The following is a 131,369-nucleotide window of genomic DNA, read 5'->3' as shown; positions in this document are numbered from 1 at the left end:
ATATTTGGTCCTAGGTAAAACAGACTCTACAGACACTCAAGAGCACAAAGATGCAAATAATTCTGTGGTTTAAGAACACGTCATGACTCTGTCGTAGACTATGTCTTACAACCTTTCTCAAGAACAAATTTAAGAAGATTTTAATGAATGAGGCCCATAATGTCAAAGCAAGTTCAAAGATAAAACATTAATATTGTGTATTTTCACTGCTTTCAATTTAATTCAGGTCAAAGAGAATTTACAAATCACTGCCTTTTGTTTTTATAAGCATTACACATTCTGTCCCAGACTTGAGGTTTATACATTATTCTTCAAGATCGAAACATTGTACAGTGTAGCACTGTGAAATATGCCTAACACATTTATTTTGCAGGGCACACTCACACAGTATAATCCAGAGAGAGGAAGCAAACACACAGACCAGTGGTTTCAATATGACCAAGGAATGAAGGAGATTCTAAATGATTTATTTTTGGTTTTGACAGGCCACCTCCCATCACCGCATAGCTCAGTCATTCCATAACCCTTCTTCCTACAAATAGGCCTTCACTAGCCTCATAAACAACTTCAGTTCATGGTCTTCTTCTGAAACATCTCAGCTGCATGCTCTCCAATGTGTTTGGTTTTGGGTCAGTTTCTGGAGGCTTTTGCAGATGTGTGGCCTGGGGTTGCTTGATTATGTTTCTTTAGGATGTTATGTCTTCAGCTCACTCCCAGTTTTCACAAGTTTTTACACAAAAAAGTTTTACACAAATTTGTTCTTTCCCACAGGTGTCTAACTGGTCAGTAATCTCAGTACCGTGTGCAGAAAGTTGCTGATGAACTTTTTAATCTTGTTTATTTCTGTTGTTGTACAGGTTTGTTATGTCCAGTGAACATAAATACTTAAGGCCTATGGGGTTGTCTGCTGCAACAAAGCAACAAACCTTTTAGAATACCCCCTCCATTCAAATGCTGCCTTCAGTTGGGACAACTGGGAACTGGGAAAATTTCACCTTGCAGCTTCCTGCATCCCACCTCAAAGTGTTCACACAACTTTGACTGTTTGAAGTCAGAGAAAAAGGGATGCTCACAGCTCACAGGGATGCTCATATTTATTCTAAACATAGATAAACATAAACACGCAGGCCATGGCAATCTGCCTTTATTATGGGGCCCAAAAATTTACATGATGAAATTTGAACAGAAATGTTGCACAACTCAGTGTAACATTTAAAATATCACTGTATCTTCATGTCCTTAGAGATATATTGTATGTGAACAGAAACTAGAAAAGGCTTAAAACACGCTATTACTTTGTATTTACTGGGCCTTGCCATGTTTAACTGACATCACGAAACTACAGCTCCAAATTTCCAAGTGGGAATTACAAGTTAGAAGGCTATTCAAATGGATATTTTTACCATCGTTTGGACCCCTTCTTAAGGACCCTTGCACTCAAAAACAAGCTTTTTATATCTAACTCCTCCTGGATGGCTTATTCTGCTTATATGAATTTATATTAAGTGTGTGACCACAGCTCTTACATTTTCCATTAAAAACAACAAAATGATTCAAAGGTGCTATCAGCTTTGATACATCATAAAGAAGTCTAACCCTAATGAACAAATATACAGAGAATGTGTTAATAAGAATAAACAGTGTAAAAACAGGAGATTTTTAGCTCCAAAACCTGTCTGAGCTAACAGTGCTAATCGCAATGTTTTTACAGTGCAAATATCGCTTATCCAAAGTAGACTAGCTAATAGTATTAGAAATGGCAATGTGATCAAATAACTGTCTAATAACACGTGTTAGCCTGCTGGCTAGTGCATTACTGCCCTAGTCAACAGTAAGTGATAATGCTAGCTTAGATAGCAGGCTAACAGCCTCACAAAGCCCTGCTGAAAAAAGCAGTAGAGACCAGCATGTGTGTTGGTCTGGTGCTGATTTAGTTGTGGCTAAAAAAAAAATAAATAAAACTTCATTCAAATGATAATCAGTCTATTATTGATGCATTCGACTTGGCTCAGATGTGGGAAGTGCATCATTTTCTGTGCATTCAAGCTACAAAGTGGAGAAGAACCCGGATGATTCCATGAAAGAGCTTGTTGTTAGCAACAAGTTAGCTAGCTATCGTATAGATCCACAGGCCTGGTCACTAGCAAACCAGCTGTGTTTAGACCAGCATAGAATGCATTCTGCTGTTTTTCTCAGCGGTGGTTAGTGTTTTACATAATAACTGTTTAACCAACTAACGCTACTGTGTCTGTTCCTTAATTCCAGCTCCTCTGCCTTCAAAAATGGGCCAAATGGAGGCGCCCCAGCAGGAAATTGCACTCGAAGCCTTCCGGCCTCCGAGCACTCCCCGAATAGGCAGCCTTTTCTATTTGGGACACAGCCAGGGAGTCAAGTTCAACGTTGAGAATTCGAGCACCACTATAAAATGGCTGACGCACTATGTAGTGCGCTAGTTCCGTAAAGCGATTCGGAACACAGTCGGAGACTCACTCACTCGTCACTCACCCGTCAGTCGCGGATCGTCCAATCAGCGATCGCAAATTTCGGGCCTTACAGCTAGAGAGCCAATCGGCGTCCAGAGCAGCCCGCTGTCGCGTTGACGTCGTGCTAAAATCGTCCGAACACACTGGCGGGAGACAGAAACGTTGCGAGCTTCCTCGTCGGTCGAGATTTGGCGGACAGTATCGCACAGAAGCGACGTTGCTCATTTCATTTAAACAATTTGGATGCCTTGTGAGCTCCATTTCAAACCCCTGGAGGAGAACCAGGGCTAACTGCGACAATTTCTAGGTTCTTGCTAACCAAACTGTTGCTAACGTTAACAGGCTAACGCGCTAGCTAGCTAGGCAGCACCTGCTGACTCGTGTAAGCCTTTGTCTCTTTAGAAAGGTCTCCGAGGACTTTCGCTTCTTTCTCCCGTTTTATTTATTTTTTTATAGCTTTTCTTACTTTATTTTTGGCTGTTTGTTTCCTGGGAAATTCTTGCAATTGTATTTCCTCTTGTCTTGCTAAACCGCACAGCAGAGTACCATGGCAAAAGTGCAAGTGCTGAACGTTGCTGTCCTGGACAACCCGAGTCCCTTTGGAAACCCTTTTCAGTTTGAGATCACCTTTGAGTGCATGGAGGATCTTCCAGAGGGTGAGTATTTTATTCTGTTTGGTTGCTTTCCGTGCTGTGCTTTCCACAAGTAGCTAACGTACCCCCTTGGGTTGACGTCAGAGGATTGGCGGGATGCTGAAACATTGGATGGAGGTGAAGTTCACGCCAGCTCGCTGTGTTAACCAGCTGCAGTTCATACACTCACAGTGGCTCGTGGTTAAGATACCTAAACTTCACCGTGTTGTTGCTCTTTATCCCTTGTAAATCTTCCACTATCAAGGTTTTGTTGAGGGCAAACGGCTTCAGTCACAGTTTGAGTGCGGTCTTGGCTACACTTGTAAAAAATATGGCTCTTCAAGGGTTCTTTAGTGTAGGGAACGATTCTGTTTAAAATCGTGAGTTCTGTAGCTATAGAACCATTTCGTTGAATGGTGAAATGGTTCTTCAGATAGATCGAGAATATTTTGTGTGTGGTTCTGTATATTTTGTACCACCAAAACGGGTTCTTCTGTTGTTAGTGTCAAACTTGCAATAAAAAAGGACCCATTTTTACATCCGTCCTGTATAAAGTCATGTACGAACCATCAATCTGAAGTCATTTCACTGTGAAAACAGCCATTCAGGCATGAAATGGATCGAAAGAGAACCATTCCTTTTACTAAAGGCAGTAGTGGGCTGGAGGTTAGGGATCGTGACCGGAAGGTCACCGGTTCGATCCCCAGAGCCGACAGCACATGACTGAGGTGTCCTTGAGCAAGACACCTAACCCCCAACTGCTCCCCGGGCGCTGTGGATTGGGCTGCCCACCGCTCCGGGCAAGTGTGCTCACTGCCCCCTAGTGTGTGTGTGCTCACTAGAGTGTATGTGGTGGTTCACTTCACGGATGGGTTAAATGCGGAGGTGAAATTTCCCCGTTGTGGGACTAATAAGGGTCACTTAATTAATTCATTCATTCATTAATGAATCCTTGAAGAACCATCCTTTTTTTTAAAGTATAGAAATGGCCAGTGAGTTTGTACGCCATTCAAGCCCACAGCTGTGTTTGAGTCTGTAACTTTATTTCTCTCGCAGATCTTGAGTGGAAAATCATATACGTGGGCTCGGCCGAGAGTGAGGAGTATGACCAGACTCTTGACTCCGTCCTGGTTGGCCCGGTCCCTGCAGGAAGACACATGTTTGTGTTCCAGGTGAGGTGACAAATTAAGGGTGCACCAATATCCTAGCTCCAGGTTAAGGCTGTGTCTTGCCTCATAGGGATTTTCAGTAGTGGTTCACCGTGGGCATTGCTGTTTAATCTGAAACTAGGATCAATCCATTGTTAGTCTGGATAAGCGGCCTTTGAGCAACACTAATTTACCCCCTTTAAAGGGGAATGACCTCAATTTTTCAAAATATATGTGAGCAAAGTGTAAAATGTAAGTTTAAAATGTAAACATACGAAAAGCTCCATTCTAGAGGAACATACAGAGTCAGAAGTGTTCACAGTGGTGGTGATCAGAAACCGACGTCCAGAGATTTGAATGCCTCTAAGAGAAGTTATTGCACAAAATAGATACTTTTTTTTTCTTTTGTAAATGAGATGTTGTAGCTTTGTGGAGAAAACAGGCTTTTTTTAAATTATTTAAATAAAACATTTTTAAATCCATTAATTGTAGAGACCTATATGCAGGGTATTTATAAGGCAAAATATCATCCGAAGGAAAAAAATCCTTGTCAGTTAAGCTTCTCTTCAATGTACTAGTTCACATTAGAACAGTCTGAATGACTTTGACCTCTCAGTGCATTAACTAGACAAAGTTTGGAAAATCAGTAGAATTCACCTTTAAGCTCTTATACATTGGATTGGACCCGTTATGCGTATCCTGATGTGATTTGGTTCAGATAAACTCTTTTATCAAACATTTCACTTGTAAGGGGTTGCCTAAACCTTCTCTTATATTGATCCATGTTTCGGTTAATTGCACCAATCTCATGAAGAATCAAAAACAAATTGAATTCAACAGTTGTGTTCCTTAGATTTGAGTTAGGTTCTGCATCAAATGTAACCTTTCTTCACTTATTATGAGGTGAGGGATCATGCAAAAGCTAAGTAATGAATATTTAAAAACTCTTCTCGACTGAAAAGTGAAATGTTGTACTTAATATTTTACACTTTTTGTGCTTGAGTAAAAGGAGTTTCCCAAATCCTTGTGAGGAAAAGCCATCCTGGAGTGTGACTTGAGTCAAGTGACACAAATGCACAAATTGAAATGATCGTCATGTTTGAAAAGTATGAATTAAAAATATTCGTCTTTTACCGTGGGTGCCATGAAAATTGTCTTCCTTGTTTTGCAAATTTGAAGATCTGTGTTGAAGGAAAAAAAACACGTCTTTATCTTTAAAGGGGATGTCAACTTGATTGCGAATATTAAGAATTAGAAAGATTTTTCAAAATTTCTGCGTAGTTTAATTGTTGAGATGTAAACAGTCATTCAAATTGATGTGAACCAGTGAGTGAACTTTTTGGCCTTGGTGAGTGATTTCTTTACAGCCGTGGTTATAGAAACCAGTGATGTCTAGTAAAGCTGTTACCCAAATATAGCCACATTATTTACTGTCCAAAATTGCTCAAGTCTTCTGAGTTTTAAATATGTTGATCATGGTAAAATAGATGGAAAACCAGGAAAGAAGTTTATTTAGGTAGTATTTTCCCTTAAAACACCAAGCATGTGCATCTCTGCCTTGAATTGATTAAAAGAGAGTTGTTGTTTTTTTTTTTTTTCTTCTTACTTTTTTTTTTTTTTTTTTTTTTTTTTTGTTAAAACCTTTGTGAAAACCATGCATCAGGCCCCAGGTGAGATGTTTAACTGTTTTGTTTAATAACTTTCTGCAAGGTAGCTGAGGCATTAAATACTTCAGACGTCAGGTTTCTATGCCCACTGATGTGAGCACTTCTGAAGTGTCAAGTGCATTTCACATCTGTTTGATCTGATTGGGCCTCATTCAACAATATCTTGTTTATTTATTTATTTTTCTTAAATTTGTCCTTGAGAAAGGTCCTAAGAAAAAGTCTGCATTAGATTCATCATGTTCTTAAACTGCAGAACTGTTCACACTTTTGTGCTCTTAAGAACTAATCCCAAATAAGAAAACACTGAATGATAGTCTTCTTGAAAGGAGAGCTTTTTGAACTTCTCTGCATCATTTGAGCGCTGCAGCTGCCCTTTACATGTGTGAAAATAAAATTCAATGCTTAACAGACTAACAGAAATACTCAAATTATGTATTCTACGTTCAAGCCTCAAGCCAAAAAAGTCAATGGGCCTCATTCACCAACCATTCTTAGGAGGGAATTTCTCCGTAAAGCCCATTTACGCAGTTTTCAGGAAGATTCTGATATTCATCAGAGTTTTCTTACTTGGGATTTGTTCGTAGGTTTGTTCATATACGCACTCAAGAGCACAAAGGTGTGAACAATTCTGAGGTTTAAGAACACATCATGAATCTGATGCGGTCAATAGTACATTCATGCAGGACCCTATATGTAAAGTAAAACAGATTAACGAAAGTTGACATCCCTTTTAATATGCTATGTTTGATGTACATCTGGATGTCTGTGGTTTAAATTGTTTTATTTCTTGCTGTGACAGTCATAGTTTTACTGTGGGGTCTCAAGATAGACTGTTACACTTCAAAAATGTAATTGTGAATGAAAATAAGACCCTCTTTCCTGACTGTACTGTGGTGCTCTTGTGTATCTTTGACAGGCTGATGCCCCAAACACAGCCCTGATCCCTGAGAGTGATGCTGTGGGTGTCACTGTTGTCCTGATTACCTGCACATACAGAGGACAAGAGTTTATTCGCATTGGTTATTACGTCAACAATGAGTATACTGACGCTGAGCTCAGGGAGAACCCACCACTCAAACCTGACTATGGGCAGGTAAACTGAGCACCCTTAGATTCATGTATAAAGCTGAAACTTTCATAGAAATTTAAGAGAATATCAGAAACAAAGGAGCATTGCTTGCTTTAATAAAACATACAGCTCACGCTTTAGTTATTTGGGGTGGTTTTTTTTTTTTGTTTTTTTGTTTTTTTTTTTTTGCATTGCTATCTGGTTCAGTAAAAGATAAAATATTAAAATGGGTCATCATTAGCAGCATCTTTACAAGCTGGCCAATTTGATGTGTGAAAAGTGAACTGAGTTTTCCGTGTCAGTCTAACAAATAATAACACAATGAATCTCTGTGACAGAGAAAATTTTAATGTTGCATTTTCAACCTAGAGTCAGTCTCACTGATAGTCCAGGCTCTTCAATAATTTTAATATTGGCCAGCTATGAAGAGCGTCAGTCAAAAAATGCATTGTAACATGCCCACTATGTCTCTTCACTAGACTAGCTTATAAAACGTTGTAGCTGCATTAATTGTCATGTTATTTGTATAAATTCCAGAAGTGGTAGATCAGATTTCTGAGAAGCAAGAAAAAAAATCGTCATTTTTATTTACCTCTATGCTTATGGCCATGTTCTATATCTTGTTCTTCAGCTCCAGAGAAACATTTTGGCTTCAAACCCACGTGTGACCAGATTCCATATCAACTGGGAGGGATGTTCAGAGAAGATGGAGGATTCTGAGAACGTGGATCCGGCTCCTAACGCGATGCTGCCCCCATCGTGCCCTCCAGGCAAAGCACCTCCACTCGGACTAATGCCAGACAACTCCATGGACTGCTTGTAAAGATCCAAGGCCACCTGTAAAGAAATTCCTCACCTCAGAGCGCTTATGTGCAAGATCCACCGGTCCAGAGAAGATGACATGCAGATCAGCACTGACTTTCAACAGACTACTCTTTGATTTTTGGATTCATGGTTCGGTCAGGCTCTCAATGTGTTGAGCCTGCTGGCTTAAACAGTTAATAGCATTAACGTTTGACATGTTAGAACAATTAATGTGCCAGAGCAGTATTGAAACTTGAGACGGACTGTGAGCAACAAGTGCGAGACAAATCCCCAGCTCTTGTTCACACTGTTAGATATGCTTGTCTTGAGCCATGCTATTCACTTTTCAGAGAGTCTTGAGAAAGGAAGGTTGGGAGTTATAACAGGTCATGTGACATCACACGAGCGCTATTTTGCTCATCCGTAAGAAAAAGATCAGATTTGCTGTGTTTAACACAGTTTGCAGGTGCGATTGTATTATACTGTATATATGTTTACTCTGATTTGTATGCCAGCTCTCCAAATAAATAAATATCTTTTGTTATGTGATGGTTGCAGTGAGCACTTTTTATCTATTGTGCTGGGAAATGAAGTGTAAGTGCAGATGTGTTCCATTCATAAAAAAGCAACAGTGCTGTATTATGCAGGAGCTCACCTCCCTCGCCATTTTTGGAGTGGTGGGTCCTGCTAGCTTGCTGTTGCTAGGCAACATGGACTACTGCTTCTATGGCCATACTTCAAAGTGGCAGCATCAATTCTGTCTTTTTTTTTTTTATACATATTTTATCTGCTTTATTATGACATTCGTACATTAGCCTCAGTGCTTAACACCTCACCTCTTGCACTGTGCTCGGTTTCTTCATTCAGTAAGTCTGTAAAAGTTATTGGAATTATTTCTCATAAAAGAGTGCAGTGAAAAAATTGAATGCCTTCCTTCTTTCATCAGGGCCCTGATAACTTGTTAGTTGTGCTATGCTATGTGCTATGTTTCTACTGAAAGCTGTACAAGGTGATGATTCATATTTACATATGTATAGCTGAATGAATTGCTGTTATACATGCACATGAACAATGCATCTTGGGTAATTAGACAAATAAATGATGCACTTTGTACATCTAGCTGAAAAAGATGCTTTGCATTTAGTCAAACAGTGCATCTCGTACCTCTATATTAAGTCATTTCATGTCTATAGCTGAGAAAAAAAATCATGCATTTTATATTTACATACAGAGGACAATTTAACTTTTATTACTGAAGAAAATAATGCATTTTATGCATCTCCTGCTGCATACAATGATGCATCTAAGATGCCTAAAGCTGAACAAAGCCATGCATATTACACATCTAAACATAACGCATGTATTTATATGGCAACATATCTTTAATGAATTAGGTCATGTTTACATGTCGAGATTTGACTGATCTAGACGAACAACGTTTTCATCTTATACATCTACATAAACAAATGCTGCCTGTTATATATACTTTATGCACCAGCGCGCGCATCACGTTTTAATATTCCAGACGCGCGGGGCGTCCGCGTGCCGCAAATTCTGACCAACATTCTAAAAATAGCCTTCGCTGACGTCACGCAGCCAATCACGGAGTAGTCCAGCGGGAGGGGGGGGGGTCTGCCAGGCCGTTTTTTTCGTTTCATTAAAAATGACTCCCGAGCGAGGCGTCATGAACACATCTTCTGCTTTCTCTTAGCTGCGAGCTGCTCTCACAAAACATAAACGAGGCCCTGGGGTGGTAAAAATCGCTGTTTTAAACTGAAACGAAAATACATGACGTTATATGTCCGTCGGTGGTGGTGTTGAAGAGAGGGGGAGAAATACAACCGTTACGGACTGATATCAAATTGACCAATCGCAACGCTTTCTGCCGTGGACGTTTAGGGGTGCGGCCAATCGACAGCGGTCTCTTGCGGCGCGTCACGCAGACCTTGACCAATAGCGAACGCGGGGAGGCGGGCCCATCCGAAGCAGGAGTTCCCTCTAGCTGTGGATGGAGGATTAATGGTGGGCTCTGACTGACTGTCGAATTATGCGAACGGCGATATTGTTGAGTTTCGAGACCTGAACTGTGCATGAACGTGGGAAAGTTTAAGACAAGGCAGCCGGCGATATTCGTGGAAGGGGTCGGGGAGTAGCGGGGACTGCAAGCAGAGGCAGAAAATAAGGTTGTGTCGCGTAATAAGAAGGAAAGTCGAAGGCCTTGGAGGTGGAGGTGGCGGTTGAGGGGGGACTGGCAAAGCGAGGCTGGGAGCGAAAGTAGCCAACCGCTAGGGCGAAGACCACAGCCAGGCGTCTTGAGCTTATTCCGACCCATTCTGACTGAGAACGGGGAGGAAAACGGGGGCCACTGCAAATAAGCACACACCGTCGGCTAGCTAGCGCTTGTTCGCTAGCTAGCTAGCCACCACAGCCTGCTAGCCGAAGCGACTTGACTCGTTTCCTCGCTGAAGGAAAACTAGTCGGCTGGTCAGAGACGTAGTAAGAGTCGGCGCGTTATGGTTATGAGCAGCGCCAGCTAGTGCAGCCCGGCCTCTGGAAATTGTATGCTCAGTTAGGAACGAGGGTGCGAAAATACCTCGAAATTTTGTAAGGAAACCAGTCGAGTCAAGAGGATCTTCCTACCTGGCCTGCAATCATGGGCAACGCGCCCACCGCCAAGAACAAGGGCAACGAGATGGAGAGCGGTGAGTAAAACGCTTTGCATTTCAGAGAGGTAGACAGCCAAACTGGCATTTATAAAAGCAATAGTTTTTTTGTCAGGTAAGTGCTACGTGTTGGATCACACTTGTCAAAGTCCATAAAATGATTGTCACGTTCAGTCAGTCAGTTTTGAGGATGCTGGAAAAATGACAGGCGCAAAGGCCTCATGACTGAGATAGCTAACTAACTAGGTTCGTCAACTCCCCATGGGGTGGGGGTGGGTGGGTGTCTGTGTAAAGGTGTGGGAGATTCAGTCCGAATTCATTTGACATTGTTCTCCTTTGATAATTTGTTCCTGGCCTTTCCATCATAAGCATCTGGCTATTCAGAAAAATCTCAACTCTGGTACTATGGATGTCCAATAACTTGGTTGTAGGTTTCCCAACAAGACTGAAGTGTAGTGGAGAGCCATTAAAGTTCGAGTCAAGATAATTAGGTTGGTCTCTTAGTGTCTGTGTTCTTACACATACCTGTCCACGACTGACGCTGGCTTATTTATTTTATATTTTGTACAGATTTCAGATTTACCCGTCTTCATATTCTGTATCTATGCATGACTTTTCTTTGGGTTGTTGACAATAGACTACTTGGAACGGAGCAGCTGCTTCGAGGAGTCAGAGGTTCAGGTCAGCATCATGTTCACAATTTAGCTCTGATGCTTAGATGCCTTGCACCTAAAGGGAGAACTAGTGTTTGCCCAATTTTAAGGTATTTGTGAATTAGGGAGCAAAGCTGCTGTGGGACCAGCAGGACGTGTTTCTGTTAAGTAGCACTTTTATTATAATGCAGTAGGTTGGAGGCACAAGCTCCTCACTGGACAGACCACTGATGCTGATGCCGCAATCCAGCTCCATATTAGTTGATGCCTGTCAACACGAGGCTTTGCTGTGAATGAGGTGCAGTTGCCTGTGTTTGAAATGTACTGTAGTTGTGGGGTAGTTTAGTGCAAGCCTTACTATAAGTGTGTAAGACAAGCACTCATGCACTTTGACCCAAATGGCACAGTGCCACTTTTAGACTATTCAGCTGTAACTGTCTCTGCATGTGTAATTGACCCATCAGTGCTCAGCCCACAAATGTGTGTCGGTTGTTTTTTCTGTTTCGTGTCTTTTTTTTTTTTCCTTCCCATGGCAACTGTTGCTGGGTTGGACAAGCTTTGCAGAATGCTTTCATAATATTGAGTTTCTAGATGAAAATTGGTGCACTTCATTTTACTGTGCTAGTTTGCCACATTTTTACATCACTAGAGGCTCTACAAGCTGTCATTACTGAGGATGAATTGTCGCTTGTGGATTCAGAGGGTGCATCTCAATTTGCCATGATTTTCGGGGTGTTACAGGATGCAGCTCTGCTGTCTGAACACTCTTGCTTGCATCATATCATATATAACTGAATCCACAACTGAACCCACAGCTCATGCATCATGTGCAGCTTATAAGTGGAGTAAAAGCCACACCCACTTGGCACATTCATCCCCAGGGCAGGATTGACATTGTTGTTAAAGCTAATTGAAATAAGTCTGATTGGACAACATATTTACCACCGTGCTAAGTTTAGTTTAATTTCACAACAAAACACCTACGCCCAGTCTAGTCTAATAACACGTGACCTTTACACACACATAACATAAATATCATTTGAAATTAATAACGCTCTATACACTTCCAGAGTTTAACAAAGTTGCAGATTGTGAGCTACAGTGTCTCATTTGGCTTTGTCTCATTATGGGTCGCAAAGCTTGTCGAGCGTCACAGAAGCCCACAGAATAAATTCTTAGAAAGTGTTTTGCATTGGTCGTATGAAAATGGGAAACCTTCCTGTTTAACACTGTGCACACTACTTATAGAACATATGGGAAGTTCATATATAAAAGGATAACGTAAGTTCCAGGAATAACCGAGGGAGAGAATAAAGTGGGAAATATTTGAGTCTGCAGTCGCAGTGGGTTTCCTGGGAAAGGACTGTGTGACCCTGAAGGTTAAACTGGAGAGTTGAGCCCTACATGTGTTTATGAGAGGATTTGAGTTGAGAAAGCCTGAAACATAAACAGAAGCTTGTAGGGCTGAGCACTGAACTTTCAGAGGAGGGTTTGGGAGCAGAGGATTGGTACGGGGTGCGGGAGGGGTGTGTGTCTTGCGGGGAGGGGGTTTTGTTGCTGCACTGGAGGAAGTGCGGAGGCGGGGTCATATGATGTGGCCAGTGTGATCCTCTCCGGGCTGGAGTATGACGCTGGGGAGTCTCTTGAACATCATGTGATGGCTACTGTTAAGAACAAGACCACTTTGTGTGTGATTCCTGCATGTGGCTTTAGGCAGTGATACGGCTTCACCTTCTCCTTCTGCTCCTGTACGTGTGCAGTTCATTGCTGTTTTTCTTGTTTGTTTTGTTTTTGTTTTGTTTGTTTATTTTAAATGATGGCCCAGTTTAATTTACGTCTCAACAGAAGTTTCTGAGGCTGTTGCAAAGTTAGAACCTTCGCTGGAACTTCCTTCTCCTCTTAGTGGACTGTAACATCTAATAAATGAGTTTGAGGGAAATTAACTAGTGTACATGGAAACCACTCTTTTTGTTTTCTGCTCTCCATTTGCTCAGCACCCAGAGTTAGATCTTTGTCAAGCGTGTCCTAGCTGAAGAGTCCTGGCTGCGAAGTGGCACAGATACGTGTGAAATGAGTCTCTGCGGCCCTGCTGCTAGCTGGAACGTATGTGTGAAGAGCGGATTTCTATTGGCATGTGACTGAATGTCATTTGAATAGGCCTGATACATTCGCTTTAGGAAAGTGGGCGTTTTTTTTTTTTTTTTTTGTCTGCTTGGGATGTTAAAGGAATATTCCAGCATTTTTCAGCTTAATCTCTATTAGGGATGTGCATTCCAACAAATTTTGATATTTGAGTGTCTGTAAGAGTTCATGAACGAGTGTCTGGTTAACCACTGAGAAGGGAAAGAAAAACAGCCAAAAAATATTAATAAAAAAAATAATGGGTGGCTTTTTAGGTGAGAACACTAGTGTTGCACAACAATTTAGCGTTATATGCGAGAATACATTTCAAAACTTGCTTTATTATTAAAAATATCTGAGGTAAATCAGTAAGTTTCAGTGTCAGATGAGAAACATAATGGAGACAAGTTAATGAGATAAGACTACAACTCAGCAGAAATGCTGGATGCTGACGAAGAGTGTTATAGAGGTGTTCTTTTTCCCTCTTCAATGGACAGTGAGTCTGCATGTTAGTTTGTTGGTGTTAGTTTGTAAAAAAAAAAGTTTTCTCCCCCACCTTTCAATGATGAAGAAACATTTCAGTGATTTCAGTATTTATATACTGACGTCTCAAATGGCTAACTGTGTGCTGAAGTGTCTGTGCACATCTCTAAACCACTGCATCAGAAATACACAGTTGATTATCACAGACAGTGACTTGAAACAGCTGGTTCAACACATGTCCATTGGTTTGTATTATAAGTGCTTTAGTTAGGTTCTCAAATGCTGGAGTATTCCTTTCATGTAGAGGAGAGTGACGAAGTCCAGGCTGGACGCCAAGCCTGTGCTCCACTCTCACTCCTGGATGGGTTTACGGGGGGAGGTGGGAGGGCTGTGAAGTTCCGCCCCGTAGCATGCCTCATGTCCTTATAGGCCCCATCGCCAGATCCCCAGAGACAGGTGTGTTGCCTCGCTTAGAGGCACTGGCAGGGGAGGGTCATTTTGCAGTTCAGGCTGGGACAGAAAGGACGACATGGCTGCCCATTCCAGGCTGGGCAATGAGGGAGGACAATGAAGACAGTAGGTTGCTCGGGTGCCTTCTGCACCCCTTCACTGGAAACAGTTGCTTGAACCTGCTTCAGGGAGCCCTCGCTCCACAGGAAAGGGAGCGAGGGGGGGTAGTGTTAGCCAGGACAGGAAGTGGAGGAACTGTGGAGGCCTCGCCCTACCTAGCACTTTAAACAAGACTGCGTAGAGTGCTGCGCAAGAAAAGAGTCTACCGCCTGGTTGGTGTTGTTCCTGTTTGGAAACAGTGCTGGAGCACTTTTTGCTGGGAAGCTCAAGTCCTGCCAAAGTTGAATCCCTCCTAGCCAAGCTGGACAGTGACCCGAACATGTCAGTGCTGCAAAGATTGGCAGGGAGGCTGTTCCAGCGGGCTGGACCCTGCCTCGGCGACTCTGACAGTGGGGAGGGCAGTCACTACAAGGCCCAGGATGAGCCAGAGGCCTTCGTCTCCAGTGAGTGGCTGAATTTGAGATGCCTGCTGAGGGGGTGGAGCCAAACGCTGCGACTGAGTGGCTGAGGCTGCTCGTGATGGGATGGGACTGTGGGTGGAGATCCATGTATGATAAAGATCTCAACTTCCAGTTCTCCGGCACTTGCATGATTGTAGTGTTTTAAAGTTGGCCTCTCCGTTGGCGATTTAGCAGCCTATTTTTTTTTTTCTTTCACCCCAGATAATTCAAGGAAAATCACTGTTCTTTGCTGGGAAGGTGCTTCAAGCTGGAGTTCTCGGGGTTGTTGTCGAGATTGCGATTAGATCATTTTTAATACACTTTGCTGTAGAAGGTTCAGTGCAATGATGTGGCTCTGCCAACACATGCACACAAAGCCCTTTTTATTCACTGTCTAATGTTTGCTCTGTTGCCTGGTGTTGGCTGCGTCATGCAGGAGTTCCAGGGAGGCTGTATGTCTGTCTCCCCGGAGACCTGTCAGTGTGTCCTGCTTTTGTGGTCTCTCCCCACCGCTTCTCTTCGCTCACTACTGATTCGGCCTGTCAGAGTTCAATATCCACCATCCTGTAGAGTTGAGTTTTGACTAGTTGAACGTGCCTCGCTCTGATATTCAAATCGTCAAACCTTGTTGCTCAGTAATTTGTTGCTGTATCTCTTAAATGTAAAAAAAAAATCGTACCTTTTAAGATGCAGTAAGTGCACGACTAATTTATTCCAAGTAATTTGGAACACTTCTGTTGGTCCATGAATTCTGACACAATGTAAAGAACATCTAACAAGTTCCAGTTATGTTTCAGGAAAATGACAGGGTTTGTCTCAACAGTGATTTTGTATAGACTTTGTACAATAAACAGGCAAAGACATTTTTTGAAATTTGTTTTGTGTAAAACAATCCACTTGAATAATGAAGATGAAAGTTAATAATAAGTTAGAAAACAGAGGTTTCCTTAAATGGAGCTTATTAACCGTGTTAAAAGGTAGTTATAAAAATGGCACTCTAAAAATTGTAAAAGACATGGTAGACCATCAAAACCGTTACCATCAGACAAACAGTACTTAAATCTTTCCTTGTTGAGAGGAAATTCTTGCCTCATGTCTTTAAAAAAAACAAACAAACAAAAAAAACTGCTGTTTCTGTCCATCCTTCCACTGAGAGAAGACAGCTCAGCACTATGAGTCTGATAGGATGTCTAGCTGTCAAGAAGCCCTTACTGAGAAAAAGAAATACACAAAAGTTGAAAATTTGCAAATCCACCCCGAAGTTCAGACCTCGACATCCCTGAATGTTTTTGGGATTACTTGGATTGTAAAGAAAATGCAACCAGTGTCTAAGGCTGAACTTTTTAGGTGTGGAAAAATACCTCTACAGGTATGTTTGAATAGCTGAAAGCAAACCTTCTGAAAAGAACAGAAGCTGTAATAAAGGAAAAAGGTGGACAAAAGCTGAAAAAAGTAGTTTTATTTAGTTTAATTTAGTTGTTCTGGGTTTTGTGTAATTTATTATTAAATATTCCTTTTTTATGACTATGAAGAATGTACAGTTTGTATTGACTGGCTGTTTTGATTAGATTGAATGAATAATAGTTAAGTAAGTGGAGGGTGGTCTTTTGGAGTATATTAGAATTGTGATCTGACCCTTGCACTAATATTTAAAGTCACTATCCTATTCAAAACCAACATATTTTTTTGCTTGCACCAAGTAATCCTATGAACTGCCCTTTTTGTTGTGTGAGCGTGACCAGTGGGCCAAAGGAAATGGCCTGAAATGAATTGAAATACACTCAACAACCCATCAACAATAAAAGCGCTCTTTTCCTTTTGTAAGATTACTGTTTTGGAGATAAGGGGTTTTCTTACCACCTTCACTAAATGCTCTCAAACGTCATCTGCTGTTTTAAGGAGTGGAGCTAAAAATGGCAGTCGGTAGGGCTGAGCATCTCTGACCTGTCTTATTTACGGTTTACCTACCCAAAGTACTTCAGTGGCACGTTTTCTAACATACGTCTGCCTGTTGTTTTTAATGGTTCGGGCTGTGATTTGACATGCCGTCAAGGTGGAGCTCTTACAGTGTCTATAAATAACTCTTTGGGTTACAGTCCACATCAGCTTGCATAACAGCGTCTGTTTTATTATTTGTCTGCCCTTCACTTCCTGAACTCCCCTTAAAGAGACAGTGCTACTAAGACTTCTTCTTTGAAGGGACCCCTCACTAAGTCAGCCTAAATGTTCACCTATGTCACTTCCTAACAACGCAACACTCATGTGTTCAGGCAGCAGCTGGACAGGTCAGCAGGTACAAGAGTGGGACACAGATTATGCATAGACTGGAGAGGCAATGAGGGCTTCGGAAATAAGGTCAAGGAAGTGGGGTGGAGGTGGGGGGGGGGGGTGACTTACCATCACTCCCTCTTTCTCCTGGATGTGGATCAGATACAGTCTCTCTCTCTCTCTCTCTCTCTCTCTCTCTCTCTCTCTCTCTCTCTCTCTCTCTCTCTCTCTCTCTCTCTCTCTCTCTCTCTCTCTCTCTCTCTCTCTCTATGTCTATCTATCTATCTATCTATCTATCTATCTATCTATCTATCTATCTATCTGCTTCCTTTTTTCCCTTTTCTATTTCCTTATTTTAACTCACTGTCCATTTTTTATATGTACTTACTTTTGTAAGTGTTTCTTGCTGTATTAGCTGCATTTCTGTTGATTATCTATTTCTGTTGATTTCTATCTTGTGCTCTTCTGCTTTTCAATTGCTTTCTTCCTCTCTCTTTCCCCTCCCACTTTCTATTTCTCTCCCTCCAACACTCCTAACTTTTTTCTCTTTTCCTTGTTTTTCTATCTTTTCCACCATTTTCTGTTTTAGCAGAATCTTTTTTTTCTTTTTGCTTCTCTCTCTCTCTCTCTCTCTCTCTCTCTCTCTCTCTCTCTCTCTCTGTCTCTGTCTCTGTCTCTGTCTCTGTCTCTGTCTCTCTCTCTCTCTCTCTCTCTCTCTCTCTCTCTCTCTCTCTCTCTCTCTCTCTCTCTCTCTCTCTCTCTCGTCCTGTGGCGGAAGCTGAAATGCTTTGCCTCAGGCTCTGCAAATGAACACTTTTTTTTAATTCTTTTTTATTTTCATGTAAAATACATGAAAATACATATGTTGGGGGGGGGGTGGAGTGGGTAGGGGTTGGCTCTCTGGTGCTAGAGTAAATTCATGGGCAGTGCACCCCAGGCTGACCCTGTTGGTTTGCGTCACACTCGGGCTCAGAAGCCCAGGGCTGTGCTGATTGATCTGACTGATCGATCGTGAGCTCTGTCAACTGGAGGACAGTGACAGCTCTGAGTGCGAACGACCGCAGGGGAACACATGCTGTCTTATTGTGCAGCCTTTTCCAAATACATTGCATTTCCTTTAACGCTCTCGAGCTTCCGTGCTTAACGTGCGCAGTCAGATCACGGAACGACGGCAGCAGCTCCGCACCCGTGAGCCGCTTGTTTATTGTTGTCTTGAGTCTCGTTGGAAATTATCTCTGATGCTATGGTTTTTGCCACTCCCCTTGGTGACCAGGCCTCTGTTGGGATCGATATGCTGTGCAGAATAAATATTGATACAAACGGAGCATGGGTCCAATTGATCTTCCTGGGTAATGTCTGTATAGACCTGCAGCGGTCTAGAGAGAGTGACTTAGTTCACTCGATTGCCTGAATAGAGAAAGCGAGAGAGAGTCTGTTGAAACGGAAAGAGAGAGAGGTGCATCCAGCATCGCAGATTGGAGGTAAAGTAAAGGCTATACTGGACGTTCCCGTCAGTCCAAGCACGGATCTTTACCGGGCTACTAGGCCGCAGGGCCATGAGGCTGGCTGCGTGAGGAAGAGGAGGAGCAGGAGGAAGAGCGTGGGCCGTGCCGATGTGTGACCGCAAGAGCTCCAGGAGACATGGAGGGAAGAGGGAGTCGTCATCTCGATCAGCCGAGGCGGCGGTGGCAACAGCACCACCGGACGGTCCCACGTTGCTAGTGGACGGTAAGGGAGTAAAGGAGGGGGCTAATTCCCTCTGGTCGTCATGGCTACTGGTTGAACAAGAGGCCAGCACAAAGGCAAGGATCGTTTCCCTTACTGGGCCATCAGTGCACAAGTGCCAGGGCTGTTAGTGAGGGGCTCATGGAATTCTTCCATCACTACTTCTCACCATTCAAAAGTCCGCTGAGTTTAGTTTTGCTACAGATGCAGTTCTGTGTGTGAATAATTCAGTGGAAACCATTAAGTATTAAGCTAATTGTTCTAGCAGTAGGAAACAATAGCAGAAGGCGTGTATAAACATATAGAAAAGTAAACAGAAGCCTCAGCAACTAAATACCTTATCAGTGATAGCAGATTAAGAATTCTGCAGGGATGTTTTTCCACACATCAAATTCAGTTTTCAAAGTTGATTAAATTTTCTGCTTCTCGTGATCCTAAACACATTCAGCGATGACTGTGCTGAGTGTATCTGGGGTGGTCAGTTCACGGATCTGATAGCATCACCAGTTTCTTTATTTGATATGCATATTTAAAAGACTTTTTGATTTAAAAATAAATGCGTTGTTTTTTTGTTTTGTTTTTTTTTCCCCCACAGAATACACAGAACTCCACATTAGAGGTATTACAAAATACCTCTAATGTGGAGTTAGTACTGTAGAGCTTCATGGTTAGGAAGGGATGAAGGAGGACTCTCCTTTCTCCTTCTTAAGAAGTTAAGAAAATCAGAATGACATGGCCAAATTCACGGCAGATAACCTGATATATAGCCTGATATCCTGTTGATGCGCAATAATATTTTTTGTATCAAAATAGATATTGTAATAACATCTACAGTACTCAGTATTTTTAGTTTTAGATGTGAGACCATTTAGGTGTATACTTAGTGAGTTGTTATTGAGTAATAGAGTTATGTTGACTAGTAATAAAAACCTAGTTCTGTGTGCGTGTGTGTGTGTGTAGTCGTACCTGAGCAATTAAATTAAATTTGGCTGCTCTCTTTTGGTGGAGGGTGTTTGTGGTTTGGACAGGCTTTGGACTGGCTTGTACTGTTTTATTTTTTCTTTCTGGAAATTCTTTTCTCTGAGTGCTTTGAATGAACTTTGGTCTCTGGCTGTTCTCCTGCTCTCCCTGCTCTTGTTCCTTTGGCTTCTGTAGCTTGTGAGCTTATCTGTATGGAGTAGAAATGTGAGAATGCAGCCCTGTCAAAACTCCATGTTTGCGGAGTCTGGGTGAAGATGTTGATCAACTACAGCAGTTCACACTGAAGTCCACTCCCTGAATATGTCAATGTTATGTCACCTTATATATTCCACTATTCTACCTTAGGACTCAATAATATGACAGTATGCACATTATTGTTATGATTTATGTCATAGTACACTGTTCTGAGGATGTTATAGTCAACTGTATCATAAATTCAGACAAATTGGAGCCTTTGTAGCTGATTAGACAGCAGTGTATTTTGCTGATGTGTTTCACCTTAAATAATGATTTTTTTAAAGCATTGAATTAAAAAAAAAACTTTATAGGTTTTCCTAGACTTGATTTTAAATATTGCACGATTGTTTGATCTATATAGACTTCTTTGCAAATCTCAGATAAAGTATTAATATATGTATCAAGTAGAAAATTTTGTCTTTTTATCTTTTTTTGAATCCATACCCTTCTTTCACCTAACATCTTAATGCAATGGTTTGATGAAAAATCACATTTCTGTGATTTCCGCTTGTCCACTTGTTTTCCACTTGTCCCAGCTGTATTTGATCAACCAAGACATGTTTGGTGTCAAATTTTATTTTTGGTTCAGCACCAGAGCTATGATGCTAACATTGCAGCCACTAGGAGTCGATAGTCACTCAAATCTTTTCATTAACTACATCCCCAAAACATTTCTCAACCCACTCGAATTTCATCCCAGTCCTCACTGGCATTGCACAGACTTGATATGGTTTAGTGGACAGTGTGACTGACCATGGTTATATAAAAACAAAATCTCACCATATAGCTGAAAGCTACGTTCATCTGTTTTGGATAACAGTGCTGGGCCGAATTCAGGAATCCAGCTCGTCTTTCGGTGTCTCGATTTGGCATACAAATGCTAGATAACTCACAATTTATATTGTGACTAGACTAACATTTCTATGCTAAATTAGTCACAATATACACTGTGTTGCCAAAAGTTATTTACTCACCCATCCACATTATTGAATTCAGGTGTTCCGATCAAAGAATGAAAGAATGGGTCGCTCTCAGGAGTTCAGTGAATTCCAGCATGGTACCGTGATAGGATGCCACGTGCAACATGATGCAACAAGTCCAGTCGTGAAATTTCCTCACTGCTAAATTTTCCACAGTCAACTGTCAATGGTATTATAACAAAGTGGATGCGATTAGGAACGACAGCAACTCGGCCACGAAGTGGTCGGCCACATAAAATGACAGAGCGCGGTCAGCGGATGCTGAGGCGCATAGTGCGCAGAGGTCGCCAACTTTCTGCAGACTTAATGATTACAGGCGTCCAAACTTCATGTGGCCTTCAGATTGGCTCAAGATCCGTGCTTAGAAAGTTTCATGGAATGGGTTTCCATGGCCGAGCAGCTGCATCCAAGCCTTACATCACCAAGCGCAATACAAGGCGCCAAATGCAGTGGTGTAAAGCACTGCCATTGGACGAATCGCGCTTCTCCATCTGGCAGTCCGACGGACAAGTCTGGTTTTGGCGGTTGCCAGGGGGAGAATACTTGTCTGACTGCAGTGTGCCAAGTGTAAAGTTTGGTGGAGGGGGGATTATGGTGTAGTTGTTTTTCAGGAGTTGGGCTCGGCCCCTTAGTTCCAGTGAAAGGAACTCTTAATGCTTCAGCAGATCAAGAGATTTTGGACAATTTCAGGCTCCCAACTCTGTGGGAACAGTTTGGGGATGGCCCCTTCCTGCTCCAACGTGACTACACACCAGTGCACAAAACAAGATCTGTAAAGACATGGATAAGCAGGTTTGGTGTGGAAGAGTCCTGACCTCAAGCTGATGGAACACCTTCTCGTAGGCCTTCTCGTCCAACATCAAGGTCTAACCTCACAAATGCACTTCTGAAAGAATGGTCAAAAATTCCCATAAACACACTCCTAACCCTTGTGGAAAGCCTTCCCAGAAGAGTTGAAGCTGTTATAGCAGCAAAGGGTGGGCCGACAACATACTAAACCCTGTGGATTAAGAATGGGATGTCACACAAGTTCATAAACGTGTGAAGGTAGATGAGCGAATACTTTTGGAAATATTTAAGATTAACAGTTGAAACAGAAAACATTGTGAACAACACCTGAAGCGTCCATATGCCTGTGTGATGATAAATTTCAGCTACGTGGTGATGTTTTTTTCTTTTTTTTGTAGTTCACAGTGAGGCATACTGTGTCCTAAACCACATCGAGATGTGTTAGGGATGCATTTACGATTTAAAGTTTTGGTTGCCTGTTTACTTTGCAAGTTTGTTAGCAGCATTAGCCGCCTAGCTCCAGTGCTGCTATGTTTGTCATATGTGGGGAGTTTATTTTTTTGCTGAATAATTTCTTTCAAGTGTCTTGCACTTTCATTCTGACTGTATAACGCTCTGTTTTGTAAGTGCATGCACAGCGGAAACCTGCTTACCTGCAGTGCGCCGGTTTGCATGGCTGCTGAGCAGCGGAGGGCGGTTGAACGTGCCGCTCCCAGGCCCTCGCTAAGTCCTGCTAACTCTCCCACACACACTTGAGAGTTTGCAGTGCGTTGCAGTGGTCGGCTCCCCTGAGGGTCCCTCGAGCGAGGGGACGCGGCAGCGGAGGAGGGGAATGAGGAACAGCCTGGAATCTCTTGGACTGTTCCCACACTCTGTGTGTGTGTGCACTTCTGCTGGCACTTCCAGGCTGTTGTACAATTAGGAAAAGGTTTACGTAGAGTACAGCAAATCTGATCTGATGCCAGGTGTGGCATCAAATCCTGTAAGAAATATAACCTGAAATGAGAAATGGCCTGTTTTTAAAGCCAAAATTGTTTTAAAGAATAATAATCTGATTGGTGTCATGTATTGTGCGGTGTTATTGATCTATACTTCTGGCTTATATTTCTGGCTTCTCAAATGAAAAATCCCCCATAAAAACTATTGTATTGTTTAAATTGTCTGTATTATAGAAATGTACTGATTGTGCATTTTTATCACCGTTACAGATTCCTTCACTGAAATATTTTGTTGGCCAATTTGTATTAACCTTTTATATCTTTCATTCTCTCACTTTGTGGGCTAAATGAGTGCCGGAAACACAAGCACATCTCTCGCACTTTATATTAGCTAAAGCCGCAATAGAAATGACATCATTTGCATTTAAACAGGCGAGACTGACATTTTAAATTCTGAAAAATCGTTTTTCCGTGTATACGATATGAATCAAGTGCTACATCGAAAGCAAGAGGTCATTTTGATGTTGTTACAGCCGCCTATAAATACAGTGCAAGTGCATTTACCTGCCTCACATTATGTGTGTCATATAATCACAACACAGAGCTGCAAAAATGGTAAAAATAAATTGGCAGATTGACGATTGTGTGTTTGAAGTGAACATCTGCTGTTTCTGCCTGTTGTGCATCCCTTATATTTTCCAGTACTGAGTAATTGAATTGAGTTTTTGTGAAGTGTGTGTGTGTGTGTGTGTGTGTGTGTGTGTGTTCACAGCAGTGGCACAACCACAGTTTTATTTTAGGGGCCCTGGCTACAGCTTGGGGTGCAGTTAATAAGCATTATGTCGCGTGGAAATTACGAGGTTAACAATCACCAGCTTGCCAAGTTCACTGAAGCTCAGTTGTTGGGAAAGGGCGTCTCTGTCTTCGTAATCAAATAGAAAAATTTAAATGTTTTGAACACAGCACCTGATTGCTGACCACACATTTAACAGCCTTACTTCACTGATTACTGTAACGGCTGACAGAATTACTGCAGCAGGGATCAGATTTGTCAGATCTGTTACAGCACTAGGTGTAGATGTCCAGGGTGAATGGTTGAAGCCTGGTTGAGAGTCTTTACTTTCGTCTTTACCATGGTCAACTTTAGATTACCTAGCTTGATAGCTAGCTTAGGCTATGAATTAGGACATTTTTGTTTTTGGGTGGGTGGGGAACGTTGTTCTTACATTATTGGAAGCTGGTATAAACCCTGCCTTTACACGACCAGCAGTGCCAAGCCGCCGCGTAAAGGTTGCCTTGGTGTTAGCTGCTCCCAAAGATAGGTGACGGTGAAAGCCGAGGTTTGGTTGTCAACTTTTTGTTTAAGATGGAAATGAAGACAAGAGGGTGCACCAACTTCGTGCTTGTGGGTTCATGTTGTGTTATAAGAGCACGACAGAAATGTTTTGTGAAACTTTCATTGGCATTTGTGGACGTTTTGTTTCGATCAGTCAAAAGGAAGCTACCCAGACCCCTGGTTAGCAGCAGGTTCCCCTTGTATTGCTGCTAATAGTAAAACAGTGGTTTTAAGTTGTTTTAAGGCTTGACAATACTGTGCTGCATACACACAGTGTGCCCGGTGCCAGCTGCTATTGATTTAACTGTGTGCTCTTGTTGTGTCATGGTGGGAACAGGAAGCATTAGATAACATGAGCCCAGTCGATCTGGTTTTAACAGCAGTGGAAATGAAAGATGGCCATGGGCTTAAACACACAACGGAACCGAAAGGAGAAGTGGTCCCTCCATAGACTGCAATAACGGGTTAGAAGTCCACCAGGGCTGCATGAAATGGACATAATTGTACTGAAATTGTATTACTACATACTGTGATTGCAGGACAGCTTGCAATATAAAAATGTGCACTGGTAAATCTGTAATGAGACACGGTCAAAGACCTGCCTGCATCGTTTTGAACAAAATAAGTTACTTTTGTTGGATTATGTGAACAGCTTGCCTCAGCAAAATACCCACAGAAACACTCAGCTCGACCTGTGATTGCAGGATATTCACAGCACACAGTAAAACCTTTCAAATTGGTTAAAGGGGTTCTTTGCATGTTGCAGCCTGCTAAGACATCAGTTTTACAAAGGCTAGAGTCACAATAAGAATTGACAAATATATTGTGCAGCCATAGAAGCTACTTTAGAAAGTATTACTGTTTATTTATGGCACTTCTATGTTTCGAAACCCCTGACAGAAATTTACTAAAGACCTCCACAGCTGCTACAGGAACAGTATGGATGTTGGTAACCGTTAAATACTTATTTTACATGATTTGCTGTATGGTTCCCCTTTAAGGCATCTGTTGGTAACGTGAAAACCAGCCTGCAGTGCTTTCTGACTGCTTTAGAAAGACCCAAAGCCTAAACTAGCTAACTGATGTTGTATTCATATTTCTAGTGATTTTCTAAGTGGAAAAAAATGTCAAAACCCAGCATATCTGTGTTGGATAACAGTGATGGCAAAGCAACCAGGCGTCATTCATCTGGAATGTGTGTTCCACCTCATTGATTTTAAAGTGTACTGCAAACAAGTCTAATAATAAATGTCTGAATGTCCCTTTTTCTGCTCAACTGTTATAACAATGCTGAGTCTATTTTGGCTCATTTTTAAGGAATTTAACAAATTGGACAAATCTGCTGAAACTGCTTTCAGACTTAAGCTGCCATGTGCTACCTTGCCAAAAAATACAATGTTACATGCTTTGCATTAAGCATGAAAGTACAAATAAGTAAGCAAAACAAAAGAAACAGCTTTCTGCCTAGTGTGAAATGGACATCCTCAGTTATGTGTAAAGCTAGCATTACCTTAAGCAGTTTGAACTGGTTGTGTTGTCTGTTTTATCAGTCAGTGGAGCTTCTGTACATAAATCAGTCTGAACTTAGTATGTGTTCATCAAAAGTTTCTTTTTTTAAATAGGGTTCTCTTATACTGTCATGCAGGTGACATTAAGTTGATAATATAAGGTCAATAATAAGGTCTTTTTTTTTTTTTTCTTTCTTTCTTCATTTTTTAGTGAAGGAGTTTCTTGCTAAAGCCAAAGAAGATTTCCTCAAAAAATGGGAGAATCCAGCACAGGTAGGTTTGGGTGTTTTTGTTTTTTTTTTTTTTTCTGCACCCACCCCACTCACACACACACACACACAGATTATATGATTTAAATTGTACTGAAGAAAGAAAAAAATGTAGGACTTCTTCTTGTATAGTTTTTGCATTTCGGTCATCGCTGCATGGCCGATGGTAACCGTTGTTACATTTGGGAGCAGTTGTCAAAGCGTACCTCCTGCTGGTCACACTTAGAAGGTCCACTTGTGGCTGAAAAATCCTAGAGGGAGCAGAAAGCTCGCTTTCATAAACATTACAGAGGCTCTCCGTCATGTGTACAGATAATGAAAGTTGTGTGCCCCCTTCTGGACACAAAATGAACTTTTACCACTGTAATTGTTTTATTTGGATAATGGCTCAAATGAAACAGATCTATATCTGAAATGAATGACCACTTTTAGTATCTGTCAGTTCATTATATTGCCCTTCAGCTGAGCTACAGTCGTTCACACCAGTGGGTGACTATTTACATACTCAAGTACTGTGGTGTTAAAAATGAGTTTGTGTCATCATTGAACCACAAAAATGAAATGAAGGAATGAAGGAAAGGAAAAATGAGGAACATTTGTGCAAAAAATATTAGGTGCTAGTATAATGGGAATAGTATGTTGTTTGGAATCTAATGAATATAGTGATTAATGAAGTGCCCAGCTAACGTATGTGAGCTATGACTCATATTAAACCTTTGTGTGTTAATCTTTATGTTCTTTGAGTCTGAGACCTTCCTAGGTGCTTTCACACCTAAGTTGTTTGGTGCACAGCTGTCAAACCTTTTCTTTAGTTTGGTGGGTTTTGGTAGGTGTCAATACTCCATCCATTCACTGGTCCACACCAAACAATGTGAATTGATACAGTGCTTTTCTCATACAAACACACACAGTAGACTGGCTGTGGCAGACACTCACAGGTCTCGGTCCATTTCCTGTTGAACCCTGGTTTAGTGGTTCAGTTCACAGCTCATTAGAACACATTTTTATGATGGGCTGCACAAAACAGGCATTCAGCATCCGACGTCTCAGCAGACATCAGAGCTGCACAGGCCTGATCTACTTGTTTTAATATTTGACAGTTCACAGGCACTCATCATTCTTGAAGCATGCAGTATGTACTTTTGACCATTAGTGACCTGATTTGGTTGAATTCACATTTAAAAAATCCAATCAGTTCTAAAGAAAATCACAAAGGTCAGGTAAGGTTTATTTTTATTACTTTGTGATGCATGTAGACATAAGCACTTCCACCTTCACCTGTATTTTATCATAATTCGTGTGTTATTACATTCACAACTGAATCAACCTGTACAACAAATGATGAGCAAATTGCACATTTTGTTGATTTAAGGGAAAATAAGTTAAAATGTCCTCTATATAAAGTAAGTATACTTTAAATATAAAGTAAAATATTTTCTGCAAATTTTAAGGCACAGTTTTAACATGGTGGAAGAAAACGAACAATATAAAATGTCAGCACGGGTCACGTGTGTGTTTTGTTTGTTTGTTTGTTTGTTTGTTTGTTTGTTTGTTTGTTTATTTGTAACATTGTAAAGTTCACCAACAGTAATAGTGCATTAAAATGTGAGGAAGTGTGTTCTCTGTAGAGGGTGTGTGAACTTGTTTTCATTTAGAAACTCTTTCTATTAGAAACGTCATTTCTCCAAGGCACCCAGACTACATAGCACATAGCTGTATTTGAAGAGTGCATGTAAGGGACTGATCTGGGTTTTATATACTGATACACTGACAGGCGACTAAAAGTTAAAAACATTGTCTAATGGAGGCAAATGTGAAAGTAACAAGTTACTGAATACCCGTATCACTGCCAGGTTTCTGACCAAAGAACACCCACATATGCTTAGTGCACTTCAACCGTTGTTATGCGAAATCCACCAAACCACAAGAAAAAGATTGTGTCACAAAAATCCAAACTGCTGTGGAGCTCAGCAAACAAACTAGGTGTGAAAACAGCCTTAGATTCCATTCCGCGTTCTCATCATCCGATTACTACCTTCCCGACTTGATTTTTCTTTCACTACCAGAACACTGCGTCTCTGGACCAGTTCGAGAGGCTGAAGACGCTGGGCACGGGCTCCTTTGGCCGAGTCATGCTAGTCAAGCACAAAGAAACAGGCCAGCACTTTGCCATGAAGATTCTCGACAAACAGAAGGTGAGTTTGCCTTAGAGCAAGGAAAACACAGAAAGGTGCAGGGCAGCGAGACGCATGCTATGACTGGTCTGGGTAGGGGTATTAGAAGTGTTTGGGTGGTTATTCTGAGAAGGTGTAGCTGAGTGCGTTTAACTGATCATCTGTTTGTCGTGTCCTTCAGGTGGTCAAGCTGAAACAGATAGAACACACACTGAATGAGAAACGCATCCTGCAAGCAGTCAGCTTTCCCTTTCTTGTACGGTTGGAGCACTCCTTCAAGGTAGATTTTTGTTTTTACTGTGTTCGTGTGTGTGTGTGTGTGTGTGTGGCTGTACAGGATTCCTGCTGGTCTTTAACGTACGGATGGGCAATGTGATGATATTCTGCCGTTATTTTGATTTTCATTTCATTCACAATGTGCTTTCTGAGCAGTGTTTGGGTCAGTTTTCTTAAAATTACCATATTGTGGATATGCTCAGTACCTAAAGAATACTGACTGTCTGTTTTATTACAAAGGGTATTTTATCATAATTAGTCCTGTTTAATTGGATTTAATTAAGTTTGGTATGTGATGTTGAATAATGATCGTTCTTAGTTTTTGATGGCAGTTTTTAAATGTGGCACTGCTACTGTATTTTGTCTGTGTCCAAATTTTTTCCCAAATTGTTGAAAGTGTAAGGTCATACGTGGGTTTTTTTTTTTTTTTTGAACTCCTAGAGGTATTAAATTCAGGAGCATTTAGGCGTATTGCGTATTTTAAAGAATCACATATCAGCTATTTAGCCCAGTCCATTCTGAAACTTATGTCTCGTTTTAGCGTTGTTTACTTCACTGTCATAGATGCACCATAAACGGGCATTAGCCACAACCTGTAACAGGGAGGCATGTTTTCTAAAGGTAACAGAGTCTAAAGGTAGAAAATGAAAATCTATAATATCTGCAGCTTCAGTGTTTCTACAGTGTTCGAATTGGCTTTCATTTAAAAGTGGGCAGATAAAATGTAACATAAGTAGTCTACAAAAAAATTATTTGTACATTTTACTGTAAAATATTAAAGTACCTGGTAGCCAAATCAGTAAGGTCAATAAAATGAGATCCTTAGTAGAAAGAAAAAGAAACTTTCATATAGTCATTTAAAAAAAAAGTACAGTACAGACATCATTTTACTCTGATATTTGTTGGCAACCTAGCAAATTTTATCTAATTTGTGCAGCCATATTATCTATGAAAAAAAAAATTTGGAGTAGACTCAGTATAGGGTGATGCTTCATATTACAGATCAGGTGGGGTAGGGGTGAAGCAAGCCATCCTTAATTAAATTCTAAGATGATTTTTAAAGTTTTCCACCTTTTAAATAATTCAGAACACTGTGCCAGTGGAAATGATCCGACATGGTCATTTACTCAGAATTTGACCTCAGATGAAAGACTAGAGGATGATAAAACTAGCAACAAAGGCACAAGCGCTTAGAAGACTCTGCAAGTGGAATCTCCATTCTTCTTCAGCCAATCACGTTTAATAAAATACACAACAGAACATGACATTTGAGTTTGGGTGCATGTGGTGAGGATGGAAATTGTATTTTTGCTGTGTTGAGGTCTTAAAAAGGTATTAAAAAGCATTTAATTTTGTTCAATTAACAGATAATTAAATTAGCAGTTAACATGACGTCAGTGAAGCTCCATTTGTGCCCCTTTGAATTTCTCAGGACAATACTAATCTTTATATGGTAATGGAGTACGTTCCTGGAGGGGAAATGTTCTCTCACTTGAGAAGAATCGGCAGGTTCAGGTAAGTCTTCACCAGTGCACTCCACCATTACCCTTAAGTGACCGAATTACAGTAGTTCTGTACTTGGGTAAAAGCAAAGGAGTTGGTAAAATATTTATTCCGTAAAAGTGCAAGGTGATGAAAAATACAAAAATATATGCTTGCCGGTGTACTTAAAGACTAATTCCACTGATTTTCAGTTTCGGCATAATTACATGGTTTAGTTTGAACAAAGTCAGCAGTGTCATTCAGAGTGGTTTGGTGTGAAATGCTCTGTTCTAGAGAAACTTACAGAATCAGAATTGTTTAGTGGTGGTGATGGGAACTGGATACTTTAATGGAGAGTTTAATATCTGCAAAGCTTCCTTACAAAAAGCTTAACATGAAATGATTTTGAATACAGGACCTGAAGCATTGTTTCGTTGTAGGTTTGAGAGAAGATTTTTAAATTCATGGCAGAGAGGTGTATGAAGGCAGGAATTTATTTTTTCATATTTACTGGCTCACTGGTCATTCTAGAGTAAAAATCCTCCACAGTTGTTTGCTAAAATATTTCTCACAGATTAAAAAAAAAAACAATTTGCTCATTTTAATTGCCTTCTATTTTTCCCACAAAACAACATTTAAAAGGACAGTTTTATATATTTTTTATTCTCTGTTGCCTTTTACCATTCTGCTCTGTGGGCGTGGACACCGGCAGATTAACTGACAGTCTCTACATCAAATGTAACGGCCTGAATGTAATGTAACTTAACTACAACACCATCTAAGGTGGAACAGGGAAATTAAATTGCGAGTTAGAGGTGGACGTCCGCTTCATTTTAATGTTATGTCTGAAATGCAAAACCTTCAATTAGGCTAACAAACAAATCTGACCGTGAACGATGCCACCAAGAAGCTGCTACAGCTTAGATTTCTGTTTATTAGCCAGCGAATCAAGTCTTTTGCATTTCAACTATAATTTTAACATAAGGCTAAAGTTTTATAACTGCCACAGCATTTAAGATGGAATGGGAAAATTCGAAGAAGCTGGCAATAGGAAGAAAACTACAGGCTCTTATTGCTAACTGTGAATTTATAACTCAAAAATGATATGAATATGAGCTGGATGAACATTATACTGGCATGCTGTCTCCTGTTTGGGGGCATGCAGGTGTCCTACAGACAAGGCTGTTAGATGTTACATTGCCTCCAGTGTCTGATGGGCAAGTTGTTTCTTTCAGTTCGTTAGCTGGTATATTCAGAGCTGTATTTTCAAATGAGTTGGCAATAAAACACTTTGTACAACCTCTTCTGGGTTTCACTTCAACCCCAGAAAGTAATTTGAGTCATTTTGATTTGGTCTCATTATTTGGAATAGAATATACAGTGTCCCATGTCCTCCTTACATCAAAAAACTGCATCTCTAAATGGGTGCCATCTCCTTGTGGCTCTTGAACGTTATTCAAGTAGAACCATGCAGAGCATGTGGAGTGTGGGAGGCTCAGTTGATTTCACAGTGCATGAATATGCAATATAAGGTAGCTTATGATTCGCTACAGTCAGTGTGTTGTCTGAGATCACGCCAAATAAAAGTGTAATTCCTAGACAGTGGTTGAGGGTCTGTATACAAAAAAAAAATTGAAAATGTATTTTATTTTATTTAGTTATTTGGCACTTTATGCACTCTGCAGTGCCCAATAAATGTTGGACTGAAGCAGTAGTTTGGAGATATTTATTGGCAGGAATTAAGTAACTGTTTTGAGTAAGGAGGAACAAAAACTCTTTAAATAAATTTGAATTACGTTTCTCTACAGTGCATCACTTTGCACCATTCTGAATAGCTTGGTGAATGGTTTATGCAGAAATTTTTTTAAAAAGTGGTGTTAATTGACTTAAGTTTCAAAAATAAACCTACTTGTAGTTGCCGTGTGGAGCCAGCAGATAGTACAGCACTCAGCTGTACCGCAAAGGAAGCATCTCGGAAAAGTGCTGATAAGCTTAAGCTGGTTTCGCACACTATTCAAACAGATTTAGTGTAATAAAACATTCAGTGTTGTTTAATGAATTTATCTTGTGTGGTCTCTGCTTGCTGTAATCCAGATGAAGGGTACAAGATGAAAGACGTTATGACATGGCAAGGCCAGTAATGTTAGCTGAGGTAACGAGCAACTAGCATTTGTCTGTTTCAAATGTGTTTTTTTTTATTGTTGCTGCTGAGGATTGTCCTTTCAACATAGGGCAATAATTTTTTTTCACATAATGCTTTACAGACTTAAATATCAAATTTAACTGAAATCACAATCCCTAATTATTATGGACTTTTTTGATGAACAGCTACTACTAAGGAGACTTGTGTGAAAGTAAATGTGAAGAAATGTTTTTCATGTCTGCAGTTAGACGGGTCTCCTTAATGTAACATGTTCATTAATACTTAAGGACATTCATAAGCAAGGAACACTTGTATACTTTTACTCAAGTAGGAACAGAGTGTTTGTGCATTTGCTCAAGTACAGAAGAATGCGCTGTGTTGATGGATGTCTTAGAAAACCTTTTACACCTTTAGAACACCACATTGTCAACATCAGCTGTCTGTGTTTTAAAATATAAATGGTTGACTTTAATCCGATTAGACCAAAAATGCAGATGTGGCCATCAGAGTTGGGGAAACTAGTCAGGCTAACTTGAGCTACACAAATCCATCCAAGCCCTTTTGGCTTTTTCAGTGTTAGTAGGGCTGCAACCATCAGAAATGACCATTTTGGAGATAGAATTAAGGTAGGATCTCTTGGGCACACATTATTAATCTCAAGTCCATAATTAAAGGATCTAATGTCTGCTCTTCTGCAATTAAAACAGATGCTGACACCTCATGTTGGAGCCCTAATCCACTATCATCTTACTGAATTAATTTTTCACTGTTGTTACTTTATTTGTTTATTATTTATTTGTTAGCATTAGCATTTTCAACCAAGTGGTTCAGTCAAGTGGCTTGCATTTACAGTGCTCTCTCCCTCCATGTCTTACTCTCTCTGTAGTGAGCCCCATGCTCGCTTCTATGCTGCCCAGATAGTTCTGACCTTTGAATACCTTCACTCGCTTGACCTCATCTACAGAGATCTGAAGCCTGAAAACCTGCTGATTGACCAGCAGGGTTATATACAGGTAAACACACACACAAACACACAGTTCAGAGCATACTGCTCACCTCACGCACCAAACACACATGCAAACGTTTGCGCACCCTAATCAATTATGTTGTGTTGATTTTCTAACTTGAATAAGATCATCTACAGAGAACAACCCTTCTCCACATTTTAATGCACATTTACTGTTTATTTGACTTTAGCTAAATGTGGCCTGTGCAAAAGCTGTTGCACATTTTATATTTTAGGAGTTTCTTCAATTTGTTAAACTCTAATAAATAAAAAATTTTTAAAAACTACAAATATTTACGTTTGTTCCCTGTAGAGCAGTGATCACCAACCCTTCTGGAGATCTAGATCTCAAGAGTTTTGTTCCAACCAGTGTCTGTTTCAGTGCCTCCTTACTTAACACTAATTCCTCTGATCCAGCCAATCAGGGACTTGGGAATACGTTAATTAGCTGGAGTAGGTGCCGCACATTGTGGTTGGAACTAGGAAAATAGATCTTCAGGACCAGGGCTGGTGACCACTACCCGAGAGGATGTGTTATTAGGTTCTTATTGGGTTCCCTGTTACTACTGTTTAGTGACTAATTTTATTTAGTTTAATACACTGGGAAAAAATAAAACAAAAAATATAGAATGTGACTGCTGTAAACTGTTTAATGACCTTAAAAATAATATCAGTAGCGTGACGCATCAGCCAGTTTTCCAGCCATACATGGGCTTAATCACATGTACTGGAGCGGGTACACCACTAAACTTAATCTAATGTCTCTTTTAAGAAAATAGCAGAGTACAATATTACTAAAGCACATTTTACTATTACTGCCATTACTGCCTAGCCCACTTAAAACACAGTATTGGGTTTGAGAATAATCCTAATGTTTCATGCATTAAGTAAATCATGCAGTGAATTATGGACACAGAAACATTGGTAAGCTAATAAATGTCACCTCCCCTCTCCATGCAAAGCTAATTCCACATTGAACTAATTTGCTAATTCATATCGCAACCTAAACAAACATTTCTTTGTTAACTGGATTCAGTATCAGATGTAGCTAAATGTAACGACACAGGGAACTGTGTCATCCTAATCACTGAAGTGGATGCACTGTACATTGTGGCTGTTAAATCCCTTTTTACGAATGATACCAAAAAACTTGTTTGCACATGTCAATATGGGATGACAGCAGAGTCAAAGCATAGGACATATATTTCAAATATTGCACAGTGTCATTATTAATATTATTATTATTATTATTATTATTATTGTTATTCAGAGAGTTGATCAACCCGTATTTCTTGATTATAAGTATGTTCTATACTAAGAGTGCCTTGCAAACCTGCCATAGCTTGTTTTGGCTGGACTTTTTTTTTTTTTTAATGATGTCAGAGAACCTTACACAATTTGTAAACGTTAAACAGACAAAGCGCATTTATAAAGAGGAAGCATGTTATGTGTTTTTATTTTTTTTTTAATCAATTTGAAATAAAAAATTACTTTCATTTCAGTTATCTTTCAGGGCTATCTAAATGCACAAAATCTAAAAAGCTAAAAAGAAACCACATGGCAACAACTTTTGTCATGTATCTGATGCTCAAATATGTTACAAAAAGATCACTAAAACAGAAAAGCAGTGTCATATGATATGTATTACAGTATACCTGTATCAGTAATAGCATTATGCTAAATGTTTGGCCTGGATATTCCATTTAATGATATGGAAAAGTCATGGAATTCTTTTGTTTAGAAAATGTACGACCCCCGCGTTGTACAGTGGCTTATGGCCCAAAGAAAAACTACTCGACAAGCCCACATATTTGATGCAAATCAAAGGAGTTTCATCTATAAAATGTGGATTGAATGAATTTTTTTTACAGCACTTCTCTCTGCTTCCTTCATGTAGGTAACAGATTTTGGATTTGCCAAGCGTGTTAAGGGCCGGACCTGGACGCTGTGTGGCACTCCTGAATACCTGGCACCAGAAATTATCCTCAGTAAAGTGCGTATCTGTGGCTGTGCTAGCCGTCCCATTCATAAGCAATGAATAAATAACCTTTCACACTGATGCATTCTCTCACTGAGTCATGTTGTAACACACTGACACTCACATGCTTATTAGTCATAGTAGGCCTAAATTTGTAGTAAGTGAGCGAGTGCATAGACTGAGGTTCTGTACTATAATTTCTCTTTTTCTTTCTCAGGGCTATAATAAAGCAGTGGACTGGTGGGCTCTTGGGGTCCTGATTTATGAGATGGCTGCTGGTTATCCTCCCTTCTTTGCTGATCAGCCCATTCAGATCTATGAGAAGATTGTCTCAGGCAAGGTGAGTGAAGAAGAGGAACAAACCTTTAGTGCCATCCATCACTTCTGAGTTGCTCTGCAACAAATGCAGTTTATGCAATATGCTAGCTGTCACGCAGGAAATTAATAGTCAGGAAGCCGTGCAAACGCTACACAATTTTTACCCCCTTGAAACAGATTTTCACAGTTGGAAGCAGTTTTTCAGGTCTCCAGCTTGATCAGAAGTGATTGAGGACAGAGATGATCCAGCAGTGTAGGACAGGATATGTATCAATCTTCAGCCTTCGAATTTAACTCTGCAGTGATCAGAGGCTGATTTTCACGACTCTCAGCTGTCACGAGTCCAAAGATGGTCAGCGAAGTAGCTGAACTAGTGATTTACACAACAGCCAGTGAGAGACCAAGGAGAATGCAGAAAAGGGCAAGGTTGTATACAAAGAGGTGGAGGAGCTGCTTGATGAATACTGACAGATGCTTGAGTGTCTTTTAGTAACTTGAAGTGCCTTAAAAACCATTGGCTAGATTCTCAAAGTTCATAGAAGTTATGAACGACAGCCATATTATCAGCCTTAGGACCCTCCTAACCTGGGACCACTCTGTGACTGGCTAGTGACGTTTCCCATGCCTCATTCACAGAAGAAAGACCGAATACGTTAAGGCAGTCGTGGCGTAGCTCCAAGGCTTTGCCACTGGGGGAAGGTAGCACACCAACTGCTTTCATTTTTTACCAGTGACCGACATCATTTCATTGTGCAAAAGCCAATGGAAAATGAGTAAGGAAGCCCACATGGTATGTCATTGAGGCAAACACAATACATATATGATATAATGATGTAGCTGTGCAGTTTGCTCAGTGCTCAGAGGTTTACACATCGTTATTTGGCCCCCAGCATTATCTCTGTAACTCCAGCACAAAACAAAAGAGGCAGATTGTGGATGAGTGTGAGTGAGCATCTCCTGTCCTCTGCTGAATATGGTGCTGTTCTGGTTCTCTCCTCAAAGTGTGGTTCTCTAGTTCTGCTTCACTCTGAGCTTGTGCCTTCTGTTCCCCTCCTCCCCAGGTGCGCTTCCCCTCCCACTTCAGCTCGGACCTGAAGGACCTACTGCGAAACCTGTTGCAGGTGGACCTGACTAAACGCTTCGGCAACCTCAAGAATGGCGTCAACGACATCAAGGGCCATAAGTGGTTTGCCACCACTGACTGGATCGCCATTTATCAGAGAAAGGTGAGGGAGCCAAATAATATGCCCGGAACCGAGAGGGGAAGTTGCAAGTTGGTTAAGACTTTAGGACATTAGTAAACAGGTTTCAGGAGAAAGGCATTGGTCTTTTTGCTTCCTGAGTAATTAACAGCGTAGAATATGCATTACAGTGCATTGATCTGAAGGTGGTGTTTTTACTGCATTGATTTTGGGGAGCTTGAACTTACGTTCATTGATTTACAGTAATATGCAATTACGTATGCCTGTATTGGTCAACATTCTCAGGCTATTTTCAAACTTAAAGGGAACTTCCACCAGTTTTGTTTAGAATTTCTGCATAATTTGGTAGATGAAATGTAAACAAAGTCGTGCAGAGCGATTTGATGTGAAGTTCATTTGGTGCTGCCATTTTATTTTCCATCTGCAAGTTGTGAGTTAATGTAATAGAAGTCAGTGAGATGGTTTTTCTGCTGATTACAAACCCATGATCACACATCTGGTCATTTCCTCTGCCAAGTAAACCAGCCCGGAGTGTATAGGCTGAATTTGGTTATCCTTCCTGCCAGAGTACCAAGTGTGCCAAGCTAGAGTGCATGAGTGAAGCTAGAAATGCTGCAGACCATTGATTGGTGAAATGTAATAGTAATTTAAGTCAAACATTTTCCCTTTTAAAAAGACACTAGCTAGACAGAGTTGCTGTAAAACGGCATATATTTTCAAATGTTGATCAAAAGCTAAATTAGAGGTTAAAGCTGCTATTCATAGTTTTCACAGTTAATATTAGCATTGGGAAAGAAATCATGTGACCACAACACAATCTCCAGAGTACCCTGACTACTTGTGCTTTTCTTGTTTAAGGGAAAAAAAACAACACCCCTTTAGATTTCCATTACTTTATAGCTACATTAGCCCAGTTGCTGAAGTGCAAATCTAAGGACGAAAACTGGACACCAAAGATGTCTTGTCTCAACTACAGTGGGGTCCAGAAGGCTGAGAACAAACTGAACATTTAAACCTGAAAATAAACAACAGAATGTAAATGAAAATCATTTTTTGAGTTTTATTTTAAGATTCTACATCGTTACATCATGACGTTAACCGCATCAACGGCTTTGTGCTAAAAGCCCCCCCCATTTTGGATTTGATGTGCAAATTAGAGGCTTTTGTACAAACTTTTTATGTTTGAGAAATATTTATTTATTTATTTTATTATTATTACTGGTGTATTGTTTTTGTTTCGTATGTGTATATATGTTACTATGTTAAATAGTTTCTCCAGCCACATTAGTTTTTTTTTTGTTTGTTTGTTTGTTTGTTTTAGTGTCCTCCACAAATATTGGTACCCTGGTAATCATGGGCAAAAAGAGCTTTAAAAAACATTCTTAATTACTTATACTTACGATTTTTCATTCAAAATGTTAACATAAATCCAACCTCACTTAAGGTATAATAATAAAATAAAATCTTGGCATGAAATAAATGTTTTTCTTAAATCTACACTATATTTCCAAAAGTATTTGGTCGTCTATTTGGTCCCTTCTTAATCCATAGGGTTTAATATGATGTCGGCCCAGCCTTTGCAGCTATAACAGCTTCGACTCTTCTGGGAAGGTTTTCCACAAGGTTTAGGAGTGTGTTTATGGGAATTTTTGTACCATTCTTCCACAAGTGTATTTGTGAGGTCAGACACTGATGTTGGATGAGAAGGCCTGGTTTCCACTCTAATTCACCTCAAAGGTGTTCTATCAGGTTGACAGGACTCTGCAGGCCAGTCAAGTTCTTTCACACTAAACTCGCTCATCCACGTCTTTATGGACCTTGCTTTGTGCGCTGGTGCACAGTCATGTTGGAACAGGAAGGGGCCGTATGAAATTGTTTAAAATCTCTTGGTGCTGAAGCGTTAAGAGTTCCTTTCACTGGAACTAAGGGGTCTAGCCGAGCTCCTGGAAAAGGACCCCACACCATAATCCCCCCTCAACCAAACTTTACACTTGGCACACTGCAGTCAGACAAGTACCGTTCTCCTGACAACCGCCAAACCCAGACTCGTCGACTCAGATTGCCAGACGGAGAAAACTCTGGAGTCTAGTGGAGGCACTTTACATCACTGCATTCAATGCTTTGCATTGCACTTGGTAATGTAAGGCTTGGATGCAGCTGCTCGGCCATGGAAACCCATTCCATGAAGCTCTATGCTCTGTTCTTGAGCTCTTCTGAAGGCCACATGAAGGAGGTCTGTAGCGATTAAGTCTGCAGAAAGTTGGTGACCCCTGTGCACTATGCGCCTCAGCATCTGCTGACCCCACTCTGTCATTTTACATGGCCTACCACTTCGTGGCTGAGTTGCTGTCGTTCCCAGTCACTTCCACTTTGTTATAATACCACTGACAGTTGACTGTGGAATAGTTAGTGGCAAGGAAATTTCACGACTGGACTTGCACAGGTGGAATCCTATCACAGTACCACTCTGGAACTCACTGAGCTCCTGAGAGAGACCCATTCTTTCACAAACGTTGGTAGAAGCAGTGAATTGGAATACCTGAATTCAGTGGGTTTGGATGGGTGAGTGAATACTTTTGGCAAGAGAGTGTATGTATACCACAGTTATTGCCACCTCTAGAAATTCTTATAGGTAAAATGTAACAGATTAAATAAATCCCCAATCATATTTTGTTTTAAAGTTTACCTGAGCGATGAGGAGCACTTAAATGATCAGTCATGAAATTGTTTCTGGTAAATATACAGTTTAACTGTGTGTGTGTGTGTGTGTATATATGTGTGTGTGTATATATGTGTGTGTGTGTATATATGTGTGTGTGTGTATATATAGATATATATATATATATATATATATATATATATATATATATATATATATATATATATAGTGTGCCACACACAGATATGAGAATTTATATTTCCTATTTTTTTTTGTCTTCTGCAATCATTGTACTTCTAAAGATTAGATTTATGTTAATATTTTGAAATAATATTAAATAAAAAATAAATATTTTGAAAAAAAATTTTTTGCTCGTTTTCCAGGTGTGCCAGTATTTGTGGAGACGCTATAATTCTGACTCACACCTAAATAGTCAAATCATTGGAGTAAAATGTCATATTTCGTGACTTACTGAATCGGGTGTTACAGAACTGTTATCTGATCAGTCACTGAAATCAGAACCTGTTATAACATAATGTTTGTCTGTGTTTCAGGTGGAAGCCCCCTTCATCCCCAAGTGCAAAGGACCTGGGGACACCAGCAATTTTGACGATTACGAGGAAGAGGAAATCCGAGTCTCATTCACAGAAAAATGCGGAAAGGAGTTTGCTGAGTTCTAGACCCAGCCTGGAGCAGTGGAGGGAGAGAGCGACGGAGTGATGAAGACGAAGGGGGGCGGCAAAAAGAGAGAGATGATAGACTGGACTGAGCCTGTATTCAGTAACAACAACAATGATGTAGACCCCCCACACACAGAGATGGAGAGAGGGAAAACAAAAAAAAGAGTCCCAAGAGAGAGCCAGCAGTGTTGTTGCCTTTCGAGATCGCTTATCACTTATTACTATACTTATCCGTTTTCATCTTCTCCCTTTGGTTTGTAAAGAGGGTCCTCTAGGTAGAGGTGCAATCATCTCTCTGGTTTTGGTTGGCACGGGGCACAGAGCTTAATCTGTGGTACTGAATTGTGGTTCGTCCAGGACGCTTCACTCCTGGATAGCGGCTTCTTAATCGAGCGCGGCGGCCGAGCCTTGCTCTGTTCTTCTCTACCCTGTTCCGTGTTGTTTCACTGATTTTTTTTTTTTTTTTTTTTTTTTTTTTTTTTTTTTTTTTTTTCTTTTTTTTTTTACCCCTCTTCTGCACCTTTCCATTCAAAATCTGTCCTAGCAATACTAAGTCAAATTAGCCAGCCTAATGGCACTATTGGAAAACAGGTGAGGAGGGATTGTATTGTCCTCCATAGTGTGGCGTTCGGGGCGCTTTGTCTTTGTTTGGAATGGCAAGCTCCCGTTTGTCATTTCCTCAAAACTAAGCTTGGCAACACCCTGTCACACTTTTTTTTTTTTTTTTTTTTTTTTTTTTTTTTTTTTTTTTTTTTTCCCCCCCTCTTTTTCATGCAGAATTCTCACGTTTGGTACATTTTTCAGACATGTTTAGGCAGTGTTGACCACTTAAAATTGTCGAATTCTCCCTCAATTTTAACTTGTGTTTTGTTTTTTTGTTGTTTATTTGTTTGTTTTAACACATACATTATGATTTGGACTTTGCTAGCAAGTTTTAGTTTCTAACAGTCAAATCTCAGCAGTGGGTTTCACAAGCAGCCATAGTGGAGGAAGTTCTGTGGTTTTAAAATGGCCACCGCACTCCTGAATATCAGTCTTTGGTAGCACATGTACTGTTAAATGATGGACTGCAGCTACATACCTTGATGTCTACTTTTTTTTTTCCCCCCAGCTTTTTTGTTCAGCTTTGAAACCTAAATGAAGGGTAAATCAAATCACCTTAACTGCCGAAATGGAAAAAGGAAAAAAAATGTGAAGTTGAGTTGTTCAAGCACAAGCGCTTGTAGTTGCTGTGGAGCTGGTTGATGTGTGTTGACGTGAAAAAAAGAAAAGTAGCAAAAATCTCTCCGGAAGGGGGGAAAGGAAAAAAAAAAAAAAGAGTTGCATGTTATTTTTGTACTGCAAAATGTTAAAGCAGGACTAAACAAGGTTTCTGCTCCAGTGATGGTGTGTTTACTCGCTGTGTGTCTTGCCATGCAGTGAAGAAACCCCACAACCTGCGTTTAAATCCGGAATTGGAGAGTTTGGTTCTTAGTAACATCTTTCGAGTGATTGGTAAGGGACGAGGGTTTTTTTTTTTTTTTTTTTTTTTTTTTTCTTTTTCTCATTTTTGAATGCCCACTACAGAAAGCTGCCTTTTAGTGAACAACTCTAATGATCGTACATGCAGGCAAGGCATGTATACGTCTTTTAACAAAAAAAACACAAAAAAACCCAGAAAAATCAAGTTTCCAGATCACATGAACTTTTTTTTTTTTTTGACTACCCATCTGTAAATGAACTGCAGGATGCTCTTATGGCTATTGGTGGGGCTTTCTATGTGTGTAATAAATTGAAAAGCTAAGGAAGCCCATTCCCCCCCCCAGGTATAGCAGAAATAATAGCCTGTTTTTGTTCTCCTTTTTTGTTGATAGCAGCAGTAGGTACACTTTTTGACAGTTTCTTGAAATGACTTATTTTCTCAAGGTATATTACTAGATTTTTCTAAATAATAACTTGCTATTATAAAATAATACCTTATTTTCAAACAGTCGACTTCTTTTCTTGAAATATTGACTTTATATCTTGAAATAATGAAATTGAGTTCAGCTGAAGTTCTGACTGAATGTCTGAATGAGTTATTCAATTTCAAGTAAGTAATTTCAGGACATTGGAAATCAAGTCGTTTCAGGATAATAAGGCAAATTGTTGAGAAAATAAGTAATTATTTTGAGATGAAGTCAAAATGTGGTTGTACTGCTGCCAGGAACATCCTCTACCTGGTGGAAATGGTCTTCCATAGTAAGCAGATCTCCTGTGCCCTCATTTTAAATTAAGACCATTCAAATCTAGTTCTCTGACGTGGGAGCTATGAGAACATGGGGGGGAGGAAAAAAGTAATTCTTGCTCTTTGATTCTGTAGGATGCAAGACAATCTAAACCCAAATATCTCAGAGATGTTCGTAGTGCCCCATCATGTGCAATAATGAAAAACATTTGTGGTAATTATTTAGTTTATTTTAAACATAGCTTTGCTTGTGTGTGTGTCATCGTGTTCAGAAGCTTGTTTTTTGCTCTCAGCGCTGTCATACAGGAGTCAGCGGTTTGCTGTGGAAGGCTGTTGGTAGGTGCCGTCCTAACCGCTCCTACTAAATCCTGCATTTCTGTGATTTGTATGTGATGTAACTGAGGATTCTCACAGTTTTTTTTTTTTTTTTAACAAAGTGTGTTGTAGTTTGATTTACTTTTACTGAATGTTCTCGAAGCTAACGAATTGGTGCCAGCTTAAAAACAGATCTTTGGGGGGGGAAACAATGTTTGTATGTCTTTGGATGAACAGAAGTATCTCTTTGACATGGCTGTCGAGTGAAAAGGACACTGAGAAATGCTTTGTAATGTTTTGTTTGTCCACATCTTCCCCACTGTAGACAGCCGATGTCATTCAGGCCTGCGACTCGCACGACCGAAACAGTAATTGGGATGCAAGCTTTGCTCTTTTGAGGTGGCAGAGAAGTAACTTTGAAGGGGGGGGGAGAAAAACGACCCCTAATGCCGATGTCCCATGTTGTAGGGCTGCTTAGAACTCAAAACAAAATAGGCTTTGGATTATTTCATTTTGCAGTTGCCACCTGTAGGCTTACATCACCATGGAGGTTTTCGCTCACATTATTATTGTTATTATTATTATTATTGTTATTATTATTATTTTCTCTTTTAAGACTCCAAAGCATAAATGAATGGGGGAAACTGCTTCTCCTCCTGGTTTTGTATAGCTCAAGTGCTGGGGGGGAAAAACAGTGTTCTAGGAAAGCTTACAGCTTACTGAAGTACTTTTTAAAAAAAATTAAATAGACTTTGGCTTGGCTGCAGTGGTATTTTGACAAGAAAACTGGCCAAGGACTATCCCCTATTAATATACTGTGTCAGAGGATGTACCAAAGTGGTTCGGATTGGAGCCTTTCCTTGACCTTTTGCCCAGGACCCACATGTATAAAGCTTGCCAAAGTGAAAAAGATCTGGGATCTGCTTACGGCCTTTCATATCCTGATGGTCACAGTCATATGAAACAAGTGGAGTTGGCCTCAGACGAGCACTTCTGCTCTGTCTTATACAGGTGGGCCCTGAACGTACTGAGACAATACGGGAGTAAATCTATAAGCAGATTCTAAGCAGATTATCTGCAAACAGCATCTAATCGTTTTCCAGTAACCAAAGATTTATGGGAAATGCTCAGATGCCCCTCTGCTGAGACCTCTTCTGACCGAGTATGTAAATAAGTGATAAACCTTGCGTTGTTCAGCTGTTGCAGTCACCCTCTCTATGTCCTCTTGGTTCTCTGGGCCCAATTCCTCTCTTGAAACATGTTTGGTGTCCCACATCCCTCCGTCTCCTTCTCATCCCTTCACTATATTGTCAATCAGCTATTTTGTGTGCATCAGTCCACGCTTCAATTTGCCTTTGTACACATCCAGTTTCCTACACTCTTCTATTTGCTTTTTAAGATCATGAAGAAAAAAAAACATTGATTGATTTACTTTTTTCATATTTTCTAAGTGTATTTTCAATAACAAGAAACTCTTTCCTCCCGACACAGGTATGGTGATGGTGTAGTTTATTGTACCTTTTCGGGGAAACAATACTGTATATTCTCTGCCTTTAACAGTCTTAATTATTTTACCTTCTGGAGAACTTGACAGATACCCGTAAGACACATGGAGTATGTTAAAATTACAAAAAAGAAAAAAAAAATACAAAAAAAGTACACAGAATAATATTTTGCAACATGTATCATTCCAATAAAGTTTTAATTGTTAAAATTACAAAAACGTTGGTCCTGTTTGAAATGTTATTTTAATGTATTAATAATGGACCTGAATGGAGTGTAATTAATAATGAGATCTCGTCTTGGATTTCATTTCATTTATGAAGCCGTTTTTGGGGCGTTTTATATGTTTTGTAAGAAACACTAGCTCTTGTGTTATGCACTTACTTTTTCATAGCTTGTTACGAAATATGAAATGGTTGATTTGTGGATTGGACGGCCTTTTTAAATATAGACATTCGGTTTTTAATATGAACTATTTTCACTTTTATTTATGTATCTTTTTTAATGTTAGGGATTTAGTGTGAAGGCCTGTCTCTCCTTATTTAAGTATATTCTGAGTTTATTTTACGGTGTCAGACCTCCTGCATCTTTCCATTCCACCTTAAATCCCTCCGCCCCCTTGTGGTGGCAGCGCGCGCCAATTCAGGCCGTTCCACCTTAAGCGCACGAGGCACCGAACGCACGCGCGCGCGGCGGTGCGATGTTTCCGCTCGCTCGGACCGCGCGGCTTCCAGCGGGGCAGCAGCGCGAAGCCTGGAGATAAAAAATAAAATAAAAAACGCCCGAAAACAAAAAAGGAGTTCGGAGCAGCGCTTACTGCACCCCGCCGGCGGCGCTGGGCACGGACGGACGGAGGAAGGGAGCGAGAGAGAGAACGACAAAACAAAAGCGAGAAAACCGCACAATAATGTCCGAGCCGAGGTTCCGCGAGTGGATTCTGGACACGATAGACTCGCTGAGGTCGCGGAAAGCGCGGCCGGACTTGGAGCGGATCTGCCGGATGGTGCGGCGGCGGCACGGCTCGGAGCCGGACCGGACCTGCGTGGAGCTGGAGAAGCTGATCCAGGAGCACGCGGTGCTCAAAGTGAACTACAAGGGCTCCGTGTCGTACCGCAACGCCGCCAAAGTGCAAAGAGGCCGGCGGAAACTCGAGCAGGCGTCCGCCCTCAAGCCCGCGGCCAAGCGAGCCTGCACGGCCGAGGTGAACCGCGACGGAGGCGGCGACAATGCGCTGGGACCAGCCGACGAGGAGCCGATGGAGGACGGGGAGGTGAGAGAGAGCGAGCCGGTCTGGGAGAGAGAGGGGGGGAGGTGGAGGAGGAGGAGGAGGAGGAGGCGGCGGCGGCGGTGGCGGTGGGGGTGCTCGGCCAGTCTGAGGCGAAGTAGAGAGGATAAATTTAACATTTCGACACCCAAAGTGCGGGATTAGTGAACTAGTTCGTCAGAAAACGACAACGCAAGAGCGAGCGCGCGCACACGCTCACACACACAGTTAACGTTACTCGTTCGCACGCGCACGCACACTCGAGAGAACTGGCGCAGACGGACGGGGAGCGGCACTAACGTTAACGTTAGCTTCTCCCCCGAGTGCGTAAAAACGCCAACAACAACCAAAAGCGGGTGCTTTCGGCCCTCCGCCGGGCCGAGCCGCCTCCCTAACACTTTTTCTGGTTTGGGGTTTTTTGTCTTAAACGCGAGAAAAATTCCAGTCAGGTAGCTTAGCTGGCTAACACTAACGTTAGCTGGCTAACATAAACAAAAGCTTTTCGTGGCCCCGTCGGGTTTCTCGGCTGGTTTCGGGGGTGTTTTGTCATGTTTTTTAACACGGTGGAGGTTAAAGTTGGAGAGAAAGTCGCTCGCGAAGAAAAAAAACAACAAAAACTAACCCATCGCGGATGTGGGGAGCCGAGCGACCGGAGCGACTCTGTGTGTGTGCGTGAGAGTATGTGCGTGTGGGGGGGCAGGAGGGGGAGGGGGCGACGGTTTTGAGTTAGCGTTAAAGGGCGTTTTTAACCACAGAAGCATCGATAAACTTGAACGTATTTTATCTCCAAATTACAAAAAATGCAGTTTGTCGAGAGAAGCCGACCCCCCTCCTTGCTTCAGAGGAGGACGGTGAGTTGGCTGAGCGTAGACGCGGGAGGGGGGGGCGGTGGAGGTGGAGGGACGGAGACACACACACACACACCGCTATGGCAGAAAAAAGACGGGTTTTGGACGCACAAGCTGTTACGAAGCTGAAGTCAGCTTCTTATTCGCCAGATTCTTGTTCGAATGTTCCCGTTCCACCTTAAACCATGCAGCAGTTACAGTGTAGCGCCCCAGGCTGCACCATTTAAGGTGGAACGGGGAACATTCGAACACGAATCTGACTTCAGGCTCGTCAGGCTGTTAAACAGTCGGCGGAAATAACGGGCAGCTGGGGAGCTCGGCGGTGCCTGCGATCTGTAAAGCGGCAAAGCTTATTCGCTCCGACTGGCAACATCACTGATGTGCGTTTGCGACTGCCGGTCATGTCGGATAAGCCACGCGTTCATCGCTTGTGTGTGTGTGTGTTTTTCTCTCCTCGTCCTCTGTGGCGGCAGCAGCGCGCGCCTCTCGGAGCCTCTGAGCGCAGGGCGGGATCTAAGTTCAGCGCAGCAGCGCCGCTTCTCTGAGCGACGACCGACTCGTGAACGAATCGGCTCGTGGGAACCGATTCACAAGTTCGACTGAACTTTCTCATCGCGTTTAATACGAGTGTCCGGTCATGTCCGCAAATACGATCCGCGCTAGTTCGTCGACGCGTTCTACCGTAGCTCGTTTTTATAGATCGCTCTCTGTAAAAACGTTAGGTAGCACGTTCCCATAACCTAAACCATCTAATCCTGAACACTATACCAGGATTCAAATGAATAGGTCGTTCTGAAAAGAGATGGTTGTCCAAGGGTTCTTTAGTAAAGAAAACGGTTCTGTATACAACCATGACCACTCATAGATCCCTTTGCTTGATCAAAGGGTTCTTTGCATTATGAAATGGTTCTTCAGATTGGTGGAGAATGTGCTGCAGATGGTTCATCTAGAACCTTTTTGGAAAGGGTCTAGGTGGCACAAATGGTTCTGCTCTTGTTAAAAGTTTGACATCATAGCAATGGCAGAATGCTTTGTGGTGCTATGTAGAACCATTTCACTCTAAAAGGTCCTATATAAAACTATCTAAAGAACATTCTCCACCAATCTGAAGAACTCTTTTACAGTGCAGAGAACCTTTTAAGCATACAAAGTGTTTGGTGAGTGTTCACTTAAAAAAAAAAAAAAAAACGTGAAACGCCCAAAAGCGAGTGCTTCCTGTTGGGCCAGTTGTAGTTTTTCAGAACTTCCTCCCACCTTTTGAAACACCATCAAAGGAGGTTTTTCCTGGCTTTGCCAAAGTTTACACGATAAGCATCTCTTACAATAATAGTTTTCGCAATTCGGCTTCATGAGCGAATCTGCAGACATGCAGAGTTCACATGCACGTTACCAAGAAAGTCCACAGGGCCTCCAGGCTCCCTTAGAGCTCCAGTTCTGTTGTTCATGTAGGCTGTAAGATAATGTGGGCTGTCAGAGAGGCTGCCTGGGATGCAGGCTTTAGCTGGCCTGAGAAAATTCATAGAAACACACGCACGATGGCAAAATATACAGAAGCAGTTTTTAAAAATCGGCTCCCTGGATGTGAACCCAGCTCTGCTCTAGCGATAATCAAATCAAATCAAATTTATTTGTATAGCACTTTTTACAACGGATGTTGTCACAAAGTAGCTTTACAGAATTTCAGAAAAGACAAAGTTTCAACAGGACTGTAACAATGTACAGAATGTACAGAAACCCCCCAGTGGGCAAGCCGGGGGCAACAGTGGCAAGGAAAAACTGCCTCAGAACTGAGGAAGAAACCTTGGGAGGAACCAGGCTCACCAGGGGGGACCCATCCTCCTCCGGTCAAACTACCTACAAGTGATTATACTACTAATATTATCAGCAGTAATATTGATATTAGGAATATCTAGGAGTCTATGAGAACATCAGCATAGGGTGGGCAGCTCATCCAAGGTAGTTGGTGGTAGCTGGGGCGTGGGCAGCTGGTCTGAAGTGGGTAGCAGGGGGCTCGGCAGTCAGTCGTCCTTCAGTGTCCAGCCGGACATGTGGGCGGTTGTATACTCGGGGAAAAAAAAGCAGGTAAATGGAATTAGTTTTGTTCTATCCGTTTGTACATAAACAGGGAATGTAAACATTTACAGAGTGTGGCTAACGACTCCGGCAGATCTCACTATGACAGCTTAACTAAAAGGAGAGAACCAGAAGGACATAGAAGAAGATAAACTGTACGGTCTCTGAGCGCCGTCTCTGCAGGCTGCTGTGAGCCGCTGAGAGTCCGTTCATTCCCACCACAGGTTTGTTTTGACTGAGAAACGTCATTGTTCCTCTGGGACAAGGTGCTACCTTCAGCATTCATGCGTGTTGCTGGTTTGTTGTGGGTGGAGATCGATGCAGGCGAGAGACGTATTCGAGCTCGGCAATGAAAAATGATGACTGGAGTTGTGGTTTTTCTTAACATAGCAAAAATGGCACATGGGAACAGTCGCCGTCCTACTACTTATGGCTGGATTCTACAGCTCTGCATGCAAGCTGAGAGCAGCAGTTAGCTTCTCTGTTTTGTTTTGTATCAGGGTATGGATGGAAAATGCGTATGATTTCTGTTTCACGTTGACTGTATAAGTATGGGACAGAGACTAAAGTGTAAACAGTGGACAACTGGACAGGGTAATGAAAAAAATGGTTCATCCTTAGCAGCAGTGACTACTTGCAGGAGTGGGCAATATGACAAATTATCACAATACTTTAAGATATTTTCACAATATGCATCTTTATATTTAGTTTTTCTGATATTTTAGAAGTTGTAACAGACAAAATAGAACTTAGTGTCACATATAAAAACACTATCATAATAATAAACCTGCAGCTGCACTGATTTTTGTTCAGGCCTAATTCTGCTCATTTTGCATAAAACTTGTAGTTAGTGTCTTTAAGTACTGAAGATATCCATGATATGATCACTAAAGCAAGTGGAACATATTGTATCGTGATAGTGATAAAATATCATCGTGTGCTCCACCCCTAACTGTTTGTATATGTGTAATCCATCCCCACAGATTGGTCTTTGATCTTTAGTCCATGTTGCATCCTGGTTTCTCTTTCTGTTGGGTCTGTGTTTTGGACCTTTCGAGTCTTGCTAGTGTCGGAGAGCAGAAGCACACTGAAAAAAAAGATGGTTCTGCAAGGGTTCAAAGGCAGTGGTTCTTTCTAGGACTATGAACCATTTGCATGGTTCTTTGCATGGAGAAATGGTTCCTTCATGTAGAATGTGCTATAGATGGTTTTAAACAGAACCTTTTTTGAAAATGATGCCAAGCTTGTAATAGAATAATATAGAAACATTTCCAAAAAGGTTCTATATAGAACCCACATACCACGTTCTCCATCAATCACCATTGAACCATTTAATTATGCAGATGGTTACAGTGTTCATGGTTCTAGATAGAGCCATTGTCTTTACTAACAGAAGTAGTGGCTTGTGAATCAATGAACGAACCGACGTTCGATTCATTGAATCGGGCGGTCCGAAAGAGTCGGTTCAGAGAACTGAGCCGAATCCAGCCAGCCATGCTTCGCGCGGGCAGCAGCGCGCGCTTCGGAGCGCGTGCGTGTGTTGGAGGGGGGATGGCGCGTGCTGGAGTGGGTTGGGTTGGGGTAGGTGGGTCTCGGCTCTTTCTCTCGAGTTTGAGGAGCGCCTCAGCAGCCTCGAGCTGGTTACGCAAGGACGCGCGCACACACGCGCGCACGTCGTGCGCTCAAAGGCGAAGAGCAGCAGGCTCGTCCGCGCGCGCACAAAAACACGCACGCGCACGAAAAAACAAATAGAAGTTAAAACAATACACGGAGGCGATGCAGCGCGGCGCGCGGGTCGAGAGCAGCTTTTGTACCCGCGCCCGTTTCCCCGGATTCGAAGTTTGTAGCTCGGCTCGCGAGCCGGGAGGCGGCTCTTTTCTGCCTTTTTTCCTTTCCTCCCCCGGTCGGCTGTTGGTGAACTAGCACGAGCACAGCGGCGGCAGTCCTGACCTTACGAGGCTGAAGTCAGCTCCCTGTTCGAATTTTCCCGTTCCACCTTAAACGGAGCAGCAGTTACAGTAACAGCTGCAGTATTTAAGGTGGAACGGGACAATTCGAACAGGGAGCTGGCGAATAGGAAGCTGACTTAAGCCTCGTCCTGTCCTTTCAGCTCGTGATGCGCGGGTCCAGTTAAAGCGCGATTGCTAGCGCGAGCTCACGCACTTGGAATGTCCCCTTTAATAAAACCAGCGCGTGCTAGCGCGCGCTCTGCCTGTAAGTTGGTCCAGATGCAAAGGTCAGCCATATTGCGAGTGTGATGATGCATCGCGGTTTCGGTCGTGATATGATTTGATGATTTCCACCGTTTGGAAAGGAGAGTTCCCGATTTTTCGTCTGCCTAATTGCCTTGATAAGTTGTAAAGAAAGTAATTCAGAGTGGTTTGATGTGAAATGCTCCGCAGCAGAGAAACCTACTGAATCAGAGCTGTTCACATTGGAGGTGATAGGAACCAGACATCTCAGGACTTTAATGCCTTTAACATGATTTAACGCGTTTACCTTTATTAGCATTTCATATAAAAACATCTGCAGACATGTGAAGGTTCACTGGTTTGGAAAGTAAATGGAATGGATTTCTGCTTCCTGTCACCACCACTAAGAAAAGATTCTCTGTAATGAGCCATTTCACATCCAGCCACTCTGAATGACTTTACTGTCAGCAGTTCCATCTCAGCAACTGAATAATGCATAAATGTAGAAAAATTGGTGGACTTGCCCTTTAACATAACATAAAGACATCCTGTTGGAAAAGCATTCACGGGCTCATACCATACGTCTTTGGCATACGTTTTGTTGTGGGGTTTTTTTTTTTTTGTATTTAACCCCTGAGGGTCACATACAGTGGGGCCCAAATGTCAGAGACTCCACTGAAAATCTGGAATGTTCTTGTTCGTTTAAACATTAAGAATTTTGGAAAAAGTGAAAACAAGTGAAAGTTTGCACAAAAAGTGAAATCTGTGTTCAGACAACTCTCAGGAGGATCTGATCTTCTGATCATAGGCTTTTGCGCAAACCTGTGGACCTGTGGACATGGAACATGTCCGTTCTAGTGTTCACTGCTGTTTATGGGGCTATGACTGCTATGGGCTGGAGGTTAGGGAACCAGCCTCGTAACCAGAAGGTCGCCGGTTCAATCCCCAGAGCCGACAGCACATGACTGAGGTGTCCTTGAGCAAGACACCTAACCCCCAACTGCTCCCCGGGCGCTGCGGATTGGGCTGCCCACCGCTCCGGGCAAGTGTGCTCACTGCCCCCTAGTGTGTGTGTGCTCACTAGAGTGTATGTGGTGTTTCACTTCACGGATGGGTTAAATGCGGAGGTGAAATTTCCCCGTTGTGGGTCTCTTACTTAATTAAAGCAAAAGAGAGAAGTATCAAAGATGATCTCGCTCAAGCTGTTATGCTGATAATGTAGTTTGTAATGAAAATGTTGCATCAAATTAGAAAAGAAAGCAAAATATTAAAAAGTATTAGTAAAAAAAAAGTAAATTGCAAATATTAAAGCATTTCACTAGTGGGACTAGGAGTTTTATGTTATGAAACCAGTCAAATAATTTTCCAAGCTATTTTTCAACATTTCTTTGCACTTACTAAACAGGCAGTATTGTTGCTGTGCTGACCTCATTTCTGATTGGCTTTCCTGCATAGTAACCTTGTTCTAAAAGCAGTCCAGGCTGCAACACTCCTTTTAGCTTCAGTGTGAGTGTGTGGGGCTAGACTGCAGTACGTGGACTTGTTTTCTTTTTCAGGAAGAGTAATTGCATTTTTAACACGTAAATCGGTCGTTCCATGGTTACCAAACACTAACAGAGCATGAGGTCTTCAGGACTGGGATTGGTAACTCCTGATGTAAGCCTTCCTGCTAATCTAAAGTTACAGCTCAACTATCAGACATGGTCCAGTTTCCACTATTGAAGTGGTCAAAGTTCTGCTTTCTGACCCCACCTTGCTTCTTTGCAGGATGAGCTGTCCACCACCGCTGGCCTGGACAGCAGCATGGACGAGGAGGAGGCCAGTCTGGATGCACCATGCATGCAGAGCACCGCTGACTCGGGCATCGGCCTGAGTCCCATCACAGACGCTGGAGCCAGCCTGCCTGCTGCGTCTCCCAGCGCCCCGAAAAGCTCTCCCAGCCACAGCAGCATGGAGCCAGAGAGAGAGACCCCACACACTCCCCCCGAGCACACACAGCCCGCCGCTCCGCAGGACACAGGTACCTACGCAGCACTGCGCCACACTGATCCTGCTAGCAGTGCTAACAAGTAACCCAGTGACTGAACAGAGGTGCTGGTTTCATAGGGGTGTAAATGTCCAGCTTCATAACAGTTCAGTTTGACCCATAATTTGGATACAGAAGGCTGTATCCAAAACTGAGGGCAGCGCTCTTAATGCCTTGCTGCCAGTGCTGTGTGTGTTTGAGACACACTTTGAAAGCAGCATCACAACATTGCCAAGATACCAGCAGCTCAGTGCTAGCTGTAAGTGTTTAGCTGTGTTAGCATTAGCCTTCAGATTTCTTTCACCCGGAAATACATTGTTTACAAGTTATTATCATAACCAAAATGGGATATTTTGCATAATCAAATTAAGTTCTAATGCTTAAAAAGTGCCAGTGTTTCACTGACTGTCTTACATGAGCTTACATGAGCCACATTATCTAACAGACAGTAATAAGCCACCACGCTTGCTGTTCTACAACGACAAAATAAGAAAAAAACGAAAAGAACACTGTAGTTGTTTAGCTCTTAATTGGTAAGTTTAGCCAGCCACTTCAGTCACATAAAACAGATACTGTAACACATATTAAAAAAGAAACAACCAAGTTGAATACTTAGAAATTAAGTAAAAGTGAAATTGCCATGATTGAACTATATTAAAAATACTGTTAAGTCACTTTTAATCTCAGCCTATTCATAATGAAAACTGGCCTGTTTCGACATCCACGGTTCAAGTAATATACAAACAGATATTCATAGAATGGAACAGAGGTCAGCTTCTTTTCTAAAATCACGTTACAACAGGATGAAAGCTACACTGGCTACACTTCAGTTGAAACAGTCACAGAATAACCAGAACTTTCACACAAACCTGTTTCTCTCTTCTGCTGTGCCTGCAAACATCAGTTGATTGTGATATTAATGCACTAATATACATTACTTCACAAAGTTAGGGATATTTGGCTCTCGGGTAAAATTGATGGAAAATGTAAAAAGTTCATGCTACAGTGATGTTATATCATGAAAGTAGGGCATTAAAGTAGAAGCATGCAGGGGTGATTTCCTCATCTTAAACAATTTATTGAAACAGAAGCCAGCAGCAGTGGTGGGTACACCCCAACAAAAAATGTCATTGTCTCAGTAACATGTCATGTGCCCTTGAGCATCAAATACAGCTTGACAACGACATCTCATGCTGTTCAATACGTCGACTCATTGTCTGCTGAGGCTTGGCATCCCACTCTTCTTTAAGGGCGGCCCTCAGGTTATTAATGTTCTGGGGTACAGAGTTATGAGCCTCTACACGGCGACTCAGCTGATCCCATAGGTTTTCTACGGGATTCAGGTGTGGAGAAAGTGCAGGCCACTCCATTTTATGTACCCCAGTCTCCAGCAGCTGTTCCCTAATGATGCAGCCTTGATGAGCTGGAGCACTGTCGTCCATGAAGATGAAATTAGGCTTGTGTTGTTCATGCAGAGGCACAATGAGTAGATTAATGATGTTATTCGGTAGTTTGGGCTCGTCACTGCACCATTCACAAAGTGTAGGGCAGTTCTGTATTGACTAGACACACCTGCCCACACTGTAACACCATAACCACCACCTTGCCATTAAGCTCCTTGTTAGAGAACAGCAAGTTGTGCAAAAAGTGCTGAAATATTGAACAGTTGGACATTTGCTTGGACAGTTGTTCAAAAGTTTAGAGGAGGTCACATTAAGTTCATCTGTAAATGTTAGAGTGCATTTTAGGTTCATCCTGAAATTTCAGCTGAAAGCCAAATATCCCTGACTTTTTGTGAGTAGTGTATGTTGCTTGGCAGCCATACTCAACTATTAACAAACTACACATTTTACTATTAATAATAAATGATTTATTTTACTGCTGTTTTATAAAAACAGCGTTAACCAGCAATAAGTCTCTGCATTGCACAAGCTTTCATGGCTTCTTGCTTTATTAGAAAGTTATAGTTTATTCCACCCTTCGATGCATCTTTATTCCCCTAATATATCATTATTTAGCGGTAAAGTGCTGTGTTACTATGAGTGATTTGTATGGTGGAGCTGTGGGCTCTTGGCAGTGTGAGTACCTGAGCTCATTACGACGTGCTGCGTCTGCCACTGTCCCTCTCAGGGTCTCCGGAGCTGGAGCTGGCGCGACAGCCGGCGGCCATCTGTCCCTCAGCCCAGCGGAGCACGCTGACGGGAGAGGAGGGGCCAAGAGTTGAGGAGAGCGCACTCACACCCGATCAGCTGCTGCCCGACTGCAGAGCCTCTCTGGTAAGCACGTCCACACGGCTTGTCCCAGCTGTCCGTCATAGTGAACATCAGAGGCTCATTAGGGTCTGCGGGCTGCCATGGGCTAAGCTCAGTGCTGGACTATATATGATTATTCTGGTGTACAGTCACTCTCAGCTGAGCAGTCTAGACCATTTTAAAGTGATGGCTTGGCCTGTAATCCAGTCTGTGAGACTTACTGAACCTTATAGTCACCAATAAGCACCGTGCAAACTGCGTGCCTAAATCGTCGCTCAAGTGCCTCAGGTTGTGTTGAGATGTTAAGTAATCTTAAGTATGTGGTTTCTGACTAGGCATGTGCACAGATACCTTTGGAAGGGAATGCATACCTTCTTACCCTCAGGTTGTACAAATACCCCCTTGGTCAGTGCGCAGTAATTGTATTGTATATTTTAAAATCCTGTTGCACCAAAAGTTTAACCCATGAAGCCGTTTGGTTTCTACACAGCTGCATCATGAAGCTTCAACAAGCCCTTCAAGTGCATTAGTGTCTGTTATTTTTGTCTGCCTTTGGGAAAGACTCCTAACACTATGTTTGCTTTCCATAAAGAACTTTCATGCTTTAAGGAGGCTGCTGCTACTGTTTTTAAAGCTTCCATTGTTATCTACATTAGTGCACAACAAAAGAAGCAAACCTGGGACAGATACTTCTTGCATCATTGTATTTTTTGCTGAATGATCAGTTTAAAGTGCTTTATTCATTGTCCTGGTTGCCCCAGGACTAGTACTCGGTTTACGTAAGAGACCTTTCGTGTTACTGGCAGCGTTGTTGTTTTTATTCTGTTCCTGCAGTGTTTGAAATAGGCCCACCAGTGGCAGTTATTCCTGATTGAGGCTTTAATTAGTATGGATAATTGACTCGTATTGTCTCTCTGCTCCACAGCACCAGGATGAGGCAGTGGGTTCTGACCGAGAACCCGCCAAAGGCTCTGTCCCCGCAGAAGAGGGTGAGTGATCTGATTGAACAGTCTATTTGTGTCTTTAACGAAAAAGAGTTCCTACTTTAAGCCAGTATATAAAACTCTCTTTTCTTTTCAGGTAAAAAGTGCAGTAAAGGGGACGATGTTGCTTGCCCACAAGAAATAGAGCAAGCCAAGAATGGAGGGATAAAAAGAGGAGTGTAAGTGACACTGTATATATTTATATATTTGGATGCATTTTGGTATGAAAATGTTATCAATTTCCCACAGAAGCCTAAAAGACTTAAAGGGATGTTTTTTCACTGAGGGATTACCTCTGTCTTTGACTAAAATGGACTTTCAATACTGAATTGCCACTGACAGTGTGGATATTTTATTTATTTATTTATTTGTTTGTTTTTAACTCTAAGACTAGGCTTAAAGTCGCCAGTCTGGGATTACCACTACTGCTGTAGTACTAGCTCTGAGTTCACTAACACAGCGCACTGTAAACAGACTTAATCTCGTTTTAATAGGTGTGGTCTTGTAAACTCATTTTTGTTGTTCATCTTGTAGGAGAAAAAATAGCTGGTACTTTACAGCAGCTTCCCCATTGGTCAGAGACTGGCCTAAAGCTCACAGACTTGATCGGGAACAATAGGGAGTTCTGAAAATGACCGGCTAAAAAGTGTTTAATGTGAGGTATAACACTGCTGTTGATCTTTTGTCTGCAGCTCGGTGAAGCCTGAGGAGATTGCACAGGACCTACTACAATGGAGTGTGGCCGATGTGGTCAGTTACTTCACTGCGGTGGGATTTCCCGAGCAGGCAGTGGCTTTCAGAACACAGGTTAGTGTGCTCCCTCAGCACTGTCCAGACTGCCCAAATCTGGCATGGGTTGACTTAATGTACTTGAGTAATGCTGCAAGTTTTACATTGTGGTGGCACAGAAATAAAACATTGCACAGATAAATTGCACGTAGACTTTGTATTTTGTGGTCCTTGGCTTGCCTTGACTTGGATTGTGTTCTGGTTAACCAGGGAAAATCTTTGAGCACTTCTGGCCTGCTTAGTACTGTAGCCACTAAGGAGCAGTTGATCCTCTTGGGGAAAAAATAAAGCCTTTACTTTTTTTTTTTTTTTTATTCCTTTTTCATTCCCTTTTTTCCCTCACAATGGCCACAGGGAACTGGGCATCACCCCACCAGCTCTACTGGTTTATCTCAGTACTTTAAGTACATTATTATTATTATTATTATTAATAATAATAATAATGATAATAATAAGACATAAAATGGCATGTAATACTTAGAAAAATGCTGCCTGAAGCCTGAGATATTGTTTTATGATGGTTGAGATTTAAAACATATTTCTCAAATATATTCACAGAGAAGGGGTACATGTAGGCCATTGTAAGGCAAAGTAGTGCTCAAAGAAAATATATTTTTCAGTTTGCCACAATTTTTCCATCATCAACATTACATTTAAAAACTCTTGACATAGGGTCATTGGTTGTTTTGGATTGTAAATAAAATGTCTGCATTTGCATCAAAGATATTGCCATCCCTGATTCCACCTCAAGTCAGTCTGAATAACTTTGTTTACATCTCAGTAACAGAAGAATTCAGAAATGTAAAAAAAAATGGTGATATTCCTCTTTAACCAGTTTGGTTGCAGCTGCACTAGGGAAGTTGATCCATCTGTTTTCTAGGACTTTCACAGTCTTTGGCTATAGTTTCTAGCCTTTTGACAGAAATGAATGATTTTTAATTTAATAAACAGTTCTTTAGTTATTTGATTATGAGGTAGATAGGCCTCTGCATTTAGATGACTGTAAGCTTGTACTGCTCCAGATGGCTGTTCCAGTACAGACTGTTCTCAGAAGACTGTTAGACATTTTTGATCCAGTGGTTGTAATTTAATTTTTTTGTAGTTGTAATAATATCTCTGTATTTTAAACCAGTCATCTTACATTTAGTAAAGGGTTATTCTTTTAATTGTTTACAAAGTAAATACGTTTCTATATATACAAGCTTAATGTTGTAAAGGAACAGCTTTTTGAAGGAGTGATTACAGGATTTGAGAAAGAGTGTGTGTGTGTGTGTGTGTGTGTGTGTGTGTGTGTGTGTGTGTGTGTGTGTGTGTGTGTGTGTGTGTTTTGTTGGGTTTGTGTTTTTTTTTGTAATGGACAAACCCCACCAACTGCAATTTATAGCTGGTTCAGTTCAGCTAGTTGGCTAATATTATCTAGTTTATTAAGTTTATTAATGTTTATTTTCACATCCACAGGAAATTGATGGGAAGTCGCTTCTCCTGATGCAGCGCAGTGATGTGCTAACAGGTCTGTCAATCAGACTTGGCCCCGCCCTCAAGATTTACGAACATCACGTGAAGGTGCTGCAGAGGAGCCACTTTCAGGAGGACGGTGATGTCATCTCATAGCCCCACCCCCTCCACTTCAAAGACTTGACTGAAACTCACAGAGCCCAGCATGGGCACACTGCGGGGAGAGAAAGGACTCCTATACTCAGCCTTTCCTCGCTTCCATCCATCCATCCATCCATCCATCCATCCTTCTTTCCCCCAGAACGGCAGAAAAGTCTGCCACAGGATATCGTTTCTGTCTGCTTCCTCTCCTTCTTCCTGCCATCACTTCACTCTGTCAGTGACGCCACTCAGCTGTGGATTTTGTGTCTTTGGCATTCCGTTTTTTTTTTTTTGTTTGTTTGTTTTTTTGGGGGGGGTTGTTTTCTGTTTTTTTTTTTTTTTTTTCATGAAGGGGAGGATAGATCTTCATCCACCAGTTGTTTTTCTATATATGAGTTACAGTATCTCAGTAATATATTTTGTTTGCAATATTATATCGATGTGTCCCTTTTACTTTTAATATGTAAAGCAGCAGAAATTCCGAACTGTTGAAACACGTACGTAACGTTAGGAAATAAATTCAAGTTTCAGAAATGTTTGTACGGTACGCGGATTGCTTACTTCAAAGACTGTTTCCTGAAACCTGGCTGTGAGCCATTTGAAAGGGAGGAATCATCAACTTTTCAAAATTTTACATGTGTAATTGTCCCAAGGATAATCGCTAGGTGAAGGTAAGAGGATGTCCTGGAATTATGTGTCTTGAGTTTAAAGCTAGAACCATAATGGAAATGTATTAGGCCTGTCTTGGCCCAGTTCATGCCCATTTTATAAGACAAATATGTCACCTTGTTGAAACACATATACTTGGGGATCTCCAATAAAAAAACATACACTTAAGGAAGATCCTGTTGTTGAGTTTTGTTGTTGGAGTCCAATCACTGGATCACAAAGTGAGTCCGTTTTTGTGCTTTTCCTACTCCAGTTTATCTGTCCTGGCACGCAAGGAGCTTATTATTGAGTTAATGGGGTGAGGTGTAAAAAAAAATCAGTATAATCAAATAATTCATGTGCAAATGGTTATATGGAATAGTTTGATGTGAAAAGTAGTGGTGGCAGGAACCAGACATAAGAGAACATTGGCATAGAGAGGTACATTTAGAGCGTTATAAGGCAAAATAGTCCAAAAAGAGAACTATTATTTTGTCTGTTTCTTCAGATTTACTGCTGTTTTACCATTATCATCATTACATATACAAGCTCAGAAGACATGTAGGTTCACTAGTGGTCAATAAAATGGCTGAGTTTCAGCTGCATGTATCACGCTCCTTGGTTCCTGTCAGTAAATTTCTCTACAGTGGACCTTTTCACATCAAATCACTCTGAATGTCTGTTTATATCCCAACAGTTTAAAGAAGAAGTGCTGAAAAATCTGTGCAATTACACTTTAAATACAGACCTCTAAGTAAATGACACTTTTGTAAATGAGCCCTGGGTCTTTTGTGTGTAGGAGAAAAATGAATGGGTTTTCAGAAATCACTCCTCTGTGGTTAATTGTTGAGTTTCAAAGCCTGTATATAGAAGTGGATAGTTCAGGTTCAGAAAGCAAAGATCCTCCCCAGGATTTGGTTTCCCTCTCTATTTGGCTCATACCTGCAACAGAGGACTCCTCAGACCCCTCAGAGCAGAGGAGCTCTCAAACCCCTCAGACCTCTCAAAGCAGAGGAGCTCTCAAACCCCTCAGACCTCTCAAAGCAGAGGAGCTCAAACCTGCAGCAGGGGACCCCTCAAACCCCTCAGAGCAGAGGAGCTCAAAGGTGTGAGCTAATTAGAGAAGCAAACAAAATCCTGGGGAGGATTTTTACTCTTCAGAACTGAATTTCCCACATCTGTCGGTGACTTGTGCTACGTGCGCGTTTCACCTGAATCACTGTTGTTTGAATTACACAGTCATTAAGTAGTCAAAGTGAGAATATTACTACACATATGGTGCTTGCAAGCTGAAACTTGTGTGCATTCAACTGACAGTCTCTCCAGAAAGCCCCACCCAAAGCTGCAAACTGTTAAATCTGTGGTTTTGTCAGTAAAAGGCTATAAACTGAAGAGTGCTATATAATAGTGTTGAAGCAGACTACAGTTTTATTAATAGCCTTGTTTTCACATAACATCACAATTCAAATTTTGACTACTTAATGACCTCTAATTCAGAGGACCCAGTGACATTTGAGGAAAACGTACACAGGACAAACTGCATTAGCTTGGGAAAATGAGTGTTTACCACAGGGTGCAGTAGGGGTGACTTTTTGGAACACCATTCATTTTTCTGATGGACAGAACTGCTTATGCGGGCATGTCGCCGACTGAAGACATGGCATGTAATTCCACTTGTTCCATTGCAGTGATGAAGAGATTTGGACTTTTATATGAGGACATTTCTACTTACCTCAGGATTAAACCTGCCTTTCTTCACTGATGCACTTGATATTTTGGTGGTTGTTTTAAAGGGAAATTTCACAGATTTTTTTTTCTTTCTGCATAAATCAGTTGTTGAGATGTAAACAGTCAATCACAGTGGTTTGATCTGAAATGGTTGATTGTAGAGAAACGTTCTGAACGATTTTTGCACAGTGGTGGGGGGACTGGAACCAGGGGTCACAAAGTCCAGTACAGGTTTCTCTTATGTAACGTTGAGAATGGTCAATAAAACAGTGATAAACCAGAAAGTGTAATTGTAACCATTTAGTGTAAACCTAACAGTGAGGGATTTTTAGAGGCATTAAACTTTTCAGACGTCTGGTTCCTATCACCACCACTGTGAACGATTCTGACTGTAAGTTTGTCTAGAAATCAAACCACCCTCAACGACTGTTTACATCTTAACTATTGAATTAGGCGAAAAGTTTGGAAAAACTGGTGGAATTGCCCTTTAGAATGCTCTGTGGTTCTGATGCGACCGTACATGGTCACGCAGAGTAGATTGTATCCAGTATTGGTTTATTAGCTCAGCTAAATTGTTTTCGGTTTGATTTGATTCCAGAAGCTTCCAATATTAAGATCATCAGAATTAAGGTGGCTACAAATGACAATCAATAAGCTACTTGTCATCTGGAGAAGAGCACAGGGCTGGAGAAAAGAGCTTACCAGCTCCACAGTCACTAAACACCAGTACCTTCCCTTGCTTACATAGCGAGGTGCAGAGACAATTACAATGTACTGTAAATGCACAGTCAGCTGGTACATCATTTTATATTTCATTCAGAAATATAAAATGAGGCAACTATACATGCATAATTAAGGCTTCTGTCTGTGATAGTCATTAAACCAGTATTCACATTACATCTGTGAGGTGCTTCTGTGAACCACGCTGTTGTTTTTTCAGGGGCAGGTAGTCTGGTCACTGAATTGTTCCAGTCATCCTAATTTCCCCTTCACTCTCGGAGCAGTCCTGGTCCTGGACATCTACCACTGTGAAGTGTTTAGCTCCAAGCCCAACCTACCAACACCTGATCCAGGTAATGAAGGCCTTTGGGGAAATCTGAGTATTAGAGGTGAATGTCATCTGAGCTGTCCAGGAAGGCAGGTCTCCTAGACCCTGACGGAGCACCCCTGACGTACCCCTGCTTTAGAGTGTTTGAAAACACGTTGTCTGAAGAAGAGGTACTGAAGCAATGGCCCATTGCCTAGTATTACAAGGGTGCTTTGGTTCAGTGGTTTTCTGGTATTTTTCTGTTACTGTCCATCCACAGAGCAACATGGAAGCCCATTCCTTACAGGTAGAGGAGAAAAAATAGTTTTCCCCTCTGTTTCTGGCAGCAATATGTCAAAAATATTGATGTATTTTTTCTTAAAATAATGACATATTCTCAACATTTTTTAAAGATATATTTTGAGAAAGTGATTATTTTGAGATACTAAGTCAATATTTTGAGAAAGCAAGTCATATTTTCAGATACTCAAGTCAATATTTTCAAAAAATAGGTCATTATTTTCAAGATACTATGACAATATTTTGAGAAACAAAGTCAATTTTGAGATGTTAAGCCAATATATTGAGAAAGCAAGTCAATATTGTTTTTTTTCCTCTATTAGGCTTCCATACAGCGCAAATATGGCTAATTAGGTTGAAAAAAGCTGGGGTTTCTGTTAACCCTTGGGGTGTTAGTTCTTTCCTAGAGAGAGATCCCATCACAAATGCTGCTCAGTTGCCAGTTTAAAGTGTGCACAGGGTGATATGAGCTCTCATGAGGTTGCATATGCAAAATTTGTCCTATTTATCCCAAAAAAGTGCCTAATCTAAGATTAGTTGCCGTTTATACAGTTATTCATCAATGGAGCCGAATCTGAATCAGAAGCCTTACTTTGAGGCACTTCACACAAACTGGCCCAGTATGGCAGTGTGTACGTAAGGGAGAGAGTCTACAGGACGAAGGGCAGGATGGGCGAGCGCAGTGTTGGGTATTCTTTAAACTCCCTCAGGTAGCTGCGGTGCTTGCCTTTGGCCCACATGGTCATCTGTATGAAGCCGACGATGGTGAAGAAGGCCACGGGGACGCACTGCGTCATCACGGTGAAGCCCAGCCAGGAGCCCACCTACAAGAGAAAATCACAGCCCTGAGGCTGGGTACACAGCACATTCACATACTGACATTCCACATTGTAGTGGATTAAATCTCATATGTGCTGACCAGCAGAGGGCAGCATTGCAATAAAAAGTTAAGCTTGGGTGTCAAACTGTGGTCACACTGCTGTACAACACATCTTGGCCATCACTGGCTCAGCAACATTCCTGGGTGACAAAACAATACTTTCCTAAGTTTTAAGACATCTGTATTGTGTAATATACGTATGTATTGTGTTTTCCATCAAACTCTCCTGCTGCTCTTCAATCCAGTCTTAACAGCAAAGGCTAAGCTTTGAACACTTGCTGTTCTGGTGCACTAGAAGGCAATGTGCACCTTTTACTCAGTAGATGGGAGAGAGAAGAAGTCTAGCTGTTCACTCACAACAGCACAAACCATCATGGAAAAGAGGTGATCAAATCTCAAGGTACATAACATATCATGAAATTACAATAAAATACAGAACTTATCATGCAGTAACTTGTTGGTGTTCCTTGATAATAATAATATTAATAATAATAATAATCATCATCATCATCATCATCATCCTGATCATCATCATCATAATAATCTTAAGTGTCCAGGTTATAGTATTTCAATCTACTGTGTTATTTCCGTATAACATGACCACAATTAGTAATATGTTTTTCTAATAATTAATATTGATTGAAAACACCTGGGGGTGACTTACATTAAAATTCAAAGGTTTTTCTTTCTCCTGTAAATGTATCATTTTGGCGATACAAGGTTTTGTTCAGACAGCATCAATTAATCATGCAATCTACATAATCCTCATATATAAACACCATATAAATACATATAAACACCATTCTTATATGATAAGCAGCTCTCACCTCGTATGTGTAATTGGGGCATGAAACGAGTGCAAAGATCCATGTGAAAGGATTCTTGGTTGGATATGGAATCTTCTTGGTCTTAGAACCTTGGACATAAAACAAACAGTGATATCTTGCAGCTTTTTGTGGCCTTTGATTGCAGGATGTAATTGTAGGAACTTACCAGGAGGCTTGAGATTGCGGAGAGTGATGTGAATGGAGAAGCTCCCCAGCTGGCAGAACTGTGATAAATCAAAGAAATACATGGCGGGAAAGACCAGTCAGTCTAAACGGAAAACAAAGGGAATCAGTAAGCAAAGCAATGCTCACCACAAAAATCCCAAGCGCTGTCTTCACTTGCTGCTCCCCGTAGTCTAAAAACACAGAGATTTGCGTCGTTTCACTGAGAACGTTGCAGAAATGGCCTTTGACTGGAAGCCAAAGAGGCCAGAATTAAACATATCAGGAATTCTTACTTACATGGTGGTGTGTAGAGTGGATGGTTTATGTAGTAGGCCATCCACACTGCAAAGCACCAGTAGTACAAACAGTTCTGAAAGAGAAACAGTCATAATTCAGGTATGTCGGCCTTTCTGCTCATTATACTAAGGCATTAGGTGGTTGAGTAGCAGAACTTTGGTTTTTGCTCTACATAACTCACCTGACACAACAGCTCCACCTCATAGACACCTGTAGCCCATTTGCAAATGCACATGTTAAGTTAGCCATCCCCTAGCCCTTCATCAGTGGTCGGTTTCTGACCACAGAGCTTTTTTTGGGGGGTGGTCGTGCACCCTCAACCTCAACAGTGACACTGATGTGTGTAAAAACCCAGCAACACTGCTGTGCCTGAAACACTCATACTACTATACACTCATACACACGTCTACTACCATGTCACTGTGCTGAGAATGATCTGCCACCCACACATCTGCTCAACAGCAGCCTTATGGTCAGACAATAACTAAGAATGAATGAGGTAGAGGAGGCAGATAAAAAGACTGCCAGATGGGCCACAGTCAGTAACTGGACTAGGACTAAGTCCAATACTAATTTCCACAGCAATGAAAAACCAATCGAAGTTGCACACACCACACAGAGTTATTCCTCTAGTTATCCACATTGGCAGCTCATATTTGTGATACACTGCACTGTTCTCACTATAAAGCCACACGAAAGTAAAATTCACATATTTGCAGCCTTTGTATCCTGTTTGTGTGCTTTCCCAGCTGTCACTGAAGTTTCCTTTTCTATATTAATGCATTTGTCCTTTATCTGTCTGTCTAGGGTTATGTCAATCTAGAGCTTTTTCATGTGTTGTGTGTATCTTAAGCCTTTGAAAATGAAAGTTTTATAGCCTACTTGATGTCTCACTCATCCTGACCTAGAAGCTTATGACAAGGCGCCACTCAGTCTCTCCTCCTGATCCCTGAGAATAAACTTATGAAGTTATGTTGTCTGTTTGAGGAAAAATAGATATTCAAATACAAATTGAGGGAAAGGTCCCTGTTTAGTTGCTTCACTCACACTGCCAAGCTATTCTTCACTAACTAGGGATGCAGCACTGGTCTGCCTCAGGGTGGCACTGTAGCAAATTGGTTCACTCGGTTGGTCCTTCATAGTCTGGCAATTGTAACAAACAACTCTAAACAACTTTACAGCATGACACAGCATATTTGTAAATCTGAACGCTTGCCCAGTTTCGCAAGAGGTTGGTTGAAAGAGTGAATTGATACTCATTTCTCAAACTAAAAACACAAAAGGAAATGTGTAAGATCTCACTTAATGTGTGGAAGACCCCATTAACAATGAGAAAAGAGCATTTCCAAAAGAGGAATTTGTTGCCAGTGAAGCGAGCATCAGCGCCGCTATGGCAAGTGAGTTAGCAGTCAGACAACGCTCGAGTAGCCAGCCAACATGGGACCCCCCAGATAGTAGGAGGTATTTCACGCACTGAATCTATCTCTGTAGATCACAGCAGGCTAAGGAAGAAAAAACAGTGGCAAAAGCAGTCATTTTACAAGCCGTTGGGATTAGCTGGCTAGTCCAGGCAGCTGTTAACGGCGAGAACCGTAATTGTTGACAGGGCTCAGGAAACGAATAAAGTGAAACACTGCCAACCTTGGGTGGGTCCAGTTAACCATCTCCTGTTTCCTTTCGTGCCCACTGATCCAGTGAAAGCAATGGTTTGAAAGTACGTTTTTGAATGTGATCATGTGATGCATTTGACTGGCTGTTTGCTGAAATTTATTCCATGAAGTTGAGACACTTGCAGTGATTGCAGTTGAGTGTCAAGGGAGTTGCAGGACACAATTCATGCACAATTTAGTTTCATGTAGGTTTCAAGCACCTAAAGATGCACCGTGTAAAGTTAGCCTAAGGCCTCCTGAGAAAACTGTTTAAAATCATTTAAACTTATTCATCTGGACAGTAACAGCATAACATCAGAATAAACACAAGCACACCTAAACACAATAAAAATGCTGCCACACCTTGAAAATGTTGCGCAGTGGCATGGTGCCCTGGCAGAAGCGATGGACAAACAGTGTTTCTAGGATCCTCTTCACGTAATGGAAGGAGTGACACAGGCATGCTAGGCTGGGGAGAATGAACAGAGGAGTGAACGAAAAGCTATCGCAGAAGAATGGAAGCATGCAGTTCTAAGAGGTCAGTTCAGAATAGCTTTATCCTTCAGAGAGCACAGTTCATACAGTACAGTTCCACTGACATTCAGAGAGATAATACACTCACCGGCCACTTTATTAGGTACACCTTGCTAGTAAAAGGTCGGACCCCCTTTTGCCTTCAGAACTGCTTTAATTCTTCATGGCACACTTTCAACAAGGTGTTAGAAACGTTCCTCAGAGATTTTGGTTGGTTATTTGAGTTACTGTTGCCTTTCTATCATCTCGAACCAGTCTGCCCATTCTCCTCTGACCTCTCACATCAACAAGACATTTTCGTCCACACAACTGACCGCTCACTGGATATTTTCTCTTTTTGGGACTCTCTGTAAAACCTAGAGATGGTTGTGCGTGAAAATCCCAGTAGATTAGCAGTTTCTGAAATACTCAGACCAGCCCGTCTGGCACCAACAAACACGCCACATTCAAAGTCCCTTAAATCCCCTTTCTTCCCCATTCTGATGCTCGGTTTGCACTTCAGTGAGTTGTCTTGACCACCTCTACATGCCTAAATGCATTGAGTTGCGGCCGTGTGATTGGCTGATTAGCTATTTGTGTTAACAAGCAATTGAACCTAATAAAGTGTACCTAATAAAGTGTCCGGTGAGTGTATATGCACAGTAAAATGCATCGGCTTTGTGACAGCAGTGATTTACACTCAAATTTCCTAATATAGGCATGAAAACACTACTTCAGAGCTTTATGATGTCATTTGGCATGATCACATGGTATGTTATCACTGTTTTGAGTGGCTGTTACTTTGAATGGGTTTAAATGTGTTAGTTTTAAATGGAGGTTTTACATTCACAGTTCCATTTAGTAGAGTGTCTGGATGAATTTGCTGGGATACTCACTGCACGACCCAGTGTTTGCTGGTTGTGAAGTCGTATTTGGGGGCGTAGATGAAAGGCACTCTGAAATAGAACATCAGATAGATGAAGAGCGGCCCAATGCACTCAGTGAGGAACACCTGGAGAGATGGAAAGAGATGAGAAAGGTATGGAAGCTTCTGCCACTGAGGAAAAAAATGTATACCTACTTAGTAAGTTATATCAGTGAGAAAGTTTCCCATAATTATGACTTAGTATCTCATAATTACTTTTTAGTATCTCATAATTATGACCTCCTATCATAATAATGACTTAGTATCACATTATTATGACTTAATATCTCTTAATCACTATTTAGTATCTCATAATTATGACCTCCTATCATAATAATGACTTAGTATCACATTATTATGACTTAATATCTCTTAATTACTATTTAGTATCTCATAATTATGACCTCCTATCATAATAATGACTTAGTATCACATTATTATGACTTAATATCTCTTAATTATGATTTAGTATCTGATAGTATATGATTTATTCTCGTGAAATGTGAAATATGTGAAGTCACTATGATGCTCTCACAAAACTCCGCCGGGACCCCTGAAGAGAACTTTCAGCCCTGCAGCCACAACCCCACTCAACCCCTATGTAATTCATTCTTTCTGAACAAGTCTTTTGGGTGAGCGAACTGAACTGATTCCTTACCTTGAAAGATTTGTAATGGTCAGCAAACTCACACTATTCTGTTATCTATGAAAATGAATAAGAGTATGATGTAGCTGCTGCTACTATTTTTAGCTCTACAACACACCTCTAAAATGTTTTGAGGCAAGACTGAAATGATTTAGACGTGTAGTTTGCACAGTGCTAACCTGATAACTACAAGCTTCCGCTGACTGTTAGTTACATTAGCCCAAAGAAGGAAACTTCTGACACCAAAAACTGATCAACTAAAGAGAGCAAGAAGGGGAATGTAGGGATTTACCATCACTTTAAGGGCATCAAATGTATTTTACATGCCACGTACATTAACATACAGTCAACAAAGTGCTATTGGACAAGTTTTGCTATGTAGTCTAATCGGTGGTTGGATAGAAACAGTTTCAAACTGTAGCTAGCAGAACTGTTTAGTCAGTCTGTTATAGCAGTCCATTATGTTTACTTGCTATCCATTGTTTCTGAAATACTGAATATCCATTGTCCACTGGTCCTGTACCTGTCCAGAATCAGGAAACGTGCAGACAGCGGCCTTGTCCCAAATGGTGCACTAAGCCCTGCAGTCCTACTCAAAGCTCTCACTGATGCCAACAGTGTACGGCCAGAGAGGGCAAGAGACCTTTGGGGTGCCAAGTTTAGAAGTGGACATTTGAGATTGGCTATATAAGTGTTGTAGCCAGCTAAATGATGATATCAGTCTTCCTTGTTTTGTTTTTTTTATTTTTGAATGAGCTAATATGCTCAAATACAGTGGATGAGTATAGATTACAAGCACAAACTTAAATTAATCTGAATGCTCTTCTCCACCATGTTGGTCAGGTGGCTATAAACAAACCCCTCCACTCTGCATGACATTCGCCTGCATCTTAAGGGATTTCATCAATGCTGAATCTGCATTGCCAGGGTCGTCACCAAAGGCCAAAGTAAGAGCACATAGAGAGCAACTCTCCAGAGTGTGAAATGGGACACCCAATGACAAGGGGGACACGGGCCAGGGACTCTACTCTAACGGGGGGCTGGATGAACTGCAGGATGTTGCTTTTTTTTTCCAAGTCTGAACTTTAACTATAAGTGATACTTTTTTTTGATCCCACAACCGGGGAAATTCCACCTCCGCATTTAACCAATCCGTGAAGTGAAACACCACATACACACTCAGTCATGGACTTTCGGCACAGGGCCAGATCCCTAACCTCCAGCCCACGACTGCCCCCACTTTATATGACATAAAGTCATTTGCGTATAAACATAGTCAATGTTTATTAGCAATTTATTAGCAATTAGCAGTTTGTCACCACAAACCACAACTATTACTAGTACCACTAATAATAAAGCAATTATAATTAAAATAAAACTACCACTACTTATACTACTACTACTATTAATACTACTACTACTACTACTACTACTACTACTACTAATAATAATAATAATAATAATAATAATACTAGTATACATTCATAGCAGTTAATAAATATTTTGTGTTTAATTAAATTGATTAAACTTAAGTAGTTGTGGGTAAAGTGTTGGCAAAATACTCAAATTTGTGTTTTCATTGGATTTGTTTGATAATTCCATTAATTTCCTCATTCTGACACAGTGTCTACCACATTTCATGAATGAAGGTAGATTTAACAAACTATTGGTCTAAATTGCAACGATAGCTAAGCTGGTCACATTTAAATGACAGCCACGCCTGTTTAGTGTGCAGTGTTCACGGTGCTTCAGATTTTGAATGATTCGTCTTGTATGCAGCTGTATGCTTTTGCTATTTAGCAAGAAGCTTGAGTCTTTTTACAATGTAAGCATCATTATATTGCTTTTGTTAGGTATCCAGCCACAAACAAATCTACTCATCAGACGAATATATTTACATTACAAAAATGCAGGCTGGATGTGATGTGCCAAATGAAGCTGTCTGGTGTTTGAGACTCTTGTCCTCGCAGGCACATGTTACTTTGTGAGATGGCTGTCAATGTTTATGCATGATAGAATTCAAGTATGGGTGCCTGCTTTGTATGGTGAGCTACCTTGTCACTGGACCCAGATCCACTGCATGTGCCAATAAAACCTGATTCTGACTCTGATTAAATGAATCATTTCAGTGATCCCCATCAAAAGATTCACATCTTTGAAAAGAACCGCAATGCCCAACACTACACCCCACAAAACAGACTTCAGGGCCTGCAGTAGTGCCCCTACATAGGACACACAGGGACAGGCAGTAAGTGAGCAGGAGGTTAAGGGGATCAACACCTGGTGGGAAAACGGGGTCATGGAGATTAGATGTACTCAGAAAGAGGATATGTTGCTAGAGGACGGCAAATCTTCTGTACAGTAAAAACTCCCATACATACACTGTTAAGCTCAGTGGTCTAGGTCCCTCTTGGTGTGTATATGCTTTGAAACACCTTTTCTTACATTTTGTTTAATTGTAATTTAATTAATTAATTTCATTAATTTAATTCATTTAAATTTAATTTCATTAATTAAAATGGTAAACTCTTTTTTGCCATTTGTCAGACAGAAGGGCAGTCTCAAACCTGTCATAAATCACATGTAAGTGTAACGCATTACGTTGCTACACTATATTGCCAAAAGCATTCGCTCATCTACCTTCACACGGATATGAACTTGTGTGACATCCCATTCTTAATCCATAGGGTTTACTATGATGTCAACCCAACCTTTGCAGCTGTAACAGCTTCAACTCTTCTGGGAAGGCTTTCCACAAGGTTTAAGAGTGTGTTTATGGGAATTTCTGATCATTCTTCCAGAAGTGCATTTGTGAGGTCAGACACTGATGTTGGATGAGAAGGCCTGGCTCCCAGTCTCGGCTCGGATTCATCCCAAAGGTGTTCTATCAGGTTGAGGTCAGGACTCTGTGCAGACCAGTCAAGTTCTTCCACATCAAACTCACTCATCCATGTCTTTATGGACCTTGCTTTGTGCCCTGGTGTGCAGTCAGGTGTTTGAACAGGAAGGGGCCGTCGCCAAACTATTCTCACAAAGTTGGGAGCATGAAATTGTCCAAAATCTCTCGGTGCTGAAGTATTAAGAGTTCCTTTCACTGGAACTAAGGGGCCGAGCCCAACTCCTGAAAAACAACCCCACATCATGATCCTCCTCCACCAAACTTTAGACTTGGCACAATGCAGTCAGACAAGTACCGTTCTCCTGGCAACCAAACCCAGACTTGTCCATCAGATTGCTAGATGGAGAAGCGTGATTCATCAGTCCAGAGAACACGTCTCCACTGCTTTTCCAGTGTCCAGAGTCCAGCGGCGGCGCTTTACACCACTGCATTCGATGCTTTGCATTGCGCTCGGTGATGTAAGGCTTGGATACAGCTGCTCGACCATGAAAACCCATTCCATGAAGCTCTCTATGCTGTTCCTGAGCTGATCTGAAGGCCACATGAAGTTTAGAGGTCTGTGGTGATTGACTCTGCAGAAAGTTGGTGACTTCTGCGCACTATGTGCCTCAGCATCCGCTGACCCCGCTCTGTCATTTTAAGTTCTTGTCATTCCCAATCACTTCAACTTTGTTATAATCCCACTGACAGTTGACTGTGGAATATTTAGTAGTGAGGAAATTTCACGACTGGACTGGGTTGCACAGGTGGTGTCCAATCACAGTACCACGCTGGAATTCACTGAGCTCCTGAGAGCGACTCATTCTTTTACAAATGTCTGTAGAAGCAGTCTACAGGCCTAGGTGCTTGGTTTTATACACCTGTGGCCATGGACGTTATTGGAACACCTGCATTCAATGATTTGGAATGGGTGACTGAATACTTTTGGCAATGTAGTGTATATTCATACAAGCAGTATTGGGCAATAGTCTCAGGCAGCAAAGAATTTGAAACTGTCTCATCAGTAATTTTGTTTTTGGCACTCAAAACACTATATAACATTAGAATAAATGCAAATAACCTTAAATTCAGTAAAACATAGTGAGACTGGCTTGTTTTCAGTAAAGTTGTAATATGTTGGTTAGAATGAGTGCCATTAGAAGAGCACTGTTTTGGTTCCTGACATATCACTGCACTCCAGCCATTACAGGGATTTGTTAAATTCCATAATTTAACTTAATTGCAGTACAGAAACTATGTATTGGATGTTTCAGTCTTGTTAGGCCAGATATGATCTCATAACAAGAATTTACTTTTGGTGCTGGATTGGAAACAAGACCCACTCCACTCTAAAACCCAGCAACGTCCTCTAGTCTGTGCTTTTAAGCGAGATGGAGAAACACTGATGTTATCTAATGGAACTGTACTTTATTTCTTACTAATTGTCCCTTGTAAATGGTAATGTTTATTTTATGGCATGTAATCTGTTCTCTGCATCCGTGACACATATCTTTATGCTTAAAGACCCAGGGAAGCTAAGTCTGTGTATTCTGTCTAACTAGGTTAATCTTCTTCTTGCAGGTAAACAGTAGACATGTACTAAATATACCCTTTGACCAATATGGCCAATAACTGACCGATATATTTCAGCATATTTAATTCTTGTCAGCATAAACTGAGCGGTCCTTGGGTAATCTTGGGTAATGCATCCGTAAGCATTCCCCTGACCAATCACAAGGCTGATGTCTCTTGCCCCTCCCACACGAAACAGTTTCAGAGTCAGAGAAACTTAGCAAGCTAAAGCTAACCCAGCAAAAGCAAAGTTAGCAAATTAGACCACATGTCTGTTGCTGTCTGTCGCCCTTTAATTCGTTTATCCACATGCCAAAGTTGTTTGTATGTCCGTTTCATCATTCGTTGCTGCGTCATTCTGTTTGCTCATCTGTCCGTCCGGCTGTGTGACCATCTGTTCGTCCATGACATTTTTCGTCCAGTTACCATCACATAAAAACCGGATAACAACTTGATTTTCTGTATGAGGGGTCGAGCAGGCTATGAGCCTTTGACAGAGAGCTGTCAATCCAGCTGCTCTTTAGCCACGCCCACACAGTTCTCCCATAGGTCTCATCAGTGTTTTTAAGCCATGTTTTATTATATTTTATCTTATATTTTTCATTCGAGCTTTGCTTGATGTTTATTATAAAACTCAACTTTAGTATCACAAACCTTTTATATATGTATATTACTATAGTATCTGCGTTCCCTGGGATGTTAATAGGAGTTTCTGGGGGGCTTTTCGGCCCTGCTAACTTACCATCCATGAGCTAATGACAGGCTTGTTGTCCATTAGACAATTTTGACCATCTCACCATTGCCCCCTACTTTGAGCTCCATCTTAACAAAGCATTGGATTGGTGTAGAAATTCCACTCTCAGATTGTTCCCACTTGTAAAAAGTCACTTTCCCACCCACAATTAGCCCAAAATTTCCTATGGCTGTCCCCAGACGTTCTCATTACGAGGTCATGTCTGGCCCATTAGACTAGAAATGGTTTAGCTAACTCACTCACATACATTTGCACAGTAATCTAGTGAATATCCTTAAATGATTAATACAGATACATACATATGTATTAAGTTATTATTATATAATAATAATAGCGTATAACCATGCTGCTTGGTGAACCAGTCTCATTTCCACCAGTTAGAGTAAGTAGGGTTTCAGATTGTGGGTGTATGCATGACTGTCTGTGTGTTTTTAGGGTCAAGTGTTTCTGTGCTCCACTCACGGTTCTCCAGCTGATCTGTGATCCCAGGTCTCTGAAGTAGAAAGTTGCTGTGGTTCCCACTGGAAGCTGGTGGAGCACGTCTTCATCTTTCAAGGGTTTTCCCTCTGAAATCACACAGTGAAATAAAGCACCACTAACGCGGCTCTATAACACAGACACAGTTTCCACTTTTCACAATTCAGTTTTGTCACTGCACTTTCACAGTTAGCCAGAAGAACACTGCATTTAAATATGCTTACTGCATTTCACGGAAGTACTTTATTAGATTTGACTGTAGATCTGAATACTGTACCAATCAAATACTGTATAGCATGCCTGTTCTGGTTGCTACCTCAGTGACTGCTATGCTCATATATACTAGGCTATCTGCTAATCTGCATAGTATGTTACATCCTCCTTTGCAGTCCACATACTCTCAGTACCGTGTACTGCCTGTGTTCTGTTTGGTATTTATTTGTCTTTCGTTTATATATTGTACTGTGTTGTCTGCACTGTGTTTATTGTATTGTCTTGCACTTGTGTTCCTGTGTTGGTCCTGGAGGAATGTTGTTTTGTCTCACTGTGTACTTGTTTACAGCTGATATGACATTAAGGCTAACCTGGCTTGTCAAAAAAAAGTTGTGGGGAAATCTTTAAATAATGCAGGTCAAGTATTACTGCTGTCATAATCAGGATATATCCACAAATAAATATATATCCACAGTACTACATCACTGCTAAATAGAGAGCCCATAGTTACACTGCACCCATTTCCATTGCTGTACAACAGCCAGCATTTCTGTTTTATACTAAAACCATTTTCAGGGTTAGAAAGAAAGTTATCTGTTTCCATGGTTACACTACACTTATTTCCATCGTTACACTGCACCTATTTCTGTGGTTATGCTACACCCACTTCCATAGTTCTGCTACGTCTGTTTCCATGGTTACACTACACTCATTTTCATGGTTATGTCAAGTCTGTTTCCATGGTCACAGTACACTCATTTCCATGGTCACACTGCACCTATTTCCATGGTTAGGCTACACCCATTTTTCTGGTTATGCTACACTAATTTCCATGGTTACAATGCATCCATTTCCATAGTTACACTAAGCCCATTTCCATGGTTACACTGCATTTCCATAGTTACACAACAGCCATTTCCAGTTTTATACTACACCCATTTAATGATTATTCTACACCCAGTTCCATGGTTACGCTTAAATCTTTCTCATGGTTAAATCTGTTTCACTGTAACACTATACCTATTTCTAAAGGTACACTGCTACACCCATTTTCAAAGCAATACTCTAAGCCAATTTCCATGATTACACCATATCAAATTCCACCTTTAAACTGCCCCCATTTCCATGGTTACACTATACTAATGTCCGTGGTGACACTACACAGAGTACACAGAGTAGTAAAATGAGCTGACTTAGTTAGCTGACGTTAGCAGATTGTTGCCATACCAAACTCGGTCTGTGCTTCAAGCTCCTATTACTAAAGTCATAAAACACCTACATTAAGAATGATTCTATACGTATATGAGATTGTGTCAACAATACAGTGTGACAAACAGCCCTACACAGATAATGTGCAACTTCATGATCCCCCCTCCTGCACTTCTGAAACTAAAACTGCCCCCTTGTACTCAGCTCCTTATAAACCAGCGCAACACATGAGGACATATTCACAAGCAGCACTAAGAAACAGGATCCACTCACTGGGGTCCAGGCACAGCGACTGTCTGGCAGGATACCAACGCTGATCTGGAGAAACAGAGAGAACATGGAATAGAATGTAACACAGACACACTGCCAAGCAGCTTAGCATCGTCACAAAAGGTTTTCAATTCCAACTCAGAGAAGTCACTTGCTTGATTTGTGGAACATAGACTTTATGTCCAAAATGGTGGCAGAAGGTTCAACCTGCAAAGAGAGCGTAATGTTTACAGATAGTCCCAGTACTGTGCAGAACTCAAAGACCACCCTTCATTCATACAGTGTCCACTCTTTACCACAGCGTCCACTCTCTTAGTGAGGCTTGCTGTCAATTTTTTCTAAGAAATCTAAGGAGATACTTTTCCACACCTCCAAAGTTCAGTCTTAGTCCATAAAACCAAATTCTCTTCATTTTCGTCCTTGTCTTGACAGGTACACATCCTTAGACTCATAGTGCTGAGTTGACTTCTCACAGTGGAAGGATGGACAGTAACACCAGTGGAACTTCAAACTTTAGGTTTGAAAAATCTTGTTTTTTCATATTTACCATTAACTTTCCCCATTTCTGTGCAACTGAACTATGCTATGTCTAATATTTTCCAGAAGTATCTCCTGAAAAAGGGTGGACTCATGGTACTGTAGATTGTATGTCCAATATGGATCAAATACTAATGTTTTTGTAACAAATATAGTCCATGTATACCAACTATATAAGCCCTCATGACCACCTGTTCAGTCTCAGGTGCACCACATCAGGTGTGATCACATCAGTCGAAATACACATTTTTGGGAAAAAACTGATTTGGAGATTTGGATTTCAGTCCCTTTCTAGAAGTGCCAAGTAAACGTCTAACAATACTTAACAATAAACTTACACTTTAAAAGCTCACGCAAGACACTGACACACTGGAATGCATGGCCATGCACAGTACCTTGTCCAGCAGCAGCAGTTTCTCCTTGTTTTTGGCGTCCAGGATCTCCACCTCAAAGTAAACAATTCGTTTAGCCTTTTTGGGCACTTTGGACCTGCTTTTAGCCGGGGCAGGTGCTGGAGAGGCGTCAGCCTTGCCCCCCTTTGCCTCTAAAGCCAAAACATCCATTACTGCCCCTCAAAAATAACTCTAGAAGTCCACACTGCAGGTGGCTGCAAGTTTAAACCAGAACCCTTCCAAACTGTATCTCTGTTGTGGCCTTCTTACACTGGAAGGTTTTGGAGCTCTCCCTGATTTTTCTCTCGAGGCCTCTGTCTTCCCCTTTCAGTCCAGGCAGGTGTGTTAAGTCGAACGTCCGGCCATGAAGTGAACGGAAAATGTCTCCTGCCCCCTTACACTTGGGGGGCTGCTTGCTCTCTCCAGTGCCTGTGGGTCCACCAGAAAACCTCTGAAGGTGAAACTTGAGAGCACCAAGGCATAATCTATGACATGATTTTCACTTGGCTAAATATACAACCCCCCTGCTTCTCTGCACTTCTGCAAGCCCGGACACCCTGCAGATCCCAGAGCAGTCCAGCAGAAGTGGCCCTCATGACTCTCCTGCTCAGAGACTAGTCTTTGGGCCAGAGAGAGAGAGAGAGAGCTGGCCGCATACCAAAGTAGCACAGGACGTTTCTCCACCAGCCTGCTAATGTCACTTGATCTGTATCATTCTACCACTGGACTTGAGTGAATACTGTAGATTGACTCAAGTAATAAAACAGCACAAGCCATTTGCTTGTAAACGATCTACATTCTACACTGTTCTTGCAGTTTCCTTCTTGCCCTGAGCTCCACTTACAATATTTGGCTGGTTTTATGTACTAAATATAATAATTCATTTGTAGAATTCCCTTAGAATTAAACAGACCGCTTTTGTTATTATGCCATTAAAACATGTTGTTGAGCTCTGTGCAGATTGGTTGCCCTGTGTTGCGCCTCGTTCAAAAACCAGTCCAGGCCGAAACACTCCTTATAACTTCTGTGTGAGTGGGTGGAGCTAAACTGCTGTGGGCTGAACTTATATGTAAATGTGTTGTTTTTTGTCATAAAAACAATGAATTTCAAATGGTCTGACTTTGCTTCATTATTTTGGTTGCATTGACGCAGGAGTGAACGGTATCTTTTTAAACTTTTAACAGTCATTACATACAACATCAAACTTAAAAAAATTAGCATAATTCAGTTATTATTTATAACATGAGTACAAACGCTGGGGTCCAGTATAAAATTGCTTTGGCTAAACCCAAAAATTTAGCCCTCGCTACATCTGCTGTAAACATTTCTACTTTTCTCTTACAGAGACACCATCTAAAGCAAGATTTCCTGGTTTCATGCCTTAAAATCTCAGGCTTATTATTAAACAACTACAGGAACTTCAGTGCAAATTGATTGAGCTATTCTTAGGTTATAAAAGTGTGTAATAAAACCTTGGGCCTAGAATATGATGATGTATCTTGATGGTGGAAGTACAAGACTATAGGCGCTTTGGGGTGGATACTTTGGGGTGGGCTGTTTGATTTTTTTCATTAGTTGGCTGAATCATTCAATTAATGAAGAAAAAGGTTAAACGACCAATGGAGCTTTGTGCTTAACACTAGATCAGCCACTAGGTTGCAGTCAGGATTGGATGAGCATTGCAGTGCTTCCCAGTGATTGCATAACACATACTGTGTATTGTAGTGAAAGAACAGCAAAATACACAAATACACACATTCTATCAAACTACTGGGGCTTAAGGGTGCAATGCACTACTGCAAAATATTACATAACAAATAATGTATTCCATGTTCATTTTAAGGGGAATGAAAGTGGATAAATGAAAAATGAAAGGAACTATGACAAAGTCTTTCTAAATGATAATTAATACACACACACACACACACACACACACACACACACATATATATATATATATATATATATATATATAGTATCTGTACATTTTAAATGAAATGTAATGAATTTTTAGGAATGAATTTAATGAATTTTCATTCATATTTATGCAGAAAATGTCAGGTGGCGTAACCACACATTAATTAAAATATTATATTTTAGCTATTTACCACTACTGAAAACATGGATAAACAAGTCTTTGTATTTGGACACGTGTAGACCATTTTTCCCGGAATTCAATGTTATATTTCTGTTTCTCTAATAAATTATTATTATAACCCATTTCCATGTTTATCTAAGCTTGACTCAAAAATAACAGTTTCTTTACCATTTTCTTGAACATGGGGTCTTCTTCATGATGCAGGAGTCTACCCACTCTTTTTTAAAGGTATGTCAGAATACAAGTCTTTTGTTCTCGCTTGTGCTGCGTGTCACTTTAAGGAATCAGAATTAAAAGAAAAGGTTTCTGTAACTGGTTAATTATTTTTAAAGTTGCCCTATTTTTAAATATGTTATGATTTGAAAGAAAGGTTTCACAGTTTCATAAGATCAAACCCAACTATTTCATTTAGAATTCTTTATAACTAAATTACATTTTTAATAGTTGACTTACTCTGCATATATGGTTGGATGGTTGCACCAGCTGAGATTTTTGACTTTAGGAGGCCTGAATGAATTTTGATAAAGGAGGTAATAGTTTATAGGGAAATATTATGAACAGAAATGCTCTTGATATCACTGACCCATATAAAATCCTGCTCCTTGGTTTCCTTGAGTGCATGTTGTTCAAGATATTATGTTATGTCGGAAATATGCCCAGTTTATACCTATGAAACCCCAGGCTTATTCCATGCAAATTCTACATAAACTGCATTATTCTTAGGTTACAAAATTGTGTAGTAAATATCAGGTTAAAATTGTTTTTTAAAAATAAAATCAAAACAGATCTTTTAATATCCCGTTGTGAAACATACAACTGATTTCCAGTTACATTATGGTTGGCATCAAATACTGTCCTGTTTATTCAGATTTGATTTACCTTTTGGCTCCAACAAGTCAGATTTTCTCACTTTAAAGAAAAGCACTGTTTGAAATGTCCTTGCTCTGGTAGGAGTAATGATCCTTCAAAATCATTGTATTTCCTGATCCATTGCCACTCTCCGCTGGGTCCTAGGGTCCTACCCACCTACACTGGGATCATATGAAGGGTTTAGAGTATTTTTGGCATGTTACTGCTCATCGGTTACACGTCCTCTAGCATGCAAAGCTTCTGATGGGGCAGTGCAGCCACACTGCTGCACCCTCCAGTTTACCCACAACCACGTCAGCAATTTAACCTGGTATTCTGCAAACACTTCACTCAGAGTGGTCTCCCAGGGGTCTTTGACATTAAGGCCAATATTAGTACAGTATAATTCTAATTTATAGTTGTCCATCAGTGTCGAGCAGATAAAGCAAACACAGCAATAGGCAAAGTGCCCCGATTAATCCAGTTTATTTAGAGCAGCTGTTTAGCTTTACATCAGCTGTTGTCAGGCCTTGAAGGACCTGCAATAGTGCAAAACAGTGCACAGGCTCAGTTACGAGTATTTACACCTAAATTTAAAATTAAACCATCGAGTATCATTTAGACTTTTGGCTTAAACCCTCCAGTGCAAAGGGTGAACTAAATTACATAGATGTCAAATGTCAGCACTGACCAAAATGACATTTTATTGACTAACTTTGCCTAGCTGTCCTAATAGTGGCGTAACTATGGGCACCCAAAATATATAAATGACTTTCAATCAATAATAAAATTACAATATCATTTGCTTGTTATGTCTCAAACAGGTGGATGTTCTTAAAGCATGATGCTAGCATTTAACGTTAACTTAAATGCTTTTATTGACTACCTGTCCAACTATTTCTTTTGATTACAATCAAAGCAGGGGATCCTGGTGGGGTGGGGTGGGGGGTGGCAGGGTGGTCTGGGATCCTCTAAGTAACCTTTGGTGCCCCTTGAAAGTCCCTGAAAATAAGCCTACTATGAAGTTATGCTGTTCGTTAGGGAAAAGTAGACACATTAAAATACAAATTCAGGGAAAGGTCATTGTTTAGCTGTACCTACACTCAGCAAGCATTGGTCTCTGGTACTCTCAACTCACTAGACATGCACTGATTTGCCTCAGGGTGGTGCTGCAGCAAACTGGTTCATTCAGTTGGGCCTTCATGGCCTACCAACTGTAACTATGGCTAGGATACATCTGAAAAACTTTACAATATGTCATAGTAAATGTGTAAATCTGGAAACTTGTCCAATTTCGCAAAAGTGGTGGAAAGAGTGCTCATTTTTGCTCATTTCTCAAGCTGAAGACACAAGACGGTCAGTTTGTGTAAGACCACATTACGAAAAGTAAAACAGAGCATTTCTGGAAAAGGAATTGGTAAAACAAATATTTTGTTGCTATTTACTGCGATCAACAGTGCTACTATAATGAGTGAGCTAGCAGCCAATCAGCGCTGGAGTAGCCAGCCAACACGTTCCAAGTAATCCCAAACACATTCAGTGATGTTGATGTCTGGAGTCTGGAGTGGACTGTCCATTGTTCTGAAAATACCAGCAGCATCTTTGATTCTTGCTTGATTTGCACATTTTCCTCTTTTTTGTCTATGTCCTTTTCTCAGTAAGAGCTTCTTGACAGCTACACATCCTTTCAGACTCATAGTGCTAAGTCGTCTCAGTGGAAGGATGGACAGAAACACCTGTGAATTTTTTCAGATCTGAACCAACGGTGGAGATTTTGTCCTCTCTCTCAAAGATGAAAGCTCATTTTTCTTTGACATTGTCCTTCCTTCTGCAAGTAGATTATCTTATATCTAATCTTCTCAGAAATATCTCCTGAAAAATGAATAACTTGTATTTGAACAAGAGCCATTCTGTGTGACATCTTTTTGATACATGAATCATGATGATCTTATAAGATTGTTGAATGCTAAAAAATGAATGTATTACATTGCAGGCTGTGAAGGATCTGTTCGAGAAAAGTTACCCTGGATAAGATGTGCTCTGAATAAGATGGAGACAAATAGATATGAGGGCTGTCTGTGCAGTGTTGATGTGAGTGAACTGGTGAGGTAAGCTGTTAAGAAATTGGATCGTTCTCTGAGTCATGGATGTACAATTGTGTCAGTATCTATATTAGTGGCTTAAGTGAGATCCCCCCCACCCCACCTCCCCTCAACCCTGGCACCACCACCATGACCATGGGGTTTTAAGTCAACGGTCTGGAAAGCGTGTCTAACCTAGGAACAGTTGCTTAAAAGTGGGCAAAGCATGATACGTCATTTTCCACTTTTAAATTCCCACACGTCGGAAACATGACTGTCCTACTAATGTGCAAAGGCAAACATCTGAATGGAATATGTGAATGAAATGCTGGCACTACAGAACGTGAATTAGCTTCAGTTCAGTACTTTCTGTCGTTTTATTACTTGGTTTCCAAAGTTTCAGAAAATATAATGACATAAACTAGCATGCAAACTTTAGGATCACTGTTGCAGATAAGTGTATACAATGATTCTATAATGATGCTGCCACTCTACAACTTTCACAGATTTCAACTAATCAGTAGTACAGCTGTAAAATGGGAAAAACTGTGTCCAGGATTATGAACAGAGCAATAGAGGTACTTTTTTATACTTAATAGTATGAATGAATACAACATTGGCACACAATTTAGTGAATCAATCAAATTTGGCATATATTTAACTAAGTACCTCTTTACAACTCATTGTTTTCAAGCTGAAAAGTATGAGGTGAAATAAATTGGCTAGACTAGAAACATTAGCTGTTTATCTCAAAGAGTTTAGATGTTAACTACCTAGGCTTGCGTGTCGGCTAAAGGGCTGCTTACAGAGGAATATGCCAATAACCGAGTGAAATATACTAATAGTTGAATAAAATATGCTAATAACCAAGTAAAATATGCTGAGTGAAATATGCCAATGACTGTGAAAAATCCTAATAACTGAGTGAAATATGCCAGTAACTCAGTCGAATCTGCCCATGGTTAAGCAAAATATCCATTTGTAAACTACGTGGTCTGAATTATTTAGTTCTACATTAATCAAAAGAATAAGCACTTAAGCACACAGGCTAGGAAAAGGTCTGTTCATGTTAGGATATCCAAATCATGTGTCCACTCTTTGGGAGTTTGTATGGATCCATACTCTCAATAAGGCTAATGTTATCCATGTTCTCACTGTAGATGATTCAAAAGTGACTGAGACACTGAGAGTAAAGCTATGCTAAAATTAATAGCTTCAGAAAGTGCTTGATTGAGACAGGTGCCTGTTTAGAATTTAGAATACAAACTTGAAATATATAAAAAAACACATCTTGAAATCCCTTCTGGTGTCTAGCTTATTTCATTCTACATGGTAAGTTATTACTAAATAAAATAACAAAATGTGACAAGTGGTTGAAAACTTTTTCCCAACCAAATGTCTGTCTGCTGTTTCTGTAGAATATGGTCAGTTACACAGACAGTAACTTTAACATGTTTTCATGTACTGAACTAAAACGGTTCAACTTGATCCTGGTGGAGGCTTCAGCACCTGCCCATTGGCCTCTATTATAAGGGCATTTTGAGTCAGCAGGTTTTCTGTTTTTAAATCATGGCAAACTTATACTACAGACACATAAGACAGACAGTAGGCCAAAAAAACAGTGTAATATTCCTTTAAAAGAACCAGGCCTTACCTCACATTGCCTCATTGTGCTGGAAAGGTTAGTTCCTCAATGTATATTCAGCTTCAGATGTGTCTTCTCTAAACTCAGCGGATGGAAAGAGCACAACTTCACTGTGGATACTTGACCCCTCTCATGTGTGACCTCAGACTGACCATGATTTGCTGACCATGCATCTGCAAACTAAGCTTAGAAATCTGTCTATTTATTTTTGTCTATTAGATGCTAGAACACAGCGTAGTGATGACTGTTGCACCTGTCCAAGCATGACATGAAAAGAATTTCACACCGTTTCCTCAATCTTAAACCACACATGCCATCAAGAACAGACAAGACTTTAAATCGAGTGAAAACAAGTGTCAAAAACCAAAGCAACAACGCTATAAGGGGGGCATTTTGTCATGTTTAGCCAGATGCCATATAAAATATATGGGCTCAAGCCCATTTACATGCGACTTAAATAAAACTTAGTTTATCATGTTTGAGATCAGCTAACCCTTCATGCTTTAGTGTTTTCAGATAGTGACTAGGCTTGTAACATTAGCTGAGGTAACAGACGATTGGCATTGACTGGCTTTTGTTGTAAACCTCATCTTCTTTGGATTTTTGTGGTGTTTATATAGTACAGTACTGTAATAGTGCCATTTATTAACCATGTAGGCTAGCAGTGTTTTCTAGTGAAGTGAAATACCCCAGTCGCAGGGGCTGAGTTATAAGCTAGAGGCTGAGTTGAATATCCACTTTTAAACTGTGCATGAGCTTTGAGTGACTTTAAAATTCTACAGTACTCAAACGTTTAGCCCCACACCAACTAGAAATAAAAGAGGAGGTAATGTTAGCATGTCCAGGTCATTAATCCACTCTTTGTTTAGACAATAAGGCCAAGAGCATCTGCGAAGTGCTGTAAATGTAATTTTAACCATACTCTGTATCTCTCTGGAAACGGATATGTCCCTTTTCATTTCATTCACTTTTTAGCGTGGCAAGTCTGAAAAAAGCACAATAAACAGCACTCTGTTTAAGCTCTTGTGTATCTTGTGTCTATTTGCAGCATGTAAACAAAGAAAGCACCCTGGCGAAGTGGAATGACCTCAATGCGAAGTGTGACATTGATTCCCAAACCTTATATGGAAGCACTAAGCGACATAACATCAAAACTAGAGTTTGATATGTTATTTGTTGTGATAAGCAGTAGTCTGAAGTGATACTTACCCCAGCTTCAACAATTTTATAGCTTTTTTATGTTAGTATTCCTCAACAGCCCCTTACTACAATACCCAGCATGCTTTATGCAAACATATCAATCAACCACTTAGCAACCTATGTGGTGTCAACCAGTCATGACTGCTGGTCAAGCCATGTGCTAATAAAACCAGCCAAGCAGTGGCGTTGACTGGGTTTGTAATGGTCTTTGGTTCAGCCCAGTGCACTGTAGAATTGTTCTGAGATATCCTCCTCCATATATGTATATAAGGTAAAAATAACATGTAAAATGTGTAACTTTTCAATTTTAATGTAAGAATTTACACATTAACAAAGATTGCACTGATGTGCCAATGTTAACTAGCATGTCTTATGAGCAAAATTATAGAGTGAAAACACTTAGAGAAAACAAACCCAAAAGCCTTGTAACAGGTAGCAGGTTCCACATCAGCCATCTCTTCTACAAGTCTCCTCTTCAATGTCCTGCTAATAAAGCAACTTTTTATCTACTTATTTATGGATTTTTAAATCTAAATAGCCATTCAATAAAATGGCTCTTATTACCTCCAACAGAATTTTAAAGAAAATTTAATTGAACTATTTGCCAACTGTGAAATTAGACTTCTGCATTTGACCCATCCGTGCAGTGAAACACCCACATACATGGACACTAATGAACACACACACTAGGGGGCAGTGAGCACACTTGCCCAGAGCAGTGGGCAGCCCTATCCACGGTGCCCGGGGAGCAATTGGGGGTTAGGTGTCTTGCTCAAGGACACCTCAGTCATGGACTGTCACCCAAGGGGATCAAACTGGCAACCTTCCGGTCACAGGGCTGGTTCCCTAACCTCCAGCCCACAACTGGCCCAATATTATTTAATAAACAACATTAAACACAATGCTACAACACATCATTCCTACTTGGTAATTTTATGAGTGTCAAGATAAACATTTTAGAGATGCACCACCCGACCTGAGCCTGATGGGTTCTGATGAGTTTGAGGGGTAGAGAACGTGCCCCTGTGGTGCAATATACAGTTCAGAGCTGATTACAACATATTCGGGGCTACAGTCCTGGAAGTCCAGGCCAGGTGACACTCCAGCAACCAAGTTAGCATTAGTGTAACTCTTACCTCAGTTGCCTAAACTGTAAAGAACACAGATTTATTCAGTACAAAATGAGCACAAGAGACACGTTTTTTCCCCTTTTGGCCAGAAAAAGAAACCAAACTGAAGTAAGGTATCTAGCCAGGCAGCTACCATGCTAAGTTTAGCTTTTAACGTGTTGTCCGATTGTTGTTGTGATGATTTGATGACAGTTAACACAGATATGCATTCCTCACAGTAACATTAGCTTTTGTCTTCCTTCTCCATTCACCACTCCCTTAATATCCTGCATTTCTACTTTACTAATTATTTTCAAATGATAACTTTACTTACTCGTGTGAAAACACTTCAACTTTTCTTTCACATTCCTTAGCTCCCTATTAGTCAGACAAAGCTACAAAGCCGTTTTGGAATGATTGGCATCCTACCTGGGGCCGGCTTCCCAATCCGGTCCATACTTTGTTCACTTTGACCAGGAGCAAAGTTTAATAAATGAGAAGGTAGAAACAATAACACAATACTTATGTTTATACAGGAAATATATTAAGTACATGAATAAACAAAAACAATGCATAAAAAAAAAAGAAAAAAAAATACGGCTTACTTGTGGGGGCCCCCTGGTGGCCTGGGCGCCTGAGCAACTGCTTATAGAAAGAAACAGCCCTGCACAAACACTTCTCACTTCTGAGCTTTACAGTTTTATTTTGACCAGAGGTATGCCAAGAAGTATGCCAAGACGTATGCCAAGAAGAACAGCCAAGAAGAATGCCAAGAAGAACAGCAGCTGACCAAGGAAACCTTCACTTTCTGTGCTGATAGATGCTGGATGTGCTAAGTTGCTCTGCTGCAGGTCTATAGAGAAGTCAGTATTTGAAGTCCTTAAGTTGTATTTGAGTATCTTTACTTCTTCTTGAACCACAACGTTACTGAAGTAACAAGACTTTTGCTTGAGTGTGTGGGCCAAAGTGAGCAGACTTTCCTCTGTTGGTCCAGTATGTTCATCACAGATCTACATACATAAACATAAAAGCTACCCGGAGCAGTCCATGCAGTCTAGATTAATCTATGTCTGAGGATTATAGCAAAACAAATTTGGCGAAAATCGGTTGAGTAATGAGGACGTTGTGGCCGATTGAATCCTGAGACTGACGATCTCTTAATACAAGTGAACTTGTTCACAAGCGGATCTTGACCGCTCCAACATGGCGTACGTGCAGACGTATCGCCTCAGATAGAGAACAACAGGCGACGCGGCATCTAGGTATGTATATCTACGGCATCCATCTCCCGTGGTAGTAGGTATTAAGCCCTTGTGTAGACACTAGAGGTGTTTTTGAGCCCGCCGCCCGTCAGCGCCGGTCACCGCCTGTACTCCATGAATGTAGGGGGCGCTGGATGTCAGACCGCATCACTCGCTACAACATTTTTAACGAAGAAATGCGGTTTTTCTCGAACTTTCCCTGAGATGGAGGGTTGGGCGCTTACATGACGCGTGAAAAGTTTACATTGCTTTAATTTAATACAGGTGCGAATGTTTGCTGGAAGTGTCAGGAATGCGGCGGAGGCCGCTCGCTGAGGACGAGGCATATTCGCGCGAAGCCGGGGCTCAGTCTTCGTGCCGGACTCGGGCTGCGGGCTCTGGTATTGCCGAAGCAGGACTGCCGGTCAGCGCCCGGATCTCCGGACCCGAAGCTGCCGCTTCTCTCCTGTAAAGCGCTCAGTGAGTGGATGTGTTGAACATGATCTCGGCGGCTTAGCGCTCTGCGGTTTCTGTGGCAGCGGTGTGCTTTAGTAGGGGGCTGTGATGGGTAAAAATTACTACAAGGTCTTGGGCATCCAGAAAGGTGCTTCTGATGATGAGATTAAGAAAGCGTACAGAAAGCAGGCTCTCCGCTTTCACCCGGACAAAAACAAAGCTCCCGGAGCCGAGGATAAGTTTAAGGAGATCGCCGAGGCCTATGACGTGCTGAGCGACTCCAAGAAGAAGGAGATTTATGACCGATACGGAGAAGAGGGTGAGTCCATGTCCACCGCAACACAACACAACACAACTCGACATGACATGGTGTTGGAGAAAGTCCAGACGTGTTGCTTCACTGTAGAGCTGCAGTGGAACTTCTCACTGCGTCCAGCGTCTGTCCGCACACGAGCTGAAGTTTGTTGGGCTCTGCTCTTCTGTTTCTTTTTGGTCTAGAAAATGCTAAAGCTTCAAAAGCGAGAGATGTGAAAAAAGAGCAGTGAAAAATCCTAAAGAGAAATTACGAGCGGCTTTGGAATGAGTAACATACATTTGAGCACCAGCAGAATAATCAAAATTCTAGCTACTTAACTACAAAGAAGTGAGTTAGTTAACATGCACTATATTACCAAAAGTATTCACTCACCCATCCGATTCATTGAATTCAGATGTTCCAATCACTTCCATAAACACACTCCTAAACCTTGTGGAACGCCTTCCCAGAAGTTTTGAAGCTATTGTAGCTGCAAAGGGTGGGTCGAAATCACATTAAACCCTTTGGATTAAGAATGGGATCTCACTGAATTTCATATAAATGTGAAGGCATACGAGCGAGTGCTTTTAGCAATATAGTGTATATGAGTGTGTGTGTGTGTGTGTGTTTATGTACACACATTTAGGTGTGTATATACACATGCACACACATCATATAATATAGGAAATACTAGTAAATAGTAACTTTGCAGGGGAAGGCAAAAACTCGACTTTCAATGTAAGTTAATTTAAAGAGATTTATGATTTTGTAGAAAAGTAGAAAAATAAAACCGTTTGACATTTCTTTGTAGTTGGGTAAAGGTATGACTCCGTGTTGTATTCAGGTGATGTCGGATGGTGAGAGAAATTCTCTATTCCCAGTACCTGTCTTGGGACTCATTGCTTAGCCAATTTGATCAGTACAGTGTACCAGGTTATACCTCTGCCTTCTACTCTGTAGACTAAGGTTCAATCCCCTACCTGGGCAAGCACCCTACACTATACCAATAAGAGTCCTTGGGCAAGACTCCCAACACCACCTTCGCCTACCTGTGTAAAATAATCACATTGTAAGTCGCTCTGGATAAGAGCGTCTGCCAAATGCCATAAATGTAAATGTTTTCCTTGGTCTAATATGTTAACCTGATTGCTCTCAGCAGCTAATTATTAAGTCCTTCATAAGCTGCATCAGGTAGAACCGGGAACTCACAAAAAATGTGCAGGAACTAGGAAACTATGTCTAGGATTAAGAAAAGCCACAAACAGTTTAGAACAGGTTACAAGGCTGTTCTCAGTTGTTTGTTTTGGTATCTGTTTGGATGTTGGACCAGGCTTTTTCAGGGCTGGGTCTCCTGTCCTGATACGGTGAACGGTGAAGTCCATTAACGACATATTAGAAATCTTCCTTAGTTTTGATTTTGATGGTACAACATAAGCTGGTTGTACTGCTGACATCTGTGTCTTAAAACTGCGCTATGTGAGATTTGGGGATTTGGAGACCTCTCTGGTGGATCTGTGTAATTGCATGTGGAAGAACATTTTGTAGCAGTGGTTTAGACACCTTCCCTGAGCAGATGAATCTGATGATTGTGATCGTATTGAAAGACCCAGTAATGATATTCATCAAAAGAATATTATTTTGGTCAAAACATCCAGGCCGATCATCAGCGATGCCTCACTGACAGATACGTAAAAATTATCAAAATATTATTATTTTACTTTGCTTATTTATTTACTTATGTGCCAATGTAGACACAGAGTTTCTTTAAAGATGCAAAGCACTTAATGGACCTGGCTTGTAACTCACTCTCTCATGCACTCTCGTTCATGTTTAGCAGGCTGAAGAGTCTCCACAAGGTGGCACTATTAGCACTCAAATATTTGTTGTGTATCTATGTTTATTTTGCTGTAGGACTTAAAGGCCACTCTGGCGGTGGAGGTGGCAATGGCCCCAGCTACACGTTCCATGGAGACCCACATGCAATGTTTGCAGAGTTCTTCGGTGGCCGTAGTCCGTTTGACCAGTTCTTTGCTCACGGTGACGACGATGATATGGACATTGATGACCCTTTTGCTGCTTTTGGCATGGGGGGTATGGGGGGCTTCCCTAGGTCCTTCAAGTCTCGTGTGGGGGGTCCTCATGGAAGCCGAGAGAAGAAGAAAGACCCTCCGGTCATCCACGAGCTGAAAGTGAGCCTGGAGGAAGTGTTCTCAGGCTGCACCAAAAAGATGAAGATTTCCCGCAAGCGGCTGAACCCGGACGGCTGCTCAATGCGCACCGAAGACAAGATCCTGACGGTGGACATCAAGCGTGGCTGGAAGGAAGGAACCAAGATCACCTTCCCCAGAGAAGGTGACGAGACGCCAACCAACATCCCTGCTGACATTGTATTCGTGGTCAAAGACAAGACACACCCAGTCTTCCGCAGAGACGGCTCCGATGTCATCTACCCTGCAAGGATATCCCTCAGAGACGTGAGTGTCTGTTTTCCAGGGTGGATTCAGTTACATTAAACACCAGTTACTGCTCACTAATCTGTGGGCAAACTGCGCAGCAGCATTAATTAAGTGATTAAAATTAAGTGAGCATTGATATTCTTGCATTGTCTGGATTTATAATTAATATATAGTCACTTTCACTTCAGTAATAATATTTTCAGAGTGAACTGATTTCTTTGGGTGACTGCTTAATCACACTACTGCAGTTATTCCAGGTGCTAGAAGAAAGAAATGGGAACAGTTTTTTTTCCTAATCTTTTATCTAATCTCTCACCCACTGTTTTGTTGATTTTCTAAGATAAAGTTAACACCCCTTCTACAGTAAACACATTTAAATATGGCATTTTTCTGCAAGTGTTACTGCACAATTTCTGTGTATATGCCGAGTTTGCGTACGACAGAATAATAGAGCCCAGGGTGCAGTTGCTGAGTTCTGTGAGTACACATCAGAAATATTTGATGATATAATGCTAATTTAACACTACCACTATTATACTGTATCAGTGTAGATCGTAGAATGAGGTGGACCTATGAAAATGTTTCATCAAAGCTGTTCTTGTGAAGTTTTATCCAACTATCCAAGTTTTATCCAAAATGCAAACAGAAAAAAAAGAGCAGTATTGGTTATGTTTGGTCTCTCTAATGTTTTTGATATATGTGTGCAGTTGGTCAGGAGCCTCCGCCCACAGCACTAAGCAAATAGCATTTTACTCCTAATTCTCATCTCTGAAAGAGGAAATTATACAGATTTACAGCTTCATTTCCAAAAACTTTGGACTGAAATGTACACGAAAGTGTTCTCAAAAGCACATCTTAAATGTTTCCTAATGAAATTCAGCAGCTGCCTGGTGGCTTTTACAAGTGTGTTTTGAGTCAACAGGTTTTTTGGTCTTTTCTAAGTGCAGAGTAATTATTTTCTGTAGTGATACAGATGGAGTAGATAGAGGCTATGCTGGAGTATTGCCTTTATTACATGTGTTTTGCTTCATGAGGATTAATGACTTATTATTTAATTTGAATAAGTATTATTATTTAGAGAGCTTGAAAAATCGCTCTATTGTTATCTCTCATACTTCTTATTCTTCCACACTTTTTGATTAATACAGCCCGAACCGCTTAACGTACGGACTCGATCGGATTGGAAGTTTTTAATAAAATTAAGTTTAAAAATTATGGCGGAATGTTCTAGAACTTCAAATTTTAACTGACATTGATGTCACAGCAGGCTACTCAGTCTCACAGACACACCCGTCATGCAGGGAATCTGCTTTAAAATCCTTAAACTTTCACCTAGAAACTCCATTTCAGGTTTAAATGATAGAGAAACGTGTCCTTTCTGAAACTTCAAAATATCTCATCATTTTATCCATTAGCTTTAGAGTTATGAGCGTTTGTTTGGCACTAGGCACAGAAAACTGCCCCATTCACTCCCATGTAAATTCCTCAAAATCAGATTCTGCTTATTTCAAGATTTTCTCTGTTTAACTTGTCATAACCCAGACATTTTCTTCTCAATATACACAACATTACACCAAAATAATCCTCAAGGAGTCTTATCTCACACCATCTATCCGGTTAAGCGATAGAGTAAACATTTGCCGAGTTATGACTGTTTGTTCAGATGGTGCAAATCGGACTCAAACAAGGCTTCTCCACTAAGAGCTGCATAATAACAGTGACAGTTCATTTGAATGACTCTTCTCCCCTCCCCCTCAAACACATACATCTCTCCCCCTCACACACACACACACACAGGAGGTGTTTTCGAGCACTCTTGCAGCTCATTCAGGAAATGCACATCTAGTTGTAATTATTATTATTATTATGACTATTATTATCCGCCCAATGACTGCTGGGATAGGCTCCAGCACCCCCCCTGCAACCCTGAGGGAGAAGCGGCTTGGAGAATGAATGAATGACTATTATTATTATTATTATTATTATTATTATTTTAATTACTATTATTATAATTATTAGTGGTAGTACTTTTTTTCTGCTTCATCTCCCTCTCTTTAGGCACTGTGTGGCTGCACGATCAGCGCCCCCACACTCGATGGCAGGACCATCACGGTGACGTCCCGTGATGTCATCAAGCCAGGCATGAAGAAGAGGATAGTGGGTGAAGGACTGCCTCTGTCCAAGTGTCCAGAGAAGAGAGGGGACATGGTGCTGGAGTTTGTGGTGAAGTTTCCAGAAAAGCTGAACCCAAACACTCGTGATGCTCTGCTGCAAATCCTCCCGCCATGATTGGAGTGGACCGGTCAGGAAGAACTCTGCTTCAGCACACTAACGTGTAGTACAGCTGAAACTTTTTTTTTTCCCATCACTTCCAGAGTAATAATTTATAAACACCCATGTTCAGTGCCCTTTTCACATCACTGTGAAACCCTTTCATTTGTACAGTAATGGTGGACTTATGCAGAGATATGCGCAGGGTATGCCGTACCTCAGTTTGTGCAGCTACCTTCTTTTCATAGCTCACCATGTCCTGCAACATTATGAACAGTACACTCTTACAAGTAATGGTGCAAAATGGGTCTATAGAGATTTCACGAATAATTATTTAAGGGAGCACAATTGGGAATCGGACAGTTTATTTTTATGAGGTCATTTGAATGCTCCTGTTCCTGTTTGTCAGCATTTATTTTTTTTTTTTTATTTAGTGAAATTACAGTCGTCTCAGTGGAAAGTTACAATGAGCAAATTCGCTTATGATTATAATCCTTTATTAGTCCCACAAATGGGGAAATTCACTTCGCAGACTTCTGGGGTGAGTTCATTTTGGGTTCAAAATCTTTTGTAAACTGACCTGTAAATTCGCACTTTCTACCAACAGCCTTCTAAAAGAGCCTGGCTACTTCCTAATTCAAAAAACATGACTGCAAAATGCTTGAGGGCACCCATGAGCAAGTCCTCAGTAAATGGGGCTGAATGGAGCTAAACATAAATTTAAATAGTTCCTAACCAGCTGTGCAGGAGCTTCCTTCTACTTTCGAAAAGTAAGAAGGATGTATTACATCAAACATGTACAGTATCTTTACCATCTTAACCATATCTTTCTGTTTTTCTACTGCAAACAGGTTTTGGGCCGTGGGACACTAGTGTTACAACTACTGAGTGTTGATTGGTTGGCATTACTGCTACTGAGCACTGATTGGTTGGTGAGCTAATTGGCTTTTTGGCCAAGTAAAGCGTTTCATGCTCACTGATGTCATGAATGTACGTGCTTTTGTGAGTATAACAAGTTTTTCTATATCAGAAATGAGTGTGTTTACATGCGCCCAATAATCTGATCTTACTCAGATTTCTGCAGTTATCTGATTATTGAAATGGTCATGTAAACAGCACACTCCACTTTCTTAGATCAGAGTAAGGTCTAGAAATAGAGAGCTGGCTCAATCAGATTTCTCAGTGCATATGGATGCTTACTACGATTTCTTTAAGTCATGAGCATGTGTAAAATCAGACTGCGATACTGGAAATAAGCAAGCAGGGTTTTACAGCACCTGCGAGGTGACAACAAAACACTTTTGGAGCGACACTAAAACCAACTGCATGCTTGACTAATTGAAGGATTTAAATATTCATCTTTTTGATCAACTTGTCAGGCTCCAAAACACTCAGACTTCAGCTCACCGCCTCAAAAAAATGCACCTGTTTCGGGTCATCAGCTAATTAGCAGGTCCTTCCTGAACTGAATTCAGAGCGTTAGATGAGGGTAAACACTAATCTATGTAGCACTTTGGCCTGGAAGTTTGGCAAATTGACCTGCATATTCTAGTTCAATGTTAAAAACAAAAATACGCAGCATTACGTTCGATTTTTAATGTTACATTTATGTCACGTCTTCTGTGAGTTTATTGGCTGATGACAGCATAAATCGGGTTTTTCCATTATTTAATTACCCAAGTGCATGTAAACACATTGAATTTTCTGCAGTTGTCAGATTAAGTTAAGGTAAACGCACTCACTGATTAAGCTATAATTTTTGCACAGAAGCTCCATATTAACCCATTCATTGTGGAATTGCTCAATAGCGCCCTGTAGTGTTTAACAAACCCGGGAAAACATTATTGAGTGGCTACACTCCCACCAGCAGCCCATCAGATTTGATCACGTTTGTGTCATTACTGTGTGTGGTTAGTGAGTTGTGTGGCTAGTTTGCTTAAAATGACATCCTATATATTCCATCTCACCGACTGCTAAAATGCTTCAATAATATTGTTTAAAGGGACATTTTAAAAAAATAAATTTCTCAGATTTTTTAAAGAAATGAGTTTGATGTACTATGCAAACATTGAAATCGGAAAACATGCCATTGACTCAAATCCATAAATGGTCTCTTTGAATGTAATTGTTTTTGTGATGTTATGAGAATTCGTTTAATTATCTGACACATACGTCCACTTGTTCTGCCTATTGTGGTTTGCCTTCGCCCATTAAAATCAAGGTAATAAGGAGTCCTTAATTTTTTTTTCATTTAGGCACAATACAAGGCAGCCAGTCACAACAGAACACATTTCCATATCAGCTTTAAAAGCACAGTAACAAAAAGCAGCCGGTTTAATTGAAAGACATAGAGGTTGGAAAATTGACATCTAATCAATGGGTGAATTATGACAAAAGTTTGAAGTGGACCTTGGGGGTAAAAAAAAAAAAATTAAACACAAGAAAAATGTAGATTATAGGCTCTATAAGGCTGAATATGAGCATGAGTGTTTGAATACTTTTTCAGAAATATTAAGTATTTCTATATATATAGAAGTATTTATAGTGAAATGCTGTTGGGTCCTAAATTGATGTAAATAGGCAACTTTTTTTTCAAAAATGCCAGTTTGACCCATAAATAAACTTAGGTTGCAACTTTGCCTAACAAAGTACAAGTACTGGAATGTTCTGTGTTCATTTAGGCTCAGTGTGAGCTTTAGGTAAAACTGCCATTGTGCAGTTTGGCTTGAATGATCGGTGAACCTCTACTAAAAACCCTTTGAAGATCCAAGTGTAGATTATAGACCCACAAAAAAAAAAGTCTGTACAGTCCCCAGTCTGTACAGTCCCCAGTCTGTACAGTCCGTATATATGAACATAAGCTGCAAATACAGCCGTTTTTGAAGTTAATGTTTCTGTGATGTCACAAAAACAAACGCATCTCGCTGTCTGTTTAGCATACAGCAGTTTATTTCCACCCATTCATGCAGAAGTTGTAGTGTTTTAGCTTCGACTCCTTTTTGGATAAGGGGAACCAGTCAGAACAGCTCATTTACATAAAGCAGTCTTACATTCAGTAACAAAAGCATGTTTAATTCTAGAGGCTGAGGTTGGAAAATGATCATAACAAATATTACAATTGGAGTTGAGGCAAAAGTAAAATGAAATACACCAAAAATATCAGCCCTTCAATTGAGTGGTTTCAGTTGAGTTTTTTAAAGAGCCGTCCACTGAAATGTCCGTCAGCGAACCAAAAATAGGCTCCTCTGTGAAAATAAAACAAATTAACAAGCAAAAACCTTGTGGCACCTTTATTTGTAAGAGTATTTTTCCTTCTTTTCTTTCCAAAGCTTATTTCTGTCTCTGTTCTTCAGTAGATTAAACTGTGTATTTCTTCCTTTTTTCCTCTTCTTGTTCATCATTGAAGGTGCTTGTTGTGAGTTGTGTGTGGATCTGAGACACAGAGCTTGTTGGGAGGAAAAGCAGAACCTGTGCTTGGTCCAGGAATTCCACATGAGCTTTGGGCGTTTTCTCACAGTGCTTCCAAAGCTGTCTTCTCTGTATTGCAGCCACTGTGATTATTGTGTCTTGGGTAGGTTGAAAGATGTCTGAATGTAGCGTTTACTATTTTGGATTATATGCATATACGCATTGGGTTCCCCCGAAATGATTTTCCATATTCATATTGTGTATTAGCAGGTCACAGCTCAAGTCATTTTCCGAACTCATACAGTCGTATGCAAATGTTTGATCAGCCACAGTCAAATTATGTTGATTTTTTTTTTTAAGTGAAAACAACCTTTTACAGCAATATTTGGCATTTTAATGTACAATTTCATTTATTTTTAACATATCATGAAAAAAGCATAAAATATCAAATGTGCCAAAAAAGTTTGCACAGACCAAATTTTGTATTTTTAGGTTAAATTCAGTGAAATATTAAATGTGCAGAAGTGTCTAGTCTTTAGAGTATGTGTTAACTTATTGTCACTAAAAAAAATAAAAAAACACATAAAAGGGAGGCCAAACTACTGCATACAGCTGTATTTAAAAAGTACTTTGTTTTTCAACTTAATATCTATATTAAGTATATTATCCCAGTACTTACTAAAAGAAAAGAAAACCTGTTCACTCAAAACACACTTCTAATACAATCCAGTGGGCCGTTACTTCAGCTTCTATTCTAAGGCTGTTTCAGCTAAGCAGGTCTTCTGTTCTTTAACGTGTGTAAGCAACTGTGAATTATTGGCCTTGATAATTCTACAGATGGACCAGTAGAGACAAAGTTGAAAAACTATGGGCTATTCCTTTAATACAGTCAAATGCAAAGGTTTTGGCACGCCTTGTCATGTTTTGTGGCTTTTCAAAGTGAAAATAAGAGACTAGGATGGGAAAACCTCCTTTAAAGGTAGACAGCTTGTAAGATGAACAATTCGTATCCATTTGAGAAAACAAAAAATTGATGCCCCCACAGAGGCATCCTTTACTTACTTAGGGCTAAAATGAATTGGGATGAAAGCTTGGTGATGTATGTGAAAATTAAAGGAGATAAATCACTTTTACAGTGTCTTGCTTTGATTAGGTACGGAATACCTTTTCTTACTTTCACCAGTGGAGACGTAAACGGCCTGTATTATCAAGGAAAAACAAATTCCCTTGCTGAAAAAAGGAAAGTATGTATGTGTAAATATATATATATATATATATATATATATATATATATATATATATATATATATATATATATATATATATATATATATATATATATATATATATATATATATCACACACACACACACACACACACACACACACTGGGTGAGTCAAAAGTTTCAACATTCATGTTTAAGGTTTAACATTTTGGATTAACCGAGAGCGCTGTAGTTGGTGATTAATAAAAATAATCCTCAAATAAGACTTGCCTAATAACTAATATTTGTGCACACAGTGTATATATAGTATGTGTATGTATATATATATATATATATATATGTGTGTGTGTGTGTGTGTCAGTGTAGCTCCATATCATTCGTGCAAAAGTTATTAAAGAGTGTTTCAGCTGGGACTGCCTTTTGGAAGAAGTTCACAATACAGGGCAGCAGGTCAGAACAGAAGTTGTGTGTGTATGTGTGTGTATGTATATATATATATACATACATACACACACACACACACACACACATACACACATGGTCACCAGAAGAAAAAAAAAATACAATACCAGTGTAGAATATGGGTGAAAGCACATTTTGTTGCCTCCAAAAACAGTAAGACACAGTTGCCTGGGTAACTGACTGTCTGGCTGAAAAGGTTTTTAAAAATGATCTCACATATCCAATTTGTGTTGAAGACAGAATCCCTGTTCTAAGATTTTGTTTGACAGCTGAGTTAAGAAATACACAACTACTAACTTGGTTATATTTATTAGCTTATAGCTCAGGATTGGCTGAGACCAGAGAGAAATACAGGCTGATCTTTGGTGACACCACAAGGATTTTAGGTAGTTGTATGATAGTTCATGCATTCATTACTTGCATAAGGTACTGGTATATATATATGCATAAAGTATAAGTGGGAATTCTCTAATACAAGGTCTCTGATAGGAAGAGGCTATGCTCCTCATAAACCAGCTCTGGCTATGCTCCTCATAAACCAGCTCTGGACAGCTCCTTGCCCTGCCCTCCACAATAAGAGTCCTTAGCAAAATGAACCCAGTGAATACATGCTGAAAAACACACAGCTTAAAATGAACATGCAAACGTTTCTTGAATACACCACAGTATATTTTAAACAATATAAAAGTCAAAAAGAGCATCGTACACACACTTTACATAGCCTGAATCAAAGAAAACAATCTTGGTGGTAATATATTTAAAAGTAGGTATGTGAGGTTTTAGGAATATAAAATATAAAATATTTTTCAAACGTAATAGATGAATTGAATCCTAATAATGCACATAAGTATAGTGTGTTGGATGAGCAGTTTGGCTGTGTCTGTGCCTGTGAGTGGCCTTGAGGCATGGAAACGGATGCAACTTCCAGAAAGAGATTATGAGCTCAGGCATAGAGGTTTCAGAGAAACGTGCCTGTAGACACTTATTCAAACCACTGGAGCATCTAGATGAGGCGTTTTCATCATAGCAGGAGAGTGAATGGCACATGCAACTGACCCCCGCAGGTCCAGCCTTCTGGGAAAAGACGCAGTTAAAGACTATAGATGGCAGCAGTGCTCTTCTTACGGGGTGTGTGTGTGTGTTTCTGTCTGAAGCCCAAGGAGAAGAAGACCGTGTTGAAACATTCCTGCAGCCCATCCTCTCATCCTTTAGCACTCTCGAAATTCACTCACGGTTAGAAATACCCCGCTGTTACATATTCTGTGCGTATAAGGCCGACGTTCAGTCTGAAAACAGCAGTTAATCTGGTAAGTGGCTGCGATTTGAGCTCATTAATAACGCCGTGTGTGTAATGGCTAGGAACGAGCTAATTAGCTAACGTTAGTTAGCAAGCTAGCAAAGTTAGAGATCTGAAGTCTGCCTGTCTGCAGCGCTGGGCGAGGCTTTCTGTAAGCATGGAAGCCCCAGACAATTAAAATGTCTCTCGTGTTAAGATATAATTCTGCTATAGGTAGTTAGTATCAGCTGCTACGTCGGCAGCAAACTTGCAGTGTAACGTTAGGCTGCTGTTCATAGTTGTCCCTGCCGAGGTAGTTAGCTCGCTAACGGGCTAGCTAGCTAAATAAAGTTGTTTCCCGTTGAAAGTCTGTTTGTCTTTCCGTTAAAAACTCATTTTTATTAGTATTTATTAGTAAGTTTGTGTTATATTGCTGGACAGACTCTCGATCCTTTGTTAATAGATTTATCGGTTTAGTACAGTAACTTAAATCCTCCGAATAATAAGGGTGATTGTCATGTAGGTGTATTTGAATCAGATGTCGGTGTACTGTAACCGGGCTGTAAGTTAACGGAGTGCAAGTATTGGGAATGCGTGATATTATATTCGTAAAACAGAAATGAAGTATGTGTATAGTCCAAATAACATTTGGTAAGGGCAGGATTCAGAATAGTTACTTTTTCAGAACTTACTTTGTTTTGCATTTTTAGGGGAATAAATTTAGGACACACAGTAATTAGATATATATATATATATATAAACACTATCTTTAAAAGAAAACCCATCAGTTTTTAAGTTTTTGAGTGCATGACATATAAAACACTCTAAAGATGAACTCAGTAAACAGCTTCTTTACTGGAAGTCCTGTTAAAGCCTGAGTAGACTGATAAACTAACATGATGATCAGTTATTAATCTCAGCGTTACTGAGCTCTGCTAAAGCCTGAGTAGACTGATAAACCAACATGATGATCAGTTATTAATCTCAGTGTTACTGAGCTCTGCTAAAGCCTGAGTAGACTGATAAACCAACATGATGATCAGTTATTAATCTCAGTGTTACTGAGCTCTGCTAAAGACTGAGTATACTGATAAACTAACATGATGATCAGTTATTAATCTCAGTGTTACTGAGCTCTGCTAAAGACTGAGTAGACTGATAAACTAACGTGATGATCAGTTATTAATCTCAGTGTTACTGAGCTCTGCTAAAGCCTGAGTAGACTGATAAACCAACGTGATGATCAGTTATTAATCTCAGTGTTACTGAGCTCTGCTAAAGCCTGAGTAGACTGATAAACTAACGTGATGATCAGTTATTAATCTCAGTGTTACTGAGCTCTGCTAAAGCCTGAGTAGACTGATAAACCAACGTGATGATCAGTTATTAATCTCAGTGTTACTGAGCTCTGCTAAAGCCTGAGTAGACTGATAAACCAACGTGATGATCAGTTATTAATCTCAGTGTTACTGAGCTCTGCTAAAGCCTGAGTAGACTGATAAACCAACGTGATGATCAGTTATTAATCTCAGTGTTACTGAGCTCTGCTAAAGCCTGAGTAGACTGATAAACCAACATGATGATCAGTTATTAATCTCAGTGTTACTGAGCTCTGCTAAAGCCTGAGTAGACTGATAAACCAACATGATGATCAGTTATTAATCTCAGTGTTACTGAGCTCTGCTAAAGCCTGAGTAAACAGATAAACCAACGTGATGATCAGTTATTAATCTCAGTGTTACTGAGCTCTGCTAAAGACTGAGTATACTGATAAACCAACGTGATGATCAGTTATTAATCTCAGCGTTACTGAGCTCTGCTAAAGCCTGAGTAGACTGATAAACCAACGTGATGATCAGTTATTAATCTCAGTGTTACTGAGCTCTGCTAAAGACTGAGTAGACTGATAAACCAACGTGATGATCAGTTATTAATCTCAGTGTTACTGAGCTCTGCTAAAGACTGAGTAGACTGATAAACCAACATGATGATCAGTTATTAATCTCAGTGTTACTGAGCTCCGTTAAAGCCTGAGTAGACTGATAAACCAACATGATGATCAGTTATTAATCTCAGTGTTACTGAGCTCTGCTAAAGACTGAATATACTGATAAACCAACATGATGATCAGTTATTAATCTCAGTGTTACTGAGCTCTGTTAAAGCCTGAGTAGACTGATAAATCAATGTGATGAGTTAGTTATTAATCTCAGTGTTACTGAGCTCTGCTAAAGCCTGAGTGGACTGATAAATCAATGTGATGAGTTGGTTATTAATCTCAGTGTTACTGAGCTCTGCTAAAGACTGAGTAGACTGATAAACCAACATGATGATCAGTTATTAATCTCAGTGTTACTGAGCTCTGTTAAAGCCTGAATAGACTGATAAATCAATGTGATGAGTTAGTTATTAATCTCAGTGTTACTGAGCTCTGCTAAAGCCTGAGTGGACTGATAAATCAATGTGATGAGTTGGTTATTAATCTCAGTGTTACTGAGCTCTGCTAAAGCCTGAGTGGACTGATAAACCAACATGATTATCAGTTATTAATCTGTGTTACTAATCACAGTGTTCAAGTGATAATGTATCAGAGTTGTACTGCACTCGTACTGTTTCTTTGCACTCATACTGTGTTTCTTCTTATTTACATACATCATATTGCTACCTCCTTTAAAATAAAATTTGCAAAAGCATTTGTTGGGATGTGGTGTTTGCTTAATTCGGAAGTCAGAACAGACAAAAAAAACACCAGTAGGTTCATGTTTAAAAAAAATCCAGTCAATGTCCACAAGTTTAATGGTTTTTATTCACACTTTGTACAGCACTTAATCGACCTCAACAGGCCTGATTCCATTCACTTTTTAACAAAGCATGCAGTTGATCAGTGATCTTTAAGTCATGTGCTTAGAAAAAGCATTGTGACTTAATTTATCATCATATTTCCCACCCCTATCTGCAACATGTGCTTATATTGTTATTTGTTTTTATGTTGTATGTTTGAATTTCTAGGTCTGCAGACTCCATTTAAATGGCTTGAATCCAAACAGGCAACATTCAGAGACTTCTTTGAGATTAGCTGTGAACTGTGTTAACACATCATCTTGCCTGCTCTTCCATACAATTGAAGACCAGTGAAGCATCCAAAATGCCACTTGGTTTGGGACGAAGGAAGAAGGCGTCTCCACTGGTGGAAAATGAAGAGGCAGAGCCCATCCGTGCTGGTCTTAACGTGCCTGGACTGGATGGACTCGATGGTGGTGGTGTAGGACTCTCTGAGGGTGCGACACAGGAAGGCCTGCCGCCCCCACCTACTAATCTTCGCCCTCGCCTGATTTTCCACACCCAGCTGGCACACGGCAGCCCCACAGGCCGCATAGAAGGATTCAGTAATGTCCGTGAGCTTTATGCCAAGATTGGAGAAGCATTTGGGATTCCTCCTGCAGAGGTACGAGCCATAAAGTAGTCTGATGTCACAAGGGCTGCATTTGCTGTCTTCTATTTTTAATGACCTTTTTCCTCTTGTATTAGGTCATGTTTTGCACACTGAACACTCACAAAGTGGACATGGACAAACTCCTCGGTGGCCAGATTGGCTTGGAGGACTTCATTTTCGCTCATGTGAAGGGTCAGAGGAAAGAAGTAGAAGTTTTTAAGGGTGAGGATGCTCTTGGACTCACAATCACTGACAATGGAGCTGGCTATGCGTTCATTAAGGTAAGACAGACGGACAGACAGATGATATTTAGGAAACACATTTATGTGAAGAAGAAGAAAAGGAGTGCTTAGAAAAGCTGCTACTGTCGAGACAAAAGGAAGCCAGGATGTGCTAAAAATAGATGTTTCCTTTGCAGAGAATAAGGGAGGGCAGTATCATTCACCAAATCCAGGTCATCAACGTTGGAGACATGATTGAGTCGATCAATGGTCAGATACTCATTGGCTGTCGACACTATGAGGTTGCCAAGATGCTCAAAGAATTGCCCAAGGGGAAGAACTTTGTCTTGAAGCTGGTGGAACCATTGAAGGCCTTTGGTATTTTTTTTTATTCAGTGTTGTGTCAAAAGAACTTTATAGGGCTAATTGGACGGGAACCGTTATTAGTAATCTTTACAAAGACTGAAAAACACCACTTTGGGGGGCCATTAACATGAACTCATTTGCCTAATGGTGTGCTGCTAGATTTTATATATTATAATCATAATGGTAATATTGTTTCTGTGAATTTGTAAGTGAAAAGTAGTTAACCCTGTATTGCAGGAATCATTACTCAAACAGGATAAAAATGTTTTGTGTTTTCATTATTTAAAAAAATAATGAAAGTAATGGAAATATTTGAAACAAAGTATTTTTTAAAATCGGCATATGGCAACAATGCACAATTGTACCATAGCACCATTAAAATAATAAAAATAATTATTCTCTGAAAACATTTTTTTATTGAAAACATTCCCAAACAAATCCAACTTCTACTCGGTGAAATGAATGACCCAAAATTTACAATTGTTGGATTTATTTCAATTGGTGCTAGGAATTTATGGTAATAACAGCATTATAATAATTCCTAGTGATGTCATAAAGTATTTGTCCCTTTTAAAGTAAAAGACCCTTTTTTCCACAATTAAATAGGACAACACAGATTTCACATTACTGTCTTTAGTAAAATTGAGGTGAAGTCATTGTTGCCATGTGGCAACACCCTGCCATAGAGGGATAACGCCCTCTACAGAGAACACTTTTCTGCACATTTTAATGCAGAATTACTGTTTATTTGCTCAATTTAAGTTAAGGATTATTATGTATATTATGTTGAATTTTTGCCAATATGTTAAACTAATGAACAGAAACAGTGCACTAAAATTAGCAGGCAGTTGCCATATTTAGTTTACTTTTATTTTTTGATATGTTCTTACACATCGTCAATCACTTGCTCTGTATTAACTCGGCAACATTGTAAATGAGGGGCACCCTCGGTGTTCTCCGAGATTAAAGAAAGGTTGATTGATTGAAATTTAAGTTCTCTATAAAGGATGTGTTAAATTATTTTACTTTAAACTTTAAAAATCAACAAAACATGTCATTTGACCAGGTGTATTCAAATGTCTGTTTCAACTTGTTAAGGGACAAAATATATGTTATAATGACCATGTTGTTAAGCAGTGTTTTGTCTAATATATTGATATTGTTCTGTCTCAGATATGATTAGTCAGCGGACTGGGGGACGCTCAGGCTCTGGGGTTCAGTTGGGCACTGGCAGAGGAACACTACGCCTGAGATCCAAAGGACCAGCAACAGTAGAGGAACTGGTTAGTGCGCATGTTAAAGCAGAAGTTTGCACAATTTACCTCTTGAACCAAATATTGCTGATTGACCAAGCCATACGGTTGGGTCCATAAGAGAGGCTATAGAAAATCTGGGAGTTTTCATTTTAACTGTAAATAAACAACAGATCACTTGGAAATTTGTTTAAAAAAATAAATAAATAAAGTTGAAAAATATTTAGGATTTGGTACTGTTTCTAGGTCACTATTCAAATCTGTGACACTGACTATTATTAGGCCTTTGTACAAAAAGGTCTGATTTATTTATAATCACAGTGAACATTTACTAGTCTAAATTGTGCTCTGCAATAAATGAGCTTGGGCGTTTGCTTGGAAAATGCACATAATTCTCCAGTTCTACATGTTGACATTGATAAAGTGATTGATAATTTGATTAAATGTTGGGATGTGGACTCAGCATAGCTCATCTGGTGGCAGAGTTAAATAAACAGTTGTCTGCTACTTTCTTCTACTGCTTGTTCGCCTTATTAGCCTTATAGTTGCAGTGCATAACTAATTAACCACAAATGTCTTGAGTGGTTGACTACATTTGTAAACTAGTTTTTCTAATTTCACTGTTGTATCGCCTAAACCTGTACAAATATTTGACAAACTGAATGCTAACTTTTATTTGCTGTTTTTTAAAAATATGTTTCCAGCCTTCAGCGTTTGAGGAAAAGGCTATTGAAAAGGTTGACGATCTGCTGGAGAGTTACATGGGTATAAGAGACAGTGAGCTTGGTAGGTGATGTGCTTTTGAGCTGTTTCTTTAGTTTTGCTGTTTCTGGTTTTGTATATAAATATGTGTTTTATTGTCGTGCCTGTCTGTCATGACTGAGGCTGCATTTCTTCCACTCAGCTGCTACGATGGTGGAGCTGGGGAAAGACAAAAAGAACCCAGATGAGTTTGCTGAGGCCTTGGACGAGACTCTTGGAGATTTCGCCTTCCCGGATGAATTTGTATTTGACGTGTGGGGAGCCATTGGTGATGCGAAGGTCGGTCGGGTCTAGTGCTAGATATGGGAGACAGCGGAACTAAATGGGATCCAGGCGGAGTCGTTTAAAGGAGGTGGAACAGCCACCAGTCAGTGCTACTAGAAAACACTATAGCACCCTTATAGTGTCTGTTTATAATTCAGTTTTACAAATTGAAACACTTCAGCTGTCTTTTGTTGGGAGCATACTCTGGGAGTGTGTGTTTTTATTTTTTTATTGTTTTTTTTTTTGTTTGTTTGTTTTTATGCAACTTGTATGCAGAACTTTAAATTCCACTTTCTTCTGACCCTCGTCTTTACTCAAATGCTGTTGCTGTTATGCCCTAAAGACACACTAATGTGCAAGTACAAATCTGCAGATTTGTATTTGACTGAATTTCAGACACTAATTGTGTTTGATAATTGCTATTAAAAGTCTCGCCGTTGTACCACTAGCAGAAAACCACTAGCAAAATTACAAATGGGTTTTCAACACCTTTTCCAGGTGTCACATACCTTTGGGAGACTTGTAGGGACCGTGGCTTTACTCGGTCATTCCCGAGAAACTGTGAGTTTCACTTTGCACTGTGTTGCACTGTTGCGCTGTATGAACTGCACTGTGATGGGCTTGCACAATATAGGCAAAATCTCATATTGCAATTATTTTGCAAGATATTGCTGTTGCAGTATACCGTCCAGTATGTGTATTAAAGCATGTTGGCAAGACTTTATAAAGTGCATAGTTTGATATGTTTGATCCTCAGTTCTCCACTCATTTGGATCATTCAAGATTGGTCAGATTGCTTCAGACCAATAACATATAAAAGTTTATGTTTGGGGTGTACAGTATTGCAAAATTAGAATGAAACTTATAAGACATTTTTCTCAAAACATGATATGCATCACAATATTAAATTTTTTAGAGGTTTAATAAGTTGGAACAGACAGTAGGGACCAGCAGTGTTTACTGCACTAAATCCCTTTAAACTGAATTAATAATGCTAATAATTTGTTATGAAACATGCAGTTGGTCAGTGTTCTTTAAGTACTAATGATATCCGTAATATGCTCAGAAAAACATGCTGTTATGTCATTTATCATGATAACAATATTGTGTTGGTGGCAATAGTTTTGTAGGTTCTGTAGCTTTCTGCCATATTGGTTTTGCAAAGGCAACTATCATGAAACAATATATTGTACAGATGGGCAGTGTGACGATGTTTTATGATCATGATAAACCGTGTGCTTCTCTGAGCATATCGTGGGTATTGTTTCATTACAACAAGAGTATAATTAGTCCTGTTTCATTGGATTTAGTGGAGCAAAGTGATGAAATGAATAAAAATGTTTGTGCGCACAGTTGTGTATCTTGAAAAAAGTATCATGATGAGACGTTTTGCCATATTGCCCACTCCTAATATATTGTGCAGCCCTAATGCACAGCCATACACTGTGTGCAGCTGCTTTGGCTGATGTGCTTGCACAGTGCAGTTTTGGACCACTTTGTTAGATGTTACACTACATGACTCCTTCAAGCATGTACTGTCATATTTTATATTCTCTATATTGTCTTGTTTTTATATGAAGGACTGAAGGCTTAGTGATAGTTTAAACCAAATTGCTTTTCTTTGTTTTTTAAAAATCTGTGGCATGCTCTCTCTGGAATGATTGAGGCATTACTTATTCTAAGCAAAGTGTGCTATGGGAATGTAAAGGGGAATTCCAGTGATTTTAAAAAAGTACATAAATTGTTGAGATGATTCTTTATAAAGAAACTCTACAGTGGTTTTGAATGGAACCGGAGCTCTTGATAACTGCAATGTAAGTACAACCATTTTGTTTACTATCCCTTGAACCTACACATGCCTTAATATGCATTGTTTGTAGTGGTAAAAATAGTGGTAACTTAAATTCTTTGGGTGGTATTTTGACTTTGAGTGCTCTACATGCACCTCTCTACCATATGTGGATTTTAAAAACTTACTGTAGGCCTCAGGCTGATCTCAAAACTTTCATAAAAGAATATTTAGCTATCAGACAGTGTATTTGTACCCATTTCACCTAATAACTGTCTGTGGTATAGTGTTTGGCGACAAAATCTCTTCAGGCATCCGGTTCCCTTCACCACTGCTGTGAACAGTTATGACCTGGTACGTTTCTCTAGAATGAAGCAAACCAATCTAAATGATATTTTGAAAAATCAATGGGTTTTCCCCACACACTAGCAGTCCTAGGAATCCAGAAGAGTTTCCCCTTTAAAACTGCACAGCTCCATGTTTTAAAATGTGTTTTGAGATATGAGTGCATGTATGAAATGACTCCTTGACAAAGCTGATACTGTGGGCATCAGCAAGGCTGGAAAGCATTGAAAGAAGCTCCTTATCACTTTCCCAAAACATAGTAATCTAACAGAGAGTTAACGTTGGGCTCCAGACAGTCATATCAAATTTAAGGTCCCATTTGCTAAATAATGGCTCTGTACCAGACATAATTATCAGAATGAGTGTCTGGGACGAATGAAAGCATGCCACAGATGTTGAGGGTAGGTGATTTGGTTTAAAAATAGTCGTTTTGAAGGTGGTAAACTGAGCAAAAGCAACTGCACTGTTAACTTTTTTCCCCCTAATCGCCTGTTAAAGGAATATTCCAGTGTTTTTCAGTCTAATCTCTGTCTGCTGCGTTTGTAGCTAGGGGTTCATTACCATTGCTAATCAGTTTGATCCATATGTGGGAAGCATGTAGATTTTAAGTTCTGTGGCCAGTTCCTGACTGTCCTAAGCCTTAGATCAAGGATGCAACACATCAAAATATCAGTTATAGAATGGATCGTTCTGGTTCTGAAATCTGGATGGCTGAGCCACATTTGAAGCCAATGTAAGATTCTTGATATATGCACACTTCTGACTGCGCACATCAACTGAGTTCTGTATTAATGCATCAAGATAATGAACGTAGTGCTGGTACAGCTGTATGCAAAAGTGTGTGCCCCTGGTTAAGTTACATGTTTTGTTGATTTCCTAAGTTAAAATAAGCTCATATTCCTCTACAGAAAATGCACTTCTGCACATTTTAAGTTACAGTTACTGTTTATTTGCTGTGTTTAACATACTGGCAAACAAAGTAAAACAGAAAATTTGGCCTTTGCAAACATTATGGGATGTTTAATTTTTCCCCCCCAGATATGTTAAATCCTAACAGATACATACAAATTGTGCTCTAAAATGCTTAGGAAAATGCTATGTTTAACTTTATTCACTGTAGAGAACTTAATTTCATATAGACAATTATCTGTGAATTGTAAATTGAATCACACTTCATGTATAGACCAAATAGTTGAGGGCGTTTACATGCGCTTAATAATCCAATAGCAGCAAAAAATCTGAGTTTGTCAGTAATTTGTTCAACACGTTTACAAGCACCTTGGTAATCAGATGAAAGGAAAACCCCCTGAATGTCTCAATCAAAATTCTGGAGGGTGTCTAAAAATAACCCTTTCCTGACGTTATGCTGTGTGTTAGGAGTAGTTTAACTGCTTCATCCATGAAACGATGAGCTTCTATCTTTGGTTTTCTTAACTAACTACAGATGCAGCACTGGTCTGCCTCAGGGTGGTGCTGTAACACCCTGTTGGTCCTTCACACCTTAGCAACTGTAACTATGACTGGGTTACCTCAAAAAAAAAGTTGTGTGCCATAGCTTAGTGTAACAAAACGTCAATGTCATACTACAGTTTTTACTGAAACATTGAGCCACTTCCGCATCACTCAGAGTGTTTTCTTGCCTTCTTGTGGCTGCTGTGTTGAATGCTGCTTGCTATTTTTGGGACAGCACTCTGTTTTCATACCTGCATAGGTTGAGAAAAGTGAAAGAAATCAGAGTAAGGGTATACATACACTGATAAATCTCAATACTGAGCCAAAATCCAGCTTTTTTGGTTTTGTAATTGGATTTCATGGTCTTAATCCAATCAAAGAAATTTTGAGCATGTTGTTCATATGACCACTTAAATATTTAGATGACTGCCAAAATCCAATAATTATGAGATTATTAACTGCATGCAAGCACACTTACTGTCTTGGTGCATGTTTGCTTCTGAATGTTTGATATGGCGCATGGTTGTAATCTCAATATGGTCCAGCATGCCAATCTTTTTAGAGGTAATTCATTTGTTGAAGACATGTCTAACAGAACCAACATCTGTATAATTCAGATACATTCCTTAAGCAGGATGAAAAACTCACCTAATCACAAAGGAAATGTTGTTTATTACAATAACATTCTTTTACTTAATGTTGATTTGATTGAGTCCATTAATGATTAATCAAAAGACTCTCACTGTTGAGCTCAGTGACTGGGTGCTTCAGCTTCTGTCCATTGGCTTCTAAGTGCGTTTTGGTTCGACAAGTTTTCTTTTCTAAGTAGGCAGGTTATTGTCCATGGTAATGAACTGTACACTACTGATATAATATGATGTGATTGGTTTGACTGAAAAGCAGCATTCCTTTAATATGGCCCACATTCCTACTTCGTAAAGGCGTTACATGAAGGTGAATGAATTTGTTTTATGCGGACGACAGAAACACTACTTTTTTGTTGGATTTTTGGTAAACTGCAGCCTAATGCCAAACCTCCGGAAATCGTTTTGTAAGAGATCAGTATTAAAGCAGTATTCTATGAATATTACAACCAGTATTTCAGCTGTTGCATCATCTCTAGTTTTATACATTGGACAAAAAAAAGGTCTTTGAATCTCAAACTGGAACAGGGCCGCGACGATGTGGATTTCAAAGACGTTGTCTTTAAGCTTTGACAGGCGAGAGAGAGAGTTCTCGAGACTTGGAATCTCTTTTATTACAGTGTTGTAGGATGACGTTACAATTACACAAATGTGGTTAAATGTATGTGGACATAGGACACATTGTTGGGGTGGGGGGTGTAATAAAGTTTAAAGATTAGATGATTTTCCACTTGCATAATAACAAGAACACAAAGCCTGAGTTCTGTAAAGTGAGAACGCCTTGTTCATGTGGTGAGGAACCAAGCCGTTCGTTTTCAGTATTTGGCTGTGATGCTCTTTCTGGCTAATCTAAATTCATGAATCAGTTTGTTTTTTTACTTATAAAATGTTTACGTTGTTGCCTTTTACAACAACTGAAAACAGGTCTGTTGTGGATGATTTGCTTTGTCTTCCTTCAGTGCTCGTTTGGATGTATTATAGCCTAAAAAAACAGTTTTTAAAAAAGATGATAGATGCTGTTACACTACTATTCTGGTTTTTGATGACTTCAGTGTTACACTGTTTCAATGTGTCGAACTACCGTTAAATTGCAATAATAAGATTCAGAGTCATATGTTGTCCGTCATGTCTTCAGGGCAGGAATACTGTTTCCGATGTTTACTCAGTTGTTACTCATTGCACCAATTTCTCAGCATCATTAAAAGGAACAATGTACCGTCTTCAGTTGTAATTTTTTTATTGATCTGATATGCATGTTTTGTTCTTTTCAGCTGATGAGGTGTGTGTGTGTGTGTGTGTGTGTGTGTGTGTGTGTGTGTGTGTGTGTGTGTGTGTGTTATGGCAGTTCTTGGAAATACTGGGCTTGTTTTCTCCACCTGAATGACATCAGTGAGGGTATCCTAAACTCTTAGAATTGTTTGTGTGTGCATGTTTTGGAGGATGATCAATCATTAACCCTTTAAGGTAAACACAAAATGTCAATTTGTGTTTTTTTGGTTTTTTATATTTTTTATTTACTCTTCCATTAATTATGTGATTTTTAGTGCATTTGTTTTGGTGAGTAATCTGTGATCTAACAAAGCCAAAACATTCTGAAATTTTTATAAAGTTTGTCACAAGCTACCTTTTTGAACAAGAAAAATACCCAAATGAATAGGAATACGTTACTCATCAGTTGTTACTCTGATGTAAAAAAATGCAAACTGAGCAAGGCAGGTTCTATACAGTGACAGAAAACATGGTAGTTCTAGTTCTAGTTGCTGAAATTGTTAAGATGTTAATTGTTTCGCTATAGCCCTTAGTAGAGTTCATGCGGTGTAGCTCCTCTAGCAGCAGACTTAAATGAATTTCTTTCTTTTGAAGGGGTTTTAGGTGGTCTAGTGCCCTTAAACCTATTGTACTGTGGACAGAGTAAAATGGTTCAGATCATTTTATCACACCTGTCTTGTTCAGTGCAAAAAACGGATTCATAAACTGAACAGATTCCACTAATGTTTGAAAAATTCTGCCTGATTTAGTTGTTAAGATGTCAACCAATGGCCGTTGACCCTGGTCCTGCAGATGTAGTTGGATGCAGATTGGATCTGTACGGTGCAGAGAATAGATCTCCAGAAGGAGGGCTGGAGACCACCGATGTAAACAAAGTAATTTAGAGTGGTTTAATGTGAAGTGTGCGGGGTTGGGATAGCTACTTTCTCAAAATTTGTAGCTACAATCTAGCTACTGTTCCAGAAAGAGTAGTGGCTACTTTTTGAAAAGTGAAGTGCTACTTTTTAGCTAATTTCAAAGCAAGATTGTCAGAATATTTGTGACTCTCCACCTGAGAGACCAAACAAGCCCAACTGATAGTGTGAACAGGACATTTAATCTTGTGCTAGAAAGAAACATACAATTGAAAAGCTGCAAATATACAAGATCACCAAAAAGTGTAACCAACAATCAAACTTTAACACATTAAGACTAAAGGCAAAACCAATCAATCCAGGTGCAAAGCACTGTCAACTTGAAATAAAACTGCTCCAACATTTCAGCAAGATACACCAATCAGGCATAACATTAAGACCACCTCCTTGTTTCTGCACTCATTGTCCATTTTATCAGCTCCACTTACTCTATAGATGCACTCTGTAGTTCTACACTTACAGACTGTAGTCCATCTGTTTCTCTGATACTTTGTTAGCCCCCTTTTACCCTGTTCTTCAATGGTCAGGACCCCCATGGACCCTCAGAGCAGATACTGTTTAGGTGGTGGATCATTCTCAGCACTGCAGTAACACTGATGTGATGGTGGTGTATTAGCAGGTGTTGCGCTGGTATGAGTGGATCACAGTAGTGCTGCTGGAGTTTTTAAACATCTCAGTGTCACTACTGGACTGAGAATAGTCCACCAACCATATATATCCAGCTGACGGTGTCCTGTGACCACTGATGAAGGACTAGAGGATGATTAGCTCATACTGTACAGCAAGAGATGTCGTCTCTTTTTACATCTACAAGGTGAACCAAAAACGCAGGTGCGTCTAATAGCGTGGACATTGAGTGGACACAGTGTTTAAAAATGAGTATAGAAACAGACATGACATTCAGGGTCTTTATTTGGTGACTCTGTTTTGGGTGAGAATCAGGCCTGAATGATCTGTGCACTGCTGCAGACCTGCTACAGCTCCACAGCAGAACTAGATTTTTGGAGTTAACACACAACTGGTATTTCACCACCCTTTAACGCTGAAGACTGACGTGTAGACTGTTGAACACACAGCAATGCAAAGAAGGAAACAAATTGATCATTTAGAGATGAATGGACTTGCATGTATAAATCACGCTGGTTTGCTGATATCAGCTTAATCAGCAGCGACTCACAAAAATTAAGTCAGCTTCTCCTTCTCCGGCTTTTCATTCGAATTCTCTCACTCCACCTTAAATAGTGCCTGAGGTGCCAGATTGTACTGCTGCACCATTTAAGGTGGAACGGGACAATTCGAACGAGAAGCTGTAGGGTGAGAAGCGACTTCAACCTTGCAAAAAGTCGAACACTGAGAGACATTTTACAAGAAACTCTACAAGTTTCCCAGGATGTGAGAAAAGTGGCTACAGCTGAGCTAAAGGTTAAAGCAGAGCAAAGTGAGTCTGAGTTTGGGTTTATATTTTTAGCTTGTATTAGCACATCAGCACACACTGAGAAATACTTACAGCCAAGGCGGTAAAATGGATATAAACTGTGCCTCCCAAGGTGGTCTCTTTATTGCTGAAAGGACAAACCGGCTCTTATGAACATTTCGGTTGCGACCCCTGAGTTAAACCTGCTAGTAAGGGGTGGCGCCCATCTGCTCGAACTGTCCGCAGCTCAGTCAGGTTTGCACAATTGCCACCAGCCCAGTGAATGACTGCGCTTTATGGTTCAGGTTTTGCTCGGATTGACTGAAGCCTGTAGTGAAATTGTAGTGAAAATTTTTGCTATAGCTACACAAACAATTGTAGGCGCTACAGCTACTAGCTACTAATATTTGTAGCTAACTACAAAAAGTAGCACGCTACTTATCTACTCCCCATCCCTGGAAATGTGCCATTCTTGAAAACATTTATTTGCAACAAATTTTCTTCCAGTTTTACCACTATTTTTATCAGAGTTAGATACAAAAACTCAGGAGACATTTTTGGATAGAAAATGGCTACATTTGTATTGGAGATATTACAACTCCTGGTTCCTGTTACTTCCACCACTTTAAAGAAAATCACTGAGTTTCTCTACAATGAACATCTCAGTGATTGAGTTATGCTAAATTTTGGAAACAACAAAACTTGAATAAAAAGAGTACTTTTTTTATCCAGTTAACATTTACATCATTATGTGAGGATCTGTTAGAATCAATTTTAACAGAAGGAAACAATCAGTGCAATCAAATCGAGCTACAGTCGTATGCAAAGGTTTGAATACCTGCAGTCAAATGACGTGCTGTGTTAATTAATGAGATAAAAAATCTCATTCTGTACAGAGAACAAAGGTAAATATTGCGCTTTTCTGTTTAACACTTTTGCAAAGGTCATTTTTTCTGCACATACCCTTCTAACCCACCCCCAATATGTTACATTCATCAAATAAACAGTAATTGTGCGTTTGAATGTGCAGAAGTGGGATTTCTGTAGAGGACTTGTGAACTTGTATTCACTTTTCAATTTTCAGCCAAACATTTCCTTTGGCCAGGGGTGCCCAAACCTTTGCAGATGACTGTCAGGTTTAGAAGACATTCTAAACCGCTTGTGGTTGGTGTAGTGTAGTGGTTAACACCTCTGTCTTCTATGCTGTAGACTAGGGTTCAATCCCCCACCTGGGTAAGCACCCTACACTATACCAATACGAATCCTTGGGCAAGATTCCTAACACTACCTTCGCCTACTTGTGTAAAATGATCAAATTGTAAGTCGCTCTGGATAAGAGCGTCAGCCAAATGTAAATGTAATTCTTTTTGTGTAGAGTCTCAGCACTCAAGAATCAGGGGTTCATTCATTTGATTTCATCTGATAATGTGATAAAATATCGCTGTTACCTCCCAGCACTAATATGCCTCAAATGAGAATGTAATTAGAATTGCTTGACAGTGTTTCTGATGTGGGTGTATGAGCTTTGAACACATTGTGTGTTGCCCTGCGGAAAGAGCAGCAGTGCCTGCTGTAGTCAACACTGTCCGAGTCTCCAAAACACTGATGTTTACAGCAAACATCTCACATATTTCCCAAGCAGTGTTTGTTTTCCCTCAGCACCCGCTGGTCCTGCCATGATCTCAGCATGACAATCTCACCTCCATAAGGCAGGGTAAAGTGCAATATGGGTTGGTCCTATTTACTCTAGTGTGGTCAGTTAGTAGATGGAGACGGGCCTATAAAGGGCTTTAAAAAGGTAGCAAGGATCATGTTTGACCTGTTCTTCTAGGGTGGAACACGTACACAGGTGGGTTGGAAGCTCATAGTAAAACAGTGACTCTCAGCAGCGAGCATCAGTGTCAGGTTGAGGACAAACTGGTGCATGTTTTTTAAAACTCTGGGCTACAGTCTAGGACAAGGGTGTCCCATTCAGGAGGGTCACAGCACCACAGAATCTGGCATTCATTTAACACGTGATCCAACTCATCAACTAATTGGCAAAGGTTTTGGAATTTGAAGTGTCTCTGTTAGTAGAGGGAAACTTTATAAGTTACGAGTATAAATTTGATCTAAGAAGAAGGAAAACACTGGGTTCGCTGAATTGGGTCTGTCAGAGGATGGGAAAAAAAGACTTTCCAAGTCTGTTTGGATTTGATGGAAGAAGGAAACCACTTTTTGTGAGCTGAATTTGATCTAGTAGAAGAAGGAAATTAGCTTTTTGTGAGTTGAATTTTGTCCTGCAGGTGAAGGAAAACAAAGCTTTTTTTATTTTTAAGTTGTACTTGATCTCAAAATAAGCTACCATTTTTTTGTAATTTGACATGTAAAAAGACTGAAACCAAAAGTTTTTTGAGTTGATTTTTTTTTGTCTTAAAGAAGGAAAACAATTTTTGAGTAAAAACTATTTTTCTGAGTCTAATTTAATCTCTTAGAGGAGGGGAAACAACATTTTTAAAGGTTTAATTTGATCTCTCAGAAGAAGAAGAGGAAAAAAAACATTCTGCAAGCTGAATTTGACTCAGCATCTGCCTTTAATAACTGTTCTAGAGTTGAGACTTAGTGTTTGTAGCTGCTGAGGTAATGCCCTTAAGACCCAGGGCTTCCTCCCAACCTGGGATGTCTGCTGTGCATCTCAGCCCCAAAGTGACGGCGGTCCTTCGACCCCGCGCCTTAACCTCCAGCTCTCGGGCAGCCGTGGAGGACCAGCTATCATGCCCTGTGTGCTGTGAGATCTTTGCAGACCCCGTTGTGCTCCGGTGTAGCCACAGCTTCTGCAGGGCCTGTCTGCACCAGTTCTGGAGCAAGAAGGGGACCAAGCGCGACTGTCCTGTCTGCAGGAAGAGGTGCTCACTGACTGAGCCCACGGTCAGCCTGGTGCTGAAGAATGTCTGTGACACCCTTGTGCAGGAGCAGATGGGACTGGCCACCAACGGATTAGGAGGTGCTGCCACCACCAATGGTGCATCCAGGTAGGGGTAGACAAAAGAACTTTGTCATATCGTTATCGTGATTAATTACTCTAGTTTTCAAAAGTTTGGAATCAGCTGTCATGTATATTACTGCTATTTTGTTCAATTGTAACTTGTGTAATTTAGTTTTTATACAGTATAGATTGAAATAGCTCATATACCAGCTACTTGATTGGTGTCATCTCTAATATCCACAGTGGTCATTCTGGCTCTCTTCAGTGAGTCTCTTTTGGCCCTTCATTCAGTAGCCTTGCCAGTTTTTTATGTTATCCACTGTTTAATTTGCAATAAAACCAGTCTGCCTTATCATTATTAACTAATGAGGCGGCCATGTGCACTAATACATCCCCATACCATCGTGTATGCTGGCTTTTGAACTGTATGCTGATGAAAAGCCGGATTGTCCCTCTTCTCTTTAGCCTAGAGGATGTAGCGCCCATGATTTCCAAGAAGAAAATCAAATTTTGATTTGTCCAAACACAGGACACTTTTTCACTTCACCTCAGTCTGTCTCAAATGAGCTTGGGCCCAGAGAAGGTGGCAGTGTTTCTGGATCCTGCTTATTTGTGGTTTCTTGTGCATGGTTGTAACTTGCATTTGTGGAGACAGCGATGAACTTTATTCACAGACGGCGGTTTTCAAGACCATGCAGTGATTTCCACTACTGAATTGTGTGTCTCTTTTTAATGCACTGCACATCACAGCAAGCCAGTGCTGGTTTTCTGCCTTGTCTTTTGCATACAAAGTCTTTTAATGATAACTTGTACCATAGATTAAGAAATGTCTTAGTTCTTTGCTATTTTACATTGAGAGACGTCATTTGCCCATGAAATCTTTCACTTCTGCTGAAAGACAGATGCTCTTTTTATACCCAGTCATGTTACTGGCCTGTTGCCAATTATCTTAATTTGTTGAGATGTTCCAACAGTTGTTTTTGGCATTTACCAGTCTTTTGTTGCCCTTTCCCAACTTTTTGAAATTTGTTGTTGGCATCAAATCCAAAATGGGCATATAGTTTTTAAAAAAACAATAACATTTCTTAGTTCAACTTTTGCTAAGTTGTCTTTGTACTATTCAAAAATAATTATGGGGTTTAAATGATTTGCCATTCTGTTTTTTATTTATATTTTGCTCACTCTTGTGTCCAGGCCTCCTGACCTTTGTCCTGCTCACAAAGAGCCACTCAAACTCTTCTGTCAGGATGATGAGGAGCTGCTCTGTTGTGTGTGTCACACGTCCAAGAAGCACCAGGGCCACCGCATGTGTCCCATGGAGGAGGCTGCGCTTGACCTCAAGGTGAGTTTTTGTGGCTGGACAGGAGCTCGACCAGAACTGCCCTCTGACAGTAGCAACCCAGTACCCCGCTGACCTTTTCTGTCATGCTGACAAGTGGATGTGATATCATTGGTTGTTTCAGCAGCTCAAATATGTAAATGATGTGCTGTAAACCTTTTAAGTTCATGTATCTGTTACACTTACATTCCAACTTCTCTTACAGTGCTGTGCAAAAATCAGACACCGCCCTTCATTTATTTAATTCATTAAAGTTATTAAAGGCAAAAAAAATGGAATTTCTAAACTGTCCAAAAAAAGTCCATTAAAAGTTTTACAGAAACTGGGACTCCTAACAACTAGACAAGACCTGATAAACACCAAACTGTCCCCTTCACATAAGCAGCACTTAAAGCTTTCATCTTTGAGAGAGAGGAGAAAATCAAAATCCACTGGTGTTTCTGTCCGTCCTTCCACTGTGAGACGACAACTCAGCACTGTGAGTCTGAATGGATGTGTAGCTGTCAAGAAAGTGTTAATAAGAAAAGCGAAAAGACAAAAAAGAAGAACATTTGCAAATCAAATGAATCTGCTGGTGTTCTCAGGTCAATGGACTGACCATCCCAGAGTCCAACCTCAACATCACCAATTGTGTTTGATTACTTTGTTTGTGAGAAGCAGAAAAAGCAAACAACTTCTAAGACTGAACTTTGGAGGTGTGGAAAAATATCCCTGCGGATTTCTTTGAAAAACTCAAAGCAAGTTCCTGAAAAGACTGGAAGCTTTTATTAAGGCAAAGAGTGGACACACTAAATACTGAAAAAATATAATTTGTTGTGAAGACTTTCTCTTAAATATGAATATTTTTCCATTTTTACTGGAAATTGAATTAATGAAGGGCTCTGATGTCTGCATAGTACATTGTCTCAGACTTTTGAAAGGGTCCGTTTTTACGTTTGGTCAAAACACTACACACTAAGTTAAGAATCTTTGTGACTATCACATTTGATCAAGAGTATTTTATATACAGTTTAAGTTAATACTTAAATTATTCAATAAAAGTATGATTGTTACATTTTTGGTTTTGGTTGTTAATCATTTTAATGTTAATTAATAATGCATTATATTTCCAAAATCATCCAGCGTTTCTTCTGAAATCAACTGTGTTAATAAGGAATTTGTCCTACTTTGCTGTAATAACTGTCTCTACTCTTCTGGCAAAGCTTTACACAACATGTTGGAACATTGCTGTGACGATTTGATTGCATTCAGCCACAAGGTCAAGTAATGATGCTGGATGATTAGTTTTGGATCACAAACGCCACACCAGCTCATCCCTAATAGAAGAGTATTAATGTAAAATCATGTAAGACAATGACAGATCAAATTAAAAAGATAAATACCAAAAGAGACCTACAATTTCAAATAAAGCCTGTCTGTCTAATAAAAGGTGGAATTGAGTTCTACAGTTCAGAACCATAATAACTGAGAGAGTCTCTCCACGTTTTCTGTATTTTGTGGTATTTATAGAAGGCCAGAACCTTCAGATCTAAGATCACATGTAGGAGCATAAACCGTAGGTGCTGGGCCATTTAGAGCCTTAAAAAAGAAGGAGAACTTTAAAATCGGTCCTAAAAGATACAGGTACAGGTGTTCTCTATAAAACCACCTGCAGCCCATTCTCCATCAATCTGAAGAAGGCTTTAACCATGCAAAGGGTTCTTTGAGTGATCAGGGTTCTATACAGAACTGTTTTCTTTATTAAAGAACCACTGAAAACCCTTCTTTTTTAAGAGTGTGGTCGGTGCAGTACTTTCTGATGATATAAGCTCTGTTTTTAGGATCCATGCTGCTGCTTTTTGTACGAGTGGTAGAGGATGGATTGTTTGAAGTACAACTAGAATGTGGTTTTCTGCTCCAGCACATTGTTTTGTCAATAATCTGCAGTTTTTTCAAAAACACTGCAGGCGTTTTTACAGCAATGATGTTTCCTGATTAACCATGGCGTTGCTATTTTCCCTGTTAGTCAGCACTGCATAGCAGCAGTACAGCATTGCATAAGTGCATTACATGATTTACATGACAGGGCTGATGCACTGGCACATAACTTTCCAACATACAGAAATGACATGTAGCCTTGATTTAGGCAGAGTTAGTTCGTTAAACAACTTCATTATAAATCAAGTATCTATGATCCAACAAAGGCTCCTTTATCCTTTCTTTATGTTCATACGCTGGCATAGAAGTCTGGCTTCTTCTGGCAAAAGTACATTATCATAATACTTGAAGACATTTTCACAACACACACTGAGTAGAATGTTTAGTTTTTTAAGGTTTAATTAGCAAACAATGGAAAATACTACCAATAACTGAACACACTGCATTGCATTACATCCAATTAAAGATGACTAATTATGGTCCATGTGTAATAAAACATGATGTTAGTACTGTTCTTTACGTACTCACTAAACATTCAATATAATCAGAAACTATGATAAAATATCGTAATATTGCCGACCCCTACATGGCAGTGGCTACTTCCATTTACTCAGTTCCTTAAAACTGTGATGTATTTGTGATGAATTGTTCTTTTCTAAGTGTTTCAAATGATAATGCTTCAAGCATTACTTTTTATTCCCAACCCTTGTTTAAACGCTAGTATTACTGCAAGTCAGCAATTGTAACTTAGCATTTTAGTCATTTTGAAACCTGATAGTTGAACTCACCATTGCATTTTGAACACTTTTACCACATTTTATAGGGATGCATAATATCGTAATCATATTGCCAGGTAATTGCTTGCAAATTAATAAAAATAACTAATATTTAAACAGGTATTTATTACATTTATTGTACTACTGGAGAGCAGAAAGTGTAGGTAGCACTAGCCTACTGCGCTAAGTGTCCAAATTGTATTCATTTTGTTGTATTAAACTTAAAGAATGCATTTTACAGTTCTCCCTAATACTAATCCAGGTTAAGTCCCTTGACATTTTTATAAATGTGTATGTGATGATAGCAAAGTAGATATGTAAATTAAAAATATCAATGCCTAGTCAGAGTATTTTGCCTGGTTTAAGGACGCTCTACCACTCCAGCTCAAAATTCAACCAATTTCTAGGGCCGAACTTTGGCAGAATGGAAAAATATCCCTGCACAATGCAAAAAAATCTTAAATCTAGTCGATACATCGAATATTCTTCATGATGTACAGTATCTAAATGAGCTGACAATAAAGTGAGATAATTTTACTAGTTATGGTCATTTAAAAATTACTATAGCCTCTTATTCTCCAAGGTGTATTTTGGTTTGTCCAGCTGAATATACACGAGCAAATCCTTTTTTCTGATCATAAACATATTGCTATATGCTTACAATTTACTGCTGAAATCCAAAAATCTTAGACACTGTTATTTTATAAAAATTATTTTTATGGAGATTATACAAGCTGTGTGCACGCAATTGTAATTAGTGCACCTAAAGTAACTGAGCTCACTAATTGAAAGGGGTTTCTGGATACTTTTGGGCATACAGTGTATGTATAGTGGGCTCCAAAGGTCTGAGGCCAGTTTGAAAATCTGAGATTATTTTGCATTCAAATTTCAAAATTCATGCAAATAAACAGGAAGTTTTAGACTTTTATAAATTTATGACAAATAAAACAAAGAAGAAATATTCAAGATTCGGTCCTACTTTATATCAAGTGTCTCTAATAACTGTGTAGTTACATATAAACAACATATGTAACAACAATATAACTACTAATGATTTAGTTACTGTTACAGATGGATTACAGAGGTAAATCATATGTATTTATACACATGTATCAACTTCAGTTTTGCTTCATGTAATTACACAAGTGTACGTTAACAGTTGTAACAGCCCATCCTCTCTCATGTAATTACACAAGCGTACGTTAACGGTCGTAACAGCCCATCCTCTCTCATGTAATTACGCAAGCGTACGTTAACGGTCGTAACAGCCCATCCTCTCTCATGTAATTATGCAAGCGTACGTTAACGGTCGTAACAGCCCATCCTCTCTCATGTAATTACGCAAGCGTACGTTAACGGTCGTAACAGCCCATCCTCTCTCATGTAATTACGCAAGCGTACGTTAACGGTCGTAACAGCCCATCCTCTCTCATGTAATTACGCAAGCGTACGTTAACGGTCGTAACAGCCCATCCTCTCTCATGTAATTACGCAAGCGTACGTTAACGGTCGTAACAGCCCATCCTCTCTCATGTAATTACGCAAGCGTACGTTAACGGTCGTAACAGCCCATCCTCTCTCATGTAATTACGCAAGTGTACATTAACGGTCGTAACAGCCCATCCTCTCTCATTTAATTTACACAAGGGTAAACGCAATTACATTTGTAGTCAGACTGGAAAAGCAGCTTTTGTCAGAAGATTTTATGAAGCAGTAACAGGAAGCCTGAAATAACTTACATTAAGACATTTCTTACACGATGTCTGAATGCTTTTCTAACATTTAGCTAGCATTTGTGTTGCTAGTGCTGTGACACTGTAACCAGTTTCAGCTTTAAACCATTCTGTATGTGACAGCACAGCAGCTGTTCCTTCCTCTTAAATCTAACTTTTATAACATTAATAGACTGTGTTGCATCACCCCTAAAGCAATGTCTACATTACCACTCCATTATTACACAGTACCTACATACCAACTACACAGGAACTGTCCACGTGCTTTAAAGTGTAACTTTAACACTGCACTACAGCAAAGGTCCTGTGTAGAAGATACACTTGTGTAATTACATGAGGCAAAACTGAGGTTGATACACATGTGTAATTACATAGGCTGTACTTCTGCAATCATCTGTGACATTGACTAAATCATCAGTAGTTACAGTGTTGTTGTACATGTTCTTCATGTGAAACTACACAGTTTATAGAGACACTTAATGTAAAGTGGGACCCAAGATTCTGCACGATTTAAGCAAATCTCTGAAAGTGACCATGTTAAGGCCTTAAGCTAAAGGTTTTTTTTCACGGTTAGTGATCTGAGTGCACTGTAATCAAATGAAAAAGGAGAAAAACATTTCATTCTGAAATTCAAGTTAAAATTTCAAAGATATTGTATAATATTAGAGAAGAATGCAGAACAGAAGCACCTTCACTAGTGATCTGACTTTTGGTCCCTGCTGTATCTTTGCTGTTACGGTTCTCAGTGCCTGTCATCTCTCAACCTGTCTTTGTCCCGCTCTGTAGGCAGAGTTGAAGAAAGAACTTGTGCCCATGAAGAAAAACCTCCGGCGCCTTTACGAGGCCAAGCAGGAGCATGACGACGTTACTGTACACATCAAGGTATCAACAGAGACCAGGCTGAACTTTCCAGAACATTTAAACCACCCAAAATAAAACGTAAAGCTATGCCAAAGAATTCATCCGGCTGAGGGAGTTGTAAACAAAGCCAATGAAGTTCCCACAGCTGAGGGAGTTGTAAACAGAAAGCAACAAATCAGTGACTGTGGCAATTATATGTAATTTACTGCACAATTACTGTTTTCACGTGCAGCGATTCACTCGACATGGAGCGCCTTTCTACGCCTCATGTGGTTTTTTAGCTTAGGGTCCCTTCTCTGTTTCCACAGAACCAAAGGCAGCAGGCTGAGAAACAGATAAGGGAGGAGTTTACAGAGATAAGGCAGTTCTTAGAAAAAGAAGAGGCAGCAAGGCTGGCTCGGCTGGCCGAGGAAGAGGAGGAGAAGAAGCAGCTGATGAAGAAGAGGACGGATTACATCACGCGTGACATTCTCACGTTCTCTCATGCCGTCAAGGCAATAGATGATGAGATCGCTAACGTTGATTCCCAGTTTCTGCAGGTGTGACATTTTCTTTATAATGCAATAATAACAAGGTTAACAATCTGCATACTAATGTTCATACTTGTCTTTTCTTTGCAGCATTACAAGCTCATAAAAAAGAGGTCAGTATGCTCCACCAAGAATGTTACATTCCTATATTTATCCTAAATCCACAGTCTGCTGATTGATCTCACTGTTGCGATTGCAGGACTCAGTTAACATTCGTTGAACCAGAGAAGGTTCCAGCTGCTCTAATCAATGTGGCCAAGTATGTGAGCTCTCTGAAGTTCAGCGTGTGGGAGAAAATGCAGGCCATGGTGGAATATAGTAAGTTCTCAAAACACTGGCAGGTCCAAGAGATGTTGGTGGGTCAGCCTTTTGCAGCATGTAGGAAATAACTGTGGTGTATCGGAGCAGAGAAACACCGTTGAACTGATTCACAGCATGAATGCTGTGGAATATGGATGTGACATTTTCATAAAAAAGAATTTGTGGTTTTAGTGGTTGAAATGTAAATAAGGTCATTCAGAGTGGTCTGATGTGAAATGGCTCACTGTAGAGAAACTTCTAGATTCTGATTTCTTTACTGTGGTGCTGATAGTAATATTGGATCACTGGGTCTACAACACAAATAGTCGTTATTTACTATCCGAAATCACCAGTGAACCTACATTTACTTCCCAAGTGTCAATATGTGTTGTTTATGGTAAAATAGTGGTAAAATCTGAATTTACCCCACTCCCCCACTAAATGGATTTTTAAAATAAGCCAAAGCTTTATCTTAAAATATCATAAAACAGTGTTTCAGGCATCAGGCATCGTATTTGTAACCACTTTGTATAATTCATTCTAAGTTAGAAAGTTTCTCTAGAGTGGACCATTTCACATCAAACCATTCTGAATTGATTTATGCAGTAACAATGCAGTAAAAAATCCCCTTTAAGTCTAATCAATATATCAAAACATTCCTATGTTGAAAGAATAAGATTTTAAAATCATTCCACTCTTTCTAGTTTTATATTTGTTGTAAGCCAAATTGATGTAGTTGTGGGCATTTTCCTTTTATATTGATATGAATTTTATTTAGTTGGGTGTTTTTACAAAAACAATAAACTCAACTGGCTGGCAGAAGGAAAAAAGAGGTCTTTGGGATTTATAATGAGTACTTCAAATCCAATTTTTCTCTTGAGTAATAAATACAAACAGTACTCTGAGAAACTATGTACGTTTTGAGGATTTGAGGATTTGGAGACCTCTCTGTTGGAAATGTGTAAGTGCATGCAACATACAGAAGAACATTTTGTAATGTTAATTGTGCTTCAGTGCCCTTCCCAGAGCGGAAGCGTATTAAGTATTTACAGCAGTCAAATTTGGTGAAAATGTGAGTGAATAATCTACTATTGTCATCATCTTTTCATCAGTATGATATTGATTTTATGTTTAAGACCTAAACATCTAGCCAGCCCTTCTTTTTGAGCCTGAGCTTATTTTACCATACTTTTTTTCGAATGAATGACATCTTTCAGTTTTAACAAAATTAGTGAGCATTTATTACTTAAATACAGCTTCATCATCTTTCTTTTCCACTTTCTTAGCTCCTGTGACTCTGGACCCCAACACAGCCTACCCCTGCCTGTCCCTATCCAGGAACCTGACCAGCGTGAGCAACACCGGGGTCATGCAGAAGCTGCCTGATAACCCGGAGCGCTTCAACCACTTTGTGTTTGTGCTTGGATCTGAGGGTTTCGCCTCGGGCCGCCATGCTTGGGAGGTAATGGTGGGGGAGAACAACGACTGGGTCATTGGTGTGGTGAAGGAATCGATATCCAGGAAGGGCAAAATCTCAGGAGGTCCCGAGGGAGGCTCCTGGAACATAGCTCGGTCAGACGGCCGCTACACGGCCATGACGGCTCCGCCAACACAGCTGAACATAAGTGGTCATCTGGAGAGAGTGAGGGTGAAGCTGGATTATGAGGCTGGAGAGGTCAGCTTCTCCAACCCTCTGGACCTAACGCCCATCTACACCTTCACTGACCACTTTAGAGAGAGGATGTTTCCATTTTTCTGCCCCGGGGCAAATATCAACGGCAGTAATCCAGGCCCTCTGAAGATCTGCCCAGTTAAAGTGGCGGTGTGGAACAGCATCTCCTGGTGACAGTGGCTTTTAAAAGCAAGCAGGATGTAGTTATAGTCCCTGCTGTGTATTAAGTTGTTAAATTCTGTTATGTTTTTTTTGTTTTTTGACTGATAAACTGTAGTCAGCTGTTAAATCAATGCAATGTAATGAAAATACATTCAAAATTCTACTTTTGTTCAAGTTGGTTAGGTGTTGTACATTGGTGAGGGTTTCACTACAGTTCAAAAGTTTGCTATCAATATTTTCAGTAATATAAAACCAGATAAATGTATTAGCTTCTTGTAAAATGCTTAATACGTAAAACAGGTTTCAAGCGATTACTACTAATTATTAGGACACTAAAAATGTCCAGAATGAATAGTGGCGTAGATGATTCCAAAATGACCGAGAAAGCTGTGTAACATCAAGAGTTACATTCTGAATTTTTTTTTCTTTCTAAAAGGTGGCGATCAAATCAGATAACGTGATAAAAATAAATAATTACAGCATATTATTTATGACTTAAAAACTCCTGTTATTGAATGAAACAAGCTTTTGGCATCTAGCTTAACTCTGCATTGTACAAAACATTACTGTATAAAATAGAAGATATTAGAGAGGTATAAAATGTTCTACTGTAACATTGATGAGGTCTTTCATGACGTGTGGGTCTTCAATATGTATGTATATATGTAAATGGTCATGGATCACCAGGGCACAGTGTTCCCAGCGTAATCAAAGAACCCACCGTGATGCTGTTCATTGAGTGAACTCATCACTTTCAGCAGGCCTTCAACACTCTGCTTGGCCTCCATTGGTGCCTAGCAAAAAAAAAACAACAAAACAAACAAAGGGGGGGCTTAACGGTCAGGGTTGCTTTGGGTGACCACATTAGCTAAATGCTATGATTAGTGTAACTGGAGATGGATGGTTTATCAGCCATCAAGCAGAGGTCAACCAATGCATGCAGTCATGATTAAACTGACTGGAACCCAGTTTTCAGCATATGTTTTAAAAATAAACAGAAATAAGCAAAGCACTTCTGTCCTCTTACTCATTTGATTTACCTTTACATTTAATTAGATGACATTTCTGGAATGGGCTATGTTTAAAAATTTGGCACAACCACTAGTGTTCCTGCGAGGATAATGGGGTATGTCAAGGTACCTTAAAAATAGTTCAGTACTGCAAAGCTCCCAGTTAAATGACTCACCTCTCACATCCTTCATCACATACATTCATCATTTTGATGCATAAAAATACACTCAGAGTCCAGAGCAGTGCAGAGGACTACATCTTTCTTCAGCTCCAGAGCAGCACACACTGTCAGCATGTTCAGGCCGGCCTGAGAGACAGAAGCAGATCCGATATCACTTAATCTGAGCTTCAGAAACATGTTCTGCACAATGTGTTTGGAAACTAAAGTGGAGTTTGAGCAGGTCTAAACGGGACAGTATAGCTAAACAAGGCTAATAATGACAGCAAGAGGATATGATGGCAAAGCTGGCGGCCCACTGGGTTTTTGCCCATCGTTTTCCAGGTGACCCTCCGGTGCCTAAGCAGAATATTAGAAGAACTCGCTCAGTTTCTATTCACAGTCCAATTTACTAATTTTTCCTTCACTTTGATCTTAATTTCTTTCTTTGGCCAATCAAGTATAATCATATACACTATATTATCCTAGAATCTCTGCAGTTGTGTCTCCTTGTAGACAGGTCTCTGGTTGCACCAGAAGTCACTAAAGCAGAGTGTGGATTGGCTCTAGCAGGTTTTATTCAGTTTGTAAATGGACAAATGTAACCAGGTTTGGGATAACTTTATTGTGTAGAACACTATGTGTCCAAAAGTCTTCTCTCACCCATCCAAATCATTGAATTCAGGTGTTCGAATCACTTCCATGGCCACAGGTGTATATAACAAGCACCTAGGCCTGCAGACTGCTTCTACAGACATTAGTGAAAGAATGGGTCGCTATCAGGAGCTCAGTGAACTCCAGCGTGGTACCGTGATCGGACGCCAGCTGTGCAACAAGTCCAGTTGTGAAATTTCCTCACTACTAAATATTCCACAGTTAACTGTCAGTGGGATTATAACAAAGTGGAAGCGATTGGGAATGACAGCAAATCAGCCACGAAGTGGTCGGCCACATAAAATGACAGAGCGGGGTCAGCGGATGCTGAGGCAAATAGTGCATCATCAACTTTCTGCAGAGTCGATCACTACAGACCACCAAACTTCATATGGCCTTCTGATTAGCTCAAGAACAGCGTAGAGAGCTTCATGGAATGAGTTTCCATGGCCGAGCAGCTGCATTCAAGCCTTACATCACTAAGCTCAATGCAAAGCAGACTTGAGTGTAAAGCACCGCCACTGGACTCTACAGCAGTGCAGACGTGTTCTCTGGAGTGACAAATCACGCTTCTCTATCTGGCAATCCAATGGATGAATCTGGGTTTGAGTGAAAGGAACTCAAAAACTTTGTGGGAACAGTTTGGAGACGGTCCCTTTCTGTTCCAACATGCACACCAATGCACAAAGCAAGGTCCATAAAGAACTTGAAGAACTTGACTGACCTGCACAGAGTTCTGACCGCAACCTGATAGAGCACCTTTAGGTTGAATTGGAGTGGAGACTGCGAGCCAGACCTTCTCATCCAACATCAATAGCAAAAATACAGTGAACCAGACGACATTTCTGAGCAAAGCCTTTCAGTGAGTGTGTTCAGAATAAATGTGGCCCCATCTTTTCATCAGGAAAGAACACAAGGGGGGGCATCTTACTTTGTAGAACTTCCCCCCCAAGTGACCCTATGTAGTTAAAACATTTCAGGCCAAAATTCAGCCCAAATTTTATTCTTACTAAGCCTAATAACAGGATACAATATTAGTACTGCCCTCTTCCATCAGATTTCTGAGCCAGCTGTTATGAGGCCTACCTTGCTGACGCTGTAAGAGAAAGCAGGGAAGATGAAATAGAGCTGGGGAATGCTTCTCAAGGAGCCCACTGGAGATGTTGATCATGCTGCCTTACAACAGGATATGGCTGGTTCGCCACTACTTCTGGCCGCAACACACAGATACGGCAAGTACTCCTAAAGGCAGAAAAGACAGGTAAAGCTCATGTAACGTGGTTTCTGCTAATGTATTACATAAAAATCCATAAAACAGAAGTGTTGGCCAACCTTAGCTCCAGTGCTAAAGAAGCAAACTTTGGACATTAATAAAGTGATCGGCTGATCAACTCCATTAACATTACATGCTCCACCAAACAGTTGCTTTTAAAGCTAAAACTGATCCAAAGTCAACAAAAAACCTGAATCTGCTGAATCTGATTACCTTGGTGACAGACACGGGTCCTATCACATTGGTAGTGAAAGCACAGAGCATGTTATTATCGGAGGTGTCCTGCATTTCTCTGTGAGCCAGCACACCAGCGTTATTCACCAGCACGTTCAGCCCCTTGTCCCCCACCTGCAATCTCTGCAGACACTTTAATGCTGTTGGGGTCAGTACTGTCTAGCAAAGGCGATTTAACGGGTTGATCAAAAAATGTGTTTTCCGTTACAGTCGCTGTCCAGCTTTTAGAACATCAACAAGGAGAGCTACTCATGCATGTTTTACTCAAGTATTTTCCGCTTGTGTGAATAAGATCATGGCTTTTATTTGCAATAACACACAACGTTTGGTGTTCTTTTGCTTTTGTACAATATTTTTTCAAAGACCAGTGTCAAGTAAAAAAGCCCTGAATGATGTTTCAAATGAATGTCACAGGAAGCAGAGCATTACAGTGATTTTACCCCATAAAATTACTATAACACACAACCTTGAAGGGCTTACTGCTTCAATAATTGGCAATATGATATCAATTCTCAGTAAATAATTTAATGTATTAATAGCGGTTAATAATATTAATCACAATAAACAATTCTTCCACCAAGTAATGGTTTGGTAACAGTAATCTATGCTGGCAAATAATTGTAACAGGTTACATTTTTTTCCATGAACAACACACCGGTTTTTAATCACTTGCTGCATTAATACAGAAATGAAATGATGTATTCATGCTCACGTTTATCCGTTGAGTATTTCACAAGGCTTTAAATGTGGTTCAGCCAATCAGACTATAGAACCAGAACTATCTGATTGATGATTGTTTCGACTGGTGAATACTGAGGCAGGTTGATGAGAAAGAAGTCCTGAATTCATTTGTGTGTTTACATCTAATTAATAAAATAACCAAGATAACAAGTACAACCCCATCCCTCGTTTATTTTTTAAATCAACATTTGAAATTCTTTTTGGAAATCACAGTCACTGCGTCCTCTGGACTAAAAACCACTCCGCTTGTTATCAGTATACAGTTCAAAGTCAGCATTGATGATGGTATAGGGGTGCATTAGTGCACATGGAATGGGTGACATGCACATCTGTGAAGGCACCATTAACGCTGAATGAGAGATACATGTTCTGGCAACAGATGCTGCCATCCAGATGACGTCTTTTTTCAGAGAAGGCCTTGATCATTTTAGCAAGACAATGTCAAACCGCATTCTGTATGTATTACAGCAGCATTGGTCCGGATTAAAAGAGTCTTGGTGCTAAACTGACCCGCCTACAGTCCAGACCTGTCACCACTGAGAACATGTTGCGCATTATGAAATGAAAAATACTGCAAATGAGACCCTGAACTGTTGAGCAGCTGAAATCATCGTCTTCACCATCATCATGGTTAACCGCTTACTCCAGTTAGGATCATGGTAACAGTTGGGAGAGCAGAGAATCTCAGACAATCTTGTACTCCCGCAACTTCATCCAGCTCATTCCCTGAGACCCCAAGCTGCTCCCAGGCCAACTTGGAGATATAATCCCTCCAGCGGGTCCTAGGACGACCCCTGAACGGGAAAACATTTCACTTTCAAAACTACAGCAATTGGCTACAGCATGTCTTTTTTGGAACGTGTTGCTGGCATCAAATTCAAAATATGCATATATTGCATATTGTCTTTGTAGTATTTTCCTTTAAAAATATGGTTTACTTAATTTGCATATCATTGCATTCTGTGTTTATTTACATATGCACAATGTTCCAACTTTTCTGGACATGGAGTTGTATGTGTTGGCCAGCATCATTTTTCCCGGGAGGCCTAAACTGGCTCGATGCTGGCTGGCCACCAGCACTGGACTGTGGGCCTAAATTAGCCTGAGGTTGGCTGGATACTAATTTGTATTAGTATAGAGAAGACTTAGGAAGTCAACAATGTTTAGCTAAAAGTTGGCTTGTCCCAACATAAGCCTTCAGAAAGTACAAGTTATACCCCCAAAACCCCCTCTGCATACAGCACAGTCCTAACGACAGAGTCTACAGCTGCTTCCAGTGTTGTTAGTTAGGACCTGGTTGTCAGCTGAGTGATAGTGAGAATATGAGATACTGTCAAAAAATGTTTTTTAGCCAGTCAGATAGAGGAACAGACTACTGTGTAAACTTAAATAATACATTTAAAATATACATTTACCAAGAGGGACAACAGTGATGATGTCTGGGTACTTTTCCACCAGATCTTTCAGTGCCTAAATAATAACACCCACAAAAATAAAGAGTAAATTATAAATAAGAGAAGAGAGTTTTTACTACAAACTTCTATCACTCTCCATTGCAGTTCTGTTGCTGACTCACCTTTGACCGAGGTCCTTCAGGGCTACAGCATCCGGCAAAAATCTCCTGGGCTGTGCAGGGTCCCTCCACCAGCTGCCTGACCATCTCTAAACCTAGGCCTCTGTTAGCGCCTGTGATCAGAACGCTGCACGCTTTAACCCAGCCATTTCTCTCCACTTACTGCTGTTACTCTTAATGCAGAGAAGTCTGACCATCTTCTTATATAGCCAGTATATTTTTACAAGCTCCACACCTTCAACAGGAATGTATGCATTATTGTGCAGTAAGCCAGGGGGATGTGTAGACAATACATAGGGCGTGGCAGGGTGGGGTGGTGGGTAGCACTGTCACCTCAAGAGGACCTGGGTTTGATTCCCTGGCTGGGTGACCAAGATCCTTTCTGTGTGGAGTTTGTGTGTTCTCTGTGTCTGCTTAGGTTTCTTCTGAGTACTCCAGTTTCCCCCTCACAGTCCAAAGACATGCAGCTGGGCCAATTGGACATGGTAAATTGCCCCTAGGTGTGAACGTGTCTGCCTGTCTGCCCTGTGATGGATTGGCGATCTGTCCAGGGTGTATCCTGCCTTTTGCCTGATGACTGCTGGGATAGGCTCCAGCACCCAGAAGGAGAAGTGGCTTAGAAGATGTGTGTGTGTGTGTGTGTATATAATATTATCATAATGTTTATCATTAAAACACAGAAAAAGCTTATTTACATCTCATCTATTACATCTCGATTTTTTAATGTATGATTCATTATGAAAGCATTACATTCTATGAGCAAAGGTCTTTAACTTATATACAATTATTTATATATTTAATGTTATATTAGACAGTAGACTGACTGTGACTCAGCGTTCGAGATCCATGAAGAATGAGTGTCATGTACAAGCACATTTGTCCCGGACAGTGAGCGTGAAATTTAATATTGCATCTGAGACTAATTGTAACTAATAATAATTGCAAGTACTAACTGGAGTGCCATTAGCACCGTAATGATGATGAGTCATCTCCTCTGCTCTCAGCCTGAACCTCAGTGTTCTAGCCTCTTACACCCTTCCACATCAATTTGGGAAAATATTCCTATTCATCTACAGGGACTGAAAGCATTTGACAGCCACACAAAGGTGCTGTTATGGTGCACTGAGAGAGCGATATGTGGGTGTATGAACACAAATGGAAGGTAAAATCAAGCCTGATTTCGGAAAAAATAACTCCACCTCTCACCTCACCTGGGAAACCTCACTTTGGGAAAATCCACAACACACACTTGTGATGCGTAACGCATACTAAGTGCCGCATAACAGAGCAAAAGAAGTCAAGTGAATAATGGTTTTTAAACTATGTTTTTTAATGTGGTTTCAGAAATGTTTGAATATGGACTCGAGTGGTAAGGTTAGCTTGTGTATTGATATGAGACTAAAACTGAAGTACTACTGACTGGAAATGACTCTCACATGAAACCCATGCAAGACAACGCATTTTGTTTTAATCACTTTATTCTGTACATAATGCTTCTGTGTGTGAATGGCACTGAATGAAGGCAGCAGTAGCCCAGTGCAGCAGGAGCACGAAGCGGTCAGTTTGTATGGCTAGTCCGACGTCCTTTAAAACCCTGCATCTGCATGCAGGCTCCTCCACATGCATGCCAACAATA

General features: G+C 40.3%; 8 protein-coding genes and 1 pseudogene across 16 annotated transcripts in view; 6 read left to right on the top strand and 3 right to left on the bottom strand.

The window, feature by feature from the left end:
- The first annotated feature begins 2,599 nt into the window (after positions 1 to 2,599).
- Positions 2,600 to 8,350, top strand: asf1ba (anti-silencing function 1Ba histone chaperone). Of its 2 annotated transcripts, XM_017701625.2 has the most exons (5): positions 2,600 to 2,865; positions 3,022 to 3,139; positions 4,172 to 4,287; positions 6,847 to 7,023; positions 7,631 to 8,350. In XM_017701625.2, the coding sequence occupies exons 2-5, from the start codon at positions 3,031 to 3,033 to the stop codon at positions 7,820 to 7,822; spliced, it is 594 nt and encodes a 197-aa protein (XP_017557114.1). In that variant the 5' UTR covers positions 2,600 to 2,865; positions 3,022 to 3,030; the 3' UTR covers positions 7,823 to 8,350. The 2 variants fall into 2 exon arrangements, with proteins under 2 accessions (XP_017557114.1, XP_017557113.1); XM_017701624.2 differs by having other exon boundaries at positions 2,600 to 3,139.
- Positions 8,351 to 9,780: 1,430 nt separating this feature from the next.
- prkacaa (protein kinase, cAMP-dependent, catalytic, alpha, genome duplicate a) lies at positions 9,781 to 43,926 on the top strand. Of its 3 annotated transcripts, none has more exons than XM_017701627.2 (10): positions 9,781 to 10,505; positions 25,707 to 25,768; positions 27,831 to 27,959; positions 28,120 to 28,218; positions 29,647 to 29,729; positions 32,726 to 32,852; positions 34,743 to 34,838; positions 35,041 to 35,163; positions 36,203 to 36,367; positions 39,557 to 43,926. In XM_017701627.2, the coding sequence occupies exons 1-10, from the start codon at positions 10,457 to 10,459 to the stop codon at positions 39,680 to 39,682; spliced, it is 1,059 nt and encodes a 352-aa protein (XP_017557116.1). In that variant the 5' UTR covers positions 9,781 to 10,456; the 3' UTR covers positions 39,683 to 43,926. The 3 variants fall into 3 exon arrangements, with proteins under 3 accessions (XP_017557116.1, XP_017557119.1, XP_017557115.1); XM_017701630.2 differs by lacking the exon at positions 9,781 to 10,505 and adding an exon at positions 14,236 to 14,736; XM_017701626.2 differs by lacking the exon at positions 9,781 to 10,505 and adding an exon at positions 18,442 to 18,729.
- A 432-nt stretch (positions 43,927 to 44,358) lies between these two features.
- samd1a (sterile alpha motif domain containing 1a) lies at positions 44,359 to 58,570 on the top strand. The gene is made up of 7 exons (XM_017701631.2): positions 44,359 to 44,976; positions 51,851 to 52,103; positions 54,240 to 54,385; positions 55,287 to 55,350; positions 55,442 to 55,523; positions 56,037 to 56,151; positions 57,592 to 58,570. The coding sequence occupies exons 1-7, from the start codon at positions 44,614 to 44,616 to the stop codon at positions 57,742 to 57,744; spliced, it is 1,176 nt and encodes a 391-aa protein (XP_017557120.1). The 5' UTR covers positions 44,359 to 44,613; the 3' UTR covers positions 57,745 to 58,570.
- A 161-nt stretch (positions 58,571 to 58,731) lies between these two features.
- Positions 58,732 to 82,399, bottom strand: tecra (trans-2,3-enoyl-CoA reductase a). Of its 4 annotated transcripts, none has more exons than XM_017701633.2 (12): positions 82,319 to 82,399; positions 75,640 to 76,065; positions 74,863 to 74,914; positions 74,711 to 74,755; positions 73,001 to 73,104; positions 66,660 to 66,775; positions 65,614 to 65,719; positions 63,602 to 63,674; positions 63,452 to 63,495; positions 63,306 to 63,363; positions 63,140 to 63,228; positions 58,732 to 62,256 (listed from the first exon to the last, which is right to left on the bottom strand). In XM_017701633.2, the coding sequence occupies exons 2-12, from the start codon at positions 75,805 to 75,807 to the stop codon at positions 62,083 to 62,085; spliced, it is 1,029 nt and encodes a 342-aa protein (XP_017557122.1). In that variant the 5' UTR covers positions 75,808 to 76,065; positions 82,319 to 82,399; the 3' UTR covers positions 58,732 to 62,082. The 4 variants fall into 4 exon arrangements, with proteins under 4 accessions (XP_017557122.1, XP_017557123.1, XP_017557124.1 ...); XM_017701634.2 differs by having other exon boundaries at positions 75,640 to 75,690; positions 82,319 to 82,392; XM_017701635.2 differs by lacking the exon at positions 82,319 to 82,399 and having other exon boundaries at positions 75,640 to 75,788; positions 75,907 to 76,205.
- A 3,637-nt stretch (positions 82,400 to 86,036) lies between these two features.
- Positions 86,037 to 92,495, top strand: dnajb1a (DnaJ heat shock protein family (Hsp40) member B1a). Its single transcript, XM_017701636.2, has 3 exons — positions 86,037 to 86,634; positions 88,522 to 89,084; positions 91,125 to 92,495. Exons 1-3 carry the CDS (start codon positions 86,424 to 86,426, stop codon positions 91,353 to 91,355), a joined length of 1,005 nt encoding a protein of 334 aa, XP_017557125.1. The 5' UTR covers positions 86,037 to 86,423; the 3' UTR covers positions 91,356 to 92,495.
- Positions 92,496 to 97,575: 5,080 nt separating this feature from the next.
- Positions 97,576 to 109,458, top strand: gipc1 (GIPC PDZ domain containing family, member 1). 2 transcript variants are annotated; one of them, XM_037540107.1, is made up of 7 exons: positions 97,576 to 97,740; positions 100,837 to 101,154; positions 101,238 to 101,423; positions 101,561 to 101,741; positions 102,903 to 103,012; positions 103,687 to 103,768; positions 103,887 to 109,458. In XM_037540107.1, the coding sequence occupies exons 2-7, from the start codon at positions 100,855 to 100,857 to the stop codon at positions 104,036 to 104,038; spliced, it is 1,011 nt and encodes a 336-aa protein (XP_037396004.1). In that variant the 5' UTR covers positions 97,576 to 97,740; positions 100,837 to 100,854; the 3' UTR covers positions 104,039 to 109,458. The 2 variants fall into 2 exon arrangements, with proteins under 2 accessions (XP_037396004.1, XP_017557126.2); XM_017701637.2 differs by having other exon boundaries at positions 100,719 to 101,154.
- A 4,999-nt stretch (positions 109,459 to 114,457) lies between these two features.
- trim35-12 (tripartite motif containing 35-12) lies at positions 114,458 to 125,099 on the top strand. The gene is made up of 7 exons (XM_017701639.2): positions 114,458 to 114,846; positions 115,995 to 116,142; positions 121,352 to 121,447; positions 121,735 to 121,965; positions 122,047 to 122,069; positions 122,156 to 122,274; positions 123,543 to 125,099. The coding sequence occupies exons 1-7, from the start codon at positions 114,458 to 114,460 to the stop codon at positions 124,100 to 124,102; spliced, it is 1,566 nt and encodes a 521-aa protein (XP_017557128.1). The 3' UTR covers positions 124,103 to 125,099.
- LOC108429614 lies at positions 124,771 to 131,000 on the bottom strand (annotated as a pseudogene).
- Positions 131,001 to 131,181: 181 nt separating this feature from the next.
- LOC108429693 (potassium channel subfamily T member 2) overlaps positions 131,182 to 131,369 on the bottom strand; it is a 162,667-nt gene continuing 162,479 nt past the window's right edge. For both annotated transcript variants that reach the window (XM_037539830.1, XM_017701638.2), the window contains exon 30: positions 131,182 to 131,369. This exon is cut by the window's right edge and continues 1,002 nt beyond it. The gene's annotated coding sequence lies outside the window, so the exon portion shown is untranslated.

This window comes from Pygocentrus nattereri, chromosome 1 (assembly GCF_015220715.1).
Source record: "Pygocentrus nattereri isolate fPygNat1 chromosome 1, fPygNat1.pri, whole genome shotgun sequence".
Taxonomy (NCBI): domain Eukaryota; kingdom Metazoa; phylum Chordata; class Actinopteri; order Characiformes; family Serrasalmidae; genus Pygocentrus; species Pygocentrus nattereri.
Note: the sequence above shows the minus strand (reverse complement) of the source record. Positions and strands in the feature narration are given on the sequence as shown.

Excerpts from the sequence above, each read along its gene's own strand:
- asf1ba (XM_017701625.2), top strand. The coding sequence starts at position 3,031 with ATGGCAAAAGTGCAAGTGCTGAACGTTGCTGTCCTGGACAACCCGAGT. Across the intron at positions 3,140-4,171 it reads CATGGAGGATCTTCCAGAGG|ATCTTGAGTGGAAAATCATA; the intron begins GTGAGTATTTTA and ends TTTCTCTCGCAG. Across the intron at positions 4,288-6,846 it reads GACACATGTTTGTGTTCCAG|GCTGATGCCCCAAACACAGC; the intron begins GTGAGGTGACAA and ends TATCTTTGACAG.
- prkacaa (XM_017701630.2), top strand. The coding sequence starts at position 14,613 with ATGTCAGTGCTGCAAAGATTGGCAGGGAGGCTGTTCCAGCGGGCTGGA. Across the intron at positions 25,769-27,830 it reads AATGGGAGAATCCAGCACAG|AACACTGCGTCTCTGGACCA; the intron begins GTAGGTTTGGGT and ends TTTCACTACCAG. Across the intron at positions 35,164-36,202 it reads AGAAGATTGTCTCAGGCAAG|GTGCGCTTCCCCTCCCACTT; the intron begins GTGAGTGAAGAA and ends CCTCCTCCCCAG.
- samd1a (XM_017701631.2), top strand. The coding sequence starts at position 44,614 with ATGTCCGAGCCGAGGTTCCGCGAGTGGATTCTGGACACGATAGACTCG. Across the intron at positions 55,524-56,036 it reads GGAGGGATAAAAAGAGGAGT|CTCGGTGAAGCCTGAGGAGA; the intron begins GTAAGTGACACT and ends TTTTGTCTGCAG. Across the intron at positions 56,152-57,591 it reads CAGTGGCTTTCAGAACACAG|GAAATTGATGGGAAGTCGCT; the intron begins GTTAGTGTGCTC and ends TCACATCCACAG.
- tecra (XM_017701633.2), bottom strand. The coding sequence starts at position 75,807 with ATGGATGTTTTGGCTTTAGAGGCAAAGGGGGGCAAGGCTGACGCCTCT. Across the intron at positions 63,496-63,601 it reads TCCACTCTACACACCACCAT|ACTACGGGGAGCAGCAAGTG; the intron begins GTAAGTAAGAAT and ends CTGTGTTTTTAG. Across the intron at positions 63,229-63,305 it reads CCGCAATCTCAAGCCTCCTG|GTTCTAAGACCAAGAAGATT; the intron begins GTAAGTTCCTAC and ends TTTATGTCCAAG.
- dnajb1a (XM_017701636.2), top strand. The coding sequence starts at position 86,424 with ATGGGTAAAAATTACTACAAGGTCTTGGGCATCCAGAAAGGTGCTTCT. Across the intron at positions 86,635-88,521 it reads TGACCGATACGGAGAAGAGG|GACTTAAAGGCCACTCTGGC; the intron begins GTGAGTCCATGT and ends ATTTTGCTGTAG. Across the intron at positions 89,085-91,124 it reads CAAGGATATCCCTCAGAGAC|GCACTGTGTGGCTGCACGAT; the intron begins GTGAGTGTCTGT and ends CCCTCTCTTTAG.
- gipc1 (XM_037540107.1), top strand. The coding sequence starts at position 100,855 with ATGCCACTTGGTTTGGGACGAAGGAAGAAGGCGTCTCCACTGGTGGAA. Across the intron at positions 101,155-101,237 it reads TTGGGATTCCTCCTGCAGAG|GTCATGTTTTGCACACTGAA; the intron begins GTACGAGCCATA and ends CTCTTGTATTAG. Across the intron at positions 101,742-102,902 it reads GGAACCATTGAAGGCCTTTG|ATATGATTAGTCAGCGGACT; the intron begins GTATTTTTTTTT and ends GTTCTGTCTCAG.
- trim35-12 (XM_017701639.2), top strand. The coding sequence starts at position 114,458 with ATGCCCTTAAGACCCAGGGCTTCCTCCCAACCTGGGATGTCTGCTGTG. Across the intron at positions 116,143-121,351 it reads AGGCTGCGCTTGACCTCAAG|GCAGAGTTGAAGAAAGAACT; the intron begins GTGAGTTTTTGT and ends CCCGCTCTGTAG. Across the intron at positions 121,966-122,046 it reads TTGATTCCCAGTTTCTGCAG|CATTACAAGCTCATAAAAAA; the intron begins GTGTGACATTTT and ends TTTTCTTTGCAG.